Here is a 126,416-nt window from a genome sequence, read left to right as displayed (position 1 = left end):
CCCCCGAGGGGGCCTTACCACAGGTAATTTTTAAGATACTCAGAAAGAAAAAGGTTTTACTTATTTAGATATTTTACATTTGATAAAATGCTCTCATGAACTTTAAGTGCTTTTTAAAAAAATTCTATGAGACAAATATTTTTTAAAAATACATTATTATACTGCATTATTATTGTCTTTGCTTGGCATACAGGACATTCAGGATATATTTATTTTAAAAAATGAGCAAAGTGATGCTTAGCTATAACCTGGCCAAAGCCAGAGTCACACAGCAAATAAGTTAGTGGAGCTAGGACTGGAAGCCAGGTCTCCCATAGCCAAGCCAAGATTAAACCAAGCTGCTGCTTTGGCAACTTTGATTATTCAGTTTTGTGTTAGATCAGCTGGGTTATATTGCAACCAGCAGAAACCAACTTTGGCTGAATTAATAAAAAAGGAAGTGAATGGAAGGATGGAGGCTAAAGCTAAAAACCTACCCTGCCCAGCGGGTGTGGCTCAGTGGTTGAGCATCAACCTATGAACCAGGAGGTCACAGTTACATTCTTGGTCAGGGCACATGCCTGGGTTGCAGGCTCAATCCCCAGTGTGGGGCATGCAGAAGGCATCTGATCAATAATTTTCTCTCATTATTAATGTTTCTACTAGAGGCCTGGTGCACGAAATTCATGCACTGAGTGGGGGGGGGGGTGGGAGTCCTTCAGCCTGGCCTGCATCCTCTTGTAATCCGGGACCCCTCTGGGGATGTCCGCCTGCCAGCTTGTGGCTGGATGGCCTGCTGCTGCTGCACAGCCTGCTGCTTGAGCTTCAGCAGCTGCTGCACATGCATGGGCTGGGCCACCATGATCTGTCCTGCAAACACCATCGAGTGGTGAGTCAAGCGCAGATGCAGGCTCACCCTGAGTTCCCTGTGCTTCCCTGAGTCACTGAGTTATTCGGACTGACTGCCTTCTACAGAGAATGGCACTGGGATCAGGTCTAAGCCGGCAGTCGGACATCCCCCGAGGGATGTAGCAGTGCGCCAAGCAGCAGGCGGCCAGGGAGGAGCTCGAATCAGGGTCGAGGGCCGCGCTGCTGGCTCGCATCCTGGCCCGCTGGGCCTGCTGCTACCACTCGGTAGTGCTGCCGCAGAGTCCGGAGAGGCTCCCGCTGTGGCAGCTGCGTTCGCCAGCTGTGAGCCCGGCTTCTGGCTGAGCGGTGCTCCCCCTGTGGGAGGGCACTCAACATCAGGGTGCAGCTGCTGTGTTGAGTGTCTGCCCCCTGGTGGTCAGTGTGCATCATAGCAACCGGTCATTCTGCCATAACGGTCACTTAGGCTTTTATTATATAGATATCTCTTTCCCTCTCCCTTCCTCTCTGAAATCAATAAAAATAAATAAATAAGTACCTACCCTGAGCAAGGCCAGAAACCAGGAGAGTGTCAGGAATCTGGGTTGGGAAAAAAAACTAAAGGAAGACTCCTGGGCTCCATAGTCAGGATGGTCTATGTGTACTTCCAAACAGGTCATCCTTGAAAGCTGTAGTCACCATTCAGAGTCTAGGTAAAAGTCTGATGGGCATCTGGCTCAGTCCAACCACTGGTCAAGGGCCTCTTAATTGATAATCACGAAAGAAAGCATAGAGCAAGAGACAATGGTTTCTCAAAGAAAATAATTACCAAAAGAAGTGAGATGAGGTGTTGCTAGCATGAAAGAGCAAATATCATGGATAAGTGCTCTTAGGCCTCCACTGCTCCTGGTAAATTCTTAGGTAAACTCACCTATAAAGCCATTGCCTGTTCTTGTGTTTCTGTCTCCGAGTAGACTAGGTGCTTCTTGAGCGCAGGGATTGTATTTACTCATCTCTGATTCTCTAGCACCGGTGCAATACCTGGCGTGTAAAGATGCTCAGTTACCATTGATTAAATGAGTGGATAGAGAGGCTTTTATTATTGTCCACATGGAAGACCTAGGTACAAGTGCCTCATGGAGTTAACCTTGCTTTTAGAGCCACATAGAGCATCAGGGTACTAGCTTATGAAGTGAAGTCTCAGCCGATGCCTTAGAAAAAAACTGATGTTTTATTCTGAATTCGTGTTCTTTCTGCTTTACTAGTTGTACTCAATTCTGGCTACATAATAGGATCACTCGGGGTGTTTGAACAGAGATGCCTATGCCCCATCTCAGATTGATTAAATCAGAATCTCCAGGAGCTGTGCCCAGGATCATTTTTTTCTCTTTGTAAAACTCCCCAGATGATTCTAGAATCAGCAAGGATTGAGAACCACTATGCTACACTCTTGCTTTTGTTTGAACTAACTAAATGGCCTTTTAAATGTGTCAGCTGTAAATGATTACGCTTGCAGTATAAATGCTTATTACGGCCACATTGTGATTATATCCATGATGATATCTGCACACACTCTCTGTTGGATATCTTTTAAATAAAAGACTGCAAGTACTTTGCATCATTATAAACAGAACTAGAAAAACCAAGAACAACATTTGCCAACTGAGGAGAAACAAAATTGTGAAATTCTGGGGGTGGTGTTCTCTTAGTGTGGCAAACAGAGCTGCTGATAAATTACCCCTATTTAAGTGCTGGGTCTGAGGAAGAATTTCAGGGTGACTATTCTTTAGTTCATTCTCTGGATTTATTTTAAAATCTGCACCTGTGCTCAGGCTGCATTTTTAAGCAATTGCCACCTGATAAATTCTACTAAATACATCTATATTATAAAGAGGTAATATGCAAATTAGGCCAGGACTCCCTAACGGGTCACGACCAGACAGGAGGAGGTTGCGCGCGTAGATGAGGCCCAGAGTGGAGACAGAGGCCGGGGGGCCTGCCCGAGCCTGCGCAGTGGCTCGGGTGGCCCCAGAGCGGACACAGGCAGGGTGGCTGGGGGACACTGCGAGTCAGGTGCGGGTCCCAGCCCCCCGCGGGGTGGCTCCTCGCACGCTGGGCCTCTAGTAGTTTTATAAGAAATGAGGATGTGAAGAAAAGGAAACCCTCGTGCACTGCTGGTGGGAATGCAGACTGGTGCAGCCACTGTGGAGAACAGTATGGAATTTCCTCAAAAAATAAAAAATGGAACTCCCATTTGACCCAGTGATCCCACTTCTAGAAATATATCCTCAGAAATCAGAAACACTCATCAGAAAGAATATATGCACTCCTATGTTCGTAGCAGTGCAATTTACCATAGCTAAGATTTGGAATCAGCCCAAGTGCCCATCAGCAGATGAGTGGATTTAAAAAGCTGTGGTACATTTACACAATGAAATACTACACAGCTGTAAAAAAGAAAGAACTACCATTTGCAACAGCATGGATGGACCTGGAGAGTATTAGGCTAAGCGAACTAAGCCAGTCAGAGAAAGATTGAGTATCTCACGATCTTACTCATATGTGGAATCTAATGAACAGAATAAACTGATGAATAAAATAGAACCGGAGACATAGAAGCATGGAACAGACTGATGAATTTCAGAGGGAAGGGAGATGGGGTGGGAGGGAAGTGATTAACAGGGGAACTTGTGTGCATAACCCATGGACACAGACAATAGAGTGGTTAAGGCCTGGGAGGGGCTGGAACAGGGTGGAAGGAGTCAATTGAAAAAAAAACCCAAACACAAACAAAGGGGACATCTATAATACTTTCAACAGTAAAGATTAATAAAGAGAGAGAGAGAAAAAGAGAGAGGGGGGGTAGTATATAAAAAGCAACTTGTTTCCAGTGGGAAACCTTAGTACTGGGTGGAAGTAGAATAAAGTGTACACAGCAGCATGCATGTGCATTTTGGGAAAGACAGCTCTAATCAGACACTCAGAGGTGTTCAGGACCCCAACATGTTTAATAATCAATGCTTTTATTTAAAACACCTTCTCTGCACAAAACTCAAGGTCGTGTGTGAGCTGGTAAGTCTGCTCGTCCAGTGCCATGCGCTACCACTCTCTTTCCCTTAATTCTTTATGAACCGGCAATAACAGATTTGCTTGTAGCATCCAGAATGTGCCATATTCTCTCACTTTACGGGTTTTGTATGGGCTGTTCTCCTGGCCTGGGGTGACAGCCCTTTCCTCTGTCTGCTGTGTGTCTTCCAGTGTCACAGCTCTTTCTCTTAGTCTCTGCTCTGGACATCCTCTGCTCCCTCCACTCCCACTGTGCCTTCTAGTCTTTATATTCTGCTGTAATTGTTGGTGTGCAGGTCTGTCTCCCCGTCTGGACTGTAAGCTCCTTGAGGGCCATGACTGTCCTCATTCGTGCCAGCACCTAACACAGCATCTGTCTGAAAAAATGCACGAATGCAGCGATCCATCAGCTGTAGGACAAATGTGTGGCCTTTTCACTTGTAGGTGCTCTTGATAAAACTACCAAGTGGATAAAAGAGTCTGTAAATGAAGAATTACTTTCTGCTTCTGAGACCGGTTTAACTCCTGGGGCCGGAACCAGCTCCAAGCCACAACTGAGCCCTACACTGGTGCTAAATAACAGTTATTTGAAACTGTTGCAGTGGGATTACCAGAAAAAAGAATTTCCAGAGGTGAGTGATTTTTTTTCTTCCTTCAAGTTTTTCATTATTTTCATTCTTAAATTCTAACTATGAATCAGCTAGTCTGTCTGTGTTGTCAGGTGGTTTAATGACTTCACTGAAATCAGATAAAAATGGGAATGTGGATGTAATATTGCTTATTTTACATTTTCATGGTATTGAACTTCCCTTTCTATTTTTCCATTTTAAATAAATCTGCTAGACACTGATCACAGATGAAGCACGTCTTCAGGAACTGACAGAAAAGCTGAATCAATTGAAAATTATTGCCTGCCTGTCCCTCATTACCAACAATATGTTGGGTGCTATCACAGAAGGCCTCCCTGAGCTGGCAGACCGGTTAAAGAGGGTCTCGGCTGTTCTGCTCGAAGGCATGAATAAAGAGTAAGTTCCGCGTGTTTTCCTCTGTTCCCCTTGTGTTAGGCTCTGCATGCATTTCAGAGAATGTGAGTAACCTTGGACCTTTGGATGTGACATTCAGAACTGTGCTTTAGAGAAGCTTATCTCATACCTTTTTCTAGAATTTCTTTTTTTTAAAAATATTTTTATTGATTTCAGAGAGGAAGGGAGAGGGAGAGAGATAGAAACATCAGTGATGAGAGAGAATCACTGATTGGCTGCCTCCTGCACACCCCCTATTAGGGATCGAGCCTGCAACCCAGGCATTATGCCCTGACCGGGAATCGAACTGTGACCTCCTGGTTCATAGGTCAATGCTCAATCACTGAGCCACGCCTGCCGGGCTAGAATTTCTTTTAATATCTCTGAAGACTTAGGTGTCCTTTCATAGGAAGGGAGAGGTCTTTTCCATGACAAGTGCCAGGGTGAGTGTAGTATTTCCACTGAGGATGGGTGTGTGCAAAAGCTCTTCTTTGACGGTGCTGTGGAAAAAAAACCAAAGCCAGAAATCCACCTAGCTCAGTCTTCAGGATGCCCTATCAAAGAGGCTTTCCAGATTAAGTAGTTTTGACACCAGCATTTTTCTGTAATGAAATGTTTACCAACTTTACTGATCCCCCGAGCTATGAAGTCTTCAGAAGTAGTGACCTCTCTGTCCTTTAGAGATGTTACACAAGTTCACTGAAGGTTTTGTTTTTGTGAAATTCATTTCCCAGTATCATACCTTCATTGAATACTAGAATCCCATTGAGATTTTGCAATTAGGTCATCCTGCTGGGAATCTTGTCCAAGTCAGAAAACTGCTAATCTTAGTCAGTGCCACCTTTCCATGGGTCCTGTATGGGTTAAGCGCCTCCTGCTGGTTGCTTCCCCTTTTAGGTGTTTTCAGGGACACGGACTCTCTTCCTCTCATTGAAGGGAGGGAGATGCACCTATTCCCATATTCCTGCGCGTTATTCAAAGAGCACATAAATTACTTGAGAGAATCCTAGAATATTAAGAGCCAAAAGGAGCCCGAGTGGTTACAAAATCCGACGTTCTCATTTTGAACAGAAGCCCAAGGTTTTGCGTTGGGCTGCACAGCAAGAAAAGGGCAAAGCAAGGTCTGAGCCCTGGTCCGACTGGCTGCCTCCTGCACACCCACTACTGAGGATCAAGCCTGCACCCTGGACATGTGCCCTGACTGGGAATCAAACTGTGACCTCCTGGTTCATGGGTCAACCCTCAGCCACACTGGCCAGGCTCTTATTGTTGTTAATGATGGCAATAATGATAAACAGTCCTCCTCCTCCTCCTCCTCCTCCTCCTCCTCCTCCTCCTCCTCCTCCTCCTCCTCCTCCTCCCTCCTTCCTCCCTCCTTCCTCCCTCCTTCCTCCCTCCTTCCTCCTCCTCCTCCTCCTCCTCCTCCTCCTCCTCCTCCTCCTCCTCCTCCTCCTCCTCCTCCTCCCCCTCCCCCTCCCCCTCCTGACAATCTGCCAAGAGCTAATATAATCTCATAGCAAGTTTAGCGTTAAGAGTCAGGATTTGAACCCAGGTCTGTGTAACACCACAGCTTATGCTATAACCACATTACATTGCCTCCTATCATTGGGCCTCTCATTCGTTAATTTCTATTTTGAACAGAATTATTTTAAAGATCCTTTCTGGATAGTGAGATGCAGTTTTCAGTCATTATTCCCCGATAGTGTAGACCCAACAAATGCACTTACTAACTACTTTTTTCCTTACCTATTAAATAACCAACTGCTAATTACTTTGTACAATTTTCTGAACTCTGTATAATTGCATTATTGATCAGTTGCTTGAAAGTAGCAATGAGAAGGAGCTTCTTATCTTGGGGTCATGATAAGTCAAGAGTTTTAGGTAATTTGCTTTTTATGGAATTGACCACTAAATATCTTCATTTCTTGTTTTGATTGGTGTTACAGGTTTACAGCTCAGGCATAGATAAAGGAATTGATTTTACCTTATTTTCCAAGCTAAAAAAAAAAAAAATCTATGAATGAAATCCACTCAGACTAAAGGTTTATTTTAAGAATTGGTATTTTCTTTCCTTTTCTAATAGCTCTACATGAAAATGGGATTGCAGACTTATTTTCAGGGACCACATTTTTCTGCTTGTGCTTTCCTATATAAACACTATGTAGAGAATTAAGTGGTTTTAAGCATATAAAAATCTTAACTACGAAGTGTTGGTGATTGGGAGGAGTTACTATATTCTGAATTCATTCTAATAAACTGTTGTTTGTATAAGAAAAAATAGGTAAATGTTTGAAATAAGTTGGTATATTTTATTTTTTATTTTTATTGATTTCAGAGAGGAAGGGAGAGATAGGAACAACAATAAAGAGAGAGTTATTGATCGGCTGCCTCCTGCATGCTCCACACATGGGATCTTGCCCGTAACCCGGGCATGTGCCCTGATGGGGAATCTAACCGTGGCCTCCTGGTTCATAGCTCAACCACTGAGCAACGCCGGCCGGGCATGTTGGTATATTTTAAAAAACAACAACAATAAACAGGGACAAAAACTGTCTCTGATTGGGTTTTGTTTTCTGTTTTGTAGGACCTTTAACTTGAAGGAAGTCCTGAATTCTGTTGGTGTTCAGACTTGTGCTGAGGTTAACAAGACCCTGGTGGAGAGAGGCTTACCCACTTTAAATGCGGAGGTTCAAGCTAATCTTGTAGGTCAATTTTCAAGCATTGAAAAGGAGGACAATCCTATCCGGTCTTTGATTGGTGGGTCCTCATATTTTTATCGTTTTCTTCTTCAATTCCAATTTGCTTTAACTTGCTGGTTTTTGACTAATGTTAACTGTCAGTCAACATTTAGTTTTAAACAATCTACCTGCTCCTTTTGGAGAATAAATATTGAAAATATGAAGATAGTATTAATACTTTAAAAGGTTTGGGACTTGCTGCTTCTTCTGTGTGTATATGTAGTGGAGTAAGGGATGTTTCAGAGCCTTCTATCTTACTATCCAGATAGTAGACTTTTATGAGGAAAATAACAAAATGCTGCCAAGTAATGTTAAAATCTAGATCCATATGACAGTCCAAACCAACTGACCGTGTGTTCACAGAAAGTAGACACCAGTAGTACATGAGCTAGCCTCAGCCAACCGGAGTCCCTTTCTTGGTCAGGCATAAGGAGACAAAGAATGAGATCGCTATGGAACTGGGAGGCATACTGGGTGGGCTTTTGTTGTACTTGCTTGCTAAGAACATGAATATCTGGGTGTCAAGCTGTGTTGGTAAGTTGGGAAAATGGAGGATGTATCAAGTAGGACATTTTCTGTGGCTTCTGACTAAGAATCTAAACTAGCTTAAGCAAAAAGAGAATGTATTTTCTCATGTAACTGAAAAGACGAGAGGTAGGTTGTGTCTGCAGGTACAGCTTAACCAGAGCTCAACCTGTGTCCCCAGCACTAGTTTTCCCCCTTCCAGCCCTCGGCGCTGCCTTTGTCGGGGCTGGCTGCCTCACAGGTCGTCTCTGCCCACACAGTGAGACAGCTTCAGCTCAAGCCTGCATCTTCTCGTGGTTATTTCTATTTTATTTATTTATTTTTGTTAATCCTCACCCAAGGATATCTTTGCCATTGCTTTTTAGAGAAAGTGGAAGATGGAAAGTTGGCGGGAGGGGGGAGGGGCGGGGGGGGGGGGGGAGATGGAGAGAAAGAGAAACATCGATGGGAGAGAGATACATCAATTGGTTGCCTTCCACACACACACCCCAACTGGGGCCTGGTATGGAACCTGCAACCCATGTACATGCCCTTGACTGGGAATCGAACCCGCAACCATTTGGTGCATGGGCTGACACTCTAACTACTGAGACACACCAGCTAGGGCTCTTCCCCTGTTTAAAACAAGGAGCTGGCTTCCCTGGCAGCTCATTGGCTCCAGTTGGCCTGACTGTGGGTCATGTCCCATTCTTGAATCAGTCTTGGTGGCCAGAGGGGAAGGAACTTAGGGTTCAAGACATGTGTTCACCATGGAGCCAGGGTGAGTCACTTTTGCTGTAATACCTGGTCTGAGAATAGGGTGCAGATAGTTTCCCCCAAACAAAATCGGGTGCTGTGGTCAAAAGAAGAGGGAGCAGGTGATGATGTGGGGCACAAAGCAAGTGTCTACTATCAAGAGTGAGAAATAAAGACTAGAAGGAAGAAGGGAGTGTAGAATAGAACACAATAACATTCTGGGACTAATCTGCAAGTTTTTGAAGTACAACATTGACTTCCCTAAGAATACAAATACTTGTTATTATTTATTTGAGGCTCTCAAATAGTTTCTCTCATCCTTATCCCTGGAGACACAGAATGCTCGGGATCTAGGCCACACAGGCCACTTAAAAGCTCGAGGCCTCAGCCCTCCCAGAAGAGAGCAGTCTGGTGTGCAGCACCGCAGGCTGCTGCAGGGGGCAGTTGATCACAGTAACAAGCACAACATGACCACAGCCGCCTGTGGCTGAGCCCTCTGCTGCATAACCTTCACTGGTGACGAGTCTGTCCGTACAGCCCGTTATCTCTAGCTGAAGAGCTGATACCTGGGAGATGGTGTTCCTCGGAGGAAGAGGGGCAGGCACTGCAGTCTCTGCCACATGTCGCTTGTCCCCCACAGGTGTGCAGGCCTCAGGATGGGGATGCTGTATCCTCGTACCATGCTGGGCCCATAGATGACACTTAATAAATATTTGTGGAAAGGGCGAAGGCAGCGGAGACTTCGTGGTTAAGTGACTCTCCCCCAAGGTCACACAACTAGCCGGTTGCAGAGTAGGGAGTCTTACTGAGCCTGTCAAACTCCGGAGCTCATGTTCTTTACTGCTCTGGTTGGAGCCGGAGCCCTGCTGCTTGTTGGCAAGGTGGCCGGAGCATCCAAGTGTCCTCTGCGCCCTTGCTTTAGATAAGGGAGGCACTTGCAACGCCATAAGAGAGGGGGAAGCTGGTAAAACAACTTTTTTCCACCCCTCTCTCCCCAGTCCACTTTCCTGTTCTTTTAAAAATTTAAGCATTTTTTTAAACCTCATTCAAAGTATTGTTGCCTAGCAACTTGAATGACTCACTTGAGCGGTTCTCTTTCGACTCTAGAAGCCAAGAGCACGCCTTTGGCAGGGAGTCGGTTTGGCTGCTTCTAACTGGACAAATGCTTCTGTCATTTTAGTCTTGGCCTAAAAACTGACTCATCCACAGTGGAGACAGAGCCACTTCTCAACATAATAATAGTTTCGAAAGAGTTTTATCCTTTAAGCAATCTTGTGGGAAACTGTTTGGACCATATCTGTGATGACAATAGACCTGGGCTCTGGAGAGTCAGTCAACCAGTCTAACGGGAACTTTAGTACACGATTGATTCCTAATGCCCTGCCCACAGAGGAGTTAGGAGAAATGAAGCACTTAGAGGACATAAAAGGGCTTGACCAGCATTAGCCATGGTTCTCCTCCCCTGTGCACAGAACCCACCGTGGTCTGCCTTCTTTTGTTCCTAGTTGTTGTGCTGTTTATTTACAAGGCAATTACAACTCCTACTGTGTTCTTAGACTTTTAAAAAGATAATTAGAAAAGCTTTCTTTCAAGCTAATGTTTAAAAAATGCATACCAAAACCAGGTACATGTTATTTGTAGCTTACCTACTGTGTATTATTTGCATGCTTATAGCCATCTGCATTAAAAAAAATAATTTTCAATTTTACGGGCTGTGCATACATGAGTAATTTCTTCTTGTCGACAAATTATGGGCAAGGCTCAAGTTACCTTTGATGCCTTTTCCAGCCCCATTCCTCCCTGACTCCCCTTTTTTTCAGTTTGGCATTGATCTTTATAGACCTTTTTCATTCCATTCTTACTTAAATTCAGTCAGCATTTGTGACATGCCTGCCATATGCCAGACTAGGGATATCCTATATAATAAAAGCCCAGGTGGTGTCATGCCCTCATGCGATGTCATCATAAGGTGGCTGTGTGTGTCACCACACGCACAGCGGAGGTGGGACCCAGTGGCGGCTCCGCACAGTGAGGCCTGGGGGTCCCACGGCTCTGTGCAGCATGGAGGAGGCTGGTCCCAGCATCTCCACTGCCTCGTGCAGAGGAGGTGTGTCCTGGTGGAGGAGGTGGGTCGCTGCAGGGGAGGGCAGTTGTGGGCGATCAGGCCGGCAGGGGAGCAGTTAGGGGGTGATCAGGCTGGCAGGGGAGGGCAGTTGGGTGCCAGCAGGCCAGCAGGGGAGGGCAGTTGGGGGCAATCAGACTGGCAGGGGAGCAGTTAGGCATCATTCAGGCTGGCAGAGGAGCGTTTAGGGGGTGATCAGGCAGGCAGGCAGAAGTGGTTAGGGGCAATCAGGCAGGCAGGCAAGCAGTTAGGAGCCAGCAGTCCCAGATTGTGAGAGGGATCCCAGGTTGGAGAGGGTGCAGGTGTCCCAGGCTGAGGGACACCTCTCCCATGCACCAATTTCATGCACCGGGCCTCTAGTAAAGATAAAAAAGAGTAGCCCTCGCCCTCCGAGAGCTCACCTAAGCAGGGAGAGAGAGACACATTCTCGGATAACAATAATATGGTGTGATAGTCTGACAGATGCTAGGGAAAGCCACAGAAGGAGATAACTTTAGGCTTGGCAATGAAGGATGCTTTTGACTTGGGGCAGAAATGAGGTGAGATGGAAGAACATTCTAGTAAGAGGAAGCAATTCTGGCTAAGACATGGACATGGGCTATTGGGAACTTTGAGTTCTAGGACAGATCTGGCTAGAATGTGTGACTTTTGGGAGAAGCATTCGGAGATAGGAATTTCATTAATGTCATAGTTGTCTGCATTTGATGGCGTTTATTCTCCTTAGTGCTCCTTCTTTGTGAGATTTCTGTTCCTAAGGCCAAAGAAAGGCCTGGGAGCAGCATGAGCTGTGGCGGGTCTGGTTTGTCCAGTACTTCGACAGCCTGATTTACCTATGCATTTGCTTGCTTTTGTGAAGTAGTCTCAAATGTAGATCGTTGAAGCAGTGGGACACAAAGGGTGAAGAAGATGGCAAATTGGAGTGCCAGTTGAGGTGACCCTTCTTCAGTGCCTTCAGATTGTTGGCCACATGTTGGGTGAACATACGATTTTTTTTTGTCCAAACCAGGACACTTTTGAGAGTGCTCTTTTTAATTATGCCAAGACAGCAGGTGGAAACTTCAATGGCTCTGGGAAAACCTGGATGTTTGGTCACCCTTGCCTTGTGGTAATTGGGCTCCCAAGTTAACCAGATCTCTAGATTTTTCAAGAGGAACCAGAAATTTGGATTTCTATATGAATTCCCCTGACCTTAAGTGGTTTATTTTTTAAAAGCACTACGTGGACCAAACTGGCAGTGCCAGTTTACAAAGTCTGTTTTAGTGTACATAACTAAAATGACAAGCATTAAATATTGAGTTTTTGTAAAAGATTGCCTGCCTTACCCCAGAAGTGCGCTGCATTTTAATCAGTTAGCTATTGCCTCACAAATCACCCTCAGACTCCATAACTTAAACAAAAAAGTAAATATTTAGTATTGCTCACCAGTCTTTGGGGCAACGGGGTAGTTCTTTTGGTCTTGCTGGACTCACACATGCGTACATGGTCAGCTGTGGCTTGGACAGGTAGCCCTGCTGATGTTGGCTGGGCTCTCTCAAGTGTTTGAGAGTTGGTTGGCTATAGGTTGATCTAGGATGGCCTCAGATAGAAAAGCTGCAGTCTTTCATCAGGCTCAGGCTTGTTCACCTGGTAGGTAGAGAAAGCAGATGCGAACCTTGCCTCTTCAGACCTCTGCGTGGAACTAACCTACCGGCACTTATGCTATGTTCGGTATTGGCCAAAGGAATTCATAAGGCCAGCTACAATTCAAAACCGGGGGAAACAGACTCCAACCTGTAATGGGAAGAGTTGCAAAGCTACCTTGTAAAGGGCATGGATATAGGGAGGATAAAGAATTGGGAATAATATTATAACCCACCTACCATAATTACTATTCTCATGTTTTAAAAAGTATGTGCTTTATTAATGGGACAGATAAAGATATCTTCTTTTCTCCCAGATAAACGAATCCAGCTATACTTGAAGAGCCTACTTGGTCTTCCAAGCCCTCAGAAATGCCTGCCTCCCATGCCCGGAGGTCTTGCTGTCATTCAGCAGGAGCTGGAAGTGCTAGGTTGTCAATATGCTAACATTGTGAATCTCAACAAACAAGTGTATGGACCATTTTATGCAAATATACTTCGAAAGCTGCTCTTTGGTGAGGAAGCCACAGGGAAGACAGATGCTTCGTCTTCTGCTAACTAAAGAGGAACTGACGCTGGACAAGAGATGGGAAACCCATACTTCAGTATGGAGTGTTTCCATCAGAGGCTTTACAGATGTGGCACATGCTCAGTCCTGTTGGTGGTGCAGTGTTAGCCCAATCCTGTGTAACCCAGTAACGTTAGAATTGCAGGAGACACGCACATCATATACACCCTACTCGTGCATCGTTTTCAAGTTCAAAGGAGAGTTTTTCATGATCAGAAAGCAATTTGTAATTAATTATATTACCCACATAATACTTGTGTTTTCTTAAACATTTATATCTGGCTTATTCATTCAACCCTTAAGGAGTTGTATTTCCTCATTTGTCACTATCAAACCTAATGATTTTAATATTGGTACAACTTAAAAGGTTGAAAGTTGTGATAATAACCAAGGGGATTGATGTTCTGAATACATGATGTAAAGTAAGCATAATTGTATTTGAAATGTACAATGAAAAAAAAATAAATCAAAAAAGACATGTACAAGGAAATTTTATTAATGTGTAATAGAAACTTACATAGTAAGTCCTAAAATTCCTCAAATGTGCCAGTTCACATTTTATAATACCAATTGTCAGTATTTGTGTAGAATTTAAATTTATTAAATATATTTTAAAGCTATATGCAAATTTTAAATAAAACCTCCATTGTTCATTTAGTGAAATTAGAAGCTAATCCCTTCTAAGATTTTATTCTGGAGGTTGGTTTATTCTTGCAATTTATCCTGCTCTCTGAGAGAAACAATTTTTGCACAAATCTCTTAGTGAATGTCTTTGCATTTCTCAGGCCATTGGTAAGGTTTGTATAAGATTTTAATATTTTTACATAAGGCAGGAATGGTTTGATTTGGTTTACCTATAAGAAGAAGGGAAGTTTAATAAGAAAAAGAAATGCCAGGAGATTCCCATTCTCAGTGAAGTTCAGGAAAGAGAAGGAGTTGAACTTTGTATTTTTTAACCACATAACTCCCTAGCAAATGCCTTCTGTGCTGATTAGATACATACCCTGCTATGACTTAGGCGCTCTTCTAAGCATCATTATCATTTGACATTCTTGAGCACGAAACCATTTTGCCAAGTCGGCACTGGTTGTCTTTAGAGAAAGCTGCTTGTCCTGGAATTTGCATATTTTTTGAAGTGTTCAAGGAAACATTTCAGTTCGGGCGGACTCAGTCGAGAAAGCGCTTTATTTGCTAAAATACCTTTTGATGGTTTTGTTTTCTAAGGACTCAGTAGGTTGCTGGGGAAGAGTGGGTATGACGTTGAAAGTTCTTTCTTCCTCACCCCTTTTGCCTCACCACGACCTCCACCAGGATGGTGCTGCTCCTTTATCTGACAAAGTTCTAGGAAATGATTGTGTGAATAAATTATCTCCAATCTTCACATTTTGGAGGGATCTGCCAAAATCTGAGGAAATTTTGAAAGTCAGTTTTTTCTCTCACAATGACCAATACAGAAATCAGCCAGTGTGTCCATTTCTGCAGGGGCTTACAAGTGGAAACCTACCGAGGAGCACGTCGCTGGTCTTACCATGCCCTCTTCCTGTACTCCCATTCTGCCCGCGCTTTTCTATGCTTAGGAACCATAAGGTGCTGAAGATTGCGTTTTCATTTTCTCTTAAATTGAAGTAGTTTTCTACTGTTCACTTTGGGGCATGGGCAGCAGCGGAGGTCTAATATAGCAAAGTAATGTATTGTGTGATTTTTTGTTGTTATTGCTGAGGTGAACTGTATACTTATCAGAAAGACCAGGTGCACTTTTTAATTATCAGATTGGAATCCAGCTGGTATTCTTATATACTTGATTATACTGCGATTGCCAGCAGGAAAACAATGTGCAAACATTTTTTAAAAATGCATTTTAAATGAAGGGCATTCTGCTTTTTTTTTTTTTTTTTTTTTAAGTGGCAAAGTAAATCTCAATGTCTCAAGTCTGGATTTAGGCAACTACATTTATTAGGATTTTTGCATCATATCTCTTAGCATGTTGTTTATTTGTTTTTTTACCTAAATGTTTACTTCTACTTTTAAGGTTTTCTTAACATGGTCTTGTTTTGTAATATCAATTTTATTAAACACCATACATACATTTTCATTCTTCTACTGCTAAGACATGTATTGTGTGCACTGTTAAATTTTAAACATTAAACATTATTTCAACATAGCTAGTGTCTGTTTGTCTTCTAAACCACCTTTGGGGAGCTCAGGGCTGGAACACTGTACAGTCTTTTTTGTATTTGTTCTGGAGATCCTTCTGCTGATCCTCGGACGCTTACAGACACCAGATCATGTTCAGTCAGTCAGTCAATCAACAAACACCTATGAGCATTTTCTAGGTGCTCATAGGTGTAGTGATAGATGACTAGACAGACACTGTCCTCAAGGAGTTTAATTACTGCCCAGCTGGTGTGGCTCAGTGGTCGAGCATCGACCTATTAACCAGGAGGTCACCGTTCAATTCCCAGTCATGGCACATGCTGGGCTCTATCCCCAGCAGGAGGCATGCAGGAGGCCGCCGATCAGTGATTCTCATCATCGTTTCTATCTGTCCCTCTCCCTTCCTCTTTGAAATCAATAAGAAGTATTTTTTTTAAATTAAAAGTTTATTACTAGGAAGGATGAAATTGTGAATAATTACAATAAAGTGTAACAAGGGCTATAAAACAGGTACACACAGTGCTAGAGGGAAAATCATCAAACCCTGTTTCCTGGAGATCATTCTTGAGCTAGAACATGGGAGATAAGCTGGAACTCACCATGGAGCCAAGCATCAGAAAAGCGCAACAGGCCACGTGCACAGTGAATACAATGGTGTGGAGAAGGGGTGAGCCCAGGGACCAGCGTACGGTAGAAGAGTGAAACAAGAAAGGTAAACAGGTTCTGGGGTGTCATACTAAAATGTGTGGGTTTTGCCCTGAGATAAAGAATCATTGACTCTTTTGAACCAGGAGAAGGTTACCAACAAATTACTGTTTTGGAGAGATTGCCCTGGCAAAGAACACTTCCTGCTGGTGCTGGAACAGTCCTGTGTTGTGTGCACATGCATACATGCACTTACACATGAGCACAGAGTACAGGCAGTAGAAGCAGAAGGGATTTACTGGATAGGTATCGAGTACCTCACAGAATCTACTTGACCCGGGGAACCAGGCTTGGGAAGTGGGTAAGAACCAAGGCAATGCAAGCTGCAGGACGCCAGCCAGACTGGATTCAGTGTGTGGCTTCAGAGACTGCAACTGTCCTTGCTTCTTTGCCCCATTTGCTTAAGTTTTAGCATCCCGGATATCAACATTCAGCTGGAAGGATCTAAGTCAAGTGCCCAGACTCTGATTTGCAGGGGATGGAATGAGGGAATAGCTGATCTTTGACTCCCGTGGTCCCGGCAAAGTCACCCCACCAGGGATTTCTCCTAAATTGAAGGGTATAGTGAGGAGCAGAAAGAGAAAAACAAGTCCACTACCATGCACATTCATAAGGTCTTTAAAATTTGAAAGTAGGGAATGTGTGAGACCACCTAGTCCAGCATTGCCTCTGAGAAGGACACCAAAAGATGACTCAAGGAAGGGCATATTCACAAGAAGTCACTCTTTATTGCTGAACAAAGGCTGCCGAGTCATGGTGGCCTCAGTATAGCCTTATTTCTCAAATTATAGTTCAAAGCAGGGGGTATGTTGCTTGGGGGTTGGGGATAATCATTCAGCCACTCAAAGACCCACTTCCATCCACCTTGTGACTCAGCTGAAACCTAAATCTTCTCCATTCACCCAGTAGATGGGGAAAGAAAAGAATTGCCCACTTCCACAAATGGTCCATTCCAGAACCCAATTCCGTGGCCTCATCTAACTGCAAGGGAGGCAGGAAAATGTGCCCAGGAGAAAGAGGCTGACATGAATACTGGCAAGCATCCAGCTTCCTTGAATATGCCCCATGAACCTTCTTTTCATGAAAATAAGTTTAAAATCATGTGTCTGTTCTGACCTTTCAGTAGCTCGCCAGAGCACTCTGTTGGGATGATTTTGAAGCAGCCCCAGGACAAGCAGCAGAGAATTCAGGGTCCGATTGGTAAAGTATGCCGTGGGCATGGGGAATGCCACCTCTTGTGCAACATATTTTCACTTCTCACTTGACCCCCTTTTTGAAACTGAAGTTAAGCCTGTTCTACCTCTGAGGATGTTAACTTGCAGAATTTTCCACTCCTTTAGTAAAAGTAGCATGGGACTGGGAGTCACAAGATCTGAGGTGGAATTCACTTGCACTAGTTAATAGCTATGTGAACTCAAGCCAGTCTTTTAAAAAATATATATATATTATTGATTTTTTACAGAGAGGAAGGGAGAGGGATAGAGAGTTAGAAACATTGATGAGACAGAAACATCCATCAGCTGCCTCCTGCACACCCCCCACTGGGGATGTGCTCGCAACCAAGGTACATGCCCTTGACTGGAATCGAACCTGGGACCTTTTAGTCCACAGGCCGACGCTCTATCCACTGAGCCAAATCAGTCAGGGCTTAAGCCAGTCTTTTATCTCCCTGAACCTCCCAGATGGAGGCTGCCTACTTTACACCTGCCTAACCTACTGCCCGCCTACCTCACAGAGATATGGTGAGAATCAAATGAGATAATGTACTTGAAACTGTCTGCAAATCCTAAAGTGCAATGCAGCCAGAATGCGCTATAATAACTGTAATTTATCAGTCCTAAATCTCTTTCAAGCTTCAAGAGGTTTTAGTAAAGTGAGATGCGATGATTAAGTACTTACATACACAAGAACAAAAATTGTCGTATCTCATCAGAACCATGGCTCATTAAGCTCAATATTGTCATTGGCAGAGAAACTCAAGGGTATGTGGAAGGCTGCGGTTGTTGTCCTTGATGTCAACTTCAAAGGATACGTGACAAAACCCAACATGCTCTGATTTCCTTTTATTAATCAAACGTGACTTTATTCTCCATGAATTAATCGAACCTTTTAGAAGTAGCTTTGTATTATCAACTTGTTCCCTCTTGTTCTCTGTTTTTGAAGTGAAGCTTTATCTTTTCATTTCTAAGCTTACTATGTTAGCCTCTTTCAGATTTCAAAGGCAGGGACCTAGGGATTTGGTGGAAGGCTTTACGAAAAAGAAAGGAAACCCAGAAATCTGTCCCAACAGCTGCGCTGGCAGACTTGGTGGAGAAGCTGAATATAACTTTTTCCCTTCAGAATAGAATAAAATAATAAGCCACCAAGCACTTACCATATGGCAAGGACTACCCTAAGCACTTGATATAAATGGTCTCATATAACTGCATAATAGGCAGGCTCTCTCGTTTTTCCATATGTGCAAAATGAGACTCAGAGAGGCTAAGGAAGTCATTCAAGGTCACAGAGCTGTTAAGTATATTTGAACTCAAAGAGTTGACCCTGGAATGCATGCTCTTAACTATTTGCTACATTGGTTTCCTTAGATCACCAAAGGAATTTTTTTTTTTTTTTTTTTTGCTGTTGTTAATCCTCACCCGTGAATATTTTTCCATTGATTTTTAGAGAGAGTGGAAGGGAGGGGGAGAGACAGAGAGAGAGAAGCATCGATGTGAGAGGAACCCATTGATTGATTGCCTCCAGCACACTCCCTGACCAGGGCCGGGGATCGAGTCTGCAACCCAGGTATGTGCCCTTGAGTGGAATTGAACCCAGGACCCCTCAGTCTGTGGGCCAATGCTCTATCCACTGAGCCAAACCAGCTAGGGCAGGAAATTTACTTCTTATTGTCATGTTGCTACCAAATGCTGACTTGATATTTACTTCTCCGCTTCTGCTTTCTATTGCTGCCCTCTCTTTCGGTTCATCTTCATTAAAAGTCCCAGGAGAGAGAATATGATTGTGTCTACTTGCCACTATTCAGTACGGACAGCCCCTGTCCCACTGTCCCTCATTGGGTAGGGGACCTCCTGACAAACCACCTCAGCTCCCTCACAGGACTGTCTTTGGAAGATTCCTGGCCCTACCGCTTTGGACAGGATGATGACGTCACAGGATGAAAAGCAAGGCTTTTCGGAGCAAGGCCTGTGGGTATGGCAGGCAGCTGGAGGTTTGGGGATCCCCCAGTCTTACTCAAAATGCAGAACGTTGGAACTCCTATTTGACCCAGTGATCCCACTTCTAGGAATATATCCCAAGAAACTAGGAACACCGATCAGAAAGGATATAGGCACCCCTGTGTTCATAGCAGCACAATTCACCATAGCTAAGCTTTTGAAACAGCCTAAGTGCCCATCAGCAGATGAGTGGATTAAAAAACTGTGGTACATCTACACAATGGAATACTACGCTGCAGTGAAAAATAAGGAATTCTTACCATTTGCAACAGCATGGATGGAGCTGGAGAGCATTATGCTAAGTGAAATAAGCCAGTCAGAGATCTCACTCATTTATGGAGTATAATGAACAACATAAACTGATGAACAAAAACAGATCCAGAGACAGAGAGGCATCGATCAGACCGTCAAACCTCAGAGGGAAGGTAGGGGAGGGTGGGGGTAAGTGGGAGAGATCAACCAAAGGACTTGTATGCATGCATATAAGCCTAACCAATGGACACAAACAACAGGTGAGGGTGAGGGCATGAGTGGGGGGGTTGAGGAGAAAATGGGGGGATAAGAACACATGTAATACCTTAATCAATACAATTTTTAAAAATGCAGAATGTTCTCTGCTTGCAGTAGAGACTTCTGATCGTATTCCTCCTCACCTTGCTGCCTGTGAAATGACCTACTTCAAGGATTCCCCGTCTGCCCTTGCTTTTCACACTGAAGAGCCTTGATCCTTTCTCCAACATTGTTCTGGTCTTCTCTAGTTCTACTATGAATTTATTCGGATATAGAAATCAAGTCCAGACATATTTTTCCCAGCCTGAATGCACAAAGCTTTTGAAGAGAGGGTGATTTTTTTTCTTTTGTTTCTAGTATCTGCATGTTGCAGCCTCTCATAAGGTCTAACTTTAACGTGGCATAAAAGCCACTAATGGTTCAGCCCCAGTGGATTTTTTCTAGTGTCATCTATAAACACAGCCCTGGACAGCCCTACGGGAGAACCGCACTCCATCGCCAGGATGCGGCATTCTGTCATCGAAAGCCCCCGTGCCATTGCCCAGGCTGTCTTTCTCTGGTGAAAAGCATGGGCTCTGACATCAGATAATTATACATTCCTCCTCTGCTTGGCAAACTTCTTACCCCCTATGGGCGTTAGTCTCCTCACCTATCAAGTGGGGATCATCCTACTTATCCCCCGGGCGGCCATCATTAAGTCAGAGAGTGCACGCAGAGTGGGGTTCCAATGTCTGGCCAAGAGTAAAGACTCAGGAAACAGGCGCTCTCTCCATATGTCAGGGCCCAGCCTGGACACCCGTTTTCCCCTTTCCTTTATTCTCTTTCAACCAATGTCGCTGCTCTTCCCCCTGACGCCATTGGTCACTTTCTCCCCTGGCTACCCAAGCACTTATACGTAAGGGATGGAGTAGTCCAAGATATCAACCATTTTCCCTTGGCATTTCCTTTGGCACTGCCCAGCCCTCTATACAAACCACCACTCATTTTGTACCAACACCTCAGGAGAAGGATGTGGCAGCAGAAGACACAGAAATCAGGAGACTGTTCCTGGCTCTTTGGTTTCTGATTTTGTTTCTTCCCTTAAAAGATCAGAAAGAAGTCATGGATTTCCTCTGGGGGTGCAAATGCTGATACCTCAGGGGCCAGGCAGATGTAATAAAGGATTGTGGCAGCTATGATTTAAGGCAGTGGTTCTCAACCTTCCTAATGCCGCGACCCTTTAGTACAGTTCCTCATGTTGTGGTGACCCCCAACCATAAAATTATTTTCGTTGCTACTTCATAACTGTAATTTTGCTACTGTTATGAATCATAATGTAAATATCTGTGTTTTCCGATGGTCTTAGGCTCTACAGCAGTGGTTCTCAACCTGTGGGTCGCCTAAGACCATCAGAAAACACAGATATTTACATTACGATTCATAACAGTAGCAAAATTACAGTTAGGAAGTAGCAACGAAAATAATTTTATGGTTGGGGGTCACCACAACATGAGGAACTGTATTAAAGGGTCGCGGGATTAGAAAGGTTGAGAACCACTGGCCTAAGGGCTAACACTGCTCAGTGTCAGCCAACTATCGCCATGAAGGACTCTGGGACCATGGCCACCACAGCCTCCTCTTTTCAAGAGGGAAAAAAAAAAATTGGGATTTAAAAAAATGTGAAATTTAGTTTTGAATTTTTAAATCATTCACTGCATGTTTTTCTTTCAAATTGCTGTTTCCACACAAATTTCTTCAGGAACAAACAGTGGGTTAGAACATGGGAATACAAAGACAAACAAGACGGCCCCTGTTCCAGAAGCCCCCGCCTGAAGGAGAGCTAGACGTGAACAGAGGATGTGGTGTTGAGGGATACGTCTTAGGCTAGAGAGTGAGTCTCAAAGTGTGATCACCTGGGAATGATTAGAATGCCTATCTGGAGGCCGGAGGCCAAACCTACCACGTCAGAAAGCTGAGGTTGTTTTAACAAGCTCTCCAGGTGATGCGGGCTAACGGTGGAAGCCAAGAGAAAGCCAACACATCTGAGCCAACCTTGACATCTCTGCTATCAAAAAAATCACTTTACAGTCCCTTCCGGGCTAGATTCCAAATAGGTTGCTCTCTGCTAATTGATAAGGATGACAGAAAAGTGTATCTGTCTCTAAGTGAAATGTAAGATCCTCAAGAGCAGGAGCTGATGCTTTCAGACATCAATCAGCACCTGACTTAGAAGACACAGGCATTAAAATTTACTTGAAGTAGCTAATTCAGAAATTAGCCTGGTGCAAGGCCTATACATTCATGAGAAACTGGCAAATGTATATTTAACAAATTTTTGTAATTTACTGTAGTAAAACACACATAAAGTTCACCATGTTAAGTGTACAGTTCAGTGGCTGTAAGTATATTCACATGGTTGTGCAACCATCACCATCGTCCATCTCCAGAAGTTTTGCATCTTCCTAAATGGAGACTCCTCACACATTAAACAACCGTTGGTAGCTTTTGCTTTGCTTTTCCCAGTGGGATATTTTTTCCTATTGATTTGCATGAGTTCGTTTTTTTTGATCTTCACACAAGGATATATTTTTATTAATTTTTATTGATTTTAGAGGGTGAGGGAAAGGGAGAGAGGAAGGGAGGGGGAGAGAGGAGGAGAGAGAAGGAGAGGAACAGAGAAACAGAGAGATAGAGAGAACATCAATGTGAGAGAGAAACATCATCAGTTGCCTTCCCTAAGAGCCGGGTGTGCATGGAATGATGCTCCAACCAACTGAGACACTTGGCCAGAGCATGAGTTCATGTTAAATTAGGGTTACCAAGCCTATGTCTTTTATCAACTTGTGTTTGTTTTTTGTTGTTGTTGTTTTTTTTTAAAAAAACCTCTTATTCATGGTGATTTTTAAAAATTTGTTTAGAAAAAAAGTTTTTAATGGACTCATGAAACTACGATTAGAATTATATTGCCAAATCTATGAATATTTTCCCGTTATAATTTCTGACTGTGTTGCCACCCTTTAAGGCCCTCATCACCACAATGTTATGAATATATTCACTTGCATTTTCTTTTAATGTTTTGTTAACATTTAAATATTTCATCTATATAGGATTTACTTTTTTTTCTAAATGGCTAATCAACTGTTCCAACATCATTTATTAGATAACTCATTTTCCCCTACTGATTTAAAATGTTACCTTTTCATACTCAAGTTCCCTATGTGCTGATATTTATTCCTGGACCTTATATCCAGTCCTTTTAGAATTTAACAGTCTTAATTACTGTTCTGTTGTACTCTACGCTTAAGTGAGTTAATACCTCCTCATTTTATGGTTATTTTAATAGTTGTATAATATTTTTTAACCAGTCCCCTCCCCTACTACTAGGCATTTGGTAAATTTCCTATTCTTCCATACTATACAACGTGTCGCTTTGGATTAAATTACGTAAGTCCCCTGTCTCTGTGGCTCAGGTTTCGCAAATTATCCGTTTTCCCCCTTTCTCTGAATTATTTTTAAAATTACAACCAATATGCTCTATTGGTCTCAATTACAGGATAACTGGCAATGAACCAGTCCTGTGGGGTTTAGGATTACCCGGCGAGACCTCCGAGCGACACTAGGGGGCGCAGTTTCCCAGCTTCGCCTCAGCCACATCCGGGTTCCACCTCAGGTTCGGGCCGGGAGCGGGCGGAACCTTTCTGTCGCGCCTTCAATCAACCTGCGCGGCGGGGACCGTTTAGGCCACGCGCACCGCTCTCTACGGGCGCTGCAGTTTGCGTGAGCCGGCGGAGGCTGGCGTGTGGGGCTCCTGTTTGCTTCTTCCTTCGCCGTGAGCAGCATGGACGTGCTTGCGGAGGAGTTTGGGAACCTGACCCCGGAGCAGCTAGCTGCGCCAATACCGACCGTAGAGGTAAAGGCCGGGCACGCGCGGAACGGAAGGGGCCGGGAGGCGTCCCCAGGAGGCGGTGCCCTGAGAGCACTGGAGGGTCGGGGCGGGTCGTAGCTTCTGCGGATGCTCAGAACTTCGCGCATGCTCATTCCTCTGCACTGCGGATCGTGCTTTCCCGAGTCGGTCTTCGCTCGCCGTCTGGGGCTGCGCAGGCTCAGCTCTCGCGCCGGGCCCTTTCTAACGCTCACGTGTGGGGGCAAGATTGGTCCTCGCGCCCACCTTTGGGGGACATACTCCATCTTCGCGGGCTTATGGAGGGCTCTGAGGCCCAGGGAGTGTAGGCCCCTCTCGTGAGGTCCCACAGCTGCCTGTGGTGGTTAAACCAAATCGTCTCAGTGCCAGGCTAAGTAATCTGCCCCTTCAACCTGGAATTCAAATTTGGACTGCAGGACTATTTTAAACGCCCCGAAAATTCACTCAGCATTTTGCCTGGGTGTTTCTTGGGAAGTAGCCCCATAGCTTCCGTTATATTATCGGAAATGAAGGGTAAACTGCCCTGGAGTGGCAGCTTGCCGAATGAAGTTCAGCTGTTGACATAATTTTATTTTCTAGAAAGGCCCGTATTATATAGATAGAACCTCTCGGGGCGTCACAATCTTCATTGGCGTGGAGTGGGGGAATCTGGAGAAATGAGGCTTGGAAAGATTTCAGGTAGAGAGAACCGGACACTTGAGAGGCTTTTTGGAGCTAAAACAAGGACTAGAGTGAAGAAGAGGAGAGGAGATACTAAGATGCAGCCTAGGCACAGCTCCAGGTTAGGAAAAGTTTTGTCAGGCATCCGAAGGAGCAATGAGATGCTGTCCAAGGGGTTAAGCAGGAAAGTGACATGATGGGCGAACTCTCGGGTTATCGGATTATAAAACCTTTCTCTAATCATTTGGCTGATTAATGAGCCTGCAGGAAATACACTTCTGGTCATTACCAGGCAATATTGGATTTTCGCTCTTGAAGAGTTCATAGGAAGAGCCAGCATTTACTGAGTACTTCCTGTGTGCCAGGCTCTGTAAGCCTAACACGCATTGTTATTTAATTCTCTGAAATAAGTACTGTGCCCACCTCATGCCAGGGAAGATTTTTGAGGCCCAGAGAGGTTAAATAAGTAACCCAATGTCAGAAGGCTGGTGAGTGGCTGATCTGGAATTTGGACTCTTGCAGTCTTGACTCCAGAGTCTTCATCCTTAACTGCCGACTGGACTGCTTCTCCAGAGAAAGTGGAAGGAGTAAGAATAAATGATTGCAATTCCTTGCCTGAATTTGCACAGCGCTGGAGGAACGAAAACAACAGTTCGAGTCATCTGACTTAGGAATGGCCCCCAGCATCCAATCCACCGTCCATCCCACCTTCAGGGCCCTGCCTACTAAATAGACTCAAGTCTGAACCGTCCTTCCCGCGGTTCTCCAAGTCTGAACCACTGTCATCTCTTGCTTCCTAGGCTCTTAACCTCTCTCACTCCAGTCTCTCTGCTCTGTGGCAACAGCCATCAGTTTATACACACAAATGTGATCATGCTGCCCTGTTGGTTAAGCTTCTTCAGTCTCTTTCCATTGCTCTTAGGGTAAAATCGAGTGTTTGCTGTGTTTATAAGGCCTTCCTCAGTCTGGCCACTGTTAACTTTTCCAGCCTCTCTCTCCCTCATTACCTTCACTACCTGCTTCCCTGAGATACTTCTACTCTTCTCATACAGTTCCTTTTGATCTTTTTCTCATTCCTGTGTAGATGTATATGCAGTAAAACACAGGAGTACTGAGTGTTCCGATCATTAGTTTTGACAGTTGTGTATTCCCAAATAACCACCACCCAATACAAAATGTAGAATATTTCCATCACTCCAGAAAGTCCGTTCCCTTTTCAGTCAGTCTCTAGCCCCGACCTTTGATTTCCATCATATTGATTAGTTTTGCCTGATTCCCCCCCCCCTTTTTTTTTTGTTTAAGACTCAATTTTATTTAGAGTTTTTTAGGTTCACAGTGAAATTGAGAGGAAGGTACAGAGATTTCTCATATGCCCCTCACCCCCCTCCTTTTTTTCTTGAAAAATGTTTTTACTTTCTCCTGGTTGCCTCCTTCCTTGGCTTAACTTCCTTCTTCTTAGTGTCCTTTGCTAGATCTGCCTTCCTTCTGTTCCTCAGCTCTCAATATTGGAAGGTTCTTGAAGTTCTCCATCTACACCCCTTAGGCAAGCTCATCCATTATGTGGCTGTAATTCCCATCTATTTGCTGACCTCTTCCTAATGTGTATCTCCAGGCCACTCTCTTCCCAAGTTCCAGACTCATATTTGTGGTCTGTCGACATCTCCACCTCAGTGTCTAGTGGATATCTTAAACTAAGCATGCCCCAGCCAACCTCCTAATAGCCCCTCCACACTTTAAACCTGCTGCTCTTGACAGCATCCCTGCTTCCTCATCTCCATAAATGGCAACTCTAAGGTATCAGTCTTAACTCCTCTTTCTCTCAGAGTCTCTATCTAATCTATCAAGTCCTGTTGGCTTGAACTTCACATTGAGTCTCCTAGCTAACAATTTCTCACTGTCTCTACTGTTATCAGCCTGGAGTATTGCAGTAGACTTTTAAATGATCTCCCTGCTTCTAACTTGTCTGTCCTCAGTCCAGCAGTTGGACCTATTATTTTAACTGATCCAGTTAAAATGAGTCATATCATCATGTCACTCTTTTGTTCAGAACCTTCCAATGCTTCTCATGTCAGAGTGAAAGTCAAAAGTTTTGCAGTTGCTGCAAGGACTAACATGATTCTTAGGCCCTTATTCAGAAATAGCGTATTCTTACTTTAGACTCAGTTCTACCCATTTGTTAGATTTCCCATTAGCAGATTAGATGCCATTCATGGAAAGAGCTGTATCATGGTGGGCTACTTAAAACCTCAGCAAAGTATAAATAACAGGCCTAAGAACAAAAGAAGTGTAGCAGTTTGCAGCTCTTTAATGTAGAAGGTGAACACCGTGTGTGCCATCCTTCTACCGCCCTGAGATGAGCTCTGACCATGCACTAGTTGACAGAAAATGGGAGAGAGACCTGGCTTCCCCACCAGACTCTCTGAAACTTGCTTTCCCTTTCTCAAACTGGCGGACTGCTTACTCAGGAAGTGTCATGAAAATAAAATAAAGTACTTGGAATCTTGAGTCATCAAGAAGAGATTAAATTAGATTCTATTTAAGAAATCTGTTGTATATATATATATATATATATGTGTGTGTGTGTGTGTGTGTGTGTGTGTGTGTGTGTGTGTTTATACATATATTTGTATGCGCATATGCAGATACATACCTATGTGATTTCCATAAAAGTGATTACTATGTAAAAATTGTTGGTTTCATTTTGATTTACTTTCTTTCACTTATAAAGTGAGTCATTTATGGTACATTAAAATAACAAAAATATGTGGTTGCTGGCACACATCCTGACACTCTTACTATTTTGATTCACAGGAAAAATGGAGGCTGCTTCCAGCATTTTTAAAGGTAATGGATCTTTAGTAATAATTAATTTTCTGATGAAAAGTCAAGAAATAAGCCTTTTGTTAAGATAAAATTTTTATCACCTTTTTTACTATATGCAATTGTGTATATTGCTAGGTTTGGGAAATACAAGGAATTATAAGGCAGTATTCCTGCTGGTTGGGGAAGTGGTAATCTGATTTTAGAGAGAAAGTAGTATACATTGTAGCATGGCAGATCAGAAGAGACTATTAAGTTCAAGGGGTGGAAACCTGAGCAAGGTAGACCTCATCATTATAAGGTTGAATTTTTCCCCCAACAATCAGGACTACTTCAAAATATGGGATGGTTGTTTTGTAAGCCAGTGAGATTCCCAATAAGGAAGTATAATTAAAACAAACATTCTATGACTATCTGTCAAGCAAGTTCTAGAAGTGTTGAACTAATTGTGTTTGAAGATTAATATAAGGAAATGAACATGTACAGTCCTTTAAATCTTAAGATTTTGGAGTCTTTGTGTTTATTATTTCACTGTTTTCCATAGCAGTACACAGCACTATCTGTGTACAGTTATTACTCATTTCTGAGATGAAAAGGAAGTCACTGCTAGCTGGTATCTGATCTTAGGATTGCTGAGTTTCACCTGCTTTCAGTATCAAATACAAGTATTTTCTTAATAGAGACTCTTATTTTTCCTTCCTCATTCTATAAAGTGATGTGAAAGACCAGTTTGATGTGTGAAAATCATAAAATTGCCCAGGTAGGAGAAAGACAAAAAAGTAAATGGGCATTGTTTGAGGGGGAAGAGATGATATTATGCTCAATTGCTATATTTTTTTTGAAAATTCAAAATATGCAGAGAAAATTGTACCTTATTTATTAGCTTGTATGGCATCATTAGGTATATTCAAATACTTGTATCTTGATTTCCCAAAGTCAGGTTGCTTCTCAAGGAGGAAAATTTGAGGATATTCTAGTAAGATGGAGAAGAAATGGAATGAAGACATATAAATGTAAAGTTTTACTAAATTCATGAATGTTTTCCCCTTTGGTTTTGAGAAAAATTTGATGATTAACTATGATTAGAGTCTATTATACTATTTGCTAACCTACTTTTGTTGCTAATCTACTGTTTCCCCTTTTCTATTTAGGTGAAAGGCCTTGTAAAGCAGCACATAGATTCCTTCAACTATTTTATTAATGTAGAGGTAAGCATCAGATCTTAGAACTAGACACAGCTAAGAATTAATTGGAAGCCAGAGTCTTTCCTAATGCTACTCTTTCCACTGCAGATAAAGAAGATCATGAAAGCCAATGAAAAGGTTACAAGTGATGCTGACCCCATGTGGTACCTAAAGTAAGAAATCCAACTATCAATTACTCTTTTGATAATGTCTAACATTTTAAAAAGTGAATGTAGTTGCTACCAAAATTCTTTTTAATCTGTTTAATAAGTTAATTATCAGGTATTCAATTTTTAATTGGTAAACTAATTATAACACATAGCATTATGATTAAGAAGTTACTAAAACTATTAGCGTTTTAAAATTTTAAAAACAATTTTAGACTTAAATAAAAATTACAAAAATAGTACAATGTTCCCATTTTATTCTTCACCCAGCTTCTGCTACTGTTAACATCTTATATTATAGCACAATGAGCAAAACCAGGAAATTAGCATTGATACAATATTAGCAACAGATCTACAGATCTTATTTAAAGTTTTCCCACTAATGTCCTTTTTCTGCTTCAGGGTTCAATTCAGGACCCCACAGAATGTTTAATTGTCATGCCTCTTCACTCTCCTCCAGTCTGTGACAGCTCCTTAAGCGTTCTTGGTCTTTCATGACCTTGACATTTTTGAGGAATTCTGGTCGGTTGTTTTATAGAAGTTCCTTTGATTTCTTTTTTGCACAAATGAGCATATATATTTTCCCCCTCATATCCTCTTCTTTCTTAAATGAATCATAGCATACTATAGATACTCTTTTGTACTTTGCTTTTTTCATTTAAGTATCATTTTAAGGAAGCTATGCTTCTAGGATTATTGTAGAGATTTACACTATTTTTATTTTTTTAAAATATTTTTATTGATTTCAGAAAGGAAGGGAGAGGGAGAGAGAGACAGAAACATCAGTGATGAGAGAGAATCATTAATTGGCTTCTTCCTGCACACCCCACACTGGGGATTGAGCCCGAAACCTGGGCATGTGCCCTGACGGGAATTGAATCATGATTTCTTGACTCATAGTTTGACAGCTGGCTGGGCTACACTGTTTTTTAAAAAAAGATTCTCTGTTAGAGAGTACTTTCCCCCCTTTGTAAAGTTATATGTACTATCACTTTAAGAAGTTCTCCAATTATAATTTTTAATTTGTCATCCTTAGCAAGATAAACAATAGTCAAAGCACAATCCTGTATTTAGGAGGAAACTGTCTTTTTTTTGTTTATATGTTCTTTGGAGAACTATAATTGGTAATGGAATAATTTGCTTTTCAGATATCTTAATATCTATGTTGGGCTTCCTGATGTTGAAGAAAGCTTCAATGTAACCAGACCAGTGTCCCCTCATGAGGTAATTTTTAACCTTACTTTAATTGAATATGTTTACTTTAACTCAAAGAGTCTGCCCTTAATATATACTCTTGAAAGATGATTTAAAACAGGTAAAAAAAAATCTCTTATGAGGCAGGTAACCAAAATACACAAGCACTTGTATAATACTATACTATATTAGGGAACAGTTCTGTACTGTTTAGTTTATCATTTAATGTTATTAACTTGCACTGTTATATAACTGTGTCCTATTTATATTGTTTCTGAGCATTTTAGTGGTATCTCCCAGCCCCTTGCCAGCCACTTGTGCTTAGCATGGTGCTGTTTTCTGCAGGGATTACTTGCTTAGTGCATTTTTTGAGGGTCAGCAGGCATTGTGTTGGGGAGGGGAGACAAGGACCAAGAGCTCACAGTCTAATAGAAGAGGTGGATGAGAAGAAGTTTAAATACCAGATTATTAACAGATAGGCAGACAGAGGGTTATAGAATAGGTCTGTTTATTGCCTTTTAACAGATACTAGACTTGTTTTCAAATTCTTCCACTTAGTATCCAGAATTGGGAATTGATTCAGGGAATAAAATGATTTTTGTAGATATATCTGATTTGTATTAATATAATGCTAAAATAGCAATTATGGAACATAGCATAGCAATCTTATTAAACAACAATTAAGGTGTTAGATTGTATGGTTGTTGTCTAAGTAAGGTTACATAGGAAGTATGAACAAGTAACCAGACATTTTACATAAATAAATTTTGGTACTACTTAGTCATCAAATATCAATTGAACATTTATTTTGTGTCTCAACATTGAGAGATACAAAAGAAATGAGACACATATCCTTCCTCAAGGAGTTCATACTCTTGTGGAGAGATTAAAATAATAAAACATGTGAAACAGACACAAGGGGTTACACACTTTGAATGTCTAGAATGATCAGGTAGGTAAGGTAAATATGTGAAGTTGTACTGAGATGGAAGTGGTAAGGACTGTGGGATATTGGAAGGTGTGTGCCCCAGTTTGGCTTTCCCCACCTCCCATTCCCTTTTGCTAGAACTTTCCATTTTTTTGAGAACTAAGCAGCCAATTAGCAATTTCTAAGTTATCTAAACTATTTTACTATAAACTATAAACTGAGTTCAGAGAAAGGAGAAGACAAAGTAGTCTGAAGTAGTTCAAGAAGCTGAGGCTACAGTTGTCATTATAATTATTATTACATTGAAAAACATGTAAGTATTATTGTAATTAGAGAGGGTGTGGAGATTTCTTGGAGAGATTTTGACTCCTGGAGAATTGGGGAGAGTGGGAGAGCAGATGGGTGGGCAGTCATGGGACCCACAGCAGGACTGGCGGGGCGCAGGTTCTGCAGACTCCACCAGAGCAGTCCTACTCCTGCAATAAGAGAGGGGCCGAGGGGGATGGAGGGGACCCATGGAAGTAGTTCGGGAACCTACAAAGTTTGGTTCCAATTCTTACAACATCTGTTGAATTTCATTTCCATTTGAAGGGATAAGTTTGTTCCACAAATGTTTGCCTATCATGGACATTACATTAGTTTTATTAATAAAAACAAGATAATATTTATATAGTGTTCTATACGAGGCACCATTTTAAAAATATGTATTTATACTCTTGGGAATTAAAATTATTCTTACATAGGAAGAGATGTAAAATTTAAGTGGTAGAACCAAGATTTGAGCACAGGCAATAGAATCCATACTTTGAACCACCATGCCACACTGCCTTTGGTCTGACCTGAAGGAGGAGACATGATCTAATTAAATATAAAGTAAATAATTTTTATTGGTCAATAATAGGAATATCTAATATTTTAAAATTCCAGGCGAATTGATAAAGACTAGAAAAAGTTTAAATCTGACTATCTGTGGTTCATTAGAAACCAGAGAGAGGATTCAGCACCATAAATTTTAAGGTTGATGGTCAGAGAAATTCCTTTTGAGACTACAAGCCACCTGATGACCATCAATATAATGGGGAAGTCACTGGATCATTCTGATGAGGTTTCCTCTGTCTGATCACGTCTCAGGCAAGGACATAATTTTGCGAGCCACATGAAACTCAGCAGCAATTTCTAAAGTTCCTCAAATGATTCAGCTATTATTAGAACAATGTGATGAATGGTTTGTGCTATAATCTATCACTTGTTAAGGAATTTTGTGATCTAGTTTTGTTTATTTGGAAAATAAAAGGTAGTATAGTTTAAACTTTTTAGTTTGTATGTGTGTGTGTATATACGTGTGTGTGTGTACTTTAGTTATCATTATACTGGTTAACTGTTTTGAAAGAGGCAGCGACAAAGGTATGGGAGCAGACTGATGATGGCATCAGATCAGTAAGCAGAAAACCAGTACCAGATTTATTGTTTCACATCTGGGCTGGCAGGGGCAGAGATGCTGTGGTGATGTCTAGAGCTATAGCTGGTATCATTCCTGCTCATTATTCCCAGTGCCCTAAGGTAGCATATGTAATAGCTCAGTGTTCCATGAACAGGTCCAAGTTTAACGTGAGCCATACTTCTACTAAAGAAGGAGCTCTTTGGAGCTCTCAGAACCTTTCTTTTCCAGAGAGGAGGAGCAGTTACTGTCTGAATCTATTTTAGTGCCGTCTGCGGGACATGACATACTCTGCCCCCATTACAGTGGATATTGAATATACCCGAGGCAGCCAGAGGATCATCCGCAATGCTTTACCCATTGGCAGGTAAGAAATGATGTTGGTGTTAGAGAGACACTACCTGCATTCCAGCCCTGTGAGGTGTCCTTGAGCAACTAAAGTTCTCTTTGCCCATTTCCTCATCTGAAAAATGTGGGAAATGGTGCCTAGTTCATGGCTTATTTTCTGGATTCAGTGAGTCAGTAGATATAAAACACTTAAGCGGTATCCAGCACATATTTGTGGTTATTGTTTTTTAATTGTGAAATGTTTTCTGTAAAGTTAAGGAAAATGCTTTCATTTCCTCCTATAATACCAGGCTGTTAGGAAAACATTAGGTAAGAAAGCATTTCAGTGAAGTCTCTGGACTGGTCTTCTTGGTGGATTCATGTATATTTTAAGTTTGATTTTCCTGGCCATTTAACTGTTTTTCATATAGCAGTATTTAAGGGAGATGTTACTTATTTACCCAGAACAGATTTGGAAATGATGGCTACCATTTTTACAGTCTGCATGTCCTAACTAGAGAAATATATTGACTCTCCTGTAGAAATGGACAAAATCCACGATAACAACAACAATAATAATAATGGTTATAAATGATATTGGACTTTAAACTTACTCCACATAATTCCCATTCAAGTGTTTTTCTTCCTTCAAAAGTGCTAAGAGCTTAATAATCCATTAGTTCACAAATATGCATCAACTTCTCATTATTTGTCATGCACTATGATGGGTGCTCAGGTAAATAAAAGATAATGATACAGCTCTTGTCAGCTACACGCAGGTTACATGTCTTTTGATTGGAGTATTTTATCCATTTACCATTTAAGATTGTTGATAGGTATATATTTAATGCCCGTTTTATTTTTTATGCCTATGTTTCTTTCTAAATTTATAAATATAAGTAAATAAATATAAACATATAAATATAAATAAATATATATGTATTCTTCCTCTTACAGCAGTCCCTTTAACATTTCTTGCAATATTTGTTTGGTGGTAATAAACTCCTTTAGCTTTTTTTTGTCTGGGAAGCTATTTCACCTTCAGTTTTTAATGATAGCCTTTCTGGACAGAGTAGTCTTGGTTTCAGATCCTTGCTTTTCATTACTTTGAATACTTCATGCCATTATTCCCTCTGGCCTATAGTATTTCTGTTGAAAACTCAGCTGACAGCCTTATGGAAACTCCCTTGTAGGTAACTGACTGTCTCTCTCTTGCTGCCTTTAAGATTCTTTGTCTTTAATGTTTGCCATTTTAATTATGATGTGTTTTGATATGGGTCTCTTTGGGTTCATCTTGATTGGAACTCTGTGCTTCCTGAACTTGAGTGACTTTTTTCTTCATCAGGTTAGGAAAGTCCTGTCATTATTTCTTCAAATAAGTTCTCTAATCCCTTACTCACTTTTTTCTCCAACTGGCACTCCTAGGATACAGATGTTGTTCTATTTCATGGTGTCCCAAAGTTCCCTTAAACTGTCCTCATGCTTTTAAAGCATTTTTTTCTTTTTGCTGTTCTGATTGAGTGATTTTTTTTCTACCTTCTAATTTGCTGATTCAATCCTCTTCTTCTAACCTACTGTTAATTCCTTCCAGTGTATTCTTTATTTTAGCTGTGTCATTCTTCATTTTTGACTGGTTGTTTTTCATGGTTTCTATGCCCTTTTTTATGCTGTTGAGCATTCTAAAAACCATTACTTTATACTCTGTTTCTAATAAATTGCTTGCCTCCATTTCATTTAGCTCTGGTGATTTCTTCTGTTCTTTCATTTGGGGCCTGTTTCTTTGTTTCTCCATTTTTGATATTTCTTTGTGTTTGTTTCTGTGTATTGGATAAGACTGCTCTGCCTCCCAGTCTTCGTAGAGTGGACTTCTTGTGGGACCCAGTGGTGTGTCTAGTCTCCTTGATCTTCTGAGCTAGGAGCACTGGGAATGTCCCTTGCATGGATTATATGGGCCCTCCTGTTGTATTTGGATCTCGATTGCTGTTGTCGCATTTGTGGTTGGGCTCAACCCCAACCATATCATGCAACTGTTATACAGGTGCTGACAGAACAAATCAAGACAAAACAAGACTGAATTGAAAACAACACACACACACACACACACACACACACAAAACAACAACAACAAAAAGGACTAAAATAGGAAAAGAAAAGAAAAAAAAAGGATACTAAAAGACACAAGACCAAAAGAATTAGAGAAAAAAGAACCCAAAAAAAGAAAACGTGAAAGAAAAAAGAAATAGCATAAGATTAAAAAAGAAAAGAAAAAAATAAATGAAATAATACTATTTTTAAAAGTAACTATAATGAATAAATTAAAATATATAATAGGAAAAGAAAAATGGGAAAGAAAGAAAAATTTAAAAAAGAAGAAAAAGGGGGAAAATCGAATAAAAGGAAAGAGACATGAGAAGAAAAAAATATTTGGATCTGCTATTTGTGGAGTTTGCTGGATTTTGCTTTGATGTTGTTGAATCAGTCCCCTTGATATTTTGGTGCTGGCCTCCTGGTAGGTTCTTGTGCCAGCCAATGTTTATTGCTGCCCCTGCCTGGCCTTTGGGCAACCCGACTGAAGCACTGGCAGGGCGGAGCTCCAAGTAGTCTGGTGGGTGGGGCCTCCATAACCCAGAGGCTGGGCCTGCCTAGGGTCTCGCAGCTTGTCTGTCCCTGTTCTGAGCTCCTCTCCCTGCCTCCATAAAGCTGGGCTCTGTGTCCTGCCATGATGGTTTAAACAGGCTCGTTTTGGGGGTGGTACATGTAGCTTGTAGGAGGGTGGTGGGTACTTCCTCTCCTTCCAATGCCTCAGCTCTGCCTGGCTCGTTGGCACCTCCTTGCTAACTTCTACCTTCTCAAGCAGAAAGGGATAATAAATAAATAAATCATCCCTGCTTAGCACTCCAATCTTTCAGTGTGTCTGACCACTGGGCAAGGCATCCACCCAGGCCCTAACCAGGTCATTGTCAAAGTTCCCCACCCGCCAGACCCAGCCACTGGTGTGTAGATTTCCAGCCCAGAGCTGGTCCCCCTCTTCTGGGGTTGCTGCAGCCATTCCGCAGGTGGGGGAAGGCATGCCTCCCCTGCACCCGAAGTGGGCAGGACCAATGTTCTTTCCTGGGCCACACTGTCCAGCCCCTCTGCTCTCTGCCAAAAATTCTTCTGGAACTTTTGAGTTGTCCCTCAGATTCACTGCTGGGTGTGCCGGTCAGACCCCTCCCCTGTCCCCAAGTTCCACCATGTGGCTCTTCCCGCAGACACAGATCAGGGTGAACTTCCCAGGTAGGATGATGGAGGGGCGTTCTGGCTATTCCCTCCCGTGAGTCTCAGCCTTGGTCTCCTGCCACTTTGCTCCCGCCATGGCCTCCACAGCCAGCACTTATCCAGCCACCTCTCAGTCCGACACTCCTGGCTTCGTGACCAAGCTGCATCCTTCTCAGTCTCTCCAGCCGAGGCACCCAAGGTGGGGAAAGCGGGCGGGAGAAGCAACAGCCCCCTCCCCAGCAAATACTGCAGTCCCTGGACCCTGATTCCTGGCAATTGCCCCTGCAGCTCCTCCACCAGGATAGCCCAAACTGCTCACCCCGAGTCCTTGCTCAGACACTCACAGGTACACTTGCCCTCGCACATGTCACTCACACACACCCAGTGACAATCTTTATGTGATATTTTCTTTTGTTTTATTTTAAACAGAATGCCCATAATGCTCCGTAGTTCAAACTGTGTTCTTACAGGGAAAACACCAGCAGAATTTGCCAAACTGAATGAATGCCCTTTAGATCCAGGTATGTGTGAATCCTTGGATTTGCTCTACTTCCTTTGTTTTTTGTGGGTTTTTTTTTTACATTTTCCTTAAAACAATACCAGCCTTTCTGCTTTATAACGAACTTTGATAAAACTTTGTTTACAAAAGTCCAGAAATTTGGTTTCAACTTTATTCTATTCTATACTTCTAAAAGATAATTGTTTCCTCTTTTATTTCAGATTTAAAACTTTAATACACTAAGTATTTATTGCTGTGGTTTATTAGTATTTTCTTTGTCTCTTTGCTCCAGGGTAATGCTCTTTTGGTGTACTTAAAAATTCAAAAATAATCTCACAAAGTTACTTATCTAGCTAGTTTGTAAAGACTCAAACATCTAATTTCAGGCTATTTTAAATGCATTGCAGGGGGGGAATAAAAGTCTTCTGTTTAAATTTTTTTAAATCACATTTTTGTACCTGTTTTTAGGAAGTTTCAAGCTTAGCACTTAACAGAAAGTTTCTTTTAATTCCTTAACTCATATTTCACACTGATTTAATTTATAGTTGCTTTAATCTACTTCCTTTAAAGTTGCATTGATGTAGAGTCCCAGAAGGTTTTGGAAAGAAGTTAACAAAGAACGTGACTTTTAGACTATAATAAAATGTTGCATAAGTCAAATATATTGCCCTGTTTCTACTTCATTCTGAAGGTAAAATGAAATGTCACTTTATCCTATTCTGAATTGTGTGCAAAAATATATATAGTAATGTTTTATTGAGTATAGAATATTACAGAAACCTAGCTTACCATTATCACTGATTTGTTAGAAAACTTAGAACAAATTTCAGTTTATATTGAAGATTGTTAGCTATTTTTCTGCTTAAGAAATCTGCAGTCTAATTTAACATAATTACTTGTATTCACCTCCTATATACCAGTATGTCAAGTGCTGGTGATGCATAGACCACTAAGATACATTTCCTGTCAAGAAGTTTATTATCTTGTGCTTCATTTTATATAAAATCATGTGCTGACACTATCATCTATACTAATAAAAGGGTAATATGCTAATTAGACCAGATAGACCAGACATCTTCTGGATGTCCTTCTGGACAAAGCTGCAGCGGCTGCGATGGCTGGCAGTGGCAGCAGCAGCGGGGTGATGGGGGTGGCACCTTCCCCTGATTGGTCCATTCACCTCCCGCAGAGGGAGGCCAGAGGCAGCAGAGGCGGTGGGGTGATGAGGGTGGCGCCTTCCCCTGATTGGCCCGGTTGCCTCCCGCAGAGCAAGGCCAGACTGCGGCTTCAGAGGCGGTGGGGTGATGAGGGTGGCGCCTTCCCCTGATTGGCCTGGTTGCCTCCCGCAGAGGGAGGCCAGACTGCGGCTTAGGCTGCAGGGGAGCGGGCCTAAGCTGTCAGTAGGACATCCCCTGAGGGCTTCCGGACTGTAGAGGGGGCAGGCCGTGCTGCCTCTAGTTACTTAATAAAATATCAAACCTCTTTGAATTAAGTGGTGGCCAAGTGCCATGCAGCAATGGAAGAATGATCACTAATTCAGGGGATTACTAAATCACACTTTAGAAGACTAGATGGTGAAACTGTTCTTGTTTTCTTTGGGCAGGTGGGTACTTCATTGTAAAAGGAGTGGAAAAAGTTATTCTTATCCAAGAGCAGCTGTCTAAGAACAGGATTATTGTGGAGGCTGACAGAAAAGGGACAGTTGGTGCTTCAGTTACCAGGTATGGAAAGCAGAGATGGTGATCTTAAGAAATATTGTTAATTCCATTAATATCAAATGGCTATCTTTTGATATGGAGGTACCCAGTTATTTTCTCTGATAATAGGCAGGGAAATATTTAAACTATCTGTATTCAACTTATTGTGTAACACTAAGCATAAAGTATTGATGTAAAATTTTCTGTGATGAATGTATGAGACATTGTTTAAAAGCCTGCTAGTTATTTTAAAAGTTGAATTTTTTGTTAATTTGTAGTATTAAAAGAACTTTTAAAAAAATAAAAAATATTTCCAGATTTTTACAAATGTATTCCAGATTATTTTTATTATTGACTATTTCTGTTGATATAATGAGACTATTTTACACTTAATATTTAATGAATTATTTCATGAACTAAACATCTTATTGTTAGTTTTTCAGACCAGGCTCTTTCACAGTATACTCATTTTTCTATAACAGTATCCCTTATATTACTACTATAACTTTTTTCCTCTGGCTTATTATCATATGTAATTTGAATTTTGGAAATTAATGGATTCTGGGTATAAAAAATTTGTGACATAGTTAAGATGTCAGTATGTAGTTGAATTTTTCTTCTAACAACCTGTATTGAACTTCTTAACTCAGAGTTTCTTTATTTTTCTTTCTGATAGAGAGGCAACTAATAATAATGGCCATTTACTGAGCAGTGACTAGGAACCAGGTAGTGTACTAGGTGCTTTACATATATTATTTGTCAGCTCAGTCCTCCAAGATAAGTGATATTATCTCTGTTTTATAGCTGAGTAACAGACCTTGAGTGCAGGTCACATCCATCATCAGAGATAACCAGCATTTGAACCCAGATCTAGTAATTCTACAATATGTCTTCCCACTGTTTGCAATTTTGGAACCAGGGCAATCAGGATTTGAATCCTAAAGATTTTGTTTACTAGCTATGAGGTACTTGGGTGAGCAGTTACTTAGCTTCTCTGAGCCTTGGTTTCCTCATGTGTGATTCGGAGGCAACACTTCAAAGTAAGTTTTAGTATGTATGAGATTAGAGCTAATATAAGTAGATTGGTAAAGGTGCATAATATGTAGCTGATGATTAGTGTGTATTACTTTTACGAATAAATAAAGTGTTGAAATGTTTTTAAATCCACTGGAAATTTTATAGTGAATAGAGATCAATAAGGAGATTGCCTTAGGTTTTTTGTTTTCTTCACAGTATACCTAGATTGTAGGTATGTTTTATTGTATTATTAGTATACAAATTCATTTCTTCATAGTTTCTCATTATGGTACAGGCTCATTTTGAAGTTTTTCTCTTCAAATGTATAAAATTGATTGTGAATATATGCCCCACATTGGATCCAAGGAGTTCAGGTGGAATTAAAGTGAAGTAGGTCAAAATAAATTCACCCACAAAATTTCCACCATAATCTCAAAGCTAAAGAAACATTTATAGTGTTTAAAATGCAAGTGGCCGGGGCAGGAGAGGAGTTGGGCAGCTTTAAAAAGCACCTATTAGATAGAACCTCACTGATTGTTATTGATAGTTAAACCTTATTGATTGACGTACATTTCTATTGCATGTTACTAGCTTGAAACTAAATGGGGATGCAGTTTAACCAGCTTGTATTTCCTTGTAGCTCTACCCATGAGAAAAAAAGCAGAACCAATATGGCTGTGAAACAAGGACGATTTTATTTGAGGCATAATACTTTATCAGAAGATATACCCATTGTAATTATATTTAAGGTAAGGTTGCAGGTATCTACTGAAAATTATAAAGAAATTTTTAAAATTTTTACTTTTTTCAATTACAGTTGACATTCAGTATTATATTAACCTCAGGTGTACAGCTTAGTAGTTAGACACTTATATAACTTACAAAGTGATCCCCACCTGGCACCATACATAGTTATTATAATATCATTGACTATATTCCTTATGCTGTACTTTACATCCCTGTGACTACTTTGAAAATACCAATTTGTTCTTCTTAATCTCTTCACCTTTTTCACACAGCCTCCAACGCCCATCCCAACTGGCAACCATCAGTTTGTTCTCTGTATCTGAGTCTGTTTCTCTCGTTTTTCATATGTAATTAGAAATTTGGAGGATAATGAGTTAAGAATAGAGAGACTTGTGGTATGGACAAGTTGTCAGTCATGTAATGCATTTTAGATGGAAAGCTAATAAGACCAGGGTTTATAAAAAATTCCAAAAGTACTAAAGGTGATATAGTGATGAGTAAGCCTCCCATCCACCTGTACCTAACCACGTAGTTCTCCTGCCCAAAGATACCACTTGCTACTAGTTTCTTGTGCATCTCTCTAGAGCTAGTCTGTACATGTAGAAGCACATGAGTATATAGTTTGATTTCTGTTGTTTTGTTTTTTATTTACATATATTTTATATCATTTTTCTCTCAGCTTTTCCTCTTTTTTTTTTTTTTTGGTAACTTACATATTGGCAATAGTGTTATATTACTTCATACAGAGTTACTGTATTCTTTCCAACAGACTGTTCTATTTATAGCTGTACTATTATTTAACATTCTGCTATAAGTGGACATACATATCTCTTGCTATTACATAACTGCAGCAATATCATGTTAACATGGGCAAGGATATCCATAGGCTAAATTTCTAGTAGTGGAATTTTCTAGGTCAAAGAGTATGGACCAAGTTCATTGTTCTGTTTTATGGACTTCTGAATTCTAGTGAGTTTCTGCATAAACATTAATCTTCAATTTACAACTGATTCCTCCCCCGCCTCCCCCTAGCTTGTTTGTGAATTGTTGGCTTAGAATCCAAAAATTTTCCCATAGAAATAATGTCTAAATGTTATCTTCTCAGATAATTGTATAGTAGCTCATTTAATCTTCTCTGAAACTTAAATATTATGCCCATTCTCTGAACAGTTAAATTATAATATTAGTATTTAGCAAAACAGAAAAATAGTTGATATTATATCATACAGTTGGTCCTCAGTATTCACAGATTCTATATTTTCCAATTCTTCTACTTGCTAAAATGTATTTGTAACTGCAAATCAATATTTGTGGTGCTTTTACAATTATTTATGGGTGTGTACATGCACAGAACAATGAAAAATTTCAGTCACCAAACAGGCACATTCCCAGCCGAGGTCAAACAAGGCAACACTGATTTCTCATTTCAGCTCTCATACTGTTAAAAGGTCCCCTTTTTTTCTGTCTAGTGTTATGTTTTTCACATATTTGTACCTTTTGTTAGAGATTTTGCTGTTTAAAATGACCAAGCATAGTGCTGAAGTGTTCCTAAGCGCAAGAAGGCTATGATGTGCTTTATGGAGAAAATATTTGTTAGCTAAGCTTTGTTCAGGCATGAGTGCTGTTGGCTATGACCTCAGTGTAAATGTATCACACACACATGTAAAATAAGGTATCTTTAAATAGAAACATACGTAAAAAAGGTTCTGTATTAATCAGTTGAAGAAAATTTAACCTGAGGTTCACAAGAACCTGTCTCCCCCAGGAGCAGGGCTTCTTCATTAATTCAGTGTTTTTGGCAACTTTGTAAAACATAGCTACTGTGGATAACGATGATCTACTGTATATGGGTATTAAATGAATCTTGATGACTAGGTTGATTAAAATAAAGAGCTCAGATGATCACAGTACCCAATACAATGTCTTATGTACATAGTGGTTAGTAAAGAAAATTTTATGTAACCATGTAGAATTACATTTCCAGCAGAGGGCAGTATGCTCCCATGCACCAAAAGGAAGTATTTGAAAGGTTTTGATGCTTGAAGATGCACAGGACTACCTACCTTCCTTACACCAGAAATTATAAATTAATTATAATGCATGTAATCTTACATCACTCACATGGAAAATTCATCACTAGACATATGCATTAAAATCAGAAAATCTATATTAACTACTTTTTTAAAATCTAATCCTTGAAAAGAGTTTCTTCTGTCAAATTTATTTAATGTTTATTCTGTAAATGTAGCTGACTTAAATCCTTTTATAATGGGCTATTAATTAACAGTGTACATTTTTATGTAACCAGTAGTTGAGATTTCAAACTTCTTCCTTTTTGGTTATAAAACAATCTTTGCATTGTAAAAATTTAAAGCCACTGAAAATATTTTTGCTGACCTCTTTTTCCTTTGCTTTTGTAATATACAAATCCATTTTATTTTTCTCACTTAACAATTAATTGTGAATAGTTGTGTGTGTGTTTTTTTATATTTTTATTGATTTCAGAGAGGAAGGGAGAGGGAGATAGAGATAGAAACATCAGTGATGAGAGAGAATCATTGATCGGCTGCCTCCTACATGCCCCCTACTGGGGATCGAGCCCGCAACCCGAGCATGTGCCCTTGACTGGAATTGAACCCTGCACCCTCCAGTCCGCAGGCCAATGCTCTACCCACTGAGCCAAACCAGCTAGGGCAATGAATAGTTTTTGATGTCTGAAAATATGAGTCTACATCATTGCTTTTAGAAGGTATATAGAAATTGCATATGTGTGATATAATATATTTAACCAATTTCCTGTAGTTAGACTTTCAGGTATCACCCCCTCTCACCCAAGTTTTCACTCTTATACACAACCCTGGATGTCCTTATATATACATGTTTGTGCATGTTGCTGATTATTTTGTGAGACTTAATTCCTGGGAGTGGAATTACATCTTTAAAAAAACAATTTGGTATATGTTGACACATTTTTCTCCTGAAATGTATCCATTACAGACTATGTATAATGTGTATTATACATAGTGTATCATCAATATATAAGAATTAAGCATTTTAAAATTTTCAGACTTTTCAGTTTAAATATTCAGTTCAAATTTCAGTCACTTTTTTTGGTTTCCTACTATAGGGATATTTTAATAATTCAGTGGAAACTTGTTTGATAACCACTATTTAGACTTTCCATCTGGGAGGTTGATTGAGTATTGGATTGCTTATAATCAGACAGATTTAGGTTGAATTCCAGCTTCTCCACTTTTTAGCTATGTGACATTGGGCAAGTTTCCCAATCTCTTTGGGTCTTAGATAATTCACTTATAAAGTGAGAATTTCACCTAAGAGGGTCGTGGTGAAGAACAAATGATACCATGTGCTTTTTTAAAGTTAAGACAGCCCAAAAAGAGGATGCTTTTTCTCTTTCCTTAGTTCTCCTTACACATTTGATGCCAGAAGCCCAGGAAATAAACTGGATACCAGAAAAGTCACATCATTTCTCTTTTTGTGTTCTGTGGCCTTAGCACAGACCTTGACAGTCATTAGGACTTGATGGTTGTTGATTGTAACCAACAATTGGCTAAAAGTGACAGGAACAGCAGGGTTTTAGAGTCCATGCTGAGTCTGAATATGATGGATAAAGCTTTAAGACCTAGACCAGCCTTATTTATGGACTAGAATCACTACACAGGTTTTCCTGCCCATGAACCTTCCCCACTTTGCATTTTGTATTCTCAAGTATTCAGCAGTTGTGTTATGATGGCATCTGCAGTCTGAAAGTTTTTGTGGAAAAGATCAGATTTCAGGGGGTGCTGGGCATTGTTTCTTGGAAGCCAACTTATATTGAAATTTTTGATCTTTAAAGAGGAAAAAAATCACACAATTAAAGAGGGCCATCACAGTTCTTTTATTTTCTGCCAGGACTGCTTTTGGTAATATTAAGTTGACTTCTGTCTACTGTGAAGAAAAATTAGAGATTTCTGAATACTAGATGTTTTAAGAAGTTATCCCCTTTTCCTCCTTCACATTATATATTTCAGCATATCACCATTCGCCTGCATCTCATTCTCTTCTGTTCATTAGTATTCTTTTTATCTCTTAAAAGTCACACTTTTAGTCACACTCAGTAGATATCTAAGGAGAAGACTTTGCCACTTTTTAAAGAACATGTCTCCTTATTTTTGTTCTTATTTCTAATTGCTAGACTCTCCTGTTTTTTCATAAGGTTATTGTATAGCATTCACTTTTGACTTAAATTAGGTGAAATGATTTTAGCTATCTAGAGTACAAAGAGCTCCATGTAAAGCTAGTTTTCGGATGTCTAAATTATGTCTGTAAAGCAAAATGGTTGGCCATTTTGCTGTCGTTTCCATAGCAATATGCCATTTATTTGTAGCTGTGACTTCTGAAGGCTAAGTAGTCATAAAGTCAGTTTGGAACTGGAGCACTTTTGATGATACCTGACTGAGTTATCACCCTGTATTTCAGATACAGGAAGAGTTTGGTTCTTTTAGAGAAAAGCTTTGCCACTGATCATTCTTTCTGCACATATGTTGTTACTAGTATTTAGCATGTGTTTGGCATATCTTTGATTCATAACTAAGACATACTTGGAGAGCTTAGAAATATTTAGATCCATATTAGGCCACTTGAGAATTTTATGCAATTATAAAATTACTCCTTAGATTCAGCATCAGAGCAACTTGAAGTGGCAATTCATATGTTAAATGAGAATGGATTTTTATTATTAAACACCAAAATAGGCAATCAAGTATATAGTCTTTTTCACTTGGAGATTACTGAACTAATTATTAATATAATCTGGGTAACTTTAGTTCAGATATTTTAGATATTAATGTACTCCAAGAAAGGGGGTTGATCCAGAAAGCTACTTCCATTTCAGCTCTAGGACTCGATTTGTCTTAGTGAGACCATTTTCTAGTCTCATTTTGCAGGCTTCATTTGTATCTGTGCTTTATAGATCTCTTTTAGTGTTTGGGCTTTCCTCTGAGAAGTGATGTGCATTAGTCACATCTAGAGATTTTAGAGAGAAAAAAAGAAAGATGGAAGAAAAGAAGGAGGAAGAGAAGGGAGGCAAAAGGTTACTTACCAAACTTGGCCATAAATGATGCCACTAGCATCTCCCCTCCAGAGAGACCACTTCTGCAGAATCTTCCTTTGTGCCGAGTTTATAGCTCAGTGCAATGACTCCCAGGCTCCTCAAAGGAAGAGAGCCCAGCTGCTGCTGTCTTGGCTCAGTCATTATATACACAACTTTCATAAATGAATACATTTAAAAATATTTTTATTGATTTCAGAGAAGAAGGGAGAGGAAGAGAGAGATAGAAACATCCATGATGAGAGAGAATCATCTATTGGCTGCCTCCTGCATGCCCCCTACTGGGGATTGAGCCCACAACCTGGGCATGTGCCCTGACTGGGAATCAAACCATGACCTCCTGGTTCATGGGTCCATGCTCAACCACTGACCCATGCTGGCTGGGCCTGACTGAATAAATTAAAAGAAAATATATTTTGAAACTTGTTCTGCTATGAACAGAAATGACATCTTTTTACTATGCTGTTTGTTTTTAAGTTAAGCTTCCAATGCATAATAAATTTGCAATGGATACAAAAAATAAATAAAATTAGGAGTGATAATTTTTTTAGGATTACATTTCTTTAATCTGTGAAAGTGTAAGTGTCTTAATGAATGTCTAGTGTCCATTTTAATAAATGCAAATTAGAGATAAAAGTATGCAAAGCTTATAGTACAAAAAAGAGATTTGTATCCTGAGAACTTCTTTGTTTGTTCACTAAACAAAAACATTTTGAACAAGTTATACACTTAAAAAATGTTTTTAATTTTAAATGCAAATTTAATTCCAAAATTTGGTCTATTAGTTTATCTGTCCTAGGTAACAAATTATAGCACAGTTTCTGTTGGTCGGGGATTTGGGAGTTGCTTGGCTGGGTGGTTCTGGCTCGGAGTCTTTCATGAGTCAAGATATCATCAGCCAAGGCTACATCTATCTGAAGGCTGAGTTAGAGCTGGTGGGTCCCCTTCTGTGATGGCTCATCCACATGGCAGTTGGCATCAGCACCAGACCTTTCCATAGATTGCTGAGTGTCTTCATGACATGACTGCTGGCTTCCCCCAGAGGAGCACTCTGAGAGGCAGAAGCAGGAAGCTACAGTGCCTTTATGACCAAGGCTCCAAAGTCACATATTGTCACTTCCTCTTTTCTTCTGTAGAGGTGAGTCATTAAGCTTGGCATACACTCAGGGACAGGAGAATTAGTCCTCACCTTTTGAAGAGAGCGTCAAAGAATTGGTGAATTTTTTTTAAACCACTACAGTTGGCCTGAAAGGGACATAAGCATATATTTAGCTCCCCGCAAAAACTTCAAAACTTTCAGTAAGATTACCTCTGATCCTGAAGTATCCACGTCAGATTTACAGACTACAGACTAACATTCAATTGTAGAATTGTAGAATTTTGAGCTGAATGGGCCCTAGTTGTGCCCTCTTGTTACAGAAATGAGAAAACAGGTAAAAGAGGTGACATGACAGCGGTGGTTATAAGGTTTGTTGACATTACTTTAGGATGGACACCTCAGGGAGGTGCCCTTTCCATTGTACTCAGGGTAATGTTCTTGAAGGTCTGCATTGGAACTTGGGATTCAACTCAACCTCTCTCTCTCTCAGGAAGAACTGAGAAACAGGATCAAAGCCTAACGAGACAATTGCTTCTGGTTCTGTTTCACTACATAGCTAAAGAAGAATTTTAATGCAAACATAACTTTCCCCCTAACTTCTAAGAAGCAGATCATTTTTCTGACAAAGGGAAGGTTAGTGCAATTATGCTGTATTTCTTGATATGGCAGAATTCCAGGCAAGTGTGTGAAGGAGTGAGCCTTCTCACCATATGGAATCTACAAAGACCTACATTGTCGCTGCCACCTTGAAACACTTAAGATAAGTGGGTTTCTTAAACCTGTTAAGTGTGTTCTTAGTTTTTAAATGATCGCTTTTAAAACCTGCATAAAGTATAGCTTGGTATCTAGAAGAGTGAGGTAAAACATCCCTTAGGAAAAATGCTTTTAGCCTGAATGTGAATTTTGACACTTTTCAGAAATATCATTCTTTTGACAAAGCTAATTGGGGTTCTGTTTATTTTCAGCATTGCACATTTTCTGATTTGCTCTTTGGCTGTATTTTGTTTGTTTTTAATTTTTCTTTTTTTTCAGTTTGCCTTTGTAATTGTGACCAGTGTCTCCACAGTATCTCTTCGCCTCCTTTTTTCATGATGAAACTCATAGAATATTTATAAATTTTAGAAGATAGTACACATGCAAAAAGTGCTTGAGAATGTTTGTTTTCCTCTTCCTAATCAAAATTTCTGTTTCAGGTTCTTCTGCAGCTTGGGCTTTGGCTGCCAATGCCAGATGGCACCATTTCTGAGGAAATAGCTCGCTTTTGCTTAGAAGTAATACCCACAAACAATGCCAAATTAGCATAAGCAAATGTCAGTGAGTTAACACAAAGCCAACACTCTTTCTCTCCTTTCTTTCCTTCCTAGGCCATGGGTGTTGAGAGTGACCAAGAAATTGTGCAGATGATTGGAACAGAGGAGCACGTGATGGCTGCATTTGGGCCCAGTTTGGAAGAATGCCAGAAAGCTCAGATTTTCACACAGATGCAGGTGTGTCTTTTCATGTTGTCCTTTACTATGAAAGGGAATTGGAGATTTAATGCGGCTCATTGATAAAGCATGAGATGCAGTGACTTTGGGGGCGTAGCTTTGGGAGGGGTGTTGGGGAGATGGAAGGAGTAGTAGAGAAGCATCTCTGACTCATGTATTTAGGGATTGGAGGAAGAGGTGGGCCTAGACAAATCATCAGCCTATGGTGCCTAACTTAGAAGGGGTGATATGTGGCCAGGAGGCGTTTGTTCTGATGTGATAGGAAGTACTCTCTTTTTTCCCTATTTGCCTGAGTTGTATCTTTTATAAAACTACAGCAACTCTAGTATAGAAGGCTTTTTTTTTTTTTTTTTTTTTTTTTTTTTGCATTTCTCTTTCTTATCCATTTGTACTCCCTACTTCTAATTGCTTTTCACATCTACTTGTAATGTGATTTCTATCCCTTTTCCTGAATTCCCAGTGTTATCAGCAGGACAAGACCAGATTAGAGACCCCTTTACCACTACAAAGCCTTCACTGACCTGCTGAGGCACTCCTAGTTGGAACCTGGGGATTTTAGGACAAGACACAAAGATGAAGATAGGGATATATATAGATATATATATATAACAGCCATACTTAGAATTCTTAGTCCAACATTTGTAAAGTGCTTTGCTAAGTGGAAATCAATGGTGACATCCCTGGGAGCCATCCAGCAAGGTGGGAATTCCCTACTGTAGAGGCACATATCAGTGAGTTAACACAAAGTGAGTTAATACTCAGGAACTGGTGCAGTTTGAGGAGATACACTCTGTCTTTTAGAGCTGTGTAATGCCCTGGAAGAGCAATTTGCCCTAATGATACCCCAGTTTTTTATTGATCCATAGGTAAGTTGTCTATTGTGTGGGTTACTTATATCAAGGGATAGATTCTAGGCTGCTTTTTTCTTGTCACCTAGGATGCTTGTAGAGATAGCATTTTCCCACTTATATCGGTTAGTGTGTGCTCTGAAAAATCAAACTCACCTTGATATTTTCAAAGACTGAGTCTAACATTCTGGAGGTTACTGCCATATGTAAGTACATGTAATTTCAAAGCACAAATCAGTAGGGATTGTTCTCATCACCACCTTCCTCGTTTTCTGCAGTTAACTAATAGTTGACTCTAGTTATTGGGCAGGAAAAGAGGTTGGGACTTAGGAGATTCTATTTTGGGTCTTTACTGAAAATGAAGTATTTAGTGAACATGAGTCTTTGTAGCAAACTGAAATTATATTATCCAAGGGTTCCTAGAACATGAAGAGGAAAATGTTAAGAAATACGCAGGGACAGGTTCAGTGTGAGGAGATACACTCTATCCTTTAAAGCTGTGTAATGCTCAGGAAGAACAATTTGCCTTAATGATACCCCAGTGGATTCAATGAGATCTATTATTCATTTTATTACACACATCATCATTGGTGGTCACATAACCCGAGCATCATAAAGCTGTTTTGAGCAGGGGCTAACAATGCGTTTGAAAATTACTCATCTATTTCTCTTAAATAGGTATTGACAGAAAATTTGGAACTGGAAGAGCAAAATTTAATGAAGACAGTTCAGTTTAGGGAAAACCCAACTGCCTATCTGTTCCTGGACCACCCTCACCCCTCACCCGCCCTCACTGCTGAGTTAATCAGTTACTTAGTTACTACTTACTGCTAGGTTATTGCCACAAGTATTTACAGGGTCTTAGTTTATCTTATGTTCTTCTTAACTGAATCAGGGAAGTTACAGATGGTGTATTATAGACTTGTATACCTGAAACCTATGTAATTTTATTAACCAATTTCTCCCCAATAAATTCAATAAAAAGGAATAAAAAGATGAAAGGAATATATAGTTAGTTAACAAAAAACACAAATGTTTCTAACATGAGAAAAACAAGCAGGAAGTTTAAATTTGAGATGGCTTGTACTCTATGCTGGATTAAGACATAGCTTAATTATTTGCCACTAATAAAAGGTTGTAGAGCCCTGACTGGTTTGGCTCAGTGGATAGAGCGTTGGCCTGTGGACTCAAGGATCCCAGGTTTGATTCCGGTCAAGGGCATGTACCTTGGTTGCGGGCACATCCCCAGTGGGGGGTGTGCAGGAGGCAGCTGATTGATGTTTCTCTCTCATCAATGTTTCTAACTCTCTCTCCCTCTCTAAAAAAATCAATAAAATATATTTTTTTAAAAAACGTTGTAGAGATGCAAGTAATCCAAAATGCTTAAGTCAAACATATATTAGGAGTTAGGGCAACATGAATATCTTACGTTATTCTAAATGAAAATCTAGCAAGTACACTTTATTTATGTAATAGAATTTTTGACGACATGGCATTTTAGTGGATTGCTTAAAACCAGTGTTTTGTTTTTAATTCCTCCCTTTTAGTCTCGCCTCCTTTTTCTTCTGCTCACAAAGCCTTTTTGCTCTATATTGGTTATGTACATTTTACATCATTCTTGCCAAGGGATCTGGTATATAGAGAAGAAATGATTTATTCCCTTTTGGGGAAGATTTGATGCATCTTGGCCTATTTGTAAACAGACCGGGCTCTTACCTTCACACTATGAAACCCTGGTAACGTTATTGGATATTCTAGAGAAAAGGTGACTTTCTGCTACATTAGAAGTAGTACCAGGTGCCCCGGTGTTCTTTGTTTCTTCCTCAAAAAGTGAAGAGTCTTTAGCCTTTTCCCCAAGGGAACTAGAAGAGCAAAATTTAATGAAGACATTTCAGTTTAGGGAAAACCCAACTGCCTATCTGTTCCTGGACCACCCTCACCTCCCACCCGCCCTCACTGCTGAGTTAATCAGTTACTTAGTTACTACTTACTGCTAGGTTATTGCCACAAGTATTTACAGGGTCTTAGTTTATCTTATGTTCTAATGGCCTTTTAATAGGGAAGATCCTTGGTTTGATGCCCAAATCTTACCACAGAGGAGTTCCAGGCACTGTACTTGTCATTAGGAATCAAAGAAAAAGATGACACCACATTTAGTAGGTGAGAGACATACATGTAAACAGACAGTTAAAATATAGTGTTATCTGAATGCTAATGAAAATATTTAATTTTTCATATGTAAGAAATTAAAATAGAGAAAAAGGAGTGGGGTTACGAAAGGCTTCAAAGAGGAAGTGATACCTCATCTAGGTTTTGAAGCATGGAAAAGAAATTTCTCAGGCAGGTAATTGGGGATAGGACTTTTAGGATAAAGAATCAGGATTCCCAACTTTTTCTTCTTACTAACTGAAAGCCAGTGTAAAAAAGAAAAATGCATTCATTGTTGTTACAAAGTAGTAAGAACCATGTGATCCTCTTCTTTAAAAGCTTTTTATTAAAACATTTTAACATATACAGAATATACAGAATAGTATTATGAGCCCTCATGTACCTGTCATCCAGCTTCAATAATTATAAACATTTTGCCATTCTTGTTTCATCTAAATCTCCACTTACGCTCCTCTCTCATTACTTGATTAGCTTTTAATATTTCATTTTTAAGAAAACTTCATATATACTAAAATGTACCAGTTCTAATCATATAATTTTTGTAAGATATAAAATATTGCCATTACCTCAGAAAGTTCCCTCATGCCCATTCCTAGTCAGTTTTCTCCCCCGCCCCCCCCCCCCCCACTGTTTTAATTTTTTTCACCAGAGGTTAGTTTTGCCTATTCTAGAACTTTACATATATGGAATTATGCAATATATACTTCTTTTGTGTCCAGCTTCTTTTGGCTGAGCATACTGTTTGATATTCATCTAAGTTGTTCCTTTTTATGTAATTTATTCATGTGGTTTATGTCTTTTTATTGCTGAGTAGTATTCCATTGTATGAATATACCACAGTTTGTCTTCTCCTGTTAACGGACATTTGGTTTGTTTCACTCTTTGGCTATTATGAATAACGCTGCTATAAGCATTCCTGTGCAAGTATTTGCCTGGACAGGTTAGTATTTTTCTTGGATAAATACCTAGGAATAGCATTGCTGAATCAAAGAAGTTGTGTATATAACTTTTATAAAATTGGAACTACCAAATCTTTTTCCAAAGTGACTGTACCATTTTGCAGTCCCACCAGCAGTGTACGAGAGTTCTGATTGCTTCACATCATCATCAACATTTGGTGTTGTCAGTCTTTTTAATTTTAGCCATTTTGGTGGTATCTCATTTGATTTTAATATGTGTTTCCCAGATGACTAATGACATTGAACATTTTTCATGTGTTATTTACTTTGTGAAGTGTCTGTCCAAATCTTTTGCTCATTTTCCTTACTGAGTTGTTCTTTTATATTGAATTTGAGTCCTTTAAAAAAATATCCTGGATATAAATCCTTGTCAGTTTTATGTGTTGCAAATATTTTCTCCCAGTCCATTGTTTCCCTATTTATTATTTTAACTGTCTTTTGATGAGCAGTCTTTAATTTTGATAAAATCTAATTATCAAGAGGTTTTTTTTGTTCACTTGTATTTTATGGTTATTGATTTTTATGTCATGTTTAAAGAAATGTTTGCTCACCCCCAGGGTGTTTTTCTCCAGAAGCTTTATATCTTTAGTTTTTATGTTTCAGTATTAAATTCATCTTAAACTAATTTTTCTATTTGGTGTGAGGCAGGGGTTAGGTTAATTTTTCACTTTAGGGATATTTAGTTTTTAGTTGTTTCTCTTTTTATTATTAAATTTATTGGGGTAACATAGGTTAATATGATCATATAGGTTTTAGGTGTGGATTTCTATGTTACATGATCTGAGTATCCACCACCCAAAGATATTTAGTTGTTTCAGCATCATTTGTTGAAAAGACTTTCCCTTCTCCATTGGATTGCTTTGGCACTTTTATAAAAAATGAATTCACCATAAAAGCATAGCTTTATTTCTGGACTTGTTATTCTCTGCCATTGATCTGTTTGTCTATCCTTATCCTAGTATCACACTGTCTTTCATTATAACTCTATAGTTGAAATCAGGTAATATAAATCCTCCAACTTTTCTTTTTCAAGATAGTTTCAGCTATTCCAGGTTTTCTGCATTTTCATGTAAATTTTGGAATCAATTAATTTTGGTTTTTACAAAACCTGCCAGGAATAAAATTAGCAATTATGATGCATCTCTTGGTCATTTGGGAGAGAATTTTAACAGTAAGCCATCTTAACAGTATTAAATGTTCCAGTCTATGAAAATGGCCTAACCATCAGTTTACTTAGGTTTTGTTTTCTCTTAGCAATGTTTTGTAGCTTTCAGGTTAGAGGTTTTACATGATGTGATTCATTTCTGAGGGGAGAAAAAGCACTATCTCAAAATATTACCTGTAAACTGGTTTTCTCTAGGTTGAAGATTTATGGCTACTATATATATTGCTATCTCTCATAGTTCTATGGAGGTTTGACTGGGCTCAACAGGTGGAGGTGGACCAAAAAAGACCAAAATAGAAGAAGCAAGAGAACTCCTGGCTTCTACCATCCTGACTCATATATATAGTTGTTTTCATACTATAAAACTGATACATAATCATTGTAGAAAATTTAGAAAATAGAGATGAATATATATATTCATCTCTATTTTCTACAATGATTATTAGTTTTATAGTATGAAAACAAATTATAAAATGGAAAGGGAATCAGTGTATTAGATACTGTATAATACTGTTTTGCTATTGATTTGTGACAAATGTTGATTTTTGACTAGGCCCAGCACAGCTTTTTCTTTTTTTCTTTTTTAAAAATACATTTTTATTGATTTCAGAGAGGAAGGGAGAGGGAGAGAGAGAGAGAAAAACATCAGTGATGAGAGAGAATCATTGATCGGCTGCCTCCTGCACACCCCCCACTAGGGATTGAGCCCTCAACCCAGGCATGTGCCCTGACCCTGACCGGGAATCAAACCGTGACCTCCTGGTTCATAAGTCGATGCTCAACCACTGAGCCACGCCAGCCGGGCACTTTTTCTATAACCAGGACCCTTGTCTTTTTGCTTATAGTGTTACATATGGGTAGGTGCTTCATAAATTGTCTTCGATGATACATTAAACATTATTATACTATATTCTGTGTTTTTTTTTATAGGCATTAAAATATATAGGGAACAAAGTAAGAAGGCAAAGGATGTGGGGAGGTGGACCAAAGAAGACCAAAATAGAAGAAGCAAGAGAACTCCTGGCTTCTACCATCCTGACTCATGTACCAGTGAGTACCTTTGCATGTAGAAAAAGGCTTTACCTAGTTTCCTAAGATTTTTGTCTTTTCAGACAAACCAGTACAATTACTTAACCAATTATGATTTAACTTACTGATTGAGCCAGATTTATTCATAAGGATTTCAGGGTTTGTACTAGAGAAGATTGAATAGAACATTGGTGGTGGATTCATTAATCCAATAGATAATTGAGTGCCAGATGATGTTTTAGTACTATTCCTGTTATCTATTGTTGCATAACAAACATTTCCCAAACTTAATGGCTCAACATAACTGCTTATTGCTATCTCTCATAGTTCTATGGAGGTTTGACTGGGCTCAACAGTGGGAGAAGGGCTTTCTCATCGTGGGTCTCATAAAGTTGCAGACAGATAGCAGCTGAGGCTGGAGTTATTTGAAAACAATTGGGCTGGACATCTAAAATGTCTTCCCTCATATTTCTGTCTCCTCAGAGCTTTTCCAAGTAGTCCCCTTTTCCCCAACAGAGTGTCCTGGACTTCTCATGTGGTACTTCAGGGCTCTAAGAGGAGGTAGAAACTGCTAGTTTACAGGCCAACACAAGGAGATGATGGATTCTACCCCTAATGAAAGAGTGACATGAAACATTATAGAAAGGGAAGGAGTTGATAGTGGTCATCTTTGAAGAAAAGCTACAATAGGTACTGAGTACAAACATGAAAAGTCATCATCTCAGCTCAGGAAGTTTATAGACTAGTTGAATTTCTTTGAATAGCAAGAATCATAACAATTGGTTTTTTTCTTATTTAAGTATTATAGCATTGGTTCTTTTCTTGAGGCATCTTAAATTATAATATACACTAGAAGCCCGGTGCATGAAATTCGTGCACGGCGGGGGGTTGTCCCTCAGCCCAGCCTGTACCCTCTCCAATCTGGGACTCCTGGAGGGATGTCCGACGGGTCTAAACGGGCAGTCGGACATCCCTCTCACAATCCAGGACTGCTGGCTCCCAACTGCTTGCCTGCCTGCCTTTCTGATTGCCCCTAACTGCTTCTGCCTGCCAGCCTGATCACCCCCTAACCACTCTGCTGCCAGCCTGGTTGATGCTTAACTGCTCCCTTGCCAGCCTGTTTGCCCCCAACTTCCCTCCTCTGCCAGCCTGGTCACCCCTAACTGCCCTCTCCTGCAGGGTTGATCACCTCCAACTGCCCTCCCTTGCAAGCCTGGTCCCTCTCAACTGCCCTCCCTTGCAGGCCGGGTGCCTCCCAACTGCCCTCTCCTGCTGGCCATCTTGTAGTGGCCATCTTGTGTCCACATGGGGGCAGGATCTTTGACCACATGAGGGCAGCTATATTGTGTGTTACAGTGATGATCAATCTGCATATTACTCTTTTATTAGATAGGATAGAGGCCTGGTGCACGGGTGGGGGCCAGCTGGTTTGCCCTGAGGGTGTCCCGGATCAGGGTGGGGTTCCCTTGGGGCGTGTGGCGGCCTGAGCGAGGGGCCTGTGGTGGTTTGCAGGCTGGCCATGCCCCCTGGCGACCCAAGCAGAGGCCCTGGTATCTGGAATTTATTTTCCTTCTATAATTGAAACTTTGTAGCCTGGAGCGGAGCCAAGCCTGCTGCTCCCTCCGGGGCGGCAGCCATTTCTGTGGCAGTTAATTCACCTTCTACAATTGAAACTTTGTAGACTTAAGCGGGTGAGCCCGGCCAGGGTGTGCGGAAAGCTTTGCTTCACCTGTTGCTGCCGGCAACTCTGGCCTGCTCTTTCAAACTCCATTCTGCCACCATTTGTTTGAATTTGTTTACCTTCTATAATTGAAACTTTGTAGCTTGAGTGGAGGCTTAGGCCTGCAACGGCTATGGAAAGCTTGGCTTCCTCTGTTACCTAGGAAACCTTGCTCTCTGTGGCTGTAGCCATCTTGGATGGGGTTAATTTGCATACTTGCCCTGATTCGCTGGTGGGCGTGGCTTATGTAGCAGAGTGATGGTTAATTTGCATATTACCATTTTATTAGAGAGGATTGTCTCAAAATTTTTCTCTAATTTCTGATTACAGGTGAAAGAATTCAATTTCCGAGCCAAATGTATCTATACTGCAGTGATGGTAAGAAGAGTAATTCTGGCCCAAGGAGATAATAAAGTTGATGACAGAGACTATTATGGTAACAAGCGATTGGAGTTGGCAGGACAGGTAATTTAATTACTTTATATCAGAAATCTTATTTTCTTTAATAAAAATTAATTTTGTATTAATTTTAAATAGGAGAAAGATAGTTGAATGGAATATACGTTCATATATAAACATTTCACATATGACTTTCTATCTCATGCATTTCTTTATGAAAACTATCTTCTTTAAATATGTTACTAGTATATTATTTATATCTTTTGTTGAGATGTTTACCCTCATTCTATGTAATGTAGGAAATGAAGTATAACTTTAAGTAATATTTATTTATTTATTTATTTATTTATTTATTTAAATCTTCACTTGAGGACCTGCTCACTGACTTTAGAGAGGGGAAAGGGGAGCAGAGAGAGAGAGAATCGATCAGTTGCCCTCTGCACACGCCCCTACCAGGGATCGAACCTGCAGAGCCACACCAGCCAGAGCAGTAATATTTATTATTGATCAGCTTCCATATACCAGGCATAGTCCTAGGAATTGGGAATACAGAAGGAATAAGACAAAGTTTCCTTTTTTCGTAGTCCTTAGTTATTGAGAGAGGTGGACAATAAACAAGTAAACAATCTCCTAACTTTTGGTGGCATAGTAGAAGTGGGTTAGTGAGAATGTCTCTAATCTCATTTTAAGTTTTAGCTGATAAATTATATCTTATTCTGAGAGCATGTACCCCTTTCAACTGGATAGTAAGTATCTAAAAATCTTCAAAACTTAATGTTTCAGCCTAGCTTGTGTGGCTCAGTGGTTGAGCATTGACCTATGAACCAGGAGGTCACGGTTTCATGCCCGGGCAGGGCACATGCCTAGGTTTCGGGCTCTATCCCCGATAGTGTGTGCAGGACACAGCTGATTGATGATTCTCTCTTATCATTGATGTTTTATTTCTCTCTCCCTCTCCCTACCTCTCTCTGAAATCAATGAAAACATATTTTTAAAAAAACAAAACAAATAAAAACACCTTCATGTTTCAGCACTTAAATCAGAAATTGCCTTTAAATCAAAGAGCTAGAATATCCCAGAATATAGACTTGGCTACTTTTGATATTTTCTATTTGTCTTTGGTTTTAAAGAATTGCCTTCATGTGGATGTACTGTGTAGGGTTCGCTAAGTTCTTAAATCTGTAAATTTATGTCTTTCAGCAAATTTGAGAAATTTTTAGGGTTCATTTCTTTAGCTATCTTTTTTTTTTTACTAGTTTCTCTTCTTCTGACTCAAATTATATTATTAGACACTTGGATATTGAGGCTCTGCTAATTTTCTTTTCAATTTTGTTCTTCAGATTGGATAATTTCTATTGATGTACTTTCAGGTTTACTTATTTCTTATGCCGTCTCTAATATCCTGTTAAATAATTGTCCAGTTTAGATAATTATTACTTTTCACTACTAAAATTTTCATTTGGGTATTTTTATAGCTTCTGTTTTTCTACTGAGACCTCTTTGTTCATTCATTGCAATCATATTTTCATTTATATCCTTGAATTTTAAAGCTACTTCAGAATCCTAGTCTGCTAATTCCAACGTCGCCATCATCTTATGATCAGTCTCTTGATTAGCTTTTCCCTTGAGTATGGGTCATATTTTTTGTTTCTTCATAGTCTAATAGTCTTGCATTGTATCCTAGTGAACATTATGGATGATGAGTTGTAGAGTGTCTAAATTCTGTCTTATTCCTCTGAAGAGTGTTCTGCTTATTGTTTGTTTTAAGGCAGTTAACTTGGCTGTAAACCTCTGAGTTCTGTCTCCTTGCATCAAACAGCTGAAACATTTTATTTAGTTCTTTTAATCGCAGTTGGGATGTAAGATGCTCTTTTTGCTATTCTCATGGTTATTTGTCTTACCAATTCAAACAAGTATTTTTAGTTTTTAAATAAACAATGTTATGATTTAAAAAATAGAACAATAAATTAAGCATTAACAAATAGCAGATATTAAAATAAAAATCACAGTATACAGTAAAAATGCTATTTAAAATAACATATTACCATTAAATGGGTTGCAGACAATTATAAGAAAGTTTACAGTGAAAATGAATCTTCTACTTCTGACCTCCCTTCCCACCTGACCCATGACCCAGTTCCCTAGTTTCCCTCTCCAGTGACAGTCCCTTTTCCCTTTCTTTACTCTATCCTTTCAAAGACATCTTATGTATATACAAATACCTTTATTAACTATCACTTTAAAGTTGTACTATTAGAAACTCTTGGCTTGCGGACATTCAGGCCTATGTGTGAATTTATGTTAACTTTTATGGAACTCATTTTTTAGTCCTTTGTCAGAGGCAAGTTTGGAGTCAGGCTTTGCAATTTTAGAAGAAATCATATGCTAAAATAATTTGTCCTCATTAATAGGAAACAGATATTCAAAGCAGTATATCTGTGAATGTTGCTTGGCCATTACTGCCAATCCTTCTTACTTAAGGGGAGATTTAATCAGTGAAATGCATGTGTTGCTATAGAAATTGACATATGCCTGCTTTTGTGTATGTACTTTTTAGTTTTGAAAAATTTCACGAATACAAGATTATATACAATGTGTATGTGTGTTTGTGTATTAAAACTCATAAAACAAGTATTCACATGTCCTAGCTCATCTTAAGAGTTAATATAGAACTAGTACATTTGACTTCTCTGTGTACCTTCTCTGATTCTTAGCTGCTCTTCCTATCTGTCTGTCCTGGAGGCTTGGGCCTGGTGCCTGCCTGTTCACCTAGTGCAGTAGTCGGCAAACTCATTAGTCAACAGAGCCAAATATCAACAGTACAACGATTGAAATTTCTTTTGAGAGCCAAATTTTTTAAACTTAAACTTCTTCTAATACCACTTCTTCAAAATAGACTCGCCCGGACTGTGGTATTTTGTGGAAGAGCCACACTCAAGGGGCCAAAGAGCTGCATGTGGCTCGCGAGCCGCAGTTTGCCGACCATGGACCTAGTGGAAAGAAAGCAACCCCTACACATTCCTGTGCATTTATTGTGAGATTAGGTGAAGCACAGGTCCTTCTCCCAGGAGCATCCCTCAGCAGGCTTGAGCTTCAGATGTGGATTTCAAGGTTTTTAAAGCATGTACTCTTACTTGGAATCCCAACATTAAAATAGATAAAAGTTGAGCTTCTCTGGTTGAAGTGGGATGTAAGAGCTTGTTTCTCTGCCTATTCGCCCTTTCCCTGAAAACCCTGTGTGGAATTCATAAACTTTGTTCTGTCTGCTCTGTAGAACTAAGTTTAGACTCTAGCAGGGCTAATGGGGTCCTTGATGATCTTGCCCCTGTACACCTTTTTTGTACGCCTGATTTTGTGCCAAGGTGAGCACTTACATCTCCTTAAACACACCATGATGCTCTTTGATCATTCAGTGCCTTTGAGTTATGCCTTCTGCCCAAGTCTCTCCTCCCTTATCTCCCTTCCCCCCCTCCCCCTAATGAGGAGCTCCTATCCATTCATCATTCTTTAAGTCATCCTCCCTGAAGCCATCTGTGAACCCCAGGAGTAGTTAATTGCTCTGTTTTCCAAATGCCCACAGCACTTTGTTCAGGTCTTTATTTGCATGCTGAATTACTATATAATTCTTTACCTGCACGCTCTTTCCATCTATAGACTGTAAGCTTATTGAGGGCAGGAGCCATTTATATTCATCTCTCTATCTCCAGATAAAGTACTCTACACTGAGATACATTGGTTCCTGAGACTTTATGAGGCACCTGCTCTCAAGAGTATGCATTTTGGTAGAAGAGACAATGAACAAGTAAACTGTAAATAAATGTGGTAATTTTAGATAGTTATAAATATTTAAAGAAGACTAAAAACTGCTAATGCTAGAGTTGGGTGGGTGTTGTGGGGGAAAGGGTGTTAGGATGGTCAGGAAAGATCTCTGAAAAAGTTATATTTTTAAGCTGAACCCTCAGCTATGCCAGCTAAGACTTGAATGAGGTGAAGCCAGTCTCACACAACCCTGGGAACTGCATTCCAGCAAGAGACCCAAGCAGGGGTATCCATCCCCAGGTAGTTCTGGTGCTGGAGAAAGTGGGAGAGGATCACTGTGGCTGGAGTGCATGGGGTGTGGAGGTGGTGAGAGATGACATTGGAGAACTAGCTTGTAGGTCATGGAAGGGGGTGGGTTTAATTTTACATGGAGTGGGAAACCATTGGAGAGTTTTAATCAGGGAAATGATGCAACCTGATTTTCAGTTTAGAGAGATCTGATTCAGAGATGAACAGGCCAGGAGTGGAACAGTTAGGAGGCTATGGCAGTATTCTGCAAGGCAGATGATGGTAATTGGGAGGGTAACCAGCAGATACTACCACAACTAAAATTTTTAAAACTAAAATTATAGCAATTTTAGGTTTGGGGGAAAAATTAATGTCTGAATACTTGGGAGGTTCTATTTGGTTAATAGCTGATGCTAGCACGTGGGTTTTGGCCACCTTCAGGTGACGACTGTCCGGGGGTATGGGTATCCCCACCACCATCAGTCCCAATTTTTACAGTTTTTTAATTGGAAAAAAATCATGTAGTTAAATGAGTTCATTTAAAAAAAAATTGGTTGTTTAGAGGAATAAGGAATGGAGTCAGGAGAGGGTAGAGGAGAAACTGTCCTGTTGCTTAAAAAATTAAAATTAAAATGAGGGGTTCCCATGTGCAAGAAAACATCACTTTCTAAACAATGTAAAGACATAGAAGGCATTGTGTTGGCTAAAATGTGTAAAAACAATAGCTGCTAATTTCCCACCCCATGGGATGAGGGAGGATAAATGTGCTTTAGCTTTAGATAACAGAGCTGTATCCACCGGCCAAACGGGTCCACAGAGCTTTCCTTCAGTCTTGCTGCCACCTGAGGGCTGGCAGGCCAGCTGCCAGTAGAGGTGTTAGCAAAACCTACCCAGTTCAGGCTTAATCTTTTCACCTACCTTTTCTTTTTCCGTAATGTGTTCATTATTTGCTGAGCATTACTCTATTCTTTGTCTGCAATTTTTTTGTTTCTAATGCAGCTTGCTTTGTATGGGTGAGATATGGAACGGCACCAAAATCCGGCACCCTGGAAAGCCAGGGATTTCCACCCTGTGACAAAAGAATGCCGTCTTGACTTCAGAGATTGCCTAATCCCAGCTGTTCTGATAATGTAATTAAGGCTGCCTAATGTCTTTAATTTTGCAACCAGTTTGTGTGAAAAGGAGAATTTGGCACTCTGAAAGCTTAAACACTAAATAGCATTCTCAAGACACCTAATTAGAATTCTCTGACATTAAGCTAATTGGTGAAACTGTGTTTCAGCAGCTTAACTTCTTTATTAATTTTTTTAGGATTTTCATTGAAAATCAATTGATGAGCTGTCAGCATTTTTTCCTTAAATATAATGTGCTCTTTAGTACTCCTGTCTTAAGCAAACTGAAAGGCCTCATACTAGCAACGAAAGGTATTGAATATTATCACCAGCATTCCATCCCTTTTAATCATTTCACTCTTGACCTAAATAATGTGGCTTATTGTGTGATTTGGCCTTGTGAACTGGAGAACTCACTACACTGTGAACTGGAGAATATTTCTCTTAAATTGAAAGAAAATTCAGGGGTGGAGACATATATTAATTAGGCAGTAGTTCTGATGAGTGTGCTCTTACTTTTTACCTGTTTAGTACCAGGAGCATTTCCTTGTGTTTGAATCAGGGGGCTACAACACATTCAGCTGGGATTTAAAAAATCCTTGTCATAATTTGAGACACAAAAGTCTAAGTGTAAGAGACTAATTAAAATAGAGCTGAGCTGTTGTGTTGTAGGTTAAGGCCATTTGCTTCTGTTCAGAATGCTTATTCAAGTTCTTTTTGCAAGTTTCCACAGGAAGTTGCTGAAATGGGTTTCTTCCTCCCTTCAGCCCTCTGCACCTGCTTCCATTCTCATAGGCTTTCTTTCCAGGAGTGAAAGTGCTGGATCTGAGTGGAAGAAAGGATTAAGCTCTTTAGAGGAGGAAATTTTCTTTTTAGAACTGTTCTGACAGGATAAATTCAAGTCCAGAATCTTGGCTTTCCTATCTGCAAAGTCGGTTCTAATAGAAAAGTGGAAGCTGTGTCTAACTTAAGGGGGAAAAGCATAATGTCACATTCTACTTGGGAAATTCTTTCTTCAGTAATGACTAAAGAAGATTCATTGGCTTTGAATTTTTCATTATGAGTCAAAAAAACTACCAATGGGTAATAAACATTCAAGAACGTAGTATGGAATTTAGAAAACCTTAAGCTTTCAAGATTTCACTGAATTTCAGAATTCCTCTGTATGTAAATAATTAGTGTATATTTTCCTTTTTAAAAATATTGACATTCTTATTAACATTTTCTGGCATCCATAAGCAAGAATTTCCACAAATAAGATTGCCTAGTCATTGGAGTCAAGTTAAATCTTCAACTTGAGTGGAGAATGTCAAACTAGTTTTCCAAATATTTGTTCATTGCATTGTACCTGAGTTGCTGATAATCTTCATCCTATGACTTAGTATCAAACTTTTAAATTTTTGTCTAGATTATCTAATGGGTGTAAAGTGGCATCTCCTTGTGATCTTAATTTGCATTTTCTTCATTACTAATGAGGTTGAGCCTCTTTTACATGTGGTTATTGACCATTCTTGTTTTTCTTCTTTGAAATACCATTTGAGTTGTTGCATTTTCCTTATTGATTTCAAGATTTTTTTGTGTATTTGAGTTCCTACTTTGTTTTTCTTTGGTCAGTTATATGTGTTGCTGATATCTTTTCTCAGTCTGGATTCTTTTTCTTTAAAACAGCAACAAAACTTTGTGGGATCTTTGATGTCTAAAAGTTTATAATTTTAATTATAGTCAGTTTTGTCAAGCCTATTTATTTTTAAATACTGTCTTTTTATATTTTAAATCTATGCCTTTGGTATTTGTTCTTTAGTAATCTGGAATGGATTTTTGTGTATGGAATGAAGTAAGCCATCCAATTTCATTTGTTTTTCAAATGAATTGCAAGTTCAAGTACCATTTATTATATAGTCTTTATTTCATTTTATTTCCTCAATGATCTGAAGTGCCACCTCTATCATATAACAAGTTTTAATATATGTGTGGATTTGTTTCTGGACTCTTGGTTGTACCCATTGGTCAATTTGTCTATGCAGTCATCAGGCCCTCACCTTTTTCAGGAGTGTCTTGGCTATTTTAGGCTCTTGGCTTTCCATGTAAAGTTTAGAATTAGTTTTCATTAAAAATCTTTAAACATGTACAAAATTTAAAATATATGTAAAAATAGAATTAGCTATTAAAATAATATTAAATGTTGAAATTTAATATTAAATGTTAAAAATAGAATTAACAAATAAAATTTACATATATCCATCATGCAACTTCAGTTATCAATAGAAGTCAATTTTGTTTTATCTATGTCCTCCTTAACTCTATGCCACTCCTTCTAGTCCACAAATTGGGTTGTTTAAACAAATCTGATTATCAAATCAGTTCTTTTCTTTTATTAAAATTTATCTAATTTTTTAAATTATAGTTTACATTCAATATTATTTTGTATTAGTTTCAGGTGTGGAGCACAGTGGTTTGATAATCATATACTTTACAAAGTGTTCACCCTAATATTCCCAGTACCCAGCTGGTACCATACATAGTTATAACAATATTATTGACTATATTTCATATTCTGTACTTTACATCCCCATGACTGTATTGTAACTACCAATCGGAACTCAATTCCTTCTATTTCATCCAACCCCTCAAACCCCTCCTTCCCTCTGGTAACCATCAGTCTGCTCTCTTTATTAATAAGTCAGTTTCTGAATTAGTTTTCATTAAAAATCTTTAAACATGTACAAAATTTAAAATATATGTAAAAATAGAATTAGCTATTAAAATAATATTAAATATTGAAATTTAATATTAAAAATAGAATTAGCAAATAAAATTTGTTCACATATATCCATCATGCAACTTCAGTTATCAATAGAAGTCAATTTTTTGTTTTGTTTGTTCTTTTATATTGTTCTTTAGATTCCACATGTAGGTAAAATCATATCTTTCTCTGATTGACTTATTTCACTTAGCATAATACCCTCTAGGTCCATCCATGCTGCTGCAAATTGTTAAGATTTTGTTCTTTGAGTGATCGAGTAATATTCCATTGTACACATGTACTACAGCTTTTTTATCCACTTGCCTACTAGTGGACACTTGGGTTGCTTCCATAGCTTGGCTGTTATAAATAACACTGCAATGAACATAGGCTACATATATTCTTTTGAATTAGTGTTTTGGGTTTTTTTGGACATATACCCAGACGTGGAATCATTGGGACATGAGGCTGTTCCACTTTTAATTTTTTGAGGAACCTCTATACTATTTTCCATGGTGGCTGGCTCAGACTGCATTTCCACCAACAGTGCATGAGGGTTCTCTTTTCTACACATCCTCTTGAATATTCTTTGTTGATTTATTTATTTACTTTATTTTTTAATACATTTTTAAAAATTGATTCAGAGAGAAAGGGAGAGAGAGAAACATGAATGATGAAAGAGAATCATTGATCGGCTGCCTCCTCCATGCCCCCTACTAGGGATTGAGCCTGCAACCCAGACATGTGCCCTGAACTGTAATCAAACTGTGACCTTGTTCGTAGGTGAATACTCAGTCACTGAATCACCGTGGCTGGACTTTGTTAATTTATTGATGATAGCCACTCTGACAGTTGTGAGGTGATATCTCATTGTGGATTTAATTTGTATTTCTCTGATGATTAGTGATATTGAGCATCTTTTCATGTCTATTAGCCATCTGTATGTCCTCTTTGGAAAAGTGTCTATTCAGGTCCTCTGCTCATTTTTCAATTGATTGTTTGGCTTTTTGGTGTTGAGTTGTATGAGTTCTTTTTAAGTTTTAGATATTAACCCCTTATCACATATATCAATGTTTTCCCAATCAGTTGGTTGTCTTTTCATTTTGTTGATGGCTTCCTTTGCTGTGTAAAAACTTTTTAGATTGATGTAGTCCCATATGTTTAGTTTTTCTTTTTTTTCCCTTGCTCAAGAAGAGATTTCAGAAAAAAATGTTACTAAGAGAAATGTTTGAGATTTTACTGCCTATGTTTTCTTCTAAGATTTTTATGGTATTGAGTTTAACATTTAAGTCTTTAATCCGTTTTGAGTTTATTCTTGTATATGGTATAAGAAGGTGGTCCAGTTTTATTTTTTGTACATTATCTGTTAAATTTTCCCACCACCATTTATTGAATAGACTGTCTTTACCCTATTGTATGTCCTAACCTCCTTTGTCAAATATTAATTGGCCTTTTAAGCTTGGTTGGTTTTTTTTCTGGGCTCTCTGTTCCATTCATCTGTATGTCTGTTTTTATGCCAGTACCAGGCTTTTTTGATTACTGTGGTCTTGTAGTATAGTTTGATATCAGGTAGCATGATTCCTCCAACTTTATTCTTCTTTCTTCAAGATTGCTGTGGTTATTCAGGATCTTTGGTGGTTTTATATAAATTCTTAGATTGTTTGTTCTAGTTCTGTGAAATACACCATTGGTATTTTGATAAGAATTGTGTTGAATCTATAGATTGTTTTGGGTAGTATGGACAATTTAACAATATTCTTCCTATCCATGAACATGGTAAGTGCTTCCATTTATTTGTATATTCTTCAATTTCTTTTTTCAGTGTCTCATAATTTTCTAAATACAGGTCTTTTACTTCCTTGGTTAAATTTATTTCTAGGTGTGTTTTTGTTTTTTATGCAATTGTAAATGGGATTGTTTTCTTAGTTACCCTTTCTGATAGTTCATTATTGTTGTATAAAAATGCAACTGATTTCTGGATATTTATTTTGTATTCTGCTACATTATTGAATTTGCTTATCAGTTTCAGTAGTTTGTTGGTGGAATCTTTAGGATATCAAATCATTTCAATATCTCAGATATAAAATCACATTCTGTAAATACTTAAAAATGTGTCTCTATATGATACAACTTTAAAAAATTATACCACCACCCAGCTGGTGTGGTTCAGTGGTTGAGCATCTTGTCCTATGAACCAGGTGCTCACAGTTCCCATTCCCAGTCAGGGCACATGCCCGGGTGTGGGCTTGATCCCAGTGTGGGGCATGCAGGAGGTAGCCGATCAATGATTCTCTCTCATCATTGATGTTTCTCTCTCTCTCTCTCTCTCCCTTCCTCTATGAAATCAATAAAAATACATATATTTTTTTAAAAGGTTCATCTTTATCGCCGAAACCGGTTTGGCTCAGTGGATAGGGCGTCAGTCTGTGGACTGAAGGGTCCCAGGTTTGATTCCGGTCAAGGGCATGTACATTGGTTGCGGGCACATCCCCGGTGGGGGGTGTGCAGGAGGCAGCTGGTCGATGTTTCTCTCTCATCGATGTTTCTCTCTTCCTCTCTGTAAAAAATCAATAAAATATATTTACAAAAAAAAAAAAAAAGGTTCATCTTTATCAAGTTGAACTTTAAAATATATTTTTCCAGTTTGAAGCAGTTTCTTCATTTTGTTTTTTAACAGTTTAATAAGAACCTAAAATGTATTAAACAAGCTAGTAATGCATTTTGAAAGTTCACCATATACTTTTTTTTTTTATTTTTAGCTTTTATCTCTTCTTTTTGAAGATTTGTTCAAAAAATTTAATTCTGAAATGAAGAAGATTGCAGACCAGGTGATCCCTAAGCAAAGAGCAGCCCAGTTTGATGTAGTCAAACACATGCGTCAAGACCAGATTACCAATGGCATGGTGAATGCCATTTCTACTGTAAGTCTTCAGTCATTCATTGCAGGGGTGGGGAGCCTTTTTTCTGCCAAGGGCCATTTGGATATTTATAACATCACTCGTGGGCCACACAAAATTATCAACTTAAAAATGAGCCTGCTATATATATCTGGTCAAACATTTAATTAACTCACCCCTAATGCGTTGGCAGGGCCACACCAAATGATTTCTCGAGCTTTATATGGCCTGCAGGCCAGACAGTCCCTAGAATTTTTTGTAAATCTATTCAGTAGAATGGAAATTTAAAATACTTTAAGAATCTACGTGTGTGGGGGGATATATATATATATATATATATATATATATCTTATATAATAAAGAGGTAATATGCAAATTGACCCTCACAAGATGGCTGCCTATGACCAGGCCGGCAGGGGGGTTAGTGAGGTACGACCGAACGACTGAACAAGCAGGCTGCGTGGGACAACCAGGCTGACAGGGGGGCCGTGAGGGGTGACCAGGCCGGCAGGGGTGGGCAGTGAGGGGCAACCAGGCCAGCAGGGGGGGGGAATTGGGGGCGACCAGGCCAGCAGGGGGGGCAGTAAGGGGTGACCAGGTAGGCAGGCAGGTGAGGGATTAGGAGCCAGTGGTCCAGGATTGTGAAAGGCATGTCCACCTGCTGCTTTAGGCCCAATCTCCAGTTAGACATCCCCCAAGGGGTCCCAGATTGGAGAGGGTGCAGGCTGGGCTGAGGGGACCCCCTCCCCATGCACAAATTTCATGCACCGGGCCTCTAGTATATATATAAAAGCCTAAGCGACTGTTCGACCGTCCAACCGGTAGCTATGATGTGCAATGACCACCAGGGGGCAGATGATCAACACAGGAGTTGTTGAGCTGCAGTGATTTGGCAGCTGTGTTTCTCAGGTGACACACCTGGAACCAGAAAGGAGGGAGCCCGATTCTCGGTGCATCACCGAGAACCACCCTCTTGTGATCTGGGTCCCCTCGGGGGATGTCGAAGAGCTGGTTTCGGCCCAATCCCCGCAAGCCAGGCCAAGGGACCCCACTAGTGCACAAATCCATGCACCGGGTCTCTAGTATATATGTAAAAGGATGTTTACAAATCACAAATTTTCTACTTTGAAAGATAGTCTACAGTTTAAATGTTATCAGTAGGAATTTTTGTTGCTATATGACTTTTATTGCCAAATTATAGTTTGTATTATACGAGGCAATAAGAAAATAGGTATATTCTTTGTTTCACTATTAATAGTCATTCTTTTCATGTATACATTTCCCCATTTTTTTCTATAATAAAATGGGCATATTACAAATAGGTTTATTAATGACAGCTTTTGTCCATAACATTACAAAATGTTTCATTTCATTGTAGGTCTATATTCCTCAAAGGGCTATCAGTTCTTCCTCACATAGAGATAAATTCAGGCCTCTGCAGCTGCTGTGTTTCAGAGCCTCTGGCTGTTCATAAAGGGTTATCAGATAGGTTCTTGCTCCTTTTCTTAAAGTGTAACAACTATAGGTCTATCTGATAAAGTCTGGTTTATGTTTTTGTATGCCAGACATAAAATTAGTTTTATGGATGGGATTTTGCCTCAACAAAAGAATAGTATAGTATTACACATTGATTCCCTTAATGAAAGAATTAGTGGCAGATTTGCAGTCCTTGACTTTAGAAATTTGCAGTCTATGTGAGCAGCCCTTGCACTGACAGCTACATCTAAACCTGAGGAGAGCCAGGCCTTTGTGCCTATCTAGGCATATTTAGCTCTTATGGCCCAAGTTTGCCTGAAAGTAGATCCCCGGATATTTGAAGAGAAGCCTCCAGAGACCATTTAAACACATTTCTGTTAGTATTACTTTTCCTTGCTTTCCCATTATTTTCAGGTCAAAATAGCTGATCTGAGTAATTCTTTTGCCTTTAAGGAATACTGCATTATCTCCCAGAGAAGACTGCTTATTAGAAAAGTCAGTAGCAGACCTTGTTTCAGTTGTACCCCAACTTGTAGGCAACCAGAAGATAGTCAGCTTCTAAAATTCTGTGTTGCCATTAGTAGAATATTTTCAACAAATAAATTTTCTCAGAAGAGCAGTTTTAGACCCTGTCTGTTCCTCTCTGCCCCTTTTGAAATACTCCTGCAGAATACTAGACCAAATTCGCTTGCTGAACATCTTGGCTTCACTCCCCATCTCCTTCCCTTTTGCCAGAAGCTGCTGCCTTATTTCTGTCTGTGCAGAATATTTATTTACCTTACTCTTACTTTCTGGGCATAAGTCAGTTTATGAGGTTCATTCTCATTCAAAGCATAAAAGGAGTTAATAGGAAAAGCAGTAAAGACGTTAACTTATGGGATAAATGTATTTGCTTTATTTGCTTTGTAACGATAGTTTCTTAGAATTTAGCTCTTTTTTCATGTTATGAAAAACTTGAGTTTTTGAAGTAATAGACTTTCACTGTAATAAAGATTAAATTTTCCCGAAACCGGTTTGGCTCAGTGGATAGAGCGTCGGCCTGCGGACTGAAAGGTCCCAGGTTCGATTCCGGTCAAGGGCATGTACCTTGGTTGCGGGCACATCCCCAGTGGCGGGTGTGCAGGAGGCAGATGATCGATGTTTCTCTCTCATCGATGTTTCTAACTCTCTATCCCTCTCCCTTCCTCTCTGTAAAAAATCAATAAAATATATTTTTAAAAAATTAAATTTTAATTTGTGACGGAGCACACTAAAGTCACATATTTTAATTTAAACAAAGCACCTCATCTGCTTCTAAAACCCTAGCAATTTTTCTATGAGGGATTTTAACCCAGGATCCATGAGTACTCCCTGGAAATTGAATGAAAAATTTTGTGTTCATGATCTATGTATGTTTTTCTCAAGAAAACAGTCATAGATTTGATTAGATTTTCAAAATAAAAATGAAAATTTTTCAGTAATTGATTGCTGAATATAATTTTGTAAACATGTAGTTCCTACGATGAACTTCTCAGAGTAACTGGGAAGAACCACTGTTTGGCAAATGTCATTATTTTTTATTTTTTATTTTTATTTTTTGCTTTTGAATCAAAGGTCATTGAATTATTTTATTTTGCTTTTTTAAAAATACATATTTTTATTGATTTCAGAGAGGAAGGGAAGAGGAAGAGAGAGATAGAAACATCAGTGACGAGAGAGAATCATTGATTGGCTGCCTTCTGTACACCCACAACCCAGGCATGTGCCCTTGACTGGGACCCTTCAGTCCTCAGGCAGATGCTCTATCCACTGAGCCAAACCAGCCAGGGCTTATTTTGCTTTCTTATGCATACTATTTTCTACCATTAATTCATGTTATCAATGACTTTAAAAGTTAACAGTTTCTAACCTTAATCTTTAAATTATCATTGAAAATATTTAATATGTGCAGTTAATATAACTATTAAGTAGTATATTTAATGTAATATATTTAACACATAGAAGATAAAATAAATTTAATGTTCAAGATTTATTTCATATGGATCTATTTTAAGATTGACATGATAGCCACAGAGGAGATATAATATTTAATATGAATATATATGAAGGTTTTAGCCTTAATTAAGAAGCCTACAGTTTCTTCATTATCCCTGATAACTGCTATTAGAATCATTTTTCTGTTGCTATACTTTTCTCTAAGACGAATTTTGGAAGACATTTAAATAATGGCACATTCCAACATATGTAGAAATTGCTACTGTTCTCTTATTAGCTTATTGCCTCAAGTGGAAATCTCTAGTTGAACTGACTTGTTTGGGATATAATTAGTTCTTCAGAAAATAACTGCTTTGATGTGATAAGGTTGATCCATCAAAGCATTCTAAGATGATTGATAGGTAATATTCATTAAATTTCTAGAAAACCCCAGCAAGTGACCTGGCTAATTTTTATTTTAATTGTGACATTTTGATTGCTGAATATAATTTTGTAAACATGTAGTTCCTACGATGAACTTCTCAGAGTAACTGGGAAGTATTAGACAATTTATTAATAATCAGGGGTTCTGTGTCTTCTCTCTACAGGGAAATTGGTCTCTAAAGAGATTTAAAATGGACCGTCAAGGTGTGACTCAAGTGTTGTCTCGCTTGTCATATATATCTGCACTAGGCATGATGACAAGAATCTCTTCCCAGTTTGAAAAAACAAGAAAAGTGAGTGGTCCTCGATCGCTCCAACCATCTCAGTGGGGAATGCTCTGTCCTTCAGACACTCCTGAAGGAGAGGTAAGGTACCTGAGGAGTCTCTGTGCTGTGTCCGAGTTAATACATGGTGGTGTTCTGGTTCTGCTCCATTTCCCCAGGCCATATTCTTTTTTTGAGTCAGCCACTTATCAGGCTGAGAAGTATTAATGCAGCTTGTCAGGATAACATCAGTATCATTCCAGAATCAGTACCTACAGAACCATTTGATTTAGTATCTCACCTAAATAGAAACATGGGCCAAATTTTCTGGCTTGCTTAGTTAACCCAAGAATCCAACCATGCAATGGAGAGGAGACAAGAATGTGAAGGAAAATTGAGAGACACATTACTTTTGCTTATGAGGAGCTCTTTTTAAGCTTCTCCTTATTTTCTTTAGGTGTCCTTAGAGAACATCATAGTTGCAATTGCAGCCAACTGGGAGCACACAGCCCAAAACCTAAAGTGGATTTCAATTCATTTATGTCGGATACACAAGCAGTTACCTAAACACTAAACCGACGAGTTTAAATAAGTATTTCCATAGCACTTACTGCTTCCTGTGTCCTGACCCTTTCTCCTTCATGTTAACCATTGTTGGTTTCACTTGATTGTATTAGTTCTAAATTGTAAAGTTCAGAAGGAAGGAACCTTGTTGAGTTCATTGATGTATGCCAAGCTCCTAGCACAGAGCCTTGTTCAGAGTGAAGGCCTCCTAAATATATGCTGAATGATTAAAGAGGTAATTATGACAAATAAAAGATGTAAGTTCCAAAGTATAGGGATTTATTATGACTTGGGAGTGATGAGAAATTGTTTATGCAGGGGTATAATTTTTAGAAATTATTCTCCTAATTTTTCTTAAACCATATGAAATTTAAACTAAAATTATGTAGCTTGTTAAATTTGCATTAAAAAAATCTTGAGCTTTGAAACTCTAAATTTCCTAAAGGTTGCTTCACTGACCCCGATGAGATACCTATTTTGTGCATCACTACAGTGGATGGTTTTTAATAATTGAAAATGCAATCTTTACTTGTCTGTTTGCTATATTATATATTTACTTATATTTTTGTTTTAGATTTTGGTTGTATAGAAGTTAAAATTTTTTTATTTTCTTTTTATTTTGAAATAATTTTAGACATGCAAAATAGTTATAAAATAAAAGCATTTTCATAATCTTCCACCTAAATTCCCCAAATGTGAGCATCTTAAATAACCATAGCATAGTTATCAACCTCATGAAGTTTACCATTGATAACAGTATTATATCCTATAGATCTTATTCAGATTTTGTCAGTTGTCCCACTAATGTCTTTTTTCTGATCCAGGATTATACATTGCTTTCCATTGTCATGTCCCCTTAGTCTCTTAATCTGGAGCAGTTCTTCAGTCTTTCTTTGCCTTTTATGACCAAGAAGCTTTATAGAGTACTGGCCAATTATTTTGTAGACTATCTCATTTCAGGCCAGAAATTTTATGTGTCCGTATTTATCAATGTTTTTCTTTAATGTTTTTATATAATGCATCTTAATGACTATGATGTTCTATTGTCTGGGAATAACAATTTGTGGAATAATTTTCTTTTGGGGATGGTGGTGTTTACGATGCTCTCATTATTTGCAGTTTCAAATAGTACAGTGCTAAGCATTTCTGTCACTCAATCTATGTATATACCCTTTCTTGTGACCTTAAGATACATTCCTCTGGTTAAAGGTATGTACTTTTTTAAGGCTTTTGTATAAATTGCCAACCTGTCCCCTACAAGGTTGCACTGCTTTACATTGCATCAGCAAAAAGTCGAACTATTTTTGGACACAAACTGTACTTTGTATCACTAGTGTTCATTCTTAGAAATGACTATCTTTTGTTCTTTAGGCATGTGGTTTGGTTAAAAACTTGGCCCTTATGACGCACATCACGACTGACATGGAAGATGGACCCATTGTTAAATTAGCCAGTAACCTGGGAGTAGAAGATGTGAATTTATTATGTGGAGAAGAGCTCTCTTACCCAAATGTGTTTCTCGTCTTCCTCAATGGTGAGCATACTATGGAGACATGTTGATCATAAACAGTCTGTGGGAGAGGGGAAGCGAAGCCATTATTATTCATGTATTTAAAACACAAATATACTTTTACTAGTATCCTGGGCCCAGGTTGACCTTAATTTAAAGGTATGAAAATGGTAACAAATCATTATTCCATTGGCTGGATCATCCAGGTTCTGCAAGGATACCGCAATCAAAGCTAGAGGGTAACATTGCAAAGACTGGCTGCTTTCTGTACTTTTGCAGCTATCAGCATATGTACAGTGGAATAAGCCTCAACATGGTATCTTTAAGTTGAAGTTAAATATGTGTGGCATTCTGCAAAAATAAACAGGTCAGCCCTGACAGTGAGTTGACTTATATTCCGTCACTTGATAATGGATTGTCAACAGCTGTGGCAAAAAGGTCCCTTTCCTTCCATTCACGCTCTAGTTGTTTCTTTCACCTACCCCTTGCTACCTCCTTCAGAGTCTTCCGAAACTCTTAGCAAATGTGCCTTGGTCTTTCTACTTGAGATTTGGTGGTTTGGTTGCCTGTCCCCTCATCATTGTGTTCCATGTGCTCATCCTGACCACTTAGCCCCGACACTCCTCTTCCTCCCGTTCTGGGAGGATTCAGTCCTTTACTGCATGGGCTGGTGAGTAGGAAAATGTTGATTAACTGACTGCCTCATTTAGTGTATCCCCGCAGCCAACATTGAGTGAGCTATTACTCTTCACTTTCTGCCAGTACCTCTCTGAATCCTCAAGCTCACCCTGGGAAGCGAAGTCTACTTTCCTTATTTCACAAATGATGATCACAACAAGAGCTATTTAATAATAGCAGTTACTAGGTGCTAGGCAGAGTTCTAAGTGCTTTACATAAGATCAACTCATTTAGGCCTCACATCGGCTCTTTGGAAATGGTAGAGCCAGTGTTCAAACCCAGGGGGTCTGAATCCGAGTTTGTGCCTCCAGCATGGTGCTGACAGATGAGGAAAATGAGACTAATCTTTCCAGGGCTACTCTTCTAGCATCTGGTAGGGCTCACGCTAAACTCAGGCCCCTCAGTCTGCCCTTAACCACTCCACTCTGTTGCTTCCCTATAGCCTTGGAGACTGGCTAGAGGTGTTAACAGTATTTTCAAGTGACTACTCATTGCTGCTTCTCATTTTTATTGGTTGTATATTTTAAATCCTCTTAGATTTCTTTTTTATTTCTGCTTAGGTAACATCCTGGGTGTTATTCGAGACCATAAGAAGCTAGTGAATACATTTCGACTGATGCGAAGAGCAGGATACATCAATGAATTTGTTTCCATCTCAACAAATCTTACAGATCGATGTGTCTATATTTCTTCAGATGGAGGAAGGTTGTGCAGGTATAAGTTGCTAAAAACAGTTTTCAAGAATCTCTTTATGTTTACTTTGGAAAGAAATAGACTTTTTTATTTTTGAATCTGCTTTAACTTCTTTCATTGTTAAGGTAAATTTCATTCAGTTAGCAAACACCTCGTGAATATGCATCCTGGATACTGAAGATTCAAAAATTAATGCGTCTCTGCCGTCAGAGAGTTCAGTCTGCTGGCAAAAGCAAAAATAATTAATAACAACTATGCTAGTAGTAAATGATAGCCATTATTTATTATTTTAATAGATTTTTTATATGTAAGGCTTTACCTTCAACCCTTTATGGTTCGATTATTATTTTCATTTAACAAATGAAGTGGGTTTTGTGAAACTACGTAACTTACCCAATGCTAGATACTGGTAGAGTTTGCTTTTTACTGGAAAGTCTTTGGAGTTTATTTGACTCCAACACTCATTGTTTTACCCACTACGTTCTATCACTATAAACTGAGTTTTGAAGGATGAGTAGGATTGTGTTACTTGGAGGAAAGGAGGAAAGCTAAGGAATGGCAAGAAGAAAAATCATGGATTGTGGATTGTAGGGTGACAGGCACACATATTAAGTGCTTATTTGTGGCTGACCTGGTCCATTTAGTGGTAGGAAAAGCATTGGCATTTTCTAGGTTACTCCTTTAGGATTTTCCTCTTTCCTTACATCTAAAATAATATGGCATAGTCTAAAAGAAAACGAATTCTTTCTTAGAAGTAATTTTATAATGCCATATCATAGATTTGGCAAGAAGAATTAGAATATACTGAGTAAAAGTAAAAGGTAACTGAAGTAGCTAAATGTGAACCTTTCCCTCTCCTACTGCTCTGTCATCACTTCTGGTCCCTTAACCTGAACTACTAGTAAACTGCAGCCCTTGAAGATTATTTCCACAAAAAGTTCACCCAGTTCATTTTTCAGCAACTTGTAATTGTACAGCTCCTCGTAACTGTTTAAAAGTGCTCATTAGTCCTCAAATGGTCATTTGGATGTTAGCGTAGGCTGCACAAGTGTCTGCTGGTGACTTGCTCCTCTGTAAGAGCTGCTTATCCAAATAACAGCAGCCCTGGACATTTCAGTGCCGCATGCCATCCTTTGTGTCAGTGTTCCTCGTAGTGGCGAAGCCCTCAGAGGCAGATCAACACTGACAGTTACAGTTTAATCTACAGAACATGTAGACCAAAAGCTCTCTCTCTACCTTATACCCAGTACGCTGCTAAAATTACAAAGTGAAAAAGCTTTATTCTCTGCAAACTGACTGCCACTCTTTTTGGTCATGTGTAGCTTTAGGTAGTCTGCTTTGTAGCCCAGTGATGTTTATCCTAAAGCAGATCACTCTGAACAGCTGATATTTGTCAGGCCCTCACTACAAAATGCCATTGTAAACCTCAGTGACCGTTCTTCTCTGCCTGCTGACTTCGTGGGTAGAAGATGACATATTTCCAGTATGAAATAGGAGATGCTTTTAGTATGATGCATTTACACAGTTTAAGATATGACACTAAAGGATTTATATCCTTTTTAGACTTTACTTAGGATCATTTTTGAATTGCCTTTTTACTCAGAACCAAGCAGTTCCTAAGATACTTGGAAAAGCACTGGATATGTATACATGTATCTGTGCACACATACAGACATGGGCTGATGTGTCTGTGCATGTGCATGTGAGAGAGAAAAGAAGCCTCTGTGCATTCACCTGTAAAAATTACCTGGTGTCCTCAAGCAATGCAGAAATAAGTTTGCTTATATTTACAGGTTCCCTCATTTCCCTATAGTAAACTTTTTTGCTGACTTAATTTTTCTGTTGAACTACTATGAATTTATTTTTCCATTCCAGACCCTACATAATTGTTAAGAAACGAAAGCCTGCAGTCACGAAAAAGCATATGGAAGAGCTGGCTCAGGGGTACAGGTAAGTGGCCGAAAGCAAAACTTCTGAGTCTCTTTAGTATTCATATGATATAATCAGCAGTAACATTATTTTATCTGAGCTTTTAAGAATAGTATCTTTTCACTTTTAACCCTTTAATTCCTCCTCACTAAATATATTAGCCTATTAAAAACCCATTTTTCACTATGTGAACTTGCTTGGATATTGTAAAATACTTATCAACTTAGATCATGAGGATTCCAGATTCTTGGTGTAAATTAGTATACTATTAAGTGTTTGTAGTAAAAGACAGACTTTCATCAATATGTTGATATAGACACTGTGGGGCTCTCATCATATGGAGTTCCTAAAGTCATCAAAGATACTTTTAGATATGGGGACTGGATTGACAAGAATCACAGATGTTTTACTGATCAGTGATTTGTGATCATTGTAGGACCCAAGAATAGCATGTTTCAAGTATCCAATTGTTCTGATACTCTCTGGGAGAGAAAGGTGCTTTGGGTAAATAAAAGCCAGATCTTCCATTATTACATATATAATATTGTAATGAAATGCTTTTTTAGTACTGTATGTTTCACCAATATTTTCCCAGGAATTTTGAAGATTTCTTGCATGAGAGTCTGGTTGAATATCTAGATGTGAATGAAGAAAATGATTGTAACATCGCACTCTATGAGCATACAATTAATAAGTAAGTAGGATCCATAACAACCATAAGTAAAACCTATCTGCTTATAGGAACTACCTTCTCTTTCCATTTCATCTTCAATTTTTCTATTGTGTGCTTTGCTAGAAGTATACTGTTTTATAATAAACCATAACCCATCATTTATCTCAATGTAAGACTATAACAAAATTGTGAACAAGTCATTTTTAGACTTAATTATCTTTCATATGCATTACACTTGGTATTTATATTTTAAAGGAATTGCTGCTCTGATTTTAATATTTAATTATTAACAAAATTGAACTAATGAATTAGGATATGTAGAAGATGTATTTATCTCTTCTAGAGAGGATTTTATCAGTGGAGCTATCCAATAAAAATGTGCTGCTTACCTGAAACGGGAGTATATTGTTAAATAGGGAGTTTAATGCTACCAGCTGATAGCTATTTATGTCCTCTAGCAAGAAAGTACTTTTCTGTTTCCTGCTATCAAATGAAATATACTACTTTATTTTCGTCTAATTATAAGTTAGTTAATAATACTTTCAATCAGAATTTTAATTCCTTAAAGGTATGAATCTCTCAAAGTACTTTTCCTCTCTCCTGACAAAGGTCTAACGTGTATAAGAGGATTGGGGTTCATTCTATAACCCAACTAGAGACATAATTCAATACAAAAAAAGATCAATAAGCAGGAGGTCCTTTGTCATGTGTGTTGTAACTATTTTTTTATGATGGATTGGGTTATCTTGGAAATTACTTCTCTTTACAGGTACTATAAGCCATTGAAATTATTAAAGTTATGCTTCAGAAACACTTGAGGAAGGCATAGACAGTCAACCACAGATCCTGGATGTGATATCTGTTACTTTCAGCAAAGACTTAAAAATAATTTGGCTGCTCTTTCTCATATATTTTCTGAATTAACAAAGATTCTGACACTTAGTACGTAAAGTCTTATTTTGTGTTCAATGTCTATAGTGGAGCTATCCAATAAAAATAAAATGCAAGCCACCTATGTAACTTAAAATTTCTAGCAGCCACATTTAAAAAGTAAAAAAAAAACCATGAAATTAATTTCAGTAATTTTATTTAACCCAATATATCTAAAATGTTGTCATGTCAACATGTAATCAGTATGAAAATATGGAGATATTTTACATTTTTTAAGATATATTTTATTGATTTTTTTACAGAGATGAAGGGAGAGGGATAGAGAGTTACAAACATTGATCAGCTGCATCCTGCACACCTCCTGCTGGGGATGTGCCCACAACCAAGGTACGTGCCCTTGACCGGAATTGAACCTGGGACCCTTGAGTCTGCAGGCCGACGCTCTATCCACTGAGCCAAACCAGTTAGGGCTTACATTTTCTTTTAAGTTTTTAAAGTCTGATATGCACTTAACAGCACATCTCAATTTGGATGCTAAATTTTATTGGAAATACTTGATCTCATTAACACAGTTGGAAAAAAAGTAGACTCACAAATGTTAAGTTGTTACAAACGTAACTAAAAGGTTTAAAATGATTGAACTAAGTTATTTCAATTTAAATATGAGTTTTAAAATTTAAGGTGATTAGCCCAGCCAGTGTGGCTCAGTGGTTGAGAGTAAACCCATGAACCAAGAGGCCACCGGTTCAATTCCCATTCAGGGCACATGCCTGGGTTACAGGCTTGATCCACAGTAGGGGGCGTACAGGAGGCAGCTGATTGATGTTTCTCTCTCATCGATGTTTCTGTCTATCCCTCTCACTTCCTCTCTAAAATCAATAAAATGTAAGGTGATTAAAATTAAGTAAAATTTAAAAATTCAGTCCTTTAGTCATACTAGTCTAACTTTTCAAGTGCTTAACAACTACATTTAACTAGTGGTTATGGCATTGGCCCCTCTAGGACTATAATAACTATTCTTAAAGGGGATGTATTTCTCCCTCTAAAATGGTGATATAGCCCTAGCTGGTTTGGCTCAGTGGATAGAGGGTCACCCTGCGACTGAAGAGTCCCGGGTTCAATTCTGGCCAAGGGCACATGTCCAGGTTGCAGGCTCAGTCCCCCCCGCAGTGGGGGGCGTGCAGGAGGCAGCTGGAGGCAATGATTCTCATCATTGATGTTTCTTTCCCTCTCCCTCTCTGAAATCAATACAGACATATTTAAAATAAAGTAAAATAAAATGGTGATGCAATTTTCTCATTGATCTAAGTTGGAAAAGTGAAGACAAGCAAGTTACTTATCCACGTAGATGTTTTTGATCTGCATTTCTATATGCTCAATTAATAATTTCTTTATAAATACTAGTTATTTTTATTAGTAGTTAGTATATAATAATACTTTTTTATATAGACATTCCATACTTTTTTCCTTCTCTTGTATTTCTACAAATAATAGAAACTTCTATCAGTAAGAAATTTGTTTTATTATATTTTATCAGTTTTGCTAGCATCAAATTTTGTTATTGAGGTTTTACTATATAAATTTATTATATATATTTATGTAAATTTAAATATTATTATCTAGATCCTATGGTGACTTAGATAGTAATATTTTCATACCCTTTCAGTGATATTTATTTTATCCTTGGTGCCTAAGATGTCTAATTCTTAATTGACTTGCTAGAGATACCACCCACTTGGAGATTGAACCCTTTACTCTGCTCGGAGTTTGCGCGGGCCTGATTCCATACCCTCATCACAACCAGTCCCCAAGAAACACGTATCAGTGTGCCATGGGGAAACAAGCCATGGGTAAGATTCCCTTCTTGAATTTGCTTCTAAATACTTGGATAAAAGACATGTCTTTATTCTTGCTTCACTAGTATTGTGTGTCTGGCCAATCAGGCATTGCTAACACCTAAGTGTTACCAAACTCAGAGGGTTGCCTAAGGAATTCTGCAATACTTGCAGCTGCCCCTATCATGTCTAAAGCTTAAACAAAAATGGAGAAAACTTCTCTGAACTCATCCCTCTGACTAAACAAAGGGACATACAATAAATGTCACAGAATTATGAAGGGGTAAGTATGAAGAGAAAGCCCTGTGAAATGTAAGATGTTAATCCAGAGAGTTGGAAGAAAGAGCAGAAAACTCAAGGTTAAGGGTGGAGAGGAAGAGGAAATAAAGATGCATGGTGTGTATTAGAATGTATTTCGTAATTGTCTGGATGACAGTCATTGAACGCATTACATCCATGCAATTACTCCTATAGCTCCAGAAACGTCCAATTCTTGTCACAGAAACTGTTCTGAACTCATTTTCCTTTCTTCTTTATATTTTGCTTTCTTTTCATCCACCCATCTATTAATTTATCTATATATTTATCTATAACATTTATTGAGCATCAACTATAGTTCAGACAGTGGGGCTGGAACCTGAAAATATAGAGATGAGGACAGAGCCCTGTCCTCAAGGAGTTCACAGTCTAACAGGAGAGACTAACAAATAAAATGGTAATTCATATAGTATGATAAATTCTATATAGACCCACAGCCAGAATCTAAGGGAAGAAGAGCAGAAAGGTCACTTAAGGTTAGAGAGTAGGCTGTTTCTGAAGAGGAGAATTGAACTAAGTCTTAAAAGACACTAGTATCCTTATGAGTATGGATATTATAAGCAACCATTGCATGAGAAAGTCTTGCTACTTTGATGTGGCTATTTAGTGTATTATAGGTGTAGAGATGCCATATATTAACAAGTTGGGCTTTTATCTTGAAGTTGCTACAAAGAGAATACCAGGCAAAAAAGTTTGGCTTATAAACATTTTGAAATGTTTTTTCAAAATAATTTAAATCCTAATAAATGTAATAAATTTTATTTTCACATATGTCTATGACATCAATATGACTTGTCTCTGATTTAAAGTATGGTATAAGGAACTTAATTTAAAAAACCTGTAAGAGGTTTTTGCATTGTGTTTGGTTACAACCAGAATGCAGTTAGCTCTCAGTTACTAAGAATCAGCTGCAATTGACTATAATTTGACTATTAAGGAATTTTATTTCTCATTATGGATAAAGAGACTGTATTTCTTTTCAAGTTTTTATATTGCCCTTTGGTTGAAGAAATAAGAAGCATGTTGTCCTGCTACCATTTACCTGAATGATGTAATGCCTCGACAGTTCAGAATAATTCCCAGTGGGAAAATCTAAACAGCGGCTCATCAATTTAGCCTTTCCCATTCATCCTCAGCTGCAGCATAGGCTGATTTCCCGCTTGTGCCTCTGACTTGCTAACAAGTTGAAATATACAGTACTGAACCCTGTGTGTCATGAAAGGGCTATCACTTCCATTGGGTTTACCAAACCATTTTGTTTCATGATGTGAATCCCAGCTGAAACAATACACCTTTTGTGTAGAACCTTCAGCAGAATTAACGGAAGACTAATCACTTCATCGCTAATGCCACTCTTTAGTGTGTTTCTTTAGTGTGTTTGTTTGAAGATTGAAATAGAAAGGGCTGCATCTATCTCCACTTATTGAATGGTATGTGTGTGTTTTTAAAATAAGAGACTTGAAGGAAAGAAATAATATTTTTATTTTTGTAACTTCTCTCTCCACTCCCTCCCCCCCCCCCCCCCCAAGCCTTTATTTTGTGGCCATGAGTATCTGAAACATTCGGTTAGTTACCACACACAGTTAAGCAGGATCAGTGTGTACAGAAAGCCAATTCAGTGTCTGTAGAGTTCTTTTGTAGTTTTCTGTGTGAAGGTTTTTTTTCTCGTTTTGTTTTGAGTGTCATTTGCAATTCATTGTCTGTGTTTTCTGAGGTTGGTGTATTCAGCTGCTCTGACCCTGGGTCCTGCACATTTAGCTCCTTGGATACAATCCTCTGACGTTACTGCTGACGCTAGGAAGACAAAAGCCGCTGAATATCTTAAGTAATAAAAAAAAAGCCTTTGTTACTGTTTGTTATTATAAAACACCTGACTGGAAAGAAAAGCAGAGAGATAAAAGTATGTTTAAAGTTGGCACATAATGTGGCCACATTTCTCTTTGGACACTGAAACGGCTGCAGAAGTCTTGAGCGAGGTCTATATGAACAAATCACAAAAGGGGAAAGGCTGACAGAGGGCGAAAACCCGCAGCAGAGACCTGGCTCTCTAAAGCAGACCCAGCACTTTGAGTTGGGTTTCTCTGAGTCATTTTAATTCTATGCAGTCTTGACAGCTGATAAGTCAAAGGCGCACTTTCCCATTTTCAATATGCACTGAAGACTATATGCTGTTCATCCATTAGTCCATGTGGAAGGTGGAGGACAGTAGCCCAGAATTAATTCACTGAATATTCTAGCCACTCTGGAAAATTTGCTGTCTGCCTTTCACTACAAACTCCTCCCATTGAACAGAGTAAAGAAATGAGTGAAAGTCATTTTCTGTCACTACGAAGGAGACCAAAACTAGCACAAACCACAGAGACTGAAAGCCTTACCTTATACATGAGAGAGAGCTGACTTTAATCCAACATGAAACACCAGCAGAGGGTGTTTCTTACATTTAAGGTTCTAATAAAGTTTCCATACCGCATCTTACTGTGCTATTGAGCAACACCTCCTTTCCATGGCTACGGCTCTGTTTGTTGTGACATGGTTCAGAGCAAGAATCAAGGAGACGCGTGTGGACGTGGCGAGGTCTCCAGGTCACTCACTGCTACAAGTAAAGACTGTGTGTTGGAGCTGCATTGTATGTACTCTCCCTGGCACCAGACGCCAAGTTCACATGACTCACGCTTTCTTATCTGCCTGTTTTATTAGTTGGCAGTCCTCTAATGGGACAACTTCTCCTGTTTAAAAGGATCTTTCAGTCATTATCAGCTCTGTTAATAAATATGCATCACATACCTCCCCTAGTCTTGGCTTCTTCTCACCACCCCCTCCCCTTCAGTTTCAGATTGCTGGCACTTTTTTTTCTTTTTTAACTCAGGACCTAATGCAGCTTCTAGTTTTGTTGTTGTTTTCAATAGATTCCATTCCTAAGCAGATAGTCTCCTCTCTTGGATTTCCCACTTAACAGGATGGGATATCTGGAGATATTAAAAACAAAATGTTCAAAGATCCTCATAAAATTTTGTTTTATTTTACATTTCCTCCCCCACTTTCTGTTTGAAATTTTAAAATGAATTCTTTACCCATTTAGGGGTACAAAAATGAAAAGATGTCTTGCTCAATTTGTCCTTTGCAATTCTTGTTTTAGAATTCTGCTATTGGTTCAAAAAAAATTAAAGTTGTTATTAACTAATTTAGATGTAAGCTAATATAATATTTCTTGCAACTAGTGTGTTAATGCGTACTTATGGAGGTGAAATTAAAGTGCAGTATATAGGTCAGAGTTGGAGATAGAATGGGTGATATTGCAGGCTGAGGGGATATATACTTTTATTACTACTATTATTAATATTAGTCATGATGAATGTTGCCACTTATTGAATACCCAAATGATACATGTGAATTTCTTCTTCTATTCATAATAGTAATGCTGTCAGATAAAATGCATGCTTTTTTTGTTTCTGACAAGGCAACTGAATTTTTAAAAGATTACATCTGTGCAGTGCCATCTATAAAACTTACTAAAATTCTTCTCAACTGAAGCTAATTTCTTCCCTCACTTTTTCCTATTCCCTGTGGATCATGATCCAGGTGCCTTTCTTGTTAGACTGTAGATTCTGAGCTCCTTGAGGACAGGGACTGTGTGTTCTTTATTACTGCAGCACAGTGCCAGCTTAAGTAGGTGCAGCATAGGAAGTAATGTTTCCACAATGAATGAATGAATCTTTGAGCACATTAATATGGTTAAGAAATTAGGTGATGTTTTTAAAAGAATCTTTGAAACAAACTAAGTTGGAAGGCTTATACAAACTGATTTTAAGACTTACTCTAAAGCCACAGTAATGGAGACAGTATGATATTGACATGAGGGTAAATATGTAGATCAGTGGAACAGAATTAAGAATCTAGCAATAGACCACATAGTTTTGGGCAATTATTTTTTGATGAATGTGTCAGTGTAATTCAGGGGAAAGGAAAATCTTTTCAACAAAATAAAGTGTCTCTGTATATCTATGTAGAATAAAATGAGTATCATCTCCTACCTCATACCATACAAAAATTAACACAAAATGAATCAAGCCCTAAAAGTAAGAGCTAAAACCATAAAACTTACAGAAGGAAATGAGCAAAAACCTTCATAATCTTGAATAACTTAATATTTGTTAGATAGAATATGAAAAGCACAAACTATAAAAAAAAAGTGAATACTTGGACTTTCTCAAAATTAAGCTTTTGCTCTTTGAAAGACAATGTAAGAATATGAAAGAGACCTTTCCACATAATGGGAGCAAGTTATTTGCAGTACATCTATCTGATAAAGGATTTGTATCCAGTATGTAGAAAGAACCCCTTTCTAATAGGACAACTCAATTAAAAGATAGGAAAAATAAAAACCATACATTTCACAAAGAGTAATAGGAATGATCAATAAGTCCATGAAAAAATACTCAATATTATTAGTCATCAAGTAAATGTAAATTAAAACTGAGATACCACTACATACTCATTAGAATGACTAAAGTAAAAAGACTGACATACTGTGTTGGTTAGGATGTGGAGCAACCAAAATGCTCATATACTGCTGGTGAGAATGTAAAAAATCAGTTTGGAAAATTCTTATGCAGTTTATTCAAGTTAACCCCACCCTTACCAAACCACCGAGAAATTCCACTCCTGTGTATTTACTCAAGAGAAATGAACACACAGAGACATGTGCATGAAGGTTCAGAGCAGCTTTATTCACAATATCCCAAGAGTGGAAGCAACCCAAATCCACCAGTAGGTGAATGGATAAACAAAATGTATATTCATACAATGGAGTAGTACTCAGCAATAAAAAGCAATGATCTGTGATACACACAACCACATGGGTGAATCTCAGAATCATTATGCTAATTGAAAGAAGCAGCAGAAGAATATACATATTGTGATTTTCCATTGATGTAATGTTCTAGAAAATGCAAACTAATCCATATGATAAAATCAGATTAGTGGTTGCTGGGGCCAGGGACAGAGGCAGGCCTTTGGGATAGTTGGAAATGTTCTAGATCTTGATTGTGGTGGTGGTTTCACAGATGTATATATCTGTCAGAACTCATCAATTGAAGTTTATTGTATTCAATAATGTTGATTAAATGAAGGGAAATTGGGCAAAGGAAGACAGAAAAATAATTAAATGCATGAAACTTCATTTTTTTTCAGTATACATTTTCTTTGCTAAGTGCATTCTTACTAACCGTTTTCATCCCACCTTAAATATAAACTTCTTCACTATTTTAAAATACATTTGGATACCTTGCTGTGCCAACTTGTGACTTTTTAAGAAAGTTATGATCAAGAAAATATGACTTTGTAAGAAAAATTATGCCCTGATAGTACAAAATTGACATCATTGGTGACCTACAGTTGTGGCAAAATGGGCTGTAAAAGAATAATATAGATATTCTTATTGTTAATATCCTATATAATAAAAGGCTAATATGCAAATCAGCTGAACAGTGGAATGACCAGTTGCTATCATACACACTGACCACCAGGGAGCAGACGCTCAATGCAGGAGCTGCCCCCTGGTGGTCATTGTGCTCCCACAGGGGGAGTGCCGCTCAGCCAGAAGCCCTGAGCTAGGCTCACAGCTGGCGAGCGCAGCAGTGGTGGCGGGAGCCTCTCCTGCCTTCGCAGCAGTGCTAAGGATGTCCAACTGCTGGCTTAGGACATCCCCCTAAGCCATCAGTTGGACATCCCCCAAGGGCTCCGAGTGGGCACAGGGCAGGCTGAGGGGCTCTCCGCCCCCCCCCCCCCCCCCCACCAAGTGCACCGGGACTCTAGTATATATATATAATGTTCTTTTTAAGGAAGCTGAAAACATTAATAGTGCTTGGTACAGAATTAGATATAGGGATGATCGGTGTAAAAATCACTTGGTGTCAAAATGCTGATGTTAATAGAGACATTCTAATTTGAACATGTGCTTCACCCAGACTAGTCTTATAATTTAATTTCTGTATGGCATTTTCCTCAAAAAGCTTATTATTGGCAAAGTAGCTAGCTAGTCCGTTGTAATTTTTATAATAATTATATGGGGTATGGTGGCATTTTGAAGTGTTTCATTTTGATAAATCATGTTTTAACCTGCATACCACTGTCAATGCTGCTAAAAATGGATTTACTTGTATATTCCTTCAATTTCTTTTAAAAGCCTTTAAAGAAAAATTTCTGATGCGATCATAAGCACCAAACATTTGCTAAACTGTGTTGCTGTGCATCCATTCAGTGGTCAGTTGTAATGTTCAAGAATTATGTTCTGGGCCTGATAAAATTTACAACTGGATCCAGTCTCTTTCATCATTGTTTAGAGGTGCAGCCATTATGCTCCCCTGCTGCATAATAATGCTTGTCTCGGGCTTCAGAAGACACGTTTGGCAGCCTGGTGGGACAGTGGCTAAAGTATACAATTGGAACTGAAATCTCAACATAAATTTTAAATGATTTCATGTAAAAGGACAAACTTACTGCCAGTGAACTTCACCATGGTCCGAGCAGCAGTGATTTTATTCCTAAAACAGTAAGCGATCTATTACCAGGTATCCTGTCCCTTTTATTAGTTGACACTAAAATAACAAATTAATTGGCAATGTATAGTGTAAATTGGACAAAAAGTTCATGAGGTTTTCAGTTTAGCTATTGTTTTTCAGCTGAATTTTGATAAATTTTCTAGAGATTTAAGCACAAATATATACTGTAGTAAAGAATATAATGCAGTTCTTCAATTTCATTTTCTTGACATTTGTTTAGCATCTATAGTGAACCCAGCAATGTACTAGGTGCTTGTTTCTTTAGTACTCTACAGATTTCAGAATTTCTTTCATCACATCTGAATAGGTTATTTTCATCCCTGAATTGAAATCACCATTGATTTAATGACATGAGTACAGAGAAAAAGGTAAAGGAAGTAGTGAGTTTTAGTTTTGGCTTGCCTTAGAGCTTAACTGCATTAAATGGCACATAGGCAGCTTGGGGTATGTGGGTGTTGTGGATGTATCACTGTGGAAGCACATGCAAGAGAGAGACTTCTTAGCTACTCAAGGGGGAAAAGAAGAGAGACTCCAGAGAAGTTAAAGAGGCTCAGGGGCCCACACTCAAGCTCAGCAGTAGGGTAAACATGAGTTTCCCAGTTCTAAGGTCTCTGAGTAGGAGCAAGCCCCTGAGAGTGAAAGCTTTTTATTTTCCAGGCAGGTCCGTGAACCCTAATAAACCCCTAGAGGGAAAAGGGAGAGGCGGGTAACACTCGGATTTAATTTCATTTTTAGTTGACAGTAATACCTCTTCAAGGTCCAATCAGATGGACAGGCTGATTGCTCATGAGGGAAGAGCCCATCCCTGGTTCAGGGGCCTTAGATTCCTTAAGGGAAGGGCATGTCCTTTTTATCTCCACTGCTGGGCAGAGTAGGTGTTTAACTGCTTAATAATGAATGGTTAAGCAAATGGATAAGCCTCTTCTCCTCTGCTTTCACTTTCCTCTTCTCTATTCTGTTTCCCCTACTTTCTTTTTCATTTAAAACTTTTATAATTGTTGGTCTCTTTGTATGTTTGTCCCCCTGTATAACTCCTTGCCTCAGCCCAGGGTGTCGTTCTCCAGTTACCTTCCCCCAGCAACTGGACATGTGCCTGGAGTATAGTAGAACCCAATACAGAATTGTTGACTTACTTACTATATTAACCAATGGAGACTAAAATTCCTCAACTGGGATTAACTATAAATCCAAAGCCTGAAATCATTTAGATTAGTATACCAGAGTGTGGTTTTTCTTCTTTTTTGGGGGGAATTTTAATATTGATGAGAAAAAAATGTTTTTAAAAGTTGTTAGCCACTATGAGGGTATTGCTTTTGAAACGTTTGACCTGAAGATTTTCTTCATTGCAATTAGTGAAATTAATGTGTTTATCACTGTATTCATTGCTGCCTAATTGTTTGACATAATAGAATATTGCATTTTGTTTTTTTCAATGTCAATGAAGGTACCATTGGATATAACCAGCGGAACAGAATTGATACTCTCATGTATCTGCTAGCATACCCACAAAAACCTATGGTTAAAACAAAAACCATTGAGTTGATAGAATTTGAGAAGCTGCCAGCTGGACAGAATGCGACAGTTGCTGTGATGAGTTATAGTGGCTATGATATTGAAGATGCTCTTGTTTTAAACAAGGCCTCCCTGGACAGAGGTAAGTGAATTTTCAAAGCTCTGACACCAAAAGTGCTTGGTACAGAATTAGATATAGGGATGATCAGTGTAAAAATCACTTGGTGTCAAAATGCTAATGTCAGTTTTAAGTGATTATAATTTTATAATATACAAACAAGAGGCAGTTACATTGTGTTGATTTTTTTTTAATGAACATTATATAGAGGTAGTTTGTTAAATGTATTATTCAATAATCTTTTTTCTTTCTTATTTTACTTTATTGGTGACTTGAGGCAATTCCTCAACAGAAAAGATGTAAGAATTTGTTAGTTTTCCAGCAGAAATTATAATAAATGAAATACTTTTTTTAAATATATCTAGATATATATTCAACAATAAACCTGTTTGGTAGGGTGGTAGCAATATTTGTAGGTACCTAGTAAAAGGCTATTTTATTTATTGTATATCTCAACCCCATAATGTTAGACCTTCTTGTTGGCAAAATGATGAAAGTTTAAAAATACACATATTTCAACCCTGACTTACAGTTTTTACTATTTTCTTTCTCAGTTTCTTGATAATTTATTTTGCAGGTCACCACTTAATGGTTTGTTAGCCATCACCTGATCTGAAGTCTGACTTGTCTCTTCATAATCTGTATTTCTTTTTCTGCTCTCTGGCATACCCACTCTGCCTTCCCTTCCCTCTTTGTAGTTGCTAGGCAGCCATAATAGTACTCCTAGACATGTGTCTTTGGCATTAATGTTGGCTGCACTTAATTTATGCCTCTTTTTTTTCCTCCAAATGACAACAGCCATGCTTTAAAACTGGATGTTTTCTTTTCTGATTAACTGGTAACGTTTATGTGGAAATCTGAAGACTTTGTGATATCTGTCAGAAACTCCACAGCACAATTTAACGATTAGAGTTTACTGTCCACTAGCTTTGAAGCTACCACCTGTAAATAAAATGTCCATTTACCCTTAGAAGAAAACACTTCTTGATTTCATGCAGTTCAGATTCACACTGCACTCCAGCATGTTGCAGTTAATGGCCATTGTACAAAATCTGAAGATCATGTAATGTTTCCAGAGTAGCTGTCTCTTGGAGCAGAGTGTATTATGACCATACACAATTAACTAGGAGCCATAATGACTAAGACCTTTTTCAAAGATACACAAATGTCTTCGTTAAACAGTCACCTTCATATTTAAAAATTACATTAGAGCACAGATAGTTTATTTAGAAATCTACTTTTCCCTGATTGATTTTCTAAATTCACATTCTTAGATTTCTTGAAAGTGTTCTGCTTTTGCTGGAGAATTTTAAATGAAGGATTTTAGAGCCATGCATGTATTTCATCAGCAATACCTAGCATTTAACCCTGAGACATTTTCCTATTTAAGTAAACTCTTGGCTTGGCTCAGTATGTCCTGAAGAGATTAGAGAGAAAATCCAGTTTAAAATAACTGTATGGAGGTGATTGGCGGGGGGGACAGCCCTGGCCAGGTGGTTCAGTTGGTTGGAGCCTCATCCCGTACAACAAAAGATTGGGGGTTCAAGTCCCCACCAGGGCATATACCTAGATGGTGGGTTTGATCCCTAATTGGGGTGCATACAGGAGGTAACCAATGGACGTTTCTCTCTCTCTCCCTTCCTCTCTAAAATCAATGAAAACATGTCCTTGGGTGAGGATTACACACAAAACAATCAATTAAAAACATTTTTTTTTTTTTTAAAGAAAAGAAAATCTGCTTGACCAAAGCAGGGTGGGAGAAAAAACAAATCAGTCAGAAAGCCTTGGGAAAATATATTTAGTGTTGAAGGAATGACAGCTGTTTTGGGCAACGCTATAGCTGATGAATCTTTTTGTACGATTCAGTGGTTGAGTTTTTTGTCCCATATAAAGGTGTTCTGTTCATTTTGCTTATTTTTATTAATGTTTAGATTGTTTGTTAGTCTCAGGCCTTTTCCTTCACCCACTAAATAAATGTGATCTAAAAATATAATCAAAGTAAACTAATCTTCAGGATAGAGGTGAACTATTTCTGCCATTAAAGTCATTTGATTGCTTCTTTTCATTTTCTGTGCTCTTCGAAGAAAAACTAATTTTGTATGTGCTTCTTTGGGACTTCCTCTACATGCTAATATCAGAAAAAGAAAATCTTTCCAGAGAAAGATAGCAAAGTTATGCATCAAAATGATTTGTAGGAGAAACCCTGGATGATCAGTAGACTTGGTCTGTCTCAATTCTGCCACCAACTTGCTTGGTGACCATGACCATTTAATTTCTTTGGACTTCACTTGTAGCACCTGATAGATAGAGGGGTTATGCCAGGTGATCTCTAAGGTCCTTTCCATTTCTCACATTCTGTGGCTCTGTGCTCTAAAAGAATCTCTCTGGTAAAATATGTATAGTCCATTCTGAAAATTATTGTAGGGATTCCAGTGTTTATATGGACAGTAGGTAGGAAGAGAAATCCTGAGCTAGTTCTTCAGATTAGTAGATTGTTATTTGGTTTGGCCAGTCCCAGATTATCCAAATGTAGAACAGTTTTGTTTTTTGTAAGGGAGAAGGGGAGTAGAATAGGAATGGTGTGGGTCGTTGAATAACACAAATCTGTGTTTTCTCAGTTTTATATTACTGGTGGTTCTGATACCCATTTTGGTTTCACTTTAGGTTTTGGGCGTTGCCTTGTATATAAAAATGCTAAGTGTACATTGAAACGATATACCAATCAGACTTTTGATAAAGTGATGGGGCCGATGTTGGATGCTGCCACAAGGAAACCCATCTGGAGACATGAGATTTTAGATGCAGATGGTATTTGTTCTCCAGGTAAAAGCCTTAAAAAAATTTAATGTGTGCTTTTTGAAATTATGAAAGTTATTTAATAATATATCAAAATACTTGGTAAATAAATGGGATAGAAAAAAAATCAACCTATGAAACCACTGTCCTAACTCAGCCAGTACTAGTATGTTCATTATTTGGTGAATTTCATTTCTATCTTTTTATGCATATGATTTTACATAGCAGTAATCTATTCTAGTTCTACTTTCCTAGTTATAATTTTGAATCATAGAAAAGCCACTTTAAGGAAATATTTAAAATAAGAAGGTCATGTTCCAGCATCTACCTGAATATATCATTATTTGTGCACTTAGCTTACAGACTGACTTTAGAATCTAATGCCTCTAAAAAGTGTGACTCTATTGTAATTATAAGCTTACTAGAGGCCTGGTGCACAAAATTCGTGTACTTGAGGGGGCTTGGGGGCACACTGACACAGTCCAGGAGCCCTTGAGGGATGTCTGACTGATGGCAGGGGAGCGGCCCTAAGCCATCAGTCGGACATCCTTAGCGCTGCTGTGGAGGCGGAAGAGGCTCCCGCCACAGCCACTGCTCTCACTTGAACCTGGCTTTTGGCTGAGCAGCACTCCCCCTGTGGGAGCACACTGACCCCCAGGGGGCAGCTTCTGCATTGAGCATCTGCCCCCTGCTGATCAGTGCACATCATAGGGAACAGTTGAGCAGCCTTAGCATATCATTAGCATATTACACTTTGATTGGTTGAACGGATGACCAGACAACCAGACACTTAGCATATTAGGCTTTTATTATATAGGATAATGAATTTTGTTGATGCAACCTACAGCCCCTGCCCTGAGTCTTATGGACTAGTGTGGGAAACACATTGATCAGAGAAGCACATATAAACATATGTCAAATTACAACCAGATTAAGGAAAGATATAAGGAGCTATGAAGCCATTTTACAGCAAGAGTATTTGACTTAGGAATATTGGGGTAGCCTTCCTTCTGAAGTGAGCTGAAATCAAGGATAAGTGGAGTCAACCAATGAAGAGGGGAGAGTGTATTCTAAGCAGTGGGAAGGGCTTGTGCAAGTGTCCTGTAGCTTGATAGTTAAAGGATCTGAAAGAAGGCCAGTGTAGCAATAACAAAGAGAGTATAGGGAAGCATGGTGAACATGAGTCTTAGAGAGAGGGGGAAATGAGGGGGGCGTGCAGGGGCCAGATGCAAAGCATTGTAGCCATGTTAGTATTTTCATTATGAAATGATCATCCTGACTACCACGTGGAGAAAAGAGTAGAAGGGGAGCCAAAATAGAGGAGGACCAACTGAGAGCTCTCACAGAGGACCAGACGACAGGAGGTGTGGTGATGTGGAGAGAAGGGCTGGGTGGAGGAGGTTCTTAGGAGGGAAATCTGCATAACCTTGCCACGATGGTGCATGGGTGGTGAGTATTGCATCCGCTGTGGTGCCCCGAGCCACATGGTGCATGGCTTCCCCTCCTTGCTGCCTTTGCTCCTTGGAGAATTTCTCTCACTCTTCACCCAGGTCATGTGGCTGGGAAATAAGTGCTGTGCCAGTACTATAGGAGTTGATTTTGGAGCTTACCATGAAAAGATGCAAAGCAAAGGTGACAACAGCAGGAAAATCAAAGAAATCTTTTTATTTCCTTTGCCCAAGTTAAGTTGGCAGTAACTTATTACTGGTTGAAATAACTATTAATAAAAACAAATGGTCCAAATCTGTTCTGACAACCTAAGATATAAAATTGCTACATTTCTCTTGTTAATGTGGTCCCCTAAATCAGTTGCTTAATTTTAAGTACACTGCAATCTGAATCTGTGATTTGTTTTTAATTGGGCTCACAGAATTACAAGCGAGCCCTGATGAACTTGGTTCCCACTATATGAACTCATTTTTTTTCCATGTCTAGACTTCATGGACCAAGTCTAATCACACTGTTTTATGCCCCAATAATCTTTGCATATCACATAGATGGTAATGATTTGTCTAACCCTTGTTTCTTAGGTGAGAAAGTAGAAAACAAACAAGTGCTCGTAAATAAATCCATGCCCACAGTAACTCAGATCCCCTTGGAAGGAAGCAATGTGCCGCAGCAACCACAGTACAAAGATGTGCCCATCACGTATGTATTGATTGTTCCTTGGAAAAACACAGAAAGATTCACCCTCATAGTGCTCCACTCACTCTCCTTTTGCTGATGACTTCCAGATAGCGCCTGCCTGGTTTCAGCTCCATACTTGCACAGCTTTACAGGGTCCCATATCCAGACCAAAACCATCCTCTCCACCCCAAACAGGCTCCTCCGGGGTCCCTCTCTTGATGAGTGGCACCACCATCCAGCCAGTCACCTGCAACACAAACCTGACTCTTCCTTTACCTGCCACACAGAGCCTAAAGCCTGTAGGTTCAGCAAAATGTATAGGTTCTGTCTCCTTAGTTGCCCTATCCTCTGGATGACGGCGTTTGCCGTCTGAGTTCTGGTCCTCCTCTCCTGCAGACTCCTAGTTAACCGTAACTGCACATCTGCTCCAGCCCTGCACCTCTCCCCATCTCTTAGGCTCTCTCTGTGGTACTACCGGAGTGATTTCTTTTTCTAAGTTACTTATCGGGTCATGGGATTCTCTTGGATAAATAGAATAAAACTTGAGTAGATTGAGTACAACTCCCAATGACAATGTTGCCTGCTGGATAAAGGCCAAACAAAATAATACGAAAAGGACTGTGATCCTCAACATACTTCTCTGGCCTTACCCCTTTGCACACTGGGCCCCATATTTCTAGTGAATTGTCTCTTACTCTCCATAACATATCCTACTTCAGGCCTGCAGCACTTGCTCCCACTGCTCCCCCTACCTGAACGCCCTTCCACTGGTGAAGTCTCAGCTTCAGGGTCACCTCCTCATGAAGCAGTCCTTGACAGCCTGCCCCTCCCCATCACTACTGTCATATCCAACCCCTAACAGGATTGACTGTTGTCTCCCTTACGTCTTTCCTGGCATCTTCACTGTATTTGCCTTTTTCTCATCCTTTGTTGTATTGTGAGTTCCTTTGGGCAGTAGCCATGTCTACTTAATCTTCGTATGTTCAGAGTCTAAAAGGGTCTGACAGAGCAGACTCTTAATAATGTTTATTGTATGAAAAACAGGTGAGAAAAGAGGCAAAGTATGTGAAAAAGTTCATGGGAAAGCTCAGTCAGTAAAAGTGGTTAAGAACTTGGAGTCAAGTCTGACAGGCATCAGCTCAAATCCCAAGTCCACTTCATATGTCTGGGGCACTCTAAGCATCAGTTTTCCTTGTCTATAATCTATAATAAGGGAATAACAATATGTAAATAATATGTGTTGTGAAGATTAAGTTGCATTATGTCTTCCTCATAATAAATGCTTAGTAAATGTTAGCCATTTTAAACTAAGACTAGAAATGGGAAATTGTAATTGAGTTAATATTAAAAAGGAAAGTAACTTTTCAGAGCCCAAAATGGGAATGTCAAAATATTCTGGGGTAGTTATTAAATAAAACCTGTGGTCTGGGGGTGATAGGTTTGGCAGTTTGGAACTCTGTTTTGTTGATTTCCTCTTAACACTAGCTACAAAGGAGCAACGGATTCATATATTGAAAAAGTGATGATATCTTCAAATGCCGAAGATGCTTTTCTAATCAAAATGCTTCTGAGACAGACAAGGCGTCCAGAAATTGGAGACAAATTCAGCAGTCGTCATGGGCAAAAAGGTAAATTGCTTCATTTCTCAGCTTTATATATTATAAAACTGAATATACTAAAATATTTATTAACCACATATGTAAGAGATGTTTGATATCTTTCCCCTATTAAAAAATTTAGTATGTTTGAAAAATTATTACATTGTCATCAAAATTATTCTTGTTTTATTTCTTAAATTAATCTGTTTATATTTTAAAGGCATTTTAAAATATACTGTAGAATTGCTTCTCTGTGCTATTTCATTCATTCTCCTGCAACTTCTTGGACCAAAGTTATAACTATAAATACATTTAGATGACGTACCTATTAAAGTACAGGTAGCTGTTCAAAAAACGAATAGTAATACCTATTTTTTTATAAAAGGTACATATTTAAACTACTATGTGTTCTGTTGGGTCATAATATCATAGGGTGTCAGCACTAGAAGATACCTTAGAGTTATCTGCCCCTTTATGTAACAGATAAGGCAGTTGAGACCCTCATGTTAAGTGGCCAGTCAGGGGCACCCGATTAGTCGGTTGCTGAGCTGGTGTAAGAACCCAGGTCTCCCAACTCCAGTGCAGTGCTTTGTCCACTGCACAGCGTTCCCCCTCCTGGATGGTGTTTCTCCATCTGATCCTACGGGCAGGCCTCACTCTTTTCATTGATGGTTACTGTTGGGTTTTCATCCATTTGTGGTTTTGTTCTTTTATCTTTGAAAACCAAAGCATTGTGTCACTATTAATGAACTCACTATTACTATGGTCTCTTTTAGACAATGTATATATTGTTTAAGAGAGGAAAAGTTTGTCCTGGGGTTTGAATTTTGGCTTTGTCTACTGCTTTCTAATCTCAACATTAGCAGCAGCTAACACTTTTGTAGTACTGTGTGCGTGACTATGTTTCCAGCACTCACTTCTCACACAGCACTAGGCGGCAGGTACTGTTATTATCCTCACTTTATAGATGAGGAAACAGAGGCACAGAAAGATTAGCAGCTTGCCCAAAGTCCCCAGTTTGTTGGCAGAACTGGTTTTTGAACCCTGGCAGACTGGCTCCAGAATCCATCCTCTTGAACTACTATTCTGATTATTAAGCAGTGAGCATTGTGCCTGACACATACGTATTTAATGGTAAAGAAAGGATAGCAAGATCATTAACAATGGCTGTTACTCATTCTACTCTTCAACCTTGAATCTTACCCTCACTTTTGCTTATAAATTGCTAGTGTGATATCTTTTTTTAAAATTGGTAATATTATAATATTCTTACTGATTTTAACTGTTTATTTGCCAACCAAGTATATCCAATATTACAATTTATTTTGGTCAAATCAATCCAGCCTTAGTTGTCATTCCATCAATGTAAGTTTTTCAGACTAAGATACTATTTCATCAAAAGCATTTTAGTTCAGTTGACAGATGCAGAATTATTTTACCCTATCAGTTTTTTATAAGAGTTGTTCCATTATAAGTATAAATTTGACACCTTGCTTTGTACAATTTTTTAAGATGCTAACTCTTAATACCTTTTGAGGTTTTTTTTTAAATATCTTGAGATTCTAGTTTTTTCTGCTGCTTACCAGTGACAATGAAATTCTCTGTTTCTTCTTCTCTCTTGGTCTTGACAATTTCTGAGATGCACCCCTAAGTCATTCTGGGGTCATCATAACCTTGTTTACAGGCTCAGTTTTACTTGATCTATTATTTGGACAAGAGCAAAGCTTGATATTCTTATAAAATGTCAGCACTGGAAGCTTTACAACAGTGTACACCATAAGAGAATATCTATTCTGAATCATTTACAAACTTCACATATCCCAAATCCTGTGCTTTATTCCATCAGAGAATTGTGCATACCTGAAGGCTGGCATACATTTCAGTGATTATCCACCGTGTTCTAGCTCCACTAAACTTCCTGAAGACAAGGACTATGTCTTCATTCTCATAAAGTCTGACAGAGCCTCTTTTGTCATAGTTATGTAATAGATAGTTGATAATGGTTGAATATATGAATGAATTGAAGGTAGAGGAAATAGAAAGGGACAGATTCTCTACTCTTAATGGTTTGGTTTTACATAGGTTTTGATTTATTATATGTGACTTTGTGTATGGGTAATATGGACAAAGCAGTACTTTTGGAAATGAAAAACATACTTGGTTAGTAAGTTCCTATAAATACAGACCTCTACATAAAATGTCAGTAAATCTTTGTGCTATAGCATTTTTCAAACTATTAATATGATACGGATAATGTTCATTGACAGAAGTGGTTTCCCACTTGCAATGACCTAAAACTTCAGCTTTTAGAGATCTGTTCAATCTCCAGGGGCTTTGACTTGTACAGCTCTGTGTGAAACCGAAAGACGTCCTCCTGGGTTTAGGTGATCTTTCACTTGTAGTGAGGAGTTTATCTTGCTAGTTTTCCTTTTCCTATTGTTTTTAATCCAAGGGTAAAAAACCTTCTGATAGTCTAGATTCCCTTGATATTTCCTTCTTTTACAGCTTCATCAGATTTATTGAAAAGATTGAGAAAAAAAACAGCAAACAAAAAATAGATCCTGTAACCTTTTAACAGAGTAATATAAGGAATGACATAGAACCCGTAACTGAACATAATTTTCATTTCCTTTAAGTATAATTTTTTATTAAATAATAAATGCACATGGTTTAAAAAGGTCAAATAGTACAGAAAAGGGGGGGTTGTACTAAAAAACATCAGTCTTTGCCTTTTTTCCAGTTCTGCTTCCCAGAAGCAATTTCTTCTCATTTTTATCTTCACAGCTTGTAGTGAATTCCTTAGACAGCTATATATTCATTCATCCACTTTAGATATTGATATCCTATTATATGATAGAAAGCAGGACCTACCACTTTGTTACCTCTCTTCCATACTCTTCCTCTACTTCCTGCACAGATTTATTATAATTTGGGGTTATTTAATTATTTAGATTCCATTACTATTACTACATAAATATTCTTCACTTCCAAGCCAAACAGTTGTTGGATGTGTTTCCTTTGTTTTATAACTTTACTTTTTTTCTGAAGTTAATTTCATATTTTTATTTGCTTAATTTTTCTTATTTCTATTGCCATTCTTCTATACCATTAGCAGTTTCTCAAGAATTGTCCACACAATCAATAGTTTTTTGGACCATATTTCCCCCCAGAAGATTTTCTTCATAGTACCCCCAAAGACAAGGAAAGTAAAGGCAAAAATAAATGAATGGGACTTACCAAGCTGAAAAGCTGCACAGCAAAAGAAACCGCCAACAAAACATAAAGGCAACCAACCGAATAGGAGATGATATTTGCAAATAATAGCTCCTGCCAGGCGATATCCCATTACCATTCTGTCCCCTGGATTGCCATTTTCCCTGAGATTTCCCCTTGGGTAAGATATAGCCTTTTCCTGAGTCTTACTGAATACTAATATTTCTTAATATATCTTTTCTCTTTCCTCCTTAAGTGGTCATCTTCTTAAAATTCCTATTCTTCCTGGATAAACAACTTTACATAGCACTTCTCAGCCACCAATCCAGAGTAAATCCTATTCCCCAGATACCTTGTTCCAGAAATGCCTGCCAAACTCATATAAAGACATACTCCTAACATAGAGCTGTATTTTCAGGTATCCCTTCTAAAATCAACTCATTGTAAAACATTATCCCACTCCCTTTTTTAATTGGTCTTCTGGTCAGGTTTTATTTTTATTTATTTTTAATCTTTATTGTTGAAAGTATTACATATGCCCTCCTCCCCCATTCACCCCTTCTAGCCTGCCACCAAATCCCACCCCAGGTCTTCAGCACCCTATTGTCTGTGTCCATGGGTTATACATATATGCATACACTCTGGTCAAGTTTTAGTAGTGTTAGTTAAAATTCAAAATCTGTTAAGAATTTGAGCAGATATAAAAGGAAATAAATTTTTGAGCCCTCAAGTTTGACCATTCTCCTGTTCATCTGGCTAAGCTGTGATAGTTGGAACCAGAAACGAAACAGTGACAGTGAGCTGCATTCACGTGCAGTGGGCACAGCTGGCAATGTCTCCAAGGAGCCACACAACAACCCAGCCCTTAGTGTGGGGGCCAGAGAGGCTCTGGATAAGACCTAAAAGTTGGATGTTGGCAAGTAAAATGTGAATGAAATGAAAAATGTAGTTCACGGTATTTATATTATTTGTGGTTGTCATGACATGAGCTGATAAAAATTTATAGTGTTGTGAATTTTCAGGGTGTATGTGTCACACCATGATTCCTGCAGTGATTTGTTTGTGATTGGTCTAGATACATGCCACAGTAGGACCCGTAGTTAGTTGAACTTAGTTTTCACTCTTGACATGGAAAGTTGTTTGGAAATACTGTTTTTTTCTTTGTAGCACCACCTGCAAGCTAAACATGTGAAAAATGTAAAGATTATTTTTATTTAGGGGCTCTTTATGCCTACCTCTTTTCCCCCCTCCATTAGAACATTAAGTTTGTATTTTTGGTGTTCAGAAAGCAACATGGCCCTGTGTGTTGCCCGATTTTTATCTTTTGTTAAAAGTTGACTTTGAGAGAGCTGTTGTTAGAGATTCTTTTGGTCTATGCATAGTGTATAGGTTGAATTTCTGCACGTAATGCCTCTTAAAATATCCTCTCTAATAATCAGAGGAGACTTGATTTAATTTCACAGAACATGAGTGTATCCTTCTCAAGCCTGACCACTTCAAAGGTGGTAGGATAATTAGTAGCTAAATGAAACAAATGTGAAGAGGAGACTAAACAGGAGTGGTTTATGTTATAAAAGAGCTGAGAAAGATTGAAGAGGACAGAATGAGTGGATGAACTGGAGCAGGAGAATTAGTACTTACTATTAGGGGATCAGTATCAGTGCTGTGCCATAAGCAAAGATTGGGTGTAATTGATCAGAGAAGTCTCATTGAAGTGAAAGTGTTTGATCAGTAGCTGTTAAAAATGTGACCCAGTAAGTAGTGTTGCCTTCTAGGACCTCAAGAATGGAGGATGACTAAGTAGAAAGCCAAGCATGCAGGAAGGAGAAAGTGTTTCATAAAGAAGAAGGGTCCCAAATAACATAAAGACTACTCCAGCTTGAGAAGCAGTCAGGGCTCACTCACAGCACACCTTCTAGATAATGGAATTCCAGTGCAGTTTTCTAATGAGAAATTCAAAGTTTAATAAAGTACAGCCCTCTTTGGGTCTTTAGAAGTCCATTATGTACCTCATCAATGTTTTCGTATATGTGCTGCCGAAGTGAGCACATGTACCTCGTCAATAAATGCACAGTGAGTCGTCCCCCCCCCCCCAAAAGAGCTGGGTCTTTGATAAGAATCTTTACAACAGTTCATCCTTTTGTGGAATGCAAAGTACTGAGAAAGGTGTGATGATCTATATACTGGTATAGAAAAGCCTAAGCAACTATTACTGTTGAACCGGTCAACCAATTGCTATGACGCACACTGACCACCAGGGGGCAGTGCACTCTCACAGCCAGCCTTTCACAGCCAGCCAACCTCCCTCGGTCCCTCCCCCCATACCGAAGGCCCCCAGGTCTCAGCCGGCAGCTGCCAGGCCCTGATAGGCCTTGATTGCAGGCCAGGCCTAGGGACCCCACTAGTGCACGAATTTTGTGTACCAGGCCCGTAGTGTAGTAATAACCTTCTATGCACCAAAGTTGTGAATTTGTTTACAAGGGAAGGAAGGTTTTTTAATTTTGTTTTAATTTCAGTTGCAAATAAATATTAAAACCCTGAAGTCTTAATCTCCTTTCCAAATGTTCTGGACTTCTGGATACCTTGAGGCCAGACTTATATGATAGATGCATAATGATGCTCCATAGAGGGAAATAGAGTAGAGCGTGGGTCTGGAATGTTCTTCATGTTTTCTCTTTATATTCTTTCTTGATCCCTTTATAGAAACAGTTAAAGATAGGAAGAGACATCCACATATATTGTGTATTGGAGTCATGTTTGGAACTAGACTGTTTATTAAAATTAAAATAACTTATGTAAGCCTCTTGAACTTTGGTATAAGTTCTGTGTGAAGGTAACTCATCAAAAGCAGACATCTTTATCTTGGGCCTTGCTTTTCCTGATGCTTAGTTCACTTATTAGAAGGGTGAGCAGATTTCCAGCTCTTTCATTTTTTTAATTCTTTAACAAAAATTATCTGTCAGCCTAAGGAATTCCCAAGTTTAATTTCAGTGCTCAGGCAAACCAAATTATTATATTTTCTTCTTACTTTTGCTGCTATTCACAATGAGGGAGGAAACTGTGGATTCCTTTGATGTGGGGGGAAAGCAATATATCACTTCCCTGAAAGAACATTTCTCAGTCTCTCATGTGAAAAAGGATTAGCACCTCAACAAAGGTCCTGTAGATCACAGAATTGGGCAGCAATACCAAACAGTATTCTTAAGGAGAGGAAGAACTGTATTTGAGCAAGAGTGTCCTGGCAAACAGAAGTTTTTTAATAACTGCAAATCTGAGATAATGGCACACACTCCTCAGTATCTCCCCCTAAATCCTCAGATAGTTCTTTTAAATAGAGTAAAGTCACCCTTTGTTTTAAAGTAGAAGTACAGTCTTATCAAAAGACTGTTTTTTAATGCGATGATTCTGTGTATCTTTGGTTCATAAGGATTATGCATTTATGGATAAAAATGTTTGGAAGATTCATCTTTGACTCTCTCTTGTTAAACAAAATTTTCACATAAGGTCACATGCTTTCACTTTGCATTTAAAATGTGATTCAACAACCTGGTGAATTTATTAAGGATTTGATTAAGGAATTTTATATACTAGGTATGAAGAGGCTGTGGGAAATAGGAAAATTTTAATTTGTGTGTGGCAGAAAGCTGAGAGGAAAGCTTATTTGTTAAGGTTTGGGTAAAAATTTTGCTTTTTCCACACCTTTATTTATTTCCTTTTTCTAGATTATGTTTTCTAAAACAGAATGAAAAGACTCTGATTTAAAGTAATAATAATAATAACACCTTGTACTCATGTAGCACTTGAGACTGCCTAAAATCCTCTCTGCCAGACTAAAGCTTCAAAGTCGGATATCTTTGGCTCCCTACTTTGCTTGATCCTGCTTGAATGAAAGATTCCAGTGGGAGGGGAGAAGGGGCCAATGGAGCTAATAGTGTGAGCCCCAAGATAAGGTGTGTGCTGCCAAATGATCCGTCAGAGTTTGGGTCCAAAAAGAAATTCTGGCAGCTGTTGCTTAAATGTTAGGAATCAGGATTATTTTGTCCATATAGACACCTTTATTGTGAGGAGATTTTATTTCATTTACTATTTTAAGAACAAATTTTGGTCTTCAGTAGCTAGCCAGTAACCCTCTGACCTTTCAGTAAATATCCAACTAAAGCTTTGAAATTAGGGTGGTTAGTGTTTTATGGCCCAGAATAAAAATCTCCAATTCTGTTTCCAAACAGTGTAGCCCCAACACATTTTATTAAGCTCTTGACACATTCAGCCGTGTGTATTTTGTCAAGTTCCTATGGTTATTGTTTTACAATAGCTGCTTCCAGGAGCATTGTAAGGGTTTCAATTAATCAGCCCTTTGTGTGCTTCAGACTATGCAAATTTATCACATCAGCCATTCAGCTGCTCATGGGAAAGCCATGTAAAAACTGTATTGTCTTCCAGCGCCTCCTCTCATTTAGAGTGATGTTTTAATAAGAAAGCTAATCAAGTTTTCTTATGCATTATTTATCTGTTAACATGTAAGGAAGAGCCGAATTAAAATTATGTCAACCGGGATAGTGGCAAGTGATGTGATAGATCTGGAAGTGATTCAACAGCAGAACAAAGCTAATATGATTCAACAGTTTTTGTCTCCTTCCCTCCCCCTTGGGATTATTTAAGGTGGTGGTGAGGAAAATAAAAGAAGGTTAATTCAATCACTGGAAAGGGAAGGGGGGAAGGAAGAAAGGGAGTAACCACCTGTGTTAGCTTTCACGTTTTGATTTAGAGATTTACATTTCTGAATATATAAAGGCTTATGGAGATGAGCTTATTCAAAGCAAAAACATTTTTTTTGCTTAATACGAACAGTCAAACTTGAAAGCATTCCTGCTGCTTCTTTGGCTCCATTTACCACTATATTCATCAGCAGTAACTGCTCCGCACTGGAAATCCTCAGCCCAAGTCCTGTGAAGTTCTTAAGTTATTAGGAGACACTGTCCCGATCGTGTGAAATGATCTGCACAGCCCAGCCGGAGTGAGCTTCTTTTCAGCTCTTCAGCCAAAGTTAGTGCAACTGCACTTGTTTCTTCCATTCATTAAGTTGGTCTCCTTTGCTTTGCTAGTTTGCTTCCTGCTGAGAATAATTAGGTTTCTTATATAATAATAATTCCTTGGATTTAGATGCTGCCTATCTCTAAGGACCTTAAAGTACCTCTCAGACATTAGTACCTCTCATCTGTTCTTTTGACACAATTGCCTCATGAGATAGGTGCTAATTATCCCCATTACAAAGACCAAACAACTAAGGCTTGCCAGAAAGTGGTGTGCCCCCCGCCCGAAACACAATGTCAGTGGAACAGCACAGAGTCAAATTAAGGTCACCCGGATTCCTTGATCTCCTGCCCTACATAGATCTGAGAGTCCAGGAGTTGATGAGTCCTTTACAGATGACATTCCCCACACACACACATTTATGAACCTCATTAAGACCAGGCATTGCACAGTGATCGCTCCTTTACCGGACATCAGTCCTCTTCCTGCGCTATGACTGACAGAGAAAAATCACAGCATCATTTCACCCTTCATTTCATGCCAAGTGTCAAACTGGGCAGAATAAATAGCCTTGTCTAACAGGTACTTGCAGAAAGCAGAGCATTAGAATGTGGCAAGCTGAATTGTATAAATGTTTTAATTTTCAATATTCAGTCAGATTAATCTGTGCAGGACTCGTATCCCTGAGCCTCTTCATATGTCCCCACCTCCATCACAGCACTTGTCACATAGCATATGCTTGGTAATTGAGGGAAATGATTCTCTCTTTCCTCGCTCAAAAAAGGAAGAGTAAAAACATATATCAACCTCAGAGTGGTCATTCAATCCCAAAGTGGTTATGGAAGGTAGATTTGCTAAAGGGAAAAATTTTTAAATTAAAAAGTGAAACAGTGTGATATTAAAATGAGACTTGGCTGTCGACAAAGTAGAGAACCATTTGCTAGTATGTTGCTAAAACATTGAAATCCGATCAGAACATCTCTTGAATCATCGATGTTATTAAGTTGTCTTCTGTTATTAAGTTGCTTTCCTTTCTTGATATGGTATGAGAATGCTTTAGTTTTTCCTTACCATTTTTATTACATCCTTACCGTCTTTTTTTCTAATTGAATTGTGATAGGACCATTACACTAAAACTAATTTAAAAAAAAAAAAAAGACTTTTGAACAAGTCAGTTGCTGTTTATAATTAGAAACACTAAGAATGATTCATCAGATTAACTGTTTTTTTTGCTGGGTAAACCTATTCTTTAAATGATTTATATGTTGTTCTGCTAGGCCATGAAAATAGAAATAACAAATTGGTGTAAGAGCCTCTAGTGTCTGGGTCATGATGCTGAGGGAACGGTGTCAGTGGTCCCAGATTTGCCTTTCCTGAGTGGCTTGGCGGTCAGACTTGTAGTTTCCTTAGACTCCCTAAATTCTCACCTTTACAACTTGAAACTAAGATAGATGGTGATAGAATAATTTTGTTTTGACTGGGTCTCTGTAGAACCTTTCTGCTCTTTTTGTGTGCCGGTTTTTCCTTGTTATCTATTTTCACTTGTTAACATTTTGTAGTAGAGTCTGTGGTCTAATTCCCAGTGGCCCCTCTCAGTGCATTAAATGTTTTGGGGCCTGTTAAACTGGTGTATTTGCATTTCATTGCCAGGAGGTTGTGCTATATACAATAGGGTTGAGACACAGGCATGGGCCAGGGGATGAAATTTTATTTTAAAATCTGAAATGCTGTGTAAGCATTTAAGGTATGAATCAGTAATTGTTCTACAACAGCTTCCATTAGATATGGTTTATTTGTAGTCCATCATCTTTTCAAGAACCCAGGGAGTAATGCATATCATTTACATTTTTAAACCAGCATTTAAAGAAAAGTGACTATAACTTTTAAGAGTTTATTTATGAAAAGAGATTTTATGCTCTATCCCTGGAATTTTTTATTTGAAAATAAAAGAAAGCTTCCTGCTATGATTAAGGATTTGAATAATTCTGAAACAGAAAAATACCATTTCTTTAGGGAAAAAAAAAAAAAAGTCTGGTTCTGAGATTGAGAACTCTCTTCTCCCCTAATGAATTCAGTAAAATGCAAACTTTTAACAGTCATCTGTCTAATTTGAGATTTGAGATCATCAAATTCTGTCTAAATATTTTGTTTTAACTTCTAAGCTCATTATGTTTTCTTTGTGTTAACTTGTATTAAAATCTGTCAGCTATGACTGGTCTCATAAGCACAGTCAGCGGACCAGAATAAGTTAATTATTTACTTGTGTCACTAGTGCTCTTCATCTAATGAAATGCACAGCTGTGTTAGATCTGCAGTTGGATGTGTAGCTTCCATTGTTCTGCAAGTCAGCAGAGGGTAGAAGCCGCAATGATGGAGAGCCCTCAGTTCTTTCTGCTGTTCTGGCTTTCTGTGTCGATTTCATGGATCTTTTATCATTCACTTTCACACAAAACAAACAACACAGGGCTGTCTGCTATGGGAACCATCTTGGCATATAAAAGGGTTTCAGAGCCTAAAGTAATTTTAAGTTAGCTAAGATTTAATTTTTGGCTTACAGGTGCCCTTGATTCCGATGTGGCCAATGCAGTTCCTCTAATGCCGTGGTCGGCAAACTGCAGCTCGCGAGCCACATGCGGCTCTTTGGCCCCTTGAGTGTGGCTCTTCCACAAAATACCACGGCCTGGGCGAGTCTATTTTGAAGAAGTGGCGTTAGAAGAGTTTAAGTTTAAAAAATTTGGCTCTCAAAAGAAATTTCAGTCATTGTACTGTTGATATTTGGCTCTGTTGACTAATGAGTTTGCCAACCACTGCTCTAATGGAATGAAAAAAATCTGAAAGTTACTTATATGTAGTTTTAAGTGCAATGTCAGAAAAGTGCTAGTTAGAAAATAACTTCCCCAAAAGGAACTTCTATGCTAAATATTAATCAGATTTCAAGCAGAGTTATTAGAGATTCGGATTTTAAGGGAAAGAGCATTGCTTTCATTTTAAAGTTACATTTGCTGGAATTAACCTGTTGGCTAAAATTGAAAATGCAAAATGCAAATATCCCTCCCCTTACCCCCCTCCTGTATAAGTATGCCCTGCTTCCTCCCTGGGTTTGGTACCTCCTGCGCCTCACTCCCACCTTCTCTTGTTGGAGGGTGAACAAGCAGCTTCCTCCTTAGCAGCCGCAGGCATCCATCCCCCTGTGAACTGCTGCCGAAGGGGTGCTGAAGTTTTTCTTTGGTTTGTTTTTAAGGGATGTAGCCGAACCCTCCATCTCCACACCAGCCCAAAATGACATTCTCACCCAACCACATCCCACCACTGGCCTCTTTAAGATTTGTTGTTTTTAACATTTTGTTCACTGCCAAATAGTGTTGCTATCTGTGCACCTAGATTTACAATTTCATCTCTCTCCAAGTAGATTTCCCAGTAGCCCTAGTGTTTTGTCAGATAATTTCAGTGTGGACAAGATGGATTTTCGGAGGGAAGAGATAAGGGTCACACACTGTGCTTGATTTAAATTCTAACATGTTGTAGCTGAATTTGAAATAAAGTGAACTGAATGTTTCTGTTCTTCGTGTAGGAAAGCATACTTTCTTTATAATAAACAATGTAATTTCAACCAAAAAGCCAGTTAAACTACCTACATACAATGGAATTCAACTCCACAAACCTAATTGCCATATTGTTGGCAGCCACTAGAAATCAGAATATTAATAACCAACGTTAAATACGCAAATGGCATTCTTTTTCTTTGAACATCCCCAAACTTTTATTTTAAAATAGTGTAAGTATGTATGTAGAAATCAAACTGAGCAATAAAACGTTTCTTTGAGAGCAATTTCTTTTCAATAGGTACAGATAATTTATATACACAGGAAAAGGAATTTTATCTTACTAAATATAAAAGCATTTTTTGGGTCCAATGCCATTGTATACTAGTTTTTCAATTCTAAATTATATAGATTGTGGTTAACAATCTAAATTATACTCCTACTAGAGGCCCGGTGTACGGTGCACGAATTTGTGCACAGTTGGGGTCTGGCCAGCCCTCCCTAATCAGGGCCGATCAGCTGGGCCAGCAGTGGGGAAGGGATGCGGGCAGTTGGCTGGCCAGCGCCCCCCCTCCGCGCCCTCCCCCTCTCGTGGAACTCCAGGTCGAACTCCCAGTCCAGGGGACAATTTGCATATTAGCCTTTTATTATATACTAGAGGCCCAGTGCATGATTTAATCATGCACCTGGTGCACCAGCGGGCTGGCTGTCCGCCGGTGCCCCAGGCCTTCCGAAAGCCTCCGGCGCTGCGGAGGCTTTCGAAAGGCCTTGCGCCAGAGCAGACAGCCGGCCAGGTCCCCCGCTTTGGCCTTTGATCGCGGGGGACCTGGCCGGCTGTCCGCCGGTGCCCCAGGCCTTCCGAAAGCCTCCGGCAGCCATGGCACAGACGCTGAGCTCGCGGCGCCACTGGCGCCGCGAGCTCAGCGTCCTGCTGGCCCAATCAGCTACCCCGGCCACCCTGAGTCCCGCCCCCTGCGCCTCCTGCTGGCCCAATCGTGGGCGTAGTGGAGTGATGGTAATTTACATATTACCATTTTATTATGTAGGATGATTCCTCCTACCAAGAAAAGGATGTAAGAGGAATTACCAAGTATTTAATCAACAAAATTTCCTACAAGTTAGAATACTGTTAAAGGAGTAATAAAGTACAGTTAATTTAAGAGACTATTAGTGGTGTGCAGAGTTGGTAGATTTTTGTTTTGTTCTGTTTTCATAGGATACATTTATAATTTTAGTGTTTTCTTCCAAGAATAATTTGCTATTTAATTTTATTGTTCAACTTTACAACTTCAACCAAAGATCACTTTTGTAATGTGTTATAAGCTATAGGAATTAAAATTCCTTAGGGCAGTTTAGACTCAGCCAGGGAAGCCTGGCAAAAATCGGCCAACCAGCCAGCACTCTGCAGCCAATAGGTAGTCCCATTAGCACGTCAGCCACACACGAGTACTTCTTGTCACAGGTTTTTAAAACCATAATTTAAACACACCCCTCATTCGGTCAGTTCTGTGTTTGGTGGTCAGAGAACTTGGATTCCTGTGATTTGAGTGCAATGTGTAGCAGATCATGGACAAGCTGACAAGGAGTGAAATTGCTGCTGACTTGAAGTTTCAGGGGCGTTGACAGGGCGAGGACCCAGTGAAGTTGCTGCTCTTCCATCTCGGTGGCACAAGAGATTGGGCGAGCTGCCTGACAACACCATTGATTGTCACGCCAATAGGCCAGGCCACGGGCTGCACTGCCTTTCTGCAAGGACAGCCATTTTTGAACTATCCATCTAGCAGGATTATTGGAAATTGCTTTTGTTACTCTTGATAGAGACCATGGGGCAGGTCTGAGTGTAGTAAAAATAGAGATAGTGGCAGGGAGATCCCAATTAACTACTGTATTCTTCCTTTCTGCCAGTTTGCTTTACGTGGCATGAAATCTTCTCTCCCCCAGGTGTCTGTGGTTTGATCGTCCCTCAGGAAGACATGCCGTTTTGTGACTCTGGCATCTGTCCGGACATCATAATGAACCCTCACGGCTTCCCATCACGAATGACGGTCGGGATGGTTTTCAGAGGCACTGCTCTTAAGGAAGAAAGCTGGCAGTTGGTTTGCAGTTAGTGGATGTGATGGAACCCTGAAACTGATATTTAGAAAGGGCCCTTTGACCCCTAGTCAAATAACTAGGTTCTCAGCTCCTAACAATGCTGGACTACTCTCCTCTACAGAGCAAATGTGGAGAGGTTTTCCCTTCCTTCAGAGCAGTCTTCTGGGTGGCAAACTTACCCCTCTGAAAAAGGAGCCCTTTGTATTGAACCTAATGCATCTTCCTTTCTATGGTTATTGTTTTATAATCCTGGCTCCAGCACTTATTGGCTATATGACTTGGGAAAGTTGCTTAACCTCTGTGTACTTCAGTTTCCTCATAGGTAAAGTCAGGGAAATAATAGTACCTATCTCCTAGCAGTTTGGGGACATAAACTTAGATCACACATGTCAAGCTTCTCCAACAGTCAGTCACACAGTAAGAGAGAGATAAATATTTACTATTAATTTATCACTCTTATTAATAGTAGTAGTTCCATAATTATTTAGGGAAATAGGGCCAGAGCTAAATAAACAGACAGGATTTCTATACCACAGGAAGGTACTCACTTAATTTGCTCAATCCCACAGGTAGGAAAGTTAATTGAGCTGTTGGCGGGCAAGGCAGGCGTGTTAGATGGCAGATTCCACTACGGCACTGCCTTTGGAGGCAGTAAAGTGAAGGATGTTTGTGAAGACCTCGTTCGCCATGGTTATAACTACTTGGGGAAAGACTATGTTACATCTGGCATCACAGGGTAAGTGTGTGTTTAGGTGTCTTAAAGTAAAAGTATGTCCAGTGTTGTTCAGTGCTTAGAGTGACGGCCCCGAGCACCAAAGGGTCACAGGTTTGATTCCGGTCAAGGGCACATGTCTGAGTTGCAGGTTCGATCCCTGGCCTGGTCCAGGTGTATGTGGGAGGCAACCAATTGATGTGTCTCTTTCACATCGGTGTTTCTGTCTTTCTCTCTCCCTTCCACTCTCTCTAAAAAATCAAAGGAAAAAATGTCTTCTGGTGAGGATTAACAAAACAAAAAAGTATGATTTTATTAGGAGAGGAGGTATGAGCCCTTAAGATAATCAACTTTACTCCTTTAAGAAATCTCATATAAGAAAATCCAGATTTATGATGAAGGTGTTAGCTAAAGCTATGGTGGTAATCATTTTGCAATATATAAATGTATCAAATCAACATGTTGTACACCTTAAACTTGCATAATGTCTTATATCAATTATATCTCAATAAAACAGGGATAGGGAGAAAAGAAAATCCAAACTTAGAAAACTGATAAGTTAAGAAGTGTTGTTTTACTGGTGGGACTATCGTTTAAAATATAGAAAACATAATTTACCAAAATAGGATTTCTACACAACTTTAAGTAACAAGTCAATTATATAATGTATAAATTCTTTAGCTGTTAAACTTGCTCTCTATTGATATGATGAATATCAGATAATTAGTGCTCTGTCAGAGGCCTAAGGTCTTACTTTGCAATCCACACACTAAAGGCATGTTAAATACCGAGCATGAGCTAGGTGCTAAGTTTATAACAGTGAGCAAAATAGACATGGTCCATGACCTAAGGAGCTGACTGTGAAGATTTGTTATTAGACATTAAAAAATAACAGATAAAAGTTAACTTCTCAGCAGGGCCTATCCTGACTACTTAATTTAATACTGCAATCCAGTATTGCCCATTTCCGGCTTTATTTTTCTCTGTAGGATTCATCATTATCAAATATACTAGGGTCCTGATGCATGAAATTTGTGCAAGGGGCTTGGCCTTCACAGCCCCAGCTGCCTTGCGGCCCCACCCACTAGTTGTTCCGGAAGGTTGTTCTGCCGTCAGGTCTAATTAGCATACTAGCTCTTTAATATATAGGACTAGAGGCCCGGTGCACAAAATTCGTGCATGGGGGGTGGTGTGTCCATCCTCTCCAATCTGGGACCCTTCAAAGTATGTCCGACTGCCCGTTTAGGCCCGATCCTACTGGGATCGGGCCTAAACGGGCAGTCGGACATCCCTCTCACAATCCAGGACTGCTGGCTCCAAACTGCTCGCCTGCCTGCCTTCCTGATTGCCCCTAACATCTTCTGCCTGCCAGCCTGATCACCCCCTAACCACTCGCCTGCCAGCCTGATTGATGCCTAACTGCTCCCTTGCCAGCCTGTTTTCCCCTAACTGCCCTCCCCTGCAGGCCTGGTCCCCCCCCAGTTGCCCTTCCCTGCAGGCCCGGTCGCCCCCAACTTCCCTCCTCTGCCGGCCTGGTCACCCCTAACTGCCCTCCCCTGCAGGCTTGATCGCCCTCAACTGCCCTCCCTTGCAGGCCTGGTCCCTCCCTACTGCCCTCCCTTGCTGGCCTGATCACCCACAACTGCCCTCCCTTGCAGGCCTGATTCCTCCAAACTTCCCTCCCCTGCTGGCCATCTGGTGGCCATCTTGTGTCCACATGGGGGCAGCCATCTTCTGTGTTGGAGTGATGGTCAATTTGCATATTATTCTTTTATTAGATAGGATAGAGGCCTGGTGCACGGGTGGGGGCCAGAGCTGGTTTGCCTTGAAGGGTGTCCCGGATCAGGGTGGGGTTCCCTTGGGGCATGGGGTGGCCTGGGCGAGGGGCCTGTGGTGATTTGCAGGCCAGCCATGCCCCCCGGCGACGCAAGCAGAGGCCCTGGTATCTGGGATTTATTTATCTTCTATAATTGAAACTGTGTAGCCTTGAGTGGAGGAGGCCAAGGCAGGCCAGGGCTGTGGAAGCTAGGCTTCCTCCATCACCGGGGACAACTCAAGAAGCCTCCTGCTCTCTCCAGCTCCGTGGCTGCCACTATTTTTGTTGGGATTTATTTATCTTCTATAATTGAAACTTTGTAGCCTTGAGTGGAGGCCTGGACCTGCCAGGGTGTGCAGAGAGCTTGGCTTCCTCCATTGCCGGGGAAACCCAAGCCTCCTGCTCTCTCCGTGGCCACAGCTATCTTAGTTGGGTTAATTTGCATACTTGCTCCTGATTGGCTGGTGGGCATGGCTTGTGGGTGTAGCGGAGTGATGGTTAATTTGCATATTACTCTTTTATTAGATAGGACTAGAGGCCCAGGGCATGGATTCATGCATCAGTGGGGTCACTCGGCCTGGCCTGTGCCCTCTCACAATCCGGAACTCCTCAGGGGATGTCAGATAGCTGGTTCAGGCCTGATCCCCGCAGGTCCAATCCAGATAGGAGGGAGCCTGATCCTGTGCATTGAGCATCTGTCCCCTGGTGGTCATTGTGCGTCTTAGCAACCAATTGACTGGTTGACTGGTTGTTTGATTGCTTAGGCTTTTATATCCTATCTAATAAAAGAGTAATATGCAAATTGACCATCACTCCAGCACACAAGATGGCTGCCCCCATGTGGACATAAGATGGCCAGCAGGGGAGGGCAGTTGGGAGGGACCAGGCCTGCAAGGGAGGGCAGTTGTGGGCGATCAGGCCAGCAGGGGAGGGCAGTTGGGAGGGACCAGGCCTGCAAGGGAGGGCAGTTGGGTGCAATCAAGCTTGCAGGGGAGGGCAGTTAGGGGTGACCAGGCCGGCAGAGGAGGGAAGTTGGGGGCAACCGGGCCTGCAGGGAAGGGCAATTGGGGGGGACCCAGGCCTGCAGGGGAGAGCAGTTGGGGGGGACCAGGCCTGCAGGGAGGGCAGTTAGGGGTGACGAGGCCTGCAGGGGAGGGCAGTTAGGGGAAAACAGGCTGGCAGGGGAGCAGTTAGGCATCAATCAGGCTGGCAGGGGAATGGTTAGGGGGTGATCAGGCTGGCAGGCAGAAGCGATTAGGGGCAATTAGGAAGACAGGCAGGCGAGCAGTTGGGAGCCAGCAGTCCTGGATTGTGAGAGGGCAGTCGGACATCCCTCAAGGGGTTCCAGATTGGAGAGGGTACAGGCTGGGCTGAGGGACACACCCCCCCGTGCACGAATTTTGTGCACCGGGCCTCTATTATATCTATAATAATAAAAGCGTAATATGCTAATTACACCAGACAGCTGAACGACCTTCCAGATGTCCTTCCAAACGACCTTCTGGATGAAGTCAGGGCTGCGAGGGCCAAGCCCCTTGTACGAATTTCGTGCATCGGACCTCTAGTAGATTATATAATAACTGGAGCCCAGTGCATGAAATTTGTGCACGGGGATGGTGTCCCTCAGCCCAGCCTGCACCCTCTCACAATCCAGAACTGCTGTCTCCCAACTGCTCGCCTGCCTGTGCCTGATTGCCCCTAAGCACTTCTGCCTGCCAGCCTGATCACCCCCTAATCACTCCCCTGCAGGCCTAGCCCCCCCAACTGCCCTCCCCTGCAGTTCTGGTTCCCCCCAACTGCCCTCCCCTGCTGACCTGGACTCCCCAAACTGCCCCTCTCTGCCGGCCCAGGCACCCCTAACTGCCCTCCCTGCTTGCCTGATCACCCACAACTGCCCGCCCCTGCAGGCCTGGTCCCCCCCAACTGCCCTCCTCTGCCAGCCTGGTCACCCTCAACTGCCCTCCTCTCCTGGCCTGGTCACCCCCAACTGCCCTCCTCTGCTGGCCTGGTCACCCCTAACTGCCCACACCTGCCCTCCCCTGCAGGCCATCTTGTGTCCACATGGGGGCAGCCATCTTTGACCACATGGGGGTGGCCATCTTGTGTCTTGGAGTGATGGTCAATTTGCATATTGCTCTTTATTAGATAGGATATTACCTATGTAATATTATTGTCTATCTCCACAAGTATAATGTAACCTCCTTGAGAGCAGGGCTTGTCTGTTTTGTTTACTGTTTTATTTCCAGTGTTTAGCATAGAGCCTGACACACAGCGCACACTCCATAAATATTTGTTGAATAAAGGAATGAAAACAAATAATAAATACAAATAGCTGTCACCTGAATGAAGACAAAGAGTAGGTTAGAGGACCCCTGTGGGAAGGTGGGACCCCTGTGGGAAGGCAGAAATGTGAAGGATGAGAAGAGTGAAGCTTCTGAAGTGTTTCATGCAGAGGAAAAGCATATTTACCACCTCACAAGGTACAGATCTTGGTAGGTTCAGGAACTGGAAGAGGCCAGCCCGGCTGCCATGCAGTGAGGAGATAGTGGTGCTGCCTGAAGTGAGTTTGGGGAAAGGGAAGAGCAGGTCACACAGGCAGAGGGATGGGTTTTCTTTTTATCTGGGAGAAACAGATATCCCTGAAATTATTGTGAAAGACAAGGTTTTGAAACTTGACTTGCACATGATTTTAAAGGGTCAAGTCAGTTTTCAAATTAAGACACACTTCAGTATTTTTATGCCAGGTAAAACTCTGGGACACAGTGTTTATACTGTTCTTCTGAGGTTTTAAACCTAAAATGCACAACTGAAACTCAGTGTGGAAGCATGTGTGAGAACACACAGCTTGATTTCAGTGCTGCAAATGGACTATCCAGATGTGATTAAAATGGTCAAAATCTGTATCTGTTAAAAGCATTGAGTGCTTTCTAAAATGATTTATCCAGCCTATGATAATATGGATTTCTTTAGCTGTATCATACTTGAGATGTTATAGAAAATCACATTACTGGGAAAGAGTAATGGTCCATTTAAAAAATAATTCAGTAACATAGCTGAGGTCCATTTCAGAAAATGCTGTTGTTATTGCAAAACTAATCATCTTAGTCTTTGCTTCTCACCCAGAAATAATGCAGAAGTTGCCCAGAAAGTGTGCAAAACAAATGAACCATTTTGGTGGACCTTCTGAACATAATTTTACTGAAAGTTTTGAATGTCTTATGCTCTGCTTCCTATAGATAGCTAATGGCTATGTCTACATCACTGTCCTCTACACCCAGCCAGTGTTTTCATTTCTTTCCCAATTATCTCGGAGTTCTACAAAGGGCTTACAAACATATTCACCTACCAGCTTTCACCCTTTGTCACATTCTTCAGCATAGTTAGGAGGGAAAACTGCATATGGCCTTATTCAGTTGATGATGAAATGGTGACAGAGTTCCATAAATTCTACCATGAGCAATCATACTCTGGAGGAATAGGATCATTTATTATTAGAGCTAGAAAGAAATTTGGTCCAATCACTTTGTTGTACAACTAAGAAAACTGAGATAAAGAAGTCATATAATTACTATGTGACAAACAGACAAGAATAGGGTCTCCTGACACCCTATTCCACTCCACTTTGGGTCTTCCAAGAATCTAGTTGTGCTTAAGCTAACGGAATGGCTTGATAAGTGCAAAAGCCTTTGCTAATGATACAGAAAGTATAAGGTATAGCAAGCAAGCAGGCGCAGATGTATTTATGTGCCTTTCTGCCATGTCTTTTGCTCTTCCCACTCTTATATCATGCTGTGGCCCATATTTACCTGGCTCAAGACTGGCCAGCATGGCAGGGAGAGCCCTGGTTTTGGAGCTTCCTGCATCACTCACCAGCTCTTATTTAACCTCTTGGACCCTCTGTGCCTTTTTCTTCATCTTAAAAATAGGGATGACAGCCCTAACTGGTTTGGCTCAGTGGATAGAGCAACGCCCTGCGGACCGAAGGGTCCCAGGTTCGATTCTGGTCAAGGGCATGTACCTTGGTTTTCGGGCACATCCCCAGCAGGGGGTGTGCAGGAGGCAGCTGATTGATGTTTCTCTCTCATTGATATTTCTAACAGTCTGTCCCTCTCTCTTCCTCTCTGTAAAAAATCAATAAAATATATTTTAAAAAATAGGGATGACAGATTGTTATACAGATTAAGTCATAGATTAAGTGACACATGGTAGATTTTATTTATTTTTTTTTCAGGAAGGAAGCTCTGGGGCAGTAAAAATAATTTTAAAGTCATCGATCCTCTGGCTACTCTTGCTTCAGACTTAAGAAAAAAGGTTTCTTCTGTCAAAGCATTAAAATATTCACTCCTTTAAACTCTTACTACAATATTTCTAAAGATTCATTACTACATTTGAGGAACAATGAAGGGGCCAGTGTTAGGGAGTAGAATGAGCCATGGAGAAAGGAAGTAGTAAATGAATCAGATGTAGGCAGGAGCCACACATTACCTTAGACCTGTGGCTACATGCAAAATTTGGATGATACGGATTCTGAGTGCAGTGGGAAACCACTGGGAATTTAGAGCAGAAGAGTGACCTGCTGCTATTTACATTTTAGAAGGAATGGCTCTGGCTTGTTACGTGAAGAAGAGATTGTTGAGAGAGGAGAGTAGAAGCAGGAAGACCAACTAGAAGGTTATCTGCAGTAGTCCAGGTAGAAAGGATGGCGGCCTGGCTAGGGTGGGAGCAGTGAAGGAAGCACCGTTCCGTACACAGTTTCACAAGCTGTTTACATTTTATTTCTTAATTAAACACTGTACCTTTTAATGCAGGGGTGGGGAACATCCAGCCCATGGGCCATATAAGGCCTGCCAAATAATTTGGTCTGGCTCTGCCAAAGCACTAGGGGTGAGTTAATTAAACTTTGGACTAAATATAGCAGGCTAATTTTTAGTTGATAATTTTGTATGGCCCATGAATGATGTTATAAATATCCAAATGGCCCTTGGCAAAAGAAAGGTTCCCTACCCCTGCTTTAATGTATTCAATGGTACTTTCATATTTTCAGATCTAGCCTTTTCATTTTCTTTCACTCACTCATAAACCTGTTCATAAACAAATAAGGACCTGTCAGTGCTGAGACCTAGAAAAGGCTGTCTCCTGTTAGCCCAACTTAGTTTCTTAACCCCAAACTCTGACCTTTCTTTCAGTGAGCCTTTGGAAGCATACATTTACTTCGGCCCCGTGTACTACCAGAAGCTGAAACACATGGTGCTGGATAAGATGCATGCCCGTGCCCGGGGACCACGGGCTGTCCTTACCAGGTAAGAGAAGAGCACTCACAAAAGGAATTTACAGTGCAGTCGAGTCTCCCTTGTATTTCCAAGTACAGCAATAAGCAGACTAACCAAGTTTCTGTTTCCCTGAGATTTCAAACTTTGGGGTATTAGGCATCAACAAAAATTATATATGTCTGATTTACATTAAAAATCATTTTACAAGCACAAGAGCAAACCCTCCGTAGGTCTTCACAGTATTCTCCTATGTAATCGTTTACTGTGTACCAGTTTACAAGTATGGTCCTGTTCAAAACAGTTCCTTTATAAGAATGTAAGTACACTTAAACACACACATGCATATCAGTACACCTCAGGTACCCATGTGTGCACAGAAAACATGCACACATTATTGGTAGCCTAAGCCACAGTTGTCATTTTTTTTTAAAACTTCTGTGATTGGAGCATAAGGCACCTGTAGTTGCATGCTTATTTGCATAAGCTCCAGGGTCCATGTATACCCCTTCACCAGTGTATCCTCAATTCAAGCCCAATGTTGGATTTGACGAATGGATATTAATACCAAGTTTATGTGTTCTTACTACTACATATTCCAATTGGAGCAGTAAAGCCTAAGGCAGTGGTTCTCAACCAGGGCAATTTTGCCTCCCTGGGACATCAGAAAACATTTGGGGATGCCACAACTGGGGGGCAAGGAAGGAGCTACTGGCAGCTAGAGGTCAGGAATGCTGCTAAACATCCTGCAGTGCACAGCACAGTCTTTACCTCCAAGAATTATTACCCAACTCAGTATGGCACTACTGCCAAGGATGAGGAATTCTGAGCCAGGGGAGGGAGCACAGGTCTTGGGGTCAGAATGACATAGATGTGAACTCATCACCATCTTGTAGCACAACCATGAGCCTTGGACAGATCCCTTACGTCTCTCAGCTTCGTTTTTTTTTTTTTTATATGAAGTAGAAACAATAAAACCCACTACACAGCATGTTGGTGAATGTCAGGTGTTTGAATATAGACTGTGTAAGGTGTCGATCCATAGGAGATGCTCGATAAATATCCAGGTCCCTGTCCACTTTCATGGAGCATTGCTTAGATGTTACAATGCAGTGGAGGGAGCAGAGGATGAAGCAGCTAATATTTGGGTCTTTGTTTTGTTTTCCAAATCAAAGGAGAGGTGTAGATGACTCAATCCCTTGACCATGTAAAACTGAGCAAATGCACATGCCTATTGAAATGATAGGCATTTGTGTGCTTAAATTACAGAAGAGGGAAGAGAAGTTGAGATTCTCAAGCCAGTATTGACTTCAGCAATGAGACCCTACTTGGGTTAGGTGTATCTTTCCCCTGCATACTGTCCCCTCCGGAACTTGTATTTCACTTACAACATCCAAAAACTATTTCAGAGTCATATAAATGTCAAAGCAGTTATTTCCTATGTTTTACTTCGTTGTATAAAAAAAGTTATTACTTTAGTATTACTTTTGTGTATTCCATATGAAGACAGCCTGGAGTGCATTTGTCTATAGTCAGTTATCTCATTTGGTTAAAATTCAAGTTTTGGGTTCTGCCCACATGTGATCTGACCACCTTCACTTGTCCAGTGACCACAGGTGGAAGGATCCTTCCCCTGTTCTGGGGGTTCTACTAGCAGATAAAAGCTTATATATGTTGTGCTCAGCTATGAAGTTTCCACTTCAGTGTGTTCATTGAGATCTACTTATAAATTTTTCATATGTAGATTTACTTTCAACAAATAATATACAACTTAAATTGATTTTCCATTGTAACTATCAACAACACAAGTTAACATTTCAGCATGTGCTGGCAATCATGTGTTTACCTTCTTAACTCTTTGGCAATCTGGCAGCAACAATAACAAAGATTAAAAGATGCTGTGGAATTAAGCAAACAGCTTTATAGTCCACCCCTGCTCAGAGTACCTCCAAGGAGTGTCACTCCAAAATAAGCTGGCCAGGGTGCTCGTGACTCTCTCTCTCTGTCTCTCTCTCACTGATAATTTATGTCACCAGTACCTAGGTGGGGTTGCCCAAGTTGTTTCAGAATCTCTTAATTTTACCTGCATCTCTGGATCCTGGATTCTTAATCTTTTAAAGTATTCTCAAGCCCAGTAGATACATAAGCCACAGGGAGTCCATTCAGGGGCTAATAGCTGCCCAGTTCAAGTGCTCCCTCTGAAAAGGAATGGAGCATTTTCACACACGAAAGAAGGACTCGTATGGGACTCACACCTGGGGGCTGGGGAGGTAGGTCTCTGGGCAACCTCCCATCTGGCTCCAGGTGAGTCCTGATCTATTCCAAATTTTATAAAAATCCATTTGCTTCTTTCCATGTTTATTTAATAGTAAAGCTCCTCCCTGGAGGCCTGGGAAAAACTGCTAGAGGACCCGGGTTTCTTCCACACTCTGTTGTGCTCACTTTTTCTGTTTTTAAATAACAAAGAACTAAGACATCTCTGAAAATACTCAAAAGACATCCCTCTCTAATAATAATGATAGTGATTGTAATCGTAATGCTAGCACTGGTACTTTATATGCTGTGTGTCTATTATTATATCATTATTTAAATAATTACTTATTATTTCTATTTAAAAATAAAAATAGCAACCAACCACTAGGATCACATCTCTGCTCATTTAAGGCTCTTTGGAACAGGTAGTCTTATGTATGTTTTACAAATGAGGCTGAGAGGCTGAGCAGCATGCGCAAGGTCACTGCCTAATAAGTGATTTGAATCCAGGTGAGCCCTGCTCCAAAGCGCTGAGCTCTTAGCCAGCTTGTGATGCGGCCTCTTTGTGTTTAACTTGTTTCAAAGGCAGCCCACTGAAGGTCGATCTCGTGATGGTGGTTTGCGTCTTGGAGAAATGGAACGTGACTGTTTAATTGGTTATGGAGCCAGTATGCTTTTACTAGAGCGACTAATGATTTCAAGTGATGCCTTTGAGGTTGATGTCTGTGGGCAGTGTGGACTTCTAGGGTATTCCGGCTGGTAAGTGGATACCATATGTCTTTCATACTACACCTCCTGCCTCTTAAAGCACAGCTCGAGAATTGACTCTAGATCATACCTACATATTCTCCAACCTTCCAGTCCATGCTTTCCTGGAATTGGGGATTCTATGTGTACATGTTCACTTTGTCTACCTAATGTCCTGCTCTTTACACAGCTGGAGTTTAAACTCCCAAGGACTAAGGACTTCATCATCTTGTTACTATTATCTCGAGTACCTTTTATAACACTTCACCTGTAAAAATCCTAGCAGAGTCATTGGTAGATGTTACAATTATAGCATATTGTTAATAGAAACATTTTAGAGAAGATTGTGTCGAATGCCCTCATTTAACTTCAAACCTAAAGAGCCAAGTGTGTTGCCCCAGATCTTATAGCAAATTAGTGACAGACCAGGACCATAACCTGGTACCCTGACCCCTTGTCTGTACTCTGTCTGCATAGCAAGCTGCTTCCAACTTGGACGGTGAATCCCATGATGGCAGAGACCATATTGCTAACTGGCACTAGGATTGTCAGTAGGTAAACTGATTCGCAGGCTATTAGTTCGGTGCAGTCAGTACACAAAGTCCATTTTAAAAGGTGATGCTGCATACCTTTTGTTGTGTTGTTAGAGCATCTTTTCTCCTTTTAATGGTTCTACTGCACCACCAAAGAACCACTACTCTGCTTAGCGTTGGTCATGATCCAGAACCCTGAATACCCCTGTAGGCAGGAGGGCCTGCATTCCCCAGTCTCTCTCACTTGTCTATCAGAGAGCAGGTCTGACAACATCTGAGGCAGGTGCTGCAGGGATGGGAAGTAGCTTCATCTTCCTCATCACCCCTCACTTCCCTTCCAGAGCCCCTTTCCCTAGGGATGGGCAGTCCCCAGAAGGGTAGTTAGGCCCAGATGAGCATTCATTGCCAGAGCTTGAGGGTTAGTAACATGGGCCACATTTTCCTTATGAGTCCCCCCCAACTTCTTGCCATCTTAAGCTGCCAGTTTCTTGGTTGAATAAAGCAAATTAAGAGTCAGAATGATGGAGGGAAATAAAAGGGGACATCTGTAATACTTTCAACAGTGAAGGAAAAAAAGGATAATGAGTGGCCTTCTTAGAACACAGTGTATACCTTGCTAGTTAAATGTCAAATCCTTTTAGCCAAAATCAATTATTTTATTATTTTGGTGTAGAAGAGTCGATGAGACCTGTCTGTGAAGAAATTATCTCATTTTAAAAACTAATACCAGAGGTGGCCATTTGCCTTTCATAAGGTTGCAGAGATGGGGTGACAATATTCTGAGCGTAAACTTAGCTCTTTCTCGTATCAGTGACATGGGTCTTTAGAAATGCATATTGAGTTTGCCTTTTATTGTCCTGTGTAACAACAACAAGCTGTAATATAATAGGAAGATGCCTGGAACTTAGCTCCACTATGATTAAATCTTTAAATTTGGCACAAGGATTTTTAAGTAATTTACTTTGAAAAGATGGTGCAGAAGAGTCATTTTATTACCAATAGGGATCATGAAACTTCAAAAAAGAGTTTCTTTTCTTCTCTGTTCTCCCTGCATTCTCTCATGTGCCACCCCCCACCTCCCCACCCCCAAAGAGGAAGAGTGAGGAAAAGGAAAAGAGGGAGAGAGGGAGGGAGGGAGGGAGGGAGGGAGGGAGGGAGGGAGGGAGGGAGGGAGGGAGGGAGGGAGGGAGGGAGGGAGGGAGGGAGAAGAAAGAAGGAGGAAGGCTAAGAGGAAAAATAAAAAAAAAGAAAGAGGGAATGAGGGAAAGAGGAAAAAGAAGAAAGAAGGGAAAAAAGAAAGGAGGGAGGGAATAAAAGAAGAACATGGAAGAAAGATGGAGGAAGAAAGGACGGAAAAGAGAAAAGGACAGGAGAAAAGAGAAAGAAAAGAACGATCATATTTACTCATGCACTTTGAAAACCTTGCCCTCTTATGCTGAATACTCGGGAAAACGAAAGTTAGCAATAATTGGTCTCAATGTTATTCTGTTAACTTCGTATCTTCTTTCCTGCTTCGTTTCTGTCACATTTAAAGATTATCTGATGGCAGTGCCTAATTTTGAAGCTCATGTGTTCAATGTGTATTGTATTTGAAATCCTTTCAAAGAGCACTAAAGCAGGTTACACAGTTTAAGGGTCTTTACTGTAATTAAACAGACCTGGGTGTACTGTATGTCTGATTTTGAATGGCCTACTTACACCCTTGTTGCCAACAGGAAAGCATCCTCATCCAGTCTGCAAGGCTGGCAGGCTCCGTGTGCTGCTCTCAGGCAGAGGAGCATAATGATGCTGTCCTTTTCCCATGTTACCTGACGTGTGTGCTGGGTTGTGTGGGAGGGAGTACGGGCGTTTGTTGGAGGGAGTCGCTCTTTAATGAACAGCACAATGGAGGCTGGGTAATTAGAGCAGTTCAGAACCTTGAAACTGGCCTTTTGTCGCTGATTTGCACATTAGTAAGGCATTGCTATGGGGATGTTTACAGCAAGACTGTTCTACAGAAGACACGAAGGGTATAAATCACAAAAGAGAGGTCCAGAAGGAAAACTGCAGAGAAAAGAAAAACCCTATTAAGATAATTAGCTCATGGAAGATATTTCACTGGACAATCATTTCTCATATGAAGCCACAGCCTCCTCCTTTTGCTGGCTTTGCCCTGAAAAAATCAGTTTATTTTATTATTGTTTGGGTCAAGTTTCTTTCTTTGGGAGTTGTTCAGACCAGGGTAAGGTAATTTATATATTTCTATTTATATATGTATGTATTTTTATTTGTGTATGCATGTATGTGTATATATGCATTGGAACATTTTAAATAGTGGAGAAATATTTCATAAGAGAGAAGGTTAGTGGGCTTTCTGGATCGTGAATCAGCACACATAGAAATTTTAAGTAGATTAGCCTGGATTGGATTCACAGGATAATGACAGGAGAATCTGCAAGAAGTTGCTCCAGCTAAATGCATTTCTCCAATTCAGTGAAGGCAAGAACATGATATTTGAATAAATTAGACCAACCCAGGCACATTAAAAACATAATTCGTAAACTGTCATGCATTAAAAAGATCTTTAGGTAATCTTTTAGGAAAAGTAATTCTCATGTTTGTATTATTACTGTGGATAGAGTCAAATACTCCGCAGTTTAAGCTCTCGCAGCTCCTGGTAGGGGCCCAAGCATGGATCCCATTCTCTTCTCAAGAAGCTCCTGTCTGTATAGTCACTCACCACCAGCACATTCAAATTCTCAGCCTCCGTGATTTTCTTTTCTGAAATAATACAAGCTTTATTTTGCTGATTACAAAAATGATCCCTGCTCTTTATAAAATACTCAAAGTTACAAAAAAATATAAGTAGTCAGAATTCCCACCACTCAGAGATGACCCCTGTTAATATTTTAGTGACTTTGGGGGACATCTCTGTTTGCCAATTGTTCTTACCACTTTTGTTTTTAAATCATGAATTTTTTTTAGATTGTTAATAGCAGGGAAATTTAAATAGATACCAAAAAAATCTTGGTACATATGATTTTGGGGACTTCATACCTTTACTGAAACCCATTTGAGGACCCGCTTGGGACCATGCTGTTTAGCAAACTGCTTTTTTCACCTCACAGTGTGTCCTGGACACCTTTACATTGCAGTAAATATGGGTCTGCACCATTGCATTCAGTGTCTGCACAGTGTTCTCCTGCGTAAGTGTCCTGTACTCACAGAACTACCTGAGCTGTCTCCTGCTTCGTGCTATTGTAAATCGTGTGACCGCGAACATTCTTGTGCACATCTTTGCCACTTTTGTGATTACTTCAATAATATGCGTGTTTACATTTTTTACACATGTGCCTTACCACCCTCCAGAATAGCCTTTATTGTTCTCTGAGGGATCTCCCTCCAGTTCCCAGTTAGCACTGCCTCTTCCAAGCCTTGGTGCTGTTCCTCTTGCACTCATGTTCTCCCCTGTTTTCTGGGAGGACCTAGTTTTCTACCTATTAAGTCTCAGGATTTGTACTGGGTACCTACTGTCCCAGGTGCCCCAGATCCTTGAGGTATAGGGTGAGGCTCTGTTTAGGTCTGAAACCTGACAGAATAGTTCATTTTCTCCCCAGGGACCTTTTTTCACTTGTAGCCATTGATTAAGACCTAATCAATGGCTTTAAGTTCCCTGGCTGAAGGAAGAGAAAAGGTAATCCTAATAGCATAGTAGGCATGTTGATTAGGAATGTGGGCTGTGGTAAGGATTAAATGGGAATATGTGCACACACACAGGGCCAGTAAGTAAAGTAGCTCCCAATGCTCATAGAAATAACCAACTTTGAAGAGCCCTGGACACCACCTTTCTGTATGAAAGTCCCATCTTTCCCAGCATGCTTCAAGTCTCTCAGTGACAGAAGTCAAGTGGTAAATGTGGAGCTCTTGCCTAGAATAGTACATTGTAGTAGATGCTTATCAATACATGGAGACTGAATCTGTTTAAAATGCTTTCAACAATGAAAAATCTATATCTGAGTAACTTTCAGATGGTTCAGATTTTGGGGCTTATTCAAAACAACTATATTGGCAGATGTTTTACATTTTAAGGAGAAAGGTCTAAGAAGTATGGTATTACCTGATTAAAAGTATGTGTTTTTAAAACCGGGGGAGTGGTCATTGTTTTGTTTTGGTTTTTGCTTCTTTGGAGGCTTTTTTTACTTTGGGGACACACAAGTACATTTTGGATAGTGTGGCTGAACACTGAGGAATAGAAAACCAACTCGATGGAATGGCAGTAGAATTTGTTAGAGAGAATTCTCACTTCCTACATGCAGGCCTTTGTTCTGAGTCATTGTCCCTCTAATACATGCCGACTTGGGTTTCAGGTGCCATTACTGCAAGTCGTCCTGTCACGTGTCTTCCCTTCGTATTCCGTATGCCTGCAAGCTGCTCTTCCAGGAACTGCAGTCTATGAACATTATCCCCAGGTTAAAACTGGCCAAATACAATGAGTGAGGATGGGAAGGTGACTATTGAAAGAGAACAAACCATATGTCCAACACAGTGCAAAATAGAAGGGACTGAGGACCATGTCTGCTCCTGTGAATAATTCCTTTGAATGTTCTCTCGGAAAAAAAGAAAAAATCGATGGAAAGGACTTTTTAACACTAGAAGACTGACTGGACACCCCTTGACCAGTGAGCCTCGGGCCATGGAAGGAGATGCCAGCAATGTAGACTGTAATGCAGTTCCTCGTTCATGTACTGAATTTGATTTGCAAATGGACATGACCTAAAAGATAAATAAACTTTTATTTCTGTTCTGGTATCTTAAAATTTACTTGTTAGAAAAACCGTCCTCCTTAAAAAGATTGTTTGGGGTTAAATAAAACTCAAAGGTTTGTATGAAACTTGCATATAAAGAATCTGTTGGAAACCGTCCGGTGTGGCTCAATTGATTAAGCATTGTCCCATGCACCAAGAGGTTGCTGGTTCAATTCCCAGTCAGGGCACATGCCTGGGTTGTGGGTTCAATCCCCAGTGGAGGGCATGCAGGAGGCAGCCAATTGATGTTTCTCTATCATCAATGTTTCTTCTCTCCCTCTCCCTTTCTCTCTAAAAAGATCAATAAAAACATATATTTTTTTAAAAAGAGAATCTGTTTGAATCGGTTGACTGTGATCTGAGCAATATGTGAAGGGAAGAACTGTGGGAAGCACCAAGGGTGCAATTGATAGAGCAGTGGCTTTCGTATCTGCTACTGTGAGAGGATAAATTTTTCTAACAATTGAATCTTGCCTTTATACACCCAAACTTCTTAACTTTAAGCTTGATGAAATATAATAAACATATTCCTACCATCTGAAGCAAGTTTGCCAAGGATGTTCCTTTATCTTATGGACTTAATTGCTACTATTTTGAATCTCCATGATCGTACCACGTGCAGTGTTGAATATCTGAAAATAATTCCATGGATCCGTTATAATTTTTCTCTTCCTTTCATTCCTGCCAAGATGTTAGCTGTCCATATTCTTTTTAATTTGACAGCCTTCTCCATTTCTAATTTGTTCTTAATTTCTCTGCCCTGAAGCCAGATAAATACTTATACTAAGGATTGTTTATAAAATAAGTCAGAAAAGCTTTAAGTAACTGACTAAGGCTGTATTCCTAGCACGTCACAATGAACATGTCTCATAGAATATTAATAGGTTTTTATATACTGACAGGAAACACATGCCAGTGTGAAGTAGGGTTGAGAAAATGGTTATAACCAAGTTAAACATACCAAGGACTTCTTCAAAGCCTTTACCAAGCTACCATGCTCCAGGACTCTCCAAAAGAGGGATGTTCCGGGAAACAGGCTAGTCATCGACTTGAGAACCAAACCTCGACATCACTTGGTGTATAAATCCTAGAGACTTCACGGTAAAATCAGAATGAAGGAGACACTGCGGGTGAGTAGGCCTTCCTTAGCCATCACCACAGGTCTCCAGCCACTTCAAGAAACATGAGGTGTAATAAAGACTGAGAGGTTTGAATGCACCAAGGTCTTGGGTTATGCCCATCGCCCTTTCCTTTCATCTGGCTTTGTCATTCTCAGAACTGAGAGTACCTAACGACGACTGTCCTGGATGGAGTGTACAAAACATGTTCTGTACTTTGTGGGCCATTTAATGAGTTTTCTTGGGAGACTTTGACCATGTCCTATTATGTGACAACTCCACTTACCAACTTCACGGAAGACGTAATTGCCTTGTAATGTGTGGCTCACCATTTCAGTGACCACTCGATGGGTCAGTTTGGGAAGAGCTACCGGTGTGCCGGGTTCATAAGGACCTGCCATGTGTGAGGCACTGTCCTAAGGACAGAAAGAGCAGCAAGTGCCGGTGCCTGAAGGAGCCAGACTCAGCTGAGGCCCAGACGTCAGCTGGTCATAGCACCATCAGTGATCAGTGCCAAGGAGGAATCTTGGCCATGCTGAGGGGGCTCCAGGCATAATGAGGACCTGCTCTGGAGATTTGGGAACGATTCTTCACAGGCATGGTTATTCCCTTCATACAGCTAAAGAAACTGAGGCACTAAGTGGCTGGCGCCCCAGCACCATACCCACCACCGGTGGAGACAGCGTGGGCCTGTAAACCAGCTCTCTGAGTCGGCGCTGATTGGGCTTCATCTGTGACTCTCTTTTCAGTTACCAGATGGGACCATTTCTTTAAAAAATTGATTTTAGAGATAGAGGGAAGGAAAGCGAGAGAGAGAAAAACATTAATTTGTTGTGGTTGATTCTTGTATGTACCCTGACGGGATCGAACCCACAACCTTGGCATATCAGGACTACACTCAACCAGCTGAGCTACCCGGCCAGGGCCCAGATGAGACAGGTTT

At 39.7% G+C, this 126,416-nt stretch overlaps 2 protein-coding genes across 4 annotated transcripts in view; both read left to right on the top strand.

Annotated features, from left to right (window-relative positions):
* The window catches only part of TCP11L2 (t-complex 11 like 2), a 40,211-nt gene extending 24,870 nt beyond the window's left edge, over window positions 1-15,341 (top strand). For both annotated transcript variants that reach the window (XM_079775950.1, XM_079775949.1), the window contains exons 7-10: window positions 4,336-4,523; window positions 4,735-4,916; window positions 7,498-7,670; window positions 12,970-15,341. In XM_079775950.1, coding sequence (XP_079632076.1) covers window positions 4,336-4,523; window positions 4,735-4,916; window positions 7,498-7,670; window positions 12,970-13,214 — 788 coding nt within the window. In that variant the 3' untranslated portion in view covers window positions 13,215-15,341. The remainder of the gene's footprint in view (window positions 1-4,335; window positions 4,524-4,734; window positions 4,917-7,497; window positions 7,671-12,969) is intronic.
* An 8,160-nt stretch (window positions 15,342-23,501) lies between these two features.
* POLR3B (RNA polymerase III subunit B) lies at window positions 23,502-124,626 on the top strand. 2 transcript variants are annotated; one of them, XM_079774442.1, is made up of 28 exons: window positions 23,502-23,693; window positions 27,177-27,209; window positions 28,337-28,393; window positions 28,478-28,542; window positions 29,685-29,760; window positions 32,363-32,463; window positions 36,111-36,202; window positions 37,784-37,901; window positions 39,535-39,643; window positions 47,215-47,337; window positions 53,409-53,528; window positions 55,558-55,692; window positions 66,288-66,449; window positions 70,463-70,663; window positions 72,497-72,659; window positions 73,874-74,027; window positions 75,882-75,956; window positions 76,531-76,629; window positions 79,222-79,349; window positions 87,657-87,866; window positions 90,507-90,665; window positions 92,669-92,786; window positions 94,251-94,393; window positions 108,091-108,194; window positions 108,813-108,979; window positions 115,958-116,071; window positions 118,877-119,050; window positions 123,918-124,626. In XM_079774442.1, the coding sequence occupies exons 1-28, from the start codon at window positions 23,622-23,624 to the stop codon at window positions 124,045-124,047; spliced, it is 3,402 nt and encodes a 1,133-aa protein (XP_079630568.1). In that variant the 5' UTR covers window positions 23,502-23,621; the 3' UTR covers window positions 124,048-124,626. The 2 variants fall into 2 exon arrangements, with proteins under 2 accessions (XP_079630568.1, XP_079630569.1); XM_079774443.1 differs by lacking the exon at window positions 23,502-23,693 and adding an exon at window positions 24,383-24,952.
* The last annotated feature ends 1,790 nt before the right edge of the window (window positions 124,627-126,416 follow it).

Source organism: Cnephaeus nilssonii (assembly GCF_951640355.1).
Source record: "Cnephaeus nilssonii genome assembly, chromosome: 6".
NCBI lineage: Eukaryota > Metazoa > Chordata > Mammalia > Chiroptera > Vespertilionidae > Cnephaeus > Cnephaeus nilssonii.
The sequence above is the reverse complement of the archived record's forward strand: the minus strand, read 5'-3'. Positions and strand labels throughout refer to the sequence as shown.

Excerpts from the sequence above, each read along its gene's own strand:
- POLR3B (XM_079774442.1), top strand. The coding sequence starts at position 23,622 with ATGGACGTGCTTGCGGAGGAGTTTGGGAACCTGACCCCGGAGCAGCTA. Across the intron at positions 47,338-53,408 it reads AGATTTTCACACAGATGCAG|GCATTAAAATATATAGGGAA; the intron begins GTGTGTCTTTTC and ends TTTTTTTTATAG. Across the intron at positions 76,630-79,221 it reads TATGAGCATACAATTAATAA|AGATACCACCCACTTGGAGA; the intron begins GTAAGTAGGATC and ends TTGACTTGCTAG.